The following is a 118966-nucleotide window of genomic DNA, read 5'->3' as shown; positions in this document are numbered from 1 at the left end:
ACCTTTTGAACATTGAAAAACTATATTACAAACCATTGATAATTTAAAAGACTTTTTTATATTTTTTTCTATAAAAAAATTTTAAAGAACAGAGGAGGCCACCTACCTAATTCAAGAGTCTTGTCCTTAAAAAGAAGATTCTTGTTTAGGTACAGCTGGGGTTAAATTTCATATTTAAATGACAATGAGAATATAGAGGTTGGGGATGATGTTGGTGCGACATGATTTTATGTTTTAAAATGCATTATTAGTGACGCCACTAATTTGGGATTTTCTCATGAATTACACACTCTCTCTCTCTCTCTCTCTCTGTTCAATTTTATATATATATATATTCTAAAATCATACTCTGATATGATTGTCGTGAAGAGGATTGGTTAAAAACCTACCGTTTTAAGCAGTTTTAACTACTATATATATATATATATAGTACATTCAGGATTTATATATTCTATATAATAAATTTATTATATCTGTATTAAAAGTTTAAAACATTTCAAATGCCTGTACAATATCTTTTCATTCTCTGGTAATTCGGTCTATCAATTACGGTTTTTATATTAAACTATTATTATTTTAGGCAACTTGTGTTCATGTACAAGCTTCTTTACAAAATGAAAGGTTAATCATTTACAAACTTTTATATATATATATATATATATATATAAAAGTTCCACTACAGTTCTTGCCGATATTACAGTTCTTGGTACAGTGCTTGTCGACACTACAGTATTTACTTTTACTATTAAATTTTCTGATGTAATTTTATTTATTCGCTGGACTCTGTTTATAAAAGGACAAGTCCCCTTCATTATAAGGCAGAAGCTTTCAGCCTAAACACCTGAAATCCCTCTGTAACTATCATAATGCTTTCTACTTGTAATCTTTTCTGCTTTTGTGTAACCTCACTACTTCCAGTTTACATTTGAATTTGTAAGTACTCTTGTTAATCAAATCTTTTAATATCTTTCCATTATCCATTTGTTTTATTTATCTCTTACCCCTTTATACGCTCAAATTTTGCGCTTACTCTGAAAAATCTTGCATCATGTTTATTTTAATTGCATATACCTTCTACATTGATGGTTCTACTGCTTTATTTTCATTTATTTTCCATTCGTTATTTTCATTTTCCTTACTTGGTATCAAAGCCGCAAGAGTTGTTCTTTCGTGTTTCCATTAGCTCCGATCTTCTACTTTCTTTTTCATTATATATATATATATGATTCCGAAGTGAAAAGGTCCGGCAACAAGTTCAAAATTTCAATTAGTGGCATCTGCATTAGCGTAGACCATATTCTGCGCTGTTGGACTATCATACCGATCGACAGAAGAGTAATGGTAGTACATATACTCTGATTCTTCTATTCATATCATTCTCATACACTCTTAGGGGGCACTCACTTTCACTATTTGATTAAAATTTAATAAAAATTTATCATAAATTTAATGATACGAGTTAAAACCACCTAAGGGTGTATGAAAGCGAGAGTGGGAGAGCAAAAGTATGTATGGTATAGCATTACTCTCGACAAATTACCAACAAAATAAGAATAAAATCACTAGAGTGGCGCTGATTTGAGGCGAGAGCACCGACCCTCCGACCATCAAGTCAATAATTTTGCTTAAAAGAGAATAATAAAACTGAGAAAATTCCTTTTTGAGAGGGAAGACCTACCCTAAGTTTTAGGGTCCTAGTCTATTTTTTTTTGGGCTTTCATTAACTTTTTAAAAAATTGACCTTTGTTTTAATTGAGCTTTAGACTTTGGCATAGCCAATTTTTTATCCACATCAAAAGAAGATATTAGCTCAATGCTTTAAAAACTTTAATTTTTTTTAAAAAAGTCTCCATAATATTATATGGACAGAAATTATTGATATCAAATAATTTTATTTTTTTTCCTGTCATTATTTGATGAATGCAGTAATTACACTAAACCGAGCCCAGCCCAGCCCAGCCGAAACCCTCTCCAACCAAGACAGCTTAACTTTGGTAGCTTCCGGCTTCGGCTAAGCAATGGGTCCGGGTAAAGCCACTCATTTTTCTCTTTACCAAAATCAGGAGCGTTGAAGTTCACGGACTGTTCTGTGGGAGCTGTTCCACCGTCATCAACACCCTGGACTCCTCAGCCACGTCAAAACCCTAACATTGGCCCCACTAACTCCCAGTTAAAGAACCGGATTCCTGGTCCGACCCGGACCACGCACCGACTCGGTGTGGAGCCCACACTACAAGTTGTGTCACACTCTCATCATTTGCAAAAATAAAAATTTATTTTATTTTCTTAGTTATTATTATCATTCACTGAATCACTGTGGATTTAATTTATAATGCTATCTACCCCCATTGCAATGACTGGAATGCCCATGGAATACGTGGGTGAGGCGGGGACCCGTTTGCAATTTCGAACAAGGAGAATCTGGCGGGCCCGGTTTGGAATGATGAACCGGCAGTGTCAATAATGGCCTATGATCGCTGCTATCAGAGCTGACCAAGTGGTCTGACCGGTGTGGCCCGGACCCTCTGTACTGTTTTGTCCACCTCTCAAAAAAGGGCCTCTCATTTAATTGGACATTGCCCATCACAACTTTAATTAATCCCACATTTAATTAGCCTGCCATAAAATGTGTTTAAGTAATTATCTTTCCTAGGTCAAGAGTTGTCTGGTTTTGTTTAATAATCGATTTAATTTATTAAAAAAAATAATAATTTAAATTTAATATGTTGTATCATTAAAGCACGTAAGTAAGATATTAATTACAAGCTGATTAACATATTGAATGCAGCCCCCCCTTTGCCCCTAAAAAGGCTCAAGAAAGTAATTATTGGTGTTTGCAAGTGATGCATTCACAAGTATGTCTTTTAGCCTTTTTCCGACCATGATTAGAGCCCTAAAATTTATAGTAATCCAATTTTTTTCTATTTTTTCACACCTTTTTCATAAATAAATTATCTTAAATAATATTTTATCTGGTCCTTCGAATCTAAACAAATCTCACATAAGAATAGAAAAAAAAAAATTATCATGACACTCTTTCTAGAGAAAATGATAATTTTAAGAATGTAGCATATGATAAGCAAATTTGCAAAAACACATCACCCGTCTTCGATCATCTTATTTATAGCTGGAGAAATGTTAGGAATACTAAATTTTTTTAGTAAAAAATAAGTACGAAGATGAGGTGAAGATTATTCATTAAAAATAATCAAAACAATTGATAAAGATAAATGATACAGATACTAATGAATAAACTCTACATCATCTTAGTATCCATCTCTTAGATAAAATATTTGGTACCCCTAATATTTTTATTCTGCTTATAACTTATGAGATTAGAATTAGAGCTCGAAAGATAAAATAAAATAACTTATGAGAATTAGAAAGTGTGAACTCGGCTGCATTATTATCATTCTTCCCTCTCTAATTTGGAATGAGATCCTTTCCATTTGGAAAATGGAGAGAAGCCGGTTAGTACAATATATAAATGTAAAATGGTCTTTTTAATTTTTGTAAGATCATTTTGTCATCTTGTTTTACCTGACGGGTTCCTCGATAGGATCCTTTTTGGCTCCAATTCTCTCATAGTATTCGTTCTACCAAGTACCAAGCAATGGACTAACACAAATCACCCTTAATTTTTCTCCCTCTTTTCCTCATTTTCCATTCAATGCATGATAGAGCTTATCATAATTCATATATTTTTAATTCAGCCTAGTCTGCTTAAGCCTAAAATATTTTTGAATTTTTTCTTTTCTTTTATATTTAAATGTTTGATGAGGCATAAAATATAAGTCAACCTAAAATGTTTTCAGCTGACAAAAATATATATATATATTTCCGATTTTCTTGTATGCATAAATCATTTTTCACAGATCTCCTACATCAAGTGTGAGAGAGCCTCATATGGATATTGCCTACCCGAGCAGGTCTCGAGATACCCAAATACCTGTTCTTGAAAGTAAACTCCATAAAAACTATCACAATTATCTACCAAAACTTTGAGCAATAGGAAAGACAATTGTATTGGATTTCAATTCCACCTTTAAAGTCATTCTATTCTCACACGCTCTCTTTCTTGCACTCTTAAATTATATGATTTTTCAAATGAGCTAAACGTTAGAAAATATTTTTCCAATCATTTTTAAGATTGCAAATAAACAATATAAAATAATAATTAAAAAAAAATTATGCCCAAATTCAAATTCCAAATGTTATCACACATTTCCCTTTCCAATTTCATTGAAGCGTAATTAGTGCACATGCACAGCTTGTTTAAGTGCTTGTTTGAAATTGCGTAATTAAAAGTGCTTTTAAGGGTTTAAAAAATTTTAAAATTGTCAAAAAACACTTTTGACAAAAGCTTAAAAATAAAATTTTTGCACAAAAACTCTTTTTAACATAAAAATTTTATTTTTCAAACACAATTTCAATCGGACTCTAAATCTATATCATCGTCAAAGAGTAAATAATCGTGGTTTCCTGATATAAACAAATTATAAAAAGAAAACAAAAACAAAAAAACAAAAAAGTAAAGTGGACCCCGCCCCATTTCTTAAATCTTAGCCCCACATCCGACGGTGGAATCGATTTCCTTTTTCGCAGATCCCAGCGGCAATTTTTAACCATTTAGGGAACTGCCTTTTACCCCCATCGGCATGCGGATGGCGCCAAGCCAAATGCATGATTTTACACGTGGGGCTCTTGGATTACCAATGAACGGTGATCACCGCGCCTCTGCCTGGCCGTGTTAATCGTGTTGGGGGCCACAGTTGCATCACTGCCGCACACGTGGGAGACCCTTTTTTATTTTTCGGGGTTCAGTTGGATTCATTCTTCGAGCCAGTCAAATCGTACGTTCCGCAGTTGAATTCTTGACTCTGACTAGAATAGAATAGTCCTGATATTTAAGAAATCAGTATATTTGCTAAAATAACAGTTTTCCTCTGTTAAAACGTGGTAAAATTATTTAAAAATTTAATATTTAAATTGACATTTTTATTTCGAGAACATATAATTTTCTTGTGATTTTTTTTATAATATTAACAAAACATTTAATTTTCACTTAAATTTAAAAAATATACATAAAAGTTACGTGCTTTAAAATGTAAAAATTCCTCAAAATCAATTTAAAAGAAAAAACTTTGTCCAATGAAGAATTGTAATAATGATATTATTGTAAAATATTTTAATTATAAACTATTTATATTTTATAAATTCAAACTTGGCACTTCTTTAGTCTCTACAATAAACTTGCAATAACTTCTTGCTCGATTTTTTATCAACCTCTTATTCACAAGAAAAGTGACAGAGAGTCAAACAAATAAACTCAAAAAAAATTATAAATTAACGTGACAGACCGTGAATAACAGACAAGGAAGAAAGAATTGTATTTTTTTTAATTTAAAAACCTTTATTATGTCAGTTTAAAATTTTTTTTGAGTTCATTTGTTTGACTCTCTAGCACTTCTCTATTTGGCTGCCTAACACTTCTCATTCATACAAATGTACAATTTAGACCGGATATAATAAGCACAGAAAGTCTACATAAGCACTATTAATAATTTAATATGCAAAATCTTTGTAAAAGATTCGAAACTTATTTATAAAAACTTAGAGATGAGTGAAAATATTTTAAAGTTGAAGGTCGATGCTTACAAGTCACAAGATTTGATGTTTTAATTGAAAAAAATAAACAAGCACAAACAAATAGTCAACAATTCCATTGTTGTCATTTATTTATTTCTGGTGTAGTTGTCTTGTCTCTTATGATCCTCGATCAAAAACCTCAACCACGCTTGCATTATTGCATGAGACAATAATTGTCTATTTAAAGAACTAAACAAAATAATGCTCTCTATTATTTATTCAAGTGTCAGATATAATTCACTGTGAAAAATAATGTCAATTACTCAGAAAACAAACAGTTTTTACTTCTTCTTTTTTTTTTAAATAAAAAAATAACCCAAAAACACATTAAAAAACAAAACCTAATATTTTTTATTTAAAAAACAACTTATAATATAAGTCGAAATCATCACTATTCCAATTTATATATTTTTTGCATAATTTTCCTTCAATTATCTGTTTAATTATAATTAAATATGGTTTACTACCCCAATATGGCACCATGATGTGATACCTAGAAAACACCAAAACTGCAAAGTAATGCAGCCAAGATTATATATGTGCTTCTTTAATTAGTCCTCCAGTCAATTATTAAATGTGATTGTACCAGATAAAGCCATTTCCTAATTTAATTGGTGTACACTTCTAGAATAATGGGCCAATTCTTAAAGTTTATATGAGGTACGGTTTGTTAGTGGTTTCAATTTTTTTTTTTTAATTAAAATTTTAATTTTAAAATTGTCACAATATAGTTAAAATGATGAGATTGCAATTGATTTTAGAAAAAATAAATAAATTTAATTATTTAATAAATGACGTGATAAATACCACATAAACTATCACATCAATTTGTATTGACCAATGAACTTGTCAAGTTAAAAAGAACATATAACTCGAAGAAAATTCCAAATATCAATTGTGCTATTATCAAGAATAAGACGGCATTATAATTATTTTAAAAAACCTAAAGGATTTTGTACGTAACCAAAAATAAATAAATAAATAAAATGACAGAATGTTTAATTAGGAACAGAGGATTGAATGTGAGTATACCCAAGCCAAAGAAATGGTCTGAATTTTCAATAAAACAAATTATGCAATGTCAAAGCATGACAATTTATGACAGGGAAAAAAAACATGACAGTTTTGTCTAGCTTCTATAGATTATACAAAATCGTGTCCAAAGTTAATTTAATTATATCACATATAAGGTAACAACTATCAAGCAACAGGATATAATATGCTGCCTCCTAAGAAGACACCACCATTTTATACAAAAACACTGGTTTTTATATTAACTTTATAAGAGCGACTTCTTATCCCTTTCAACGAGATTGTAAATATTGTTTTATTGAGTAGTTTTATATGAGACGGTACTCCGATCCGAGTTGGTTCGACAACTGTTTAAATAATTTTGAGTCTCATCTAATTAAACTATTTGAATACCTACTAAAAGAGGTAGAACTTAAGTGTCCACCTAACGTGAGGTTGCCCATTATACCATGCAATAACAAATCTCATTGTATTGTGCAAATGAACAACCTGAATTCCGAATTTCTAGTTCAATTCTACTGCAGAGAAGAGCAATAAAAACAAATTAAAACAAGGTCATTTTTAACCTAGCTAAAACCTTACCATAGTTGGAAACTTTATTGATGATGTAACCCTAGTTACAGCGCAATATTCGTGGACATTAACAAGTTTTATATCATTTTCATGACAGCATGATATTAGATTGACAAGAAAAGCCCTTCTTTGCTACGTTATCAAGTTGTCTTTATAGGTTAAAAAAAAAAAAAGAAGTTGTCTTTATAGGTGGGGTCTCCTTGTTGGGTTTTTTTTTTTTTTTTTTTTTTTTTCTTCCAATGGGTCTTGAATATATATATATATATATATATATTTTTTTTTCCTGATGGTGTTAGGTGTCCCTTCTATTTCTTGAGAAGACTGGGGATTTGAGAGAGAGCTCTTAATCAAGCTTCAGTGCTTCACCAATGGCATTGCAATCATTCAAAGGTAGGCCAGCCCGGGGCCCCACAGTGACTAGGCACTTTGTTTGTATCCAGGTCAGCGTTGATTAAGATTATTTGATGATAAAATAGGACCCTTTGACGAGAAGGGCCCATAGAAAGCTCGATAGGACTGGTGTTATTATGAGAGTAGACACCACCCTGCCCAGATTAAATACAAGGCAGTTTGGAATTGTCTGGGATTATCAGACTTTTAGCCCAGAAAGTAGTGTGTTTTCAGTAATTTTTTTTTATATATATATATAATTTTTTAAATTGTTTTAATGTATTATAAATATAAAAATTGTTGGGAAAAGCTACGCGTATTTTTAAATATTTATTTTTTAATATGACAGTAAAAATATATCAAGTATTTCTCAAAATTATTTTTGTGCTTTAAAAAGTATTTTTGTATTATAGGTTTTGTTATTTTTTATTTTTGGAACTAAAACTTAAACAACCATAGCAATTTTTTGTTATGAAATGAGATGATTTTTTTTTTTTTTTCAAAAAAAAGGGATGATATATATATATTCAAAACACAAAACACTTTTTTGAAAACTTCTTTTAAAAGAATGTTTTAAAAAAAATTCATGTTAAAAGTTTTCATAATGTCCCTTTTTGGCTTTTTGTGTCCATCTAAAATCAATGTGGCTTTTAAATCACCATTGAATCTGTGATAGGTCTATACTAAATTTTGATCAAATGATAACTTTAGAAGTCACGTCAATTCTATAAACACGGGGGCGTAACTAGCATTTGGAGTTTGGAGGGCAAAATTAAAAAAAAAAAAAAATTGGGGGTAAATGAAGTTTTGGAGGACAAAATTAAAAAATTTAGAAGTAAAATTTTAATTTTAAAACAATTTTAAGGACTTTCTATTTTTTGTTTTTTTGAGACTACATGGCCCACTCAAAGGGCATAAGCCAATGTGGAAAGACACAAAAAAACATGGAAAAGACTTCTATATTATGGTGAGTTTTTATCATATATAAAAGGTTCCCGTTATTAGTTACCCAAAAAATAAAAAAATAAAAAGCCAAGTCTCCAATATACAATTTTTATTTTTTATTTTTATTTCAAAACATAAAAGTTAAAACACTTCAAAAACTTTACCAAAGTTCTTAATTCCGGGTCGATTGATGCCTTGATGTTGAGAGTATCAAGCCAACAGCTCATAATAACTACGCATATGCATAGAATAACCTATTCGGATATGGATTGATCTAGGACGTACATATTACTTTTCTTCTACAATAATAAAATTTAATCTTTGTCCTCCAACCATTATGATAGCTTTCGAATAAGAGCAATAAAAAGTGCCACATATACTAACTATCAATCACAATGAACTAAATCAAAAGTTACTCCAAGTAACGCATACCATATAAATTAATGAAAGAAAAAAATGCTTTAGTGGTATTTGACCTATAAGTTTTTATCCAATCGTTCTCTAATGTAAAAATTTTATCAATTTACTTCATAATTAATGGGGAAAATGCTTAGTGGTATGTGACGTATAAGTTTTTATCAAATCGTTCTCTAAAGTTTGCTGTTATTAAATAGACATTATGTCTACTTTTTGTTAACTCTTTTAGAACTCATTCTATCAGGATGTAGTGTAAATTAACCATCTTACAACATTTAATAGAAATTTGACACATCAGGTAAAAATATTAAATATAATGAAAATGAAAACATTGTATTCTTAATTCAAATTAATCTCATAGACTTTTTCATTAGTTGTAACCTACCGCTTACCACCTATTATCAAACCCTCCCACCCAACTCTGAGCCCTTAATACTGGAATCTCCAAAACCAACAAAGACGGTGGCTTCAATGGTTTTATCATTATGTATTTTGTATATGAGTTAAGGAAAAAAAAATTATTTAATGTAAAGAAATATATTATATTTCGATGTTTTTCGTTAAAGTGTCTATTTCTTATTGGAGTGTACAAAATATTTAGTTTACACCGCGACCTCGTTATCTTATCATATCCAATCAAATCGTGGCATATATTTATTTGATAAAAATAAAAAATAAAAATATATCTCAAACGAAAAAAAAAAAAAAAAAAAAAACACTTTGTCCTATATATTATTTGTCGTCTTTTTACATGCTTAGAGCTATAAACCCGTACCTTTCACGTAAAATCAAAAAATTTTAGGAGGAGTAGGTGGCATAGCATCCACTTGTGGTTAATGCCACATGGAGAGGCAAAGGAGGTAGGGCCACCCATGGGGACCTCTTCAGATGTCCATTTTCATAGGTTTTAAGTGCGCATGGTCCCTACCTCTGATTAAGTAAGATGTCCTTTCTGATTGCTACAGGTGTCTGCATCTCATTGGCTCTTAGCGTTTTTATTTCAGGGTATAATTTTTTTTTTAATGAGTATTTCAGGGTATAATTGAATGGGGAAGTCATGGGGTTTGTCCATATATATAAGTGGTCATTGGAGCATTTTCTATTCGAAATAAAAGAGTGGGCCATTTGGTCATTGACCTAGTTTTATCATATTGCCTTAAATTTCACCGGCTCCAGTGGGGTTTGTCCACTGATATTTATGAATTTTGTTGGTATTTTTATGTGACTTATTTGTTAGAATAATTATAATTTATAAAGAGCTCTTATAAATAGGGCATAAAACTCTAAAGCAAATCATAGCCGAAGTTAAGGTTACATACGTAAAAAATACAATCATAACAAACTAGCAATTAAGATCTATCAATAATATCAACATCCGCTAACTTATGACTAGCCTTCAGCAACAGACTGAATCTAATGCATAAATAATTTTTATTTCTCGGCCCTGATTTTTTTACCTCCTTGTTGGGCCTAGGCTCACTTGTAAGTTGCAAGTTTGAAAAAATGGTGTACATGGGCCCTTTCAACTGTCACTATCCTACGTAATAACGTTTGGATCAATAAATAACGTAACCTTCTTCTTTTTTTAAAAAAATAAAAAAGAAAAATTATTCCGATTAATTAATCAAGAAGACGAAGAAGACATTTAACAGATTTTTGAGAAAAAGAAGTAATGGCGGTGGGAATACGATGCAACTTGCAAAAGCGTGAAAAATGAAAAACACCATGTTGGTCCGTTGGATTTGTCGTTGTCTATGAGGCATAAGGACACCGCATTGCCCGAAGAAAGTACATATATAAATGCCACCAACAGTCTGTGGTCACGTCTTTGACCCCCTTTTTTTTTTTTTTTTTTTGTTCAGGCAAAACCTAAACAAGCCTAGGGAAGGAGAGAAAATTTAAAAAATAATTTTTAAAAAGTACGGAAATACAATTAGAAAGATCTCGCAACGACCCAATAAATCATATGATAAGCGAAAAAGTTTTTTCTTAATTTTTTGAGTTTTTTAGGAAAAAATAGAAGTGATGGTAGAGAAAATGTTCTAAATGAGAGAAAAAAATACGACAATTATGAATAAGGTCATGCGGCTGAAAAGTTAAAATGACCATTAAGAAATCACCTTTAAACGTTGCCAATAAATCATATGATAAGCGAAGAAGTTTTTTCTTACTTAATTTTTTGAGTTTTTTTTAGAAAAAAATAGAAGTGACGGTAGAGAAAATGTTCTAAATGAGAGAAAAAAATACGACAATTATAAATAAGGTCAGGCTGTTAAAAAGTTAGAATGACTGTTAAGAAATCACGTTTAGAAGAGAATGAGAGGAGCCCTATAAATCGGGTGGGTTGAGCACCTAGAAGGGTAGACTGCTTTGAAATAGGTTAATCACCAAAAACAAGAATAAGCTTATCTAGTTTCAAGAGCATGCCTTGCTATGAGAGGGGGCATAGGGCTTATGGGTGAAGGAATTAGTGGAAGATATATAAATTACTGATTACAACATGCAGTAAAAACTTATTAGCTATAGCTCCTAATATTTCTTTACTTGTTCTTTTCTTCCTTGAGCTTGATTCTTAATGCCTTTCTTGTATATTTATGGGAAAGTTTCTACTTTTTCCCATCTTCACTAGAGCTACTTCTTGATTCTTGTTTTTCTAGTCGTAGATAGTGCCCTAGATGGTTTAGGAAGGGTGAAAAAAGTGGAAGTAGAGGACTAGTATTGAAAGGAGAAGATTTATTTTCTTGGAGTATTTCTCTTTGAATTCTTGTTGACTAGAGATTAATTTGTTTTTGGCTTATATACAAGAGGCACCCTAGGGCCTAAGCTGGGTTTTTATAGGTGGAGTCTACATATTCTAGAATGCACCTACATTAACTGCCTTTGCATCTTCCTAGGACGTGGAGTAGCATGTATATTCTAGATACATTGTAAGTTCAATGTTCATGAAAATACAATGGACTTGACCAGTCAATAATGACACATACCTAAAGTCCGTAATCTTCAAGAAAAAAGGCATCAAGTTTAAACAAGAAGTTTACTCCTCTGGGAGTTAAAATCAGAACAGAAAACCTGCAGGGATTCCCTCAATTCTGTGTGGGATTCTGATGGGTCTTAAGGATATACTTTTTACCAACCCCATGCTAGTTTTTGTCCTCTTTTAAGTCTGCCCCTAGTTTTTGTACTCTCTAGGTAGGCTTCTTGTTTTTTCAACCAAGGTGTTAGAGTATTTATATTGAACTCTTCAAATAAAATTTAAATTTGTAAAAAAAAAATTTATTTTTTTAAATTTGAAGAATCACTTTAAAATGAACCAAATATTAAATTCTTTATATTTTCATCTACTTTAGTTAAATATTATTATTTTCTTTTCTTTTTTTAATTTTTTTTTTTCTTCTCGATGGATGAGAGATAAAAGAAAAATGAATATATAAGATTAAAAGACTAAATAACTTTTACTTTTTACCATGGTCACGCCAGGTAGAATAGCCAGAATCGGCCTCCCCCTCCAACCTTTTTCTGATTAGAAAAAAAAAAAAAAAAAGTAAAGAGTTTGTTAAATGACTCTTTTTGTAAGTTTTTTTTTAAAGAAAAGTCAAATTTAAATAGCTCAATGGGGATGCTCTTACATTCTGTGCCTTGAAATGAAGAATTGCTTACAATAATCTCACTTTGGAGACTGCAATGAGGCTATAAAAATTGCTGACATCTTCTTTGGAAGAACATATGCAATCCTGGTTCCTTAACATGGACTAATGCATTTTATCTTAACCAAGCTTTAAAACGTTCATTTTGCCAAATCAATCTTTATAAAGCTCCACTGCTATTTTACATCTTATGGAAATTGCCTTAGTGTTTCCTTTGCAATTTTGCAGCTGCAGAAGACTACTCCCATTGAAATGCTGATTTTTCTCAAAGTTGTGGACAACTCGAGGGGCAAAAAAATTGATGGGCATACAAGCTCTGAAGAGGAAGAGGAAGAAAGGTGCAAGATTGGGACACGCAATAGTTGCTTCGAGAAATGTTAAGGGCACCAAACTTTTTACCAGGAGTATCAAGATTATGTCAAACTTATCAAAACAATTAATAAAGGGAAATGTTACTGGAACCAATGAATGAACTCTTGTTATTCATCCGGATGGTAATGATAAATAGAATTTAGTAGTCTTATGACTTGGCTTGTACGCTAGTCTCAAGGAAAACATTAGATGGTGGAAATTCTAGGTCTCCATATGACTTTGAATGCCACAAAAGAAAAATGACTTATTCTGGTGCGATTTTTGAACTTGTATTTGAAAATCAGCGGTTAAATCATCGATTATTTTAAAACTTTAAGTTGATATGAAATTATAAATTTAATAATTTAATTTATATTTTAGCACTTTCCTTTACGTGTGGGACCAGACAACACTTCAATTATTTTAATTGAAAATAAATGATAAAAGAGTCATAATTTGAATTTTCGACATATATTAAATTACCACAATTTTCGACCTCCTTCTTGCCACCATCCGACTACTTCCCGATAGCTACCTCCTACTACCATTTCTGGCCACTACTATTTGCCACTGTGTATGATGGCCGTTCACCGTCTTCTACGATGAACTCGCAATTTTTTATTCTTGCCACACTGGATCTGCTCTCCCCCCTCCCCTAAAAAAAAACTGCCCAAAGAAAAAAAGTCTTAAAAGAAAAAGAAGAATAAAAAAATCAATTTTTTTTTTGTTTTTTTTTAATTTCAAACTTAAACTTACACTTTGAGTTTAAAAGGATGTTAGAATATAAAATTCTTGATCTACGTTAGTTTTGATCCCAATTTTCCAAATAAATCTTTTGTGTTGTACGCAATCAAGTGAACAATAGCAACAATGTAGATTTTCTCTCCACAGTTCATTACAAATTTCAACAAGAGCGGCTAATCTTATAGTAACTCTGTTACGTGCTTACGTAATGTGATGAGAACTAAGTAGAAAAATTGATATGGTAGGATTTTTGAGGAATCCTGAACCTCCTATAGGATTTTCGAGGAATCCTAAACTTCCTATGAACAATTCGAGGTGCTCTCAACTCCTGCAAACACAAGGTTTTGATTGATTTTCTTATTCATAAATAATGCAGTATTTAAAGACAATAGAAAATAGAGTCCCATATGAGATAGGACTTCCATTTAAAATAGGGAAATCTAATCCTACCTAAATAACAAATAACAAGATAAAAGAGATAAACATAACATAAGAGTCTTACCCACACAACAATATTAAAATAATAAAACAAGTATAAAACATTAATGAACTAAATTACCTAATTGATAATACTTCATAACAGACCCACTACCTAACAATGACTACATGTAACATTCCATCCCTCTTTGAATCAACCTTGTTCTCAAGGTCGGTGAAAATCTTTTTCCTTCTCCTTTGACACACCGTTTTTTTTTTTTTTTTTTTTTTTCTAAACCAAACAAAGAAGGCAATCTTCTTTTTCTTTTTTCTGGTGAACCACAAAACCAGGTTGCATTGATCACCAAATTTATTGTCTCTGTTGTGAAATGAGAACCTGGTGAAATTGTATTTGATGGTGGACTGAATTGTGTTGATGAATTTTTGGTGGTAGAACTTCGATGTGATGATGGTGGTGTGGTCGGATTTTTGAACATGACGGCTGAGTTTTGGCATTGTCGTGGTGGTAGTGGCGGTGTGGGGCATGCGGCTTTTGCACCCGCAACATCGTTTGTTGCTGCTCACGTAGGCGTTCATTTTTTATTTCAGCTAAAGTGCTCTCGAATCTGCCAAACAACTCGTTCATTTTTCTTTGGCATTCTTCTACTTTAAACCTTCAATGAGCAATTCGAGGTGCTCTCAACTCCTACAAACACAAGGTTTGAATAATTTACTTGATTGATTTTCTTATTCATAAATAATGCAGTATTTAAAGACAATAGAAAATAAAGTCCCACATGAGATAGGACTTCTATTTAAAATAGGAAAATCTAATCCTACTCAAATAACAAATAACAAAATAAAAGAGATAAACATAACATAAGAGTTCTACCCACACAACAATATTAAAATAATAAAATAACTATAAAACATTAATGAACTAAATAACCTAATTGACAATACTTCATAACAGACCCACTACCTAACAATGACTACACGTAACAAACTCTCACCCATAATCAAAGTGATACAGAAACATTGACCTTCTAGCTTCGATTGGGGTGATGTTAAACATCACGCCGGGCGTGCTGATGTGATATTTTAAAATATTAAAATATAATATTTTATTATTATAATAATTAAAAAAAAAAAAAAGCCGGGCGTGCATGACTGTTCATGCACACCGGCTATTCTGTATCATCACCCAATTCCATCAGAAGGCATGCCCCTTGTTCAGCGCCCGGCCTAAGAAGCTTGACCTTAGTCCTTTTACAAAAGGGGCTGCCAATTACTCCTTTATTGTATGCATTATCTCCGGGCAACTTTTTGTTGTGGTTCATTTTTTCCTTAAGTAGACGCAAAAGAAACCATTGCTAGATAATCTTAATCAAGAAGTACAAATGGAAGGAGGTTCTTGCAAATCGGACGGGAAAGAAGGTGGCAATGAATTGAGTGAGATCACTCTTCGGCCATTGGATCTTTCTGACATAGACCATTTCATGGTGTGGGCTGCAGATGATAAAGTGAGTCGCTTTTGCTCATGGGAAACCTACACTAGCAAAGAAGCTGGCATAGACATGATGAAGAACAAGATTATCCCTCACCCATGGTTCAGGGCAATTTGCCTTGACAACCGGCCAATTGGGTCCATTTCAGTGACCCCAAAGACAGGAGTCGACGAGTGCAGAGGTGAGATTGGCTATGCTTTGGGCTTCAAGTACTGGGGCAGAGGAATTGCAACGCAGGCTGTGAAAATGGTGGCTAATACTATATTTAGTGAGTTTCCACAGCTGGAGAGACTTGAAGGTTTTGTTGATGTGGAAAATGTGGGCTCCCAGAGGGTGCTGCAGAAGGCTGGGTTCCAGAGGGAAGGTGCTCTGAGAAAGTATTTTCGTTCGAAGGGGAAAACCAGAGACATGGTGATGTTTAGTCTTCTTTCTACTGATCCCCAACCCCAAGCATGAATATTTTTTGTACACAGTTGAATTAATGTCTGTGATTTGTGAATCGCAAGGCACCCTCCTCCTGCATAAAACATTGTTGAAAATTCTGTTGAAATGCTGTGAAATGTTCTTGATCTTGTCATTTACAAAGTCTATTACAACGATTATCTTGAAGAAAATAGGACTTGTTTGCTAATGCTTTTTAGGACTGAGGCATGCCTCTCTCCTTATCCAAGTTTGAAATTTGTGCAGAGTTTGAAACGGAACAATGACTTTGGGAAGGGGGGTTGGTCCGGTATGTGTCTATGTGGCAAATGTTATTCTTACTAATCTCAAAGGGTTGGCTAAAGTGATAAAAGTCTTAGTCTTGGTGACATCTTTATTGGGTTTAAGGTTTAAGATTACGCCTGCTGACGAAATTGGAATCTAACCCGATCTATATGGAAGAGGCGATTTGCATGGGTCCAGAAGTTCTCCATCATAAAAAAAAAATAAAAATAAAAACCCCTAATATCATATTAACCTTCTTCCCTAAAGATAAATAAACACAAATGTAGTATCCCTAGGGCCTAGGCTCACTTGTAAGTTTGTAAAATGGTGTAGTTGCACAAGGGACCGTATCCCACAATAATTTTGTTCAATAAAATCATTAGACTAGCTTTTTCAATGGGATTGCTAGGGTTCTTTTCCTCATATTATAGCCCAATAATACTTGACACTAGGGATAGAACCAATTTCTAATCATCCAAACTTAAAAGCCTTTTGGATCAAGGAAGAGTCCATTACCATAAAAATTGAAAGAAAGGAATTAGAATGTTTTTTAGTAATTTTTTATTGTAAGTAACATGTGTTACATTCATAATGGTGTTGACGTGGCGCATTAGCAGATTTTGTAAACTTTTCTAATAACATAAACTAACTTTTCTAATAACATAACATAAATCGAAGTTGAAGGACAAAAATTGCATTTGTAAAAAACATAAAAACAACAAAAACAACCTAGTTTCCATGTATTCTTTTTTTATGCTAAGATGTATTTTATGTTAAACGACAATAGTAAAGAAAGACTTGGAAGTTGGAACACATGCCGTTCGCTCGACGACCTACCGCACAACGTTGCCTTCCTTATTTCACAAAAAGCCCTATCTCTCTCTCTCTCTCGCTCTGTCTCTCTCACTCGTGCGGCAAAGGCCCCATCTCCATTTTTTTTTTTGGGGGGGTTGGTTCTTAAACACAGTGTTCCAGTTATAAAAGAAAGGAAATATAAAAGTTTTGGCTGCAGAATTTTATTCGAAACGGTCTTTCGGTACGTGATTTTACGCAGTGGGATTTTCCCAGGGGCACTCTTCTCTTTGCTTTCTAATTACGTGGTTCTTGATCGAAAAGCTGCAAAAATTATTATTAGCTGATTGGATGTGAAATCCCGGTCAAGTTTTGATTGGTTGAATTTCTTGGCTTGTTTTTCTTTTCTGGCTGCTGCTTGTTTGTGCAATGAACTGCATTTCATCTGACGAAGACAACAAATTAATTTTTTTTTTTTTAGTTTTTGTCCTTTTTTATTATTTTTAAAATTTTTTAAATTTGGTTAACTCATTGCATCTTGTTCAATGTGTTGGAAAAAAAAAAAAAATACCAGTAGGCCGTTCATCAATGGAGGGTCAAAGCGACACCATTTCTGGTTTACCAAGCACATCGCATGAGAAAACATGCAGCAGTTCCTCATCTCAGGTTAGTGTTTTTCTCCATTGTTATTGTTATTATGACTATTATTGTTGTTCGCCTAAATATTATAGCTGTAATTGTGGAAGATTTTCATTTGTTTGTTATGCAGTAATCTTTGAGATTTTGCATTTTGTGGGTGGTCGAGATATGAAAGGTAATGCCCTTGTAATCTTGCAAAGTGCTTTGCATTCAATAGAGATTTACTGTAGGGCAACTTCTAACGGGCTATGTGCCATTGACAACCTTAGTGGTTTAGATGAGGCATGATTACTTGAATGCTTTCAGCTAATGCTTAATTTTTTTTAGACCTGCTACCTTTTGAAAATATTCTGTCAAGAATATATGAGACACATGGATCAAACTTTTTGACTGTCAGAAAAATATTCTCTCAGAGCTGTCAGTAGGCCAGACGGTTTTATTCCTCTGGGGAGTTATGTTCACCTCCATAATCAGAACAGGAAGCTTACCTGGATTCCCTAGATTTAATGTGGGGTTTCTGATGGGCTTCAAGAAAGAGACCCCCCAAATAGGGAGAAAAAGAAGAACACAAGTCTAGAAAGTTAGTAAAACAAGAAAAACGAGGACTATTGTATACCGCTGACCAAGCATAAAGAGATTTGAACATATATGTTCTTAACTCTAACACTGGTGTCTCACAAACTTCAAAGCTCCATGTGTTTTGCTCTCTCCAAATGCACCACATTAAGCATAGAGGAGCTATCCTCCAAGCCTTTAAAATGCTACTTTCCAATTGACCTTTCCAGGTAGCTAACAACTTCACCACCCTTCTAAGCATGACTACTCTACACCAAAACCCAACAATTCTCTAGCCACTTCTTTATAGTAGAGAAGAAGATCATCTATGGTCTCCTCACTCCTCTTACACATGCAACACTAATCCACCACTTTAACATTCATCTTCCTCAGGTTATCCAACATTAAAATCTTTCCTAATGCCGTCGTCCACACAAAGAACCACTCTTGAAGGAGCCTTATTTTTGCGAGAAATATTTCTGACCAACCCTATTCTAGTTTTTGTTCCTTTTTATTTTACGTCTTCCCCTAGATGGTATCTAATTAGTGCAATGATGTATCTAGATTTTTCCTCTTTCTTCCCACCCATTTTCTTCCAATAAAGGGTTGCTTATAAAATTCACTTGTCCAGAGGCCAATAGCATCATGCCATGAAAGGAAGAATTGCGTGTATTAAGGTACTTGATAACATTTCTTTGTTGAACTTCTGGGTATTCCTTAGGATAGGAAAATAAGTTCTGGACATTGTAGAAAATCAACAATTATTGCTGTCTTTGGTTTCGGATTCTCAATTTTTGTCCAAGAATTCGTGGGTTTTGAATACTTTATAGATTTTTTTTTTTGGTAGTTTTTGTGGGTTTTGGGCATAATTAACTCGTTAATTGGAATTTGAGTTAATTAAAAAAATAAAAAAATAAAAAAGGAATTCGAGTTGTGGAGTGTATTTTTTAGAACGCTAGTTTGGATACTGAGAAAATTGACTAGTAGAAATGAAATTGCAGTTGGCTTTTCTGTTTTTTGTTGCTTTGGTTTCGAACAATTTTCTCAAAACATATATATTGTTCTGCAAGGCTCACTTGTGGTTGTTTTTCTCGCCAAAAAATTCTTTTCTTAGCTTGTCTTTAAAATCAAAAGGTTTGTATAGTAGTATGAATTCTAAATGGTTTGGAAAACTGAGTATTGGTGTTATAGATAACTTGGAAGTTTCAAGGTTTGTGCAGATCTATGGCACAATGTATATTGAATTCATATACAGTAGCCAGTTGACCCTGTATCTCTTATTGCACTTAATTAACATGATATTTGATTACTGATTAGTTGAACGGGTATAGTGTTGTTTGTTGCATTTAATTTATGAATAATTTTGTGTGTCCTTTCTGCTTCTATTGATTTTAGAAATGTAAAATTTAATCCAATAAGTTTTCATCCACCATGTGAGTGTTATCAAAGGTTAACTATGATGTCATACAAATTTCTATGTGGAGTGGTGAATCAACACAATTTTGTCTTGTTGACTCTACATGCACCCAAAATTTCCTTCTTTTAATTGATTTCAAGTATCATTTTGCAAATTAAGAGGGGAAAAAAATCAAAATCCGGTGCTACTGATTATGAGTTATCCACCCAACTTTCAACTCATTATGGTTTAATCTCTGTTAGTTTTATTGTACTGGTTGACTGTTGTATATAATTTTGAATGTTCTTGTATATGGTTTCTGCATTGTAATGTTTTTGGTTCACTATGCTCTTACAAGATGGGTTCACAAATGAGTGAAGGCCCTTTCTCCACTATGCTCGTACAAGTGGGGGAACAAGGCTACAATGAAACTCTTCCCCAAGCTAGCCTGGGATCCACTACTAAGAAATCTCAACGGGGTAGAAACTTCTCCATTGAAGAAGACATTATACTAGTAACGGCTTGGCTCAATAGTGACATTGATCTAATTCAAGGGAATAATAAAAAACCCAAGACATTTTGGGAAAGAATTTCAGAGAACTACCATGAACACAACAAAGAAACCATGATTGAACGTTCTATGCATTCTTTATCAAATCGGTGGTCAACCATCCAACTTAGCACCAACAAGTTCTGTGAGTACTTAGCACAAGTTGAATCGAAAAATCCAAGTGGTGTTAGTGACCAGGACAAGGTATAAATGGATTGTTACTAATAGTGTAAATGAACCACTAATTAGTTTCAAGATTCTAATTATTTTCAATCTGTGTAATTTTATTATTATTATTATTATTATTATTATTATTATTATTATTTTTCCAGATTGATGAGGCGAAGGCTTTGTATAGAAAATTCGAAAAGATAACATTTCAATTTGATCATTGTTGGAACATGTTGAGGAAGGTGCCAAAATGGAACTCACGTATGGTTCAAATGAAATCTAGAAGAAAATCAATTGGTACAAGTTCTCCTTCTACTCCGGAGGCGATACATTTATGGGAAGACAACGATGTTGAAAATGTGTTTGTAGACTTTGAGAAACCACTAGGCAAGAAGACCTCAGAAGATAGAGAGAGAAAACGAAAGAGCAAAGATTCTCCTACTTCGAATACTATGGATGCTTTGAGTAAATTAAAGGAAGGGAAGATGATATCATATGAGGAGAGAAATGAACAGATTTATACGGTAAAGGAAGAGGTTATTCTTGTTGAAAAACAAAAGCTTGAGATTGAACAAAGGAAAGAGGAAAGAGAACAAAGGAAAGAGGAATGGGAAATTATGATGATGGATACAAGTAACTTGTCTCCAATGCAGCAAGAATATATTCATTTACGTCGAGTGGAAATCCTTGAGAAGCGTAGGAGTAAATAGTCATCAGCATTGGAATGTATTTATTTAAGTGAATTAATCATGACATCTTGTTTTGCACAAGGATTTTGTTGTGTTTGTTAAGTACTTTCTGTTTCTTTGGTATCTAGTGATGATAATATACTTTTCTAAGGTTCTATTCTAATTGTGTATAGGTATTTGATTATGGGAAAGTAGTAATGACAAGTTCGTTTTAAGCAGATGTTGTCCATATTATGTTGGTCACAGATGAGGACTGCAAACAATCATTTTTAGATGCATAATTTGTTGTTGATTAGTTCTCGATATCCTGTAAAGAAGCGCTGATTTGTATTTAATTGATGGTAACTTACAAAATTGAAAATTGATTGAAGACTAGCATACGTAGACAGTGTGATCATACAAAATTAAAAAGTTCAAGTTCTTAAAATTAGCTATGTATTTGCCATAAATATTGCTTGACGAGGTTTGATTGGAGCAGGGAATGGGTTTCTGTCTTTAATGTGAAGATGATTTTGTATTAAGCCCACAAGTTTAGGTGTATGCTCGTTTGACGGTGGTTCGAGGGGACTATCATTGATTTGTTTATAAACAAAGCCATATGCTCCAACGTATAAATCTTACTCATCTTCAACAATTATATTATGCTCGCTATTATAATCTCTTTAAACGTTTCAAGGTAGTAAGACCGTGCAGGTTCATGCACAGTTACAAAGCATTCCAAATATTCGCTCTATATCCATTTTTGCTAACTCTTGAGCTGTAGCAAAAATTGTTTTTCGAATATTGTCCACGAATGATATATATATATATATATATATCAACCATCAGTGAGCTAGTATCCAATTGTATAGGTGTGATCATTAATTGAGTTGTTAACCAAAGGAGCACGCCCTTCAACTAGATTGCTAGATACAAAATGAATAATGTAACCTGGATAAACGTTAGAGTCGTAACACAACTTGGTCATATAACTGCTTGTCGGAGGACAAGGAGGCCGCTGGCGGAGAATGTTTAGAAAAAAATGTTAAAATAGAAAAATAAATGCTCCTAAGATACAAAGTCACTTTTCTTAAAAAAGTATGGCTATGTTTGGCAACAGGCCGGGCCGACACTGTAGCTAGAACGGCACTGTTCCAGCTACAGTGCCAACAGCAAAAATTGACTTTTTGCTTAATTTTTTTTTTTTTTTTTTTTAAGTAAAATATTAAAAAAAAGAAAAAATGATGAGAAAGGGGTGGCTGGCTTTAAAAAATAAATAAATAAATAAATAAGCAAACAGTCAATTTTTGCTGCTGGCACTGTAGCTGGAACAGTGCCGTTCCAGCTACAGTGCCAGCCTGGCCTGTTGCCAAACATAGCCTATTTGTCTCTAACAATATTATGCACTGGGTTATAACAAACATTTTTTTCAGGATACAATGACAGCATAAGTCTTTTGACGGTTGTAGCAATACACTTGGAAAACCAGTCAACCAAGGCGGCTATAAGCATTTATTAGTTTTGCAATTGCAATCTTGCCCACCACAACTATCTTACCTGATATCCAGGCAACTTCTTGTGGTCATTTTTCAACAGATATAAAAGGCCAATACCCTAGCCACTTTCCAACTAGGTCTTTCCTTAATAGACAATTGTAATCAAGAAGTACAAATGGAAGGAAGTTCTTGCAAATCAGAAGGAAAAGAAGGTGGAAATGGATTCAGTGAGATCACTCTTCGGCCATTGGATCTCTCTGACATAGACCATCTCATGGTGTGGGCTACAGATGATAAAGTGACTCGTTTTTGCTCATGGGAACCCTACACTTGTAAAGAAGATGGCATAGAGTTTATCAAGACCAAGGTTATTCCCCACCCATGGTTCAGGGCAATTTGCCTTGACAGCCGGCCAATTGGTGCCATTTCAGTGGCCGAAAATTCGGGCAATAAGTGCAGAGGTGAGCTTGGGTATGTTTTGGGCTCCAACTACTGGGGCAAAGGGGTTGCAACTAGGGCAGTGAAACTGGTGGCTAATACTATATTTAGCGAGTGGCCACACTTGGAGAGACTTGAAGCTCTGGTTGATGTTGAAAACGTGGGCTCCCAAAGGGTGCTGGAGAAGGCTGGGTTCCAGAGGGAAGGTGTTCTGAGAAAGTATATTTTTCAGAAGGGGAAAACTAGAGACATGGTTATGTTTAGTCTTCTCTCTACTGATCCCAAAACCTGAATATTTGTACAAATTTTAATTATCAAGGCTTTTGTTATTTTAAATTTATTTTCAATACTTTTGTGCAATGTCTTAGCTTCCTTCTTGCCTAGCTTTTCCAATGTGGGACAAAACCAGGGTCCTACTTTGGTAGAAGTGAAAAACAAATGGGATTTATGCCATAAATTAACCTTAATTATGAGTTGGGTGGGGTGCGCTAGGCCGATGCTTTGGTGCAACGCATAGGCGACGAACGAGGGCTCCAGTAGCAAGCTACGTGGTGAGCCTTCCCCAAAGAAAAATAAATTTAATATCGTGTGGCCCATATCAGATATTAAAAAGGTATGAGTTTAATTAGGGTAATGATAAACAGAACGCTGAATATAAACAGTTATGTATGCCCAGCGTGCTGTGAATCATTACTCAAGTTTAAATCATGAGACATGTTTTTTTGTATAATGCCCCGTTTGAGCTCTCCTCTGCCTTTTTCGATGTGGGACAAGACCGTCAGACTTTTGCAAGTGGCCATAATAACTTCAAGAAAACAAAAACTTTTGCTTTACAGAATTTCATATATGGAGCAGAGATTCTGGGAATGTGGATTTTGTTGACTTCAACCACAGATTTCACGAGTCTATCAGACTATCATGGATATTATGTTGGCATTTAACTAAACTCGTGTTCCACAAATTAAAAATTCAATCAATGGGGAAAAAAAGGAGCGAAAGGAACATATTAATATTAAGATTAATAGCATTGCTTATGATCATAATCATTCGGAATCCAATCCACTCACAACATATTATCAGTTATTAGGAAGCTATACATAAACATGTCTCTAATTTCTCCTTTGCAAAATCCATACTTTCTTAACAACCCTTCTCTCAGAAACCCAACCTTTTCTAGCACCCTTTGAGACCCCTTATTTTCTACCTCTACCAAAGCTTCAACCCTCACCAAATCTGGAAATTCTGTGAAAACTCCAGAGATTGCCATCTTCAATGCTATTGTGACTATGCCTTGCCCCCAGTAATCCTTTGCCAGAGCATAGCCAATGTGCGCTCTGCATCGGTTGTCCCTGGATTCTGGCCGGATGGAAATGTAGCCAATCGAACGGTCATCCAAACATATTGATCGACGCCAAGGGTGGGGTATGGCAACCTTCTCAAGGTATGTCAATGCTTCTTCCCTGGAGGTGATGTTCCATCTAAGATAGCGCGTTACTCTGTCATCGCTAGCCCATTTCAGGAAGTCATCAACGTCAGAGAGCTTGAATGGACGGAGGGAAATTCGTGAAGAATCCATTGAACTTGCGTACTGAATTTGAAAATGTACTTGGTGCATAAGGTGAAGCTTTATGTAATGGCCAAGAATGTTACAGAGCTTGGTCAATTATGGTATACATTATTGACAACCCGGCCGGTCAAATGATGTTGATGTTGGTGGGTACTTTCTACTTCTTTTCCCTTTTTTTTCTTTTTCTTTTTTTTTTTTTTCAAGGAAAATGGTACGAGGGACTGTTAAATCATTATTTATTTTAATTTTTTATCTTGCTATCATGTAAAATTATTATTTATTATAAAAGTTTTAAGTCGATAAAAAAAGTAATTTAATAATTTAATTAATACTTTAATCGAAAGTGATGGACTATTTTATTTAAAGAGAAGTGATAAAGACACAATTTTGGCTCAATTTTTCTCTTATGTGTTCATTAAAAAAAAAAAAAAAAAAAAAAATTCTGAAGCAATAACATCAGTCATTTTTTTATTTGGTATTTTTTTTTTTAAATACCAAATAAAAAAATGGCTATATAGTATGTTATTGCTTCAGAATTTTTTATTATTATTTTGTTTTTTTTTTAAAAAAAAGAGAAAAATTAAGCTAAAATTGTGCTAAAAAATTATATTTTTATCATGCATCTTATTTAAATATGACCATAATAACACATGCTCATCAAAACTGCACATGAAAGTACATTGAACTTGCTAGGTAACAGACAAATCGGCCATTATCATTCCAAGCTGGAAATTTTGTCTTAAGACGGGAAATACCTTCTTCTTCTTCTTTTTTAAGGAAAATGATACATTTTTTTTTTCTAAGGAAAATAATACGATAGTGTTAAATTATCATTTATCTTAACATCTGATTATAATATTATATTAAATCATCGTTTATTTTAAAAGTTTATATTGATAAAAAATAATTATTATTTAATCAGTACTTTAACTAAAATCGTTGAAAGGTAGCAGACAAATCAGCCATTATCATTCCAAGCTGGAAATACATTTTTGAACCATGGAATATTTTGGAGTAGCCCATCCATTGCAACTAGTCGGAATATAGTATATTGACGTGACACTATTTAAAAACATATTCCACCCATAATACTATTAAATTAATTCCACCATCTCATAGTCTTACTTTTTTTTTTTTTCTTTTTCTATTTGCTGTTGAATAACAAAGTTTGATACACCACATCTTTTCTATGACTCTTTTCTTGTTAATTTCATAATATTATATCAAATAAACAAATTATCAAGGCAGCGTGGAAAAAGAATTAGGATGTTCTCTATTTTATTTTTTATAGTGAAAGGTATTTTTGTTCGTTCTCAAATTGAAAAAACAAAAATATTTTTTTAGAATCACTACTATAACTAACTAAATATTATCTAATTTATTTGAACGGCATATTACTTGAATTTAACTAACCGGATGGAGAAGAGGAATTACAATTCAAGGAATATTGGGATCGGTAGACAAAAGACTGTACATCACAATATCCCTGCTCTGCCCTTTGTTAAAGATATACTTCCTCATCACACCTTCCCTGAGGAACCCAAGCTTCTCCAAGACCCTCTGGGAGGCCTTGTTCTCCAACTCAACCAGAGCTTGAAACCTGACCACTTCTGGGAACTCTTTTAGCCCTTCAGCGATGCCCATCTTCACTGCTCTACCTGTTATACCTTTTCCCCAGTACTCCGCAGCTAAGGCGTACCCAACGTCTGCCCTGCAGCTGTCATCACCGGATCCCGGCACGACGATAATAAATCCGATCGAACGGTCAGCTATGCATATGGATCTACAATAAGGGTGCGGGATGCAGTAGTCGTTTATGTAGGCAAGTGAATCTTCCTTGGATGTGAAGGTGTTCCACCGTGTGAACCGTGTGACTCTATCGTCGCCAGCGTACATCAAGAAGTCATCCGCATCGGAGATTTTATACGGACGGAGTGCGATTTTTGAAAGATCAATCTCCATTGTTGAAGAAGAAGAAATCTTTGGTTTCCGTTTGGGTGGGGTGCGCCAGGCCGATGCTTTAGTGCAACGCATGGGCGACGCACGAGAGGCCCAGTAGCAAGCTACTGTGGTGGGCTCTCCCCCCAGAAAAATAAATTTAATATCGTGTGGCCCATTGGGCCACGTATCAGATATTAAACTGATAAGAACAGATACTACACTTGATCTTAGCCAAAAGGCCGAGAAAGGTATGCTTAAGCCTTGTTCTGATTCTTTCTTTTATTGTCCACTTTTTCAATCCCCTTCTCTCTCTTTAACGGTGTGGGACTTTCGACTTGAGACGAACATAATCCGGGCAAGGTTGGAGACAAGGTTGGGCAAGTGGGCTTTGAAGAATAAAAAATGTTATATGTATTCTCGAGTGCTCACTATTTCTGACGTGGTAATAAAATTTACTATTAAATATTATATGTATTTTTATTTGTAATTTTATCTAATAGTAATTTTAATTGTCACAAACTAGCCATGGCCATCCATAGTTTTGAATGATTCTATATAAATATATTTCAATGTACATCTTTGAGCCAAAAAAAATTTAGTTTGGCCCCTCGCCCCTTTAAAAGGAGTCCAAAAGATAAGTACACTAATAAACTCGTTCCCATATGGCTTAGAAAAAATTGTTCCTAAATGAATTTGGTCTAATTTTACACCAAAATTGATAATATTTTTCTTTTGGTAAACAAATTTCAGCCAGGGTGGTGGCAGCGGCATTTGGCCTCGCAGTGGTAGTGGGTTCGGGTTGGGCAGTGGCAATGGAGATTTTCAGTGGTGGCAATGGCGTTTGATTTAGTATTTTGATAACATTTGATATTTTTGTTTTAGACTGATTTTTTCTTTTTTTTTTTGTCAAGTCCACACAAGGGAAGGGGGAGAAGATGGATTGGAACTAGTCCGCTTCATGAGGTGTGGTTTACAACCGATTGAGTTACCCCTTGAGACCTCTAGACTGATGTATTAACGTTTCATTGAAGGGCATAAAATACTTAATTTGTGTCAATTAAAGCCGTAATTGAGCCAGGCTTTAAAATTTTAATATTTTCTCGTTTATGAGGATGCCTATTCAAGGCAAGCTATGAAATATACGTTCAAACTCGGTTTGTTGGAAGCTTGCCCGAGTTCGAGCTCAAGTTCGGCTATTCAATTTTTTTAATGTATAATCCAAGTGAAATTCAAATCCGAGTTTGTGAACAACTTTTATACATTTATGTATAGTATAAATATATAACATGTAACTATATATGACATATTATACAATATACTATATAACTAAAGTCTATAGGTAATAGTATATATATACATTTTTGTTTATAGACTATAGTTAACTGCTTAACTATGCTTACCTAGTTAGTTAGTTGCTTCGTAATATTAAGTTAGTGTATATTAACCAACTAGCTAATAACATAATATGTTAGTTAACATTAAGCAAGTATATGTGTATATATGTGTATGTGTATGTATGTGTTATGCACACGACCCTTAATTGAGTTGGGTTGAGCTTTAAACGAGATAGGCTTGCGAGTTTTAATTTAAAGAATGAAATGTGTCACTTAATAATCAAGTATATTTTTACAATCACAAACTCGTTTTTGTAATCACTGGTCGAGTTCTAATCAAGATTAAAAACGGATTGTCAATCATACGGTTTTATAGAACATCAATCCCAAATGGTTTTATAGAACGTAAACGGTAAAAATCCCAAACGGACCTTAATAAATGTACCGTACCAAAGTTACCGGAAAATGTGCTTATGCTTGGCATCAGCCGAAAAGTAATTAACCCTCGAATGGAAAAAGTACCCTCGCAACCAGGCCTCTCCTCTCCGCAGTGTTGGCCTGAAAATTACCTTAGCCTGGAAATATTTTCCCAATCAACAAGTCCGTCTCTCTCCGCTGTATTATCGCTCACTCAGCTCTTGTCCACCCACTAAGACCGACTCTGACTCTCGCTCGGTGGCTCGCACATGGACCCGCTCTCGGCCCTGCGCGACTACACCATCCGGGGCGAGCTGGACCGGATCGTGCGGGTGAACGATGAGTTCCGATTCGGCTTGGAGTACTCGTTCCCATGCTCGGCGGAGACGGCCTACCGGTCGAAGCAGGGCAGCCTCTACACCCTGGAGACCCTGGTCTTCTTCGTGAGGAACCACCAGTTGAAGCACATAGAGTACCTCCAGAAGGCCCGCCCGCAGGGAATCCCCGCCGTCACTTTGCCCGACCGCAAGCCTCTGCTCGAGTATCTCCAAGGGAAGGTCTCCTCCTCCGACGCCATCGAGTTCCTCGTTCCCCCCAACAACGTTAACACCAACTCCAGCGCCAAATTCCCCGATTTGCCCCTTTCTTCCTCCCTTGTAGCCTCCGATTCCCTGGCCCCAAATCTCAACGCGATCAACGACGCCCGTGCGGGAAAACCTCAGGATGTGGATCTGCCGTCGGTGATGACGATGATCAGAGCGATGGAGCGGCCTCTGAAGGACCGGGAGTCGCTGCTGGAGTGCAAGCAGAGGGACTTCTACAGCGTGCTGGTGGCTTCGACGAAGCGCGAGGAGGAGCGGCAGAGAATGGATTCGCAGCAGAGGAAGGATGGGCTGGTGGCGAAGAGCAGGCTGATGGGTTCGGAGGAGACGCGATACGGGGACGAGTCAGCCTACGACGCGACGCCGAAGCCGAAGATGCATCTGAAGGGGACCAAGATCGGGGAGGGGGTGCCAATAATCCTGGTGCCGAGCGCGTTCCAGACGCTATTAACGATCTACAATGTGAAGGAGTTCTTGGAGGACGGAGTGTTCATTCCCACGGACGTGAGGGTGAAGCAGATGAAGGGGGCCAAGCCGGATTGCGTGACGGTGCAGAAGAAGTTCAGCAGGGATAGGGTGGTGACGGCCTACGAGGTCAGGGACAAGCCCTCAGCTCTCAAGCCAGAGGACTGGGATCGGGTCGTGGCGGTTTTCGTGTTGGGGAAGGAGTGGCAGTTCAAGGACTGGCCATTCAAGGACCATGTCGAGATTTTCAATAAGAGTGAGTTTGTTGATTTTCTGGTAAACTGAGTTTAAGATGGATGGTAGAATTAAGATATATTTGTTTGGATTTAAGAATTTAGTCTTTTTGTCTTGAATTGTGTGCGCTTTCTGAACTATGTTAGGACCGATTGGGATAATGTATGTGTTGAATTGTATGCAGTTATAGGATTTTTTATGCGTTTCGAAGATGACAGTGTGGAGTCCGCGAAGAATGTGAAGCAGTGGAACGTAAAGATCATCTCGGTGGGTATTGTTTCACTTGAGCTGGTTTGTTCTTTTGATGTTGTTTATGTTAAAGCTTGGGATTGTCATATGGGATTGATTATCTCTGTAACTTTTTCTTTGATTTCTTTGCTTTTTTAGCATTCAATGTGACGTGCATTTCATATGTGCAGATCAGCAAGAATAAGCGACACCAAGACAGGACTGCAGCCCTGGAGGTGTGGGACAGACTAGAAGAATTTGTGCGGTCACGGTCACATTCTTGATGCTCGCCGGCTTTCTAGATAAGCTGTATGAATGTTTCTGATGTTTGTGATCTCTTAGACCCGCATACTCAATGTAACTTTAGATCTAGTTATGATGTTTGAATATATTAAGAACATCTTTATTGTTAATATTCTCAAGATATACTCTTGCGTTGCTTCATGAGAGGCTTATTCAAGCCTCATTTGCCAATACAATGAGTTGACCTCAAGCCTAGTTCATGCAAATTTACTTGATTAGCAAAGGCCAAAATTGCCCAGAGCTTGATTTGATTATGCTTTCAATATTTTGGAATTCATACATAATGGGAGATCTGAGACTAGGGATGATAAATGCACAAGCTTCTCAGAAACAACTTCTGTGCAGCTGGGTGGTAGGATGTTTCTATAGTCTTTTAACAAATCAAGTTGAAGCAATGCTGGGCTCAACTTTGATTTGTTCTTGAGTAGTTGGGCAACTTCATCTAGCTGTAGGGGTGTATATTTTCAGGACCTTTTTGACCAAGAGTATCAATTAGCAAGTCATAACTTATCAAAAAAAAGAAAAAAAAAGAGCAAGTCATAGTCAAGATTATGGTATTTTGACGTGTAGCTTAGATGGGAGGATAGGAATTCTTGAATAGACCGCCCTTGTAAGGTTTTGTCATATTATCTGTACAATCTTCTTTAGGTTTGCTCAAAAGCTAATTGCTCAGAAGCTAAGCATATCTGAATCTTTGGGATATGGTTATTACTGTTGCCTGCTTTGTTCTTCTCCTTCTCTGTTATGGTTTAAAGTAAAGATAAATCAATCTAAATGATCCACAACTTCAGTAACTGGGTTTCAATTTCTGAACTACAAAAATAAATTATATATTTGAGCAGTCTGGAGTAGAACTCGGATCCTTACACTAATCAATTGATTGACTACAAAGACTGCTTCCAATCTTTGATCCTTGATTAGAAAAGCATAACTGCAGCGTTCTCACAGTAGTCAAAGGGATAGACATATTTGATAGAAATTGGGGTAGGCAGATCTGGGCTGATTAATCAGAGAGGGGTCTTTTGGCCCTTTGCATTTGCCTCTTTGTACTTGCAAACTCCCACACAAAGCCTCTTCTTGCCTGAATGTTTATATGCTGGACCTGCTAGACAGATTTTTTGTTTTACAAGCAAATATACTATGATATCGACTACAACGGACCTACTCATTTCACTTCATAATGGATTATTAAAATTGTTCGACTGACTTGGGAACAACGCGGGTGAGTGACCCTCAATCAATCTTTCTTGAACAGTGGAATGCTTATCATTGATTATAGACAAAGCTTTTAGACTTGCTTCGTATTTGGACCAAAAAATATCTTAGATGAATGAACATGTGTGCATACTTTCTGGAACCTTGGTTAAAGCAACATAGTTGCCCATGGAAGTTCTCCACCAATGATTGATTAGTTGACACAATTGAGAAATACTTTTTTTTCTTCCCATTTTCAGTGAATAAGCTTGTTTTATTTCCTATTAGTTGTTTGCAATTTTAACTAATTTAGGGGGCAGGTTCCTTGGCCATTGCTGGTCTCATTCTTGCATCTTTTTCCGGCATTTGTATATTACTTGGGTTTAAAGAAAGCATCTTCTTGTTCATACGTTTACTTATCATATATTTTACCGTTTGTGCATATGTGATAGTGTTTAGATAATGAAACATGTGTAGTGACGATACAACTAATGTGATATTTGTAAACATCATTGAATGATGATTAGGCCATTTGCAGCGTTTATAAAGAGTCATTCATTATCAAAAATAAAGAGTCATTCATTATCGGCACTAATTTTCCTTTGTTAAACCTCAATGTCAGAAGTTTGTGCCAGCTGCTAATTGTGTTGATATTTTGATGGATCTAATAAGTTCAGATTACAGACTGTAGATTTTTGAATCTTTTGTATCAATGTGAGTTTATCTTGATGTGCATAGTGGCATGCAAAAAATATGAAAGATTGTTAAATGTTCTCAGTGAAGGAACTTAATAGGAAGTCCTGCCTTTCGATTTGGTCGGTTTTACTATCTTATTGCTGAATTGATTATTGTTTAATCTCAAAGTGATATTGCATGATTTCTAGATGTTGCCTTAATTTCCCAGTGGATAAATCATAATCCAGAAAGCCATCTTTATTGAGAAGGAAAGAGATCAAGATGTCTCCTCAGTAATACAAAACCATATTAACCCCTGACGGGGTCACAACCAATAAATATACATGAACCACACAATCTAATAATAAACATAGAATACAATGACAATCAATCAAAACTAGGTAGAAATGCAGTGCTGTGAAGGTCGAAGCTAGTATGCTGTGATGGTCGAAGCAAATGTTGCCGCACAAAGAAGGAAGAAGAGATGAGAAATTGACAACTTGATGGAACTTCCTGCTGATGTACCGTCTGTTGATGGCACGGTTTTAGATCCGCTTCCTACACATTTGAATACCAACATGAACAGTTTAAACCACTGAATGGCGTACATAAATAAATCATTTAACTTTGAGGTCTCGTTGATAAGCAAAAGATAAAGAGACTTGTTCTTTGTAAGGTTTGATTTTGTTGAAACCAAAATCTGGTCTGTATTATGCAGCTTTGACTAATCGTGAGTTGAGCAAACGATGAAGCAGTTTGTACCTGAAGGAGTTGTATTTGAAGAGTCTGGTGTTCCTGCAGGAGAGTCGGCTGGTGATGAAGCAGCTGCCATCATATTCACGAGGTACAAGTTAGCACTAAGCAGAGATGTAAATGATTTTTGACTGAATGTCACCTTAGATTTTTTAGCTCATTTTTGCTACAATATTGGATCTTTGCATATATCCTCAAGGCAAAAAATTAAGTGAGGACTTTGATATGCATTCTTACCATTACAGCGGCTGAGGGGTGGGGTCTGAACATTACAAGCACCAGGTAGGGCAAGAGCCTGAGTTTGGTTGACGTTGATCCCCAGCGATGAGCCGCCACCATTAAGAACCTCACACAAGCACTGTGGTTGTGAACGGACAACGCTGGCAAGCTGTGTGCAACATCCTGAAGACGGGGTCGAGGAGTTGCCGGTAATATAGTTTAAGCATGGTGACATGCTGATGATCACACTTGTACAACTCGACTGAGCTGCAACTCCTGCCCAGAGCATCGTCACTAGGACTAGGACCAGACTTGTCTCCATTTTTCCGTATGCCGCCATCTTATGCTCTCAAGTATGTGCTGGAAGTGCCTGTGAATTGGTAAGATGCTTAGTTTGGTGGATTGAGGGGAGGCATGTATGGCTTTTGTAGGGAAATCAAGGAAGAAAGAGACAAATGAAAAAAATGGGCTTTGTGGGTGAACAACTCCTCCTACTTCCTAACGGGTTCTCTAGGTACTTGGCAGCAGCTTAGAACTTTAGGTGTTTAAATCTGGCTGCCTGGAATTCTTCTGGAGCTGCTAAGCATACAAGGAAAATTTATTTTGGAAGGTCGGTTATGTGGGTGACCAACTTCTACTATATTTTAAGGTGTTCAACGCTGGAGAGTCTTAGAAACTTCCTTGTGAGAAGAAAGCATAACGTGTTTCTGACTCTAGACCTTTCATACAATTGACTTTTTAACTTTTAACGTTGAGAATCTGAACTGGGTTTTAGATAGAAAGCAGAAAATTCCTCTAGAAAAATTAAAGGGATACAGGACCTAACATAACATAGGAATGAGTGTGGGAGGAGGAGTTGATACTTACTCCTTTCACTACATTACATGCTACCCTGATAATGACATCCCAGCTTCCACCTTAGAAAATAGAAAATTCACTTTTTTAGCTGATATTTGTAGGTGTGATAACCCATCAATTCACATGTGTAAAAGGATGTTTGTTTATTGGCCTCATGAAATGAGGTCGGGGTACGTAACAGAGATGCTAATGGTGGCCACTTAGGCACGATGTTGAATTACAAATTACAAATTTTAATATACTTTAAAAACATCATCACATACATATGTTAGCTTTTATTAGCTTTCTTTTGTAATATATCTCAATATATATTTTTTTTAAGTAAATTGGGAAAAAAAGGTTATATTGGATCAAAATATTGAGAAATGAATAGGTTTTTCAACAACAAATCCAAAATGAAAATTACAGTACAAGAAAAATAATCAAATAGTAAAAAAAATGTCAAAAAATGACTCGGTTCTCTCTAAAGGGCTATATAAAAGCGGTTGTTAAAACAAGGCTAAGGGGCACACTTGGGCTATGGACCCAATAGCAAGCAACTGAAAGGGAAATTAAGTGGATGCTTGTCTATTTTAATCCTCCTTATTAACAGTTGTAATTATCTCTTTTAAGTTTAGATTCTATTATTCATCCTTCTTATCGACAATAGGCCACATCTATATTTGATAATTATTCAAGTTGTTTTTATTATATTTAAATTCTTTTACAAATGGAAAAAACTCCTCAAGTATTCTTGGCTTAATTGTTATTTAAAAATAAAAAAAAATAAAAAAAAATTAATAAGAAGAAACAAAAAGATCATATAGCTACTAAGGTATACTTGGCTTAGTTAGTTGGGTTGCGAGATATTACCTATTAGGTTTATTTTAGTTTTGATGAATTCATGTGTCAAAATATGGTTTCTAGGTTGTAACGTTTTTGGTTTAAGTTAATGACCAAGTTCAACATAAAAGTTGGTTCAAGATATGAAGAATTCAAGTTTATGAATAAAGTTCAGCACAATCCAGTCAAAGTAAAATAATCATTTCTTCTGATTTTGACATCAAATGAAGACAAGCTTGGTGGTATTAGAAAGCTAATTCAAAATGATACAAATTTGCATTTTATGAAAAAAAATCTCTAATTCCAATTTTATCGGGCTATCAACATAAGTCTAAAAATTTTGTTTTAAAGGCATCGTTGGTAAGAATTGCGAATGAACGACACAATGCATAAAGCTCCATACAAAAACCTATTAGCACCTCTCAACTATCAAAAGTCCTATCAATTTTGAACTGTTTGAGAACTTTTACCATGATATTTGACCATATGAAGCCAGCACAAAAGAGCAGTTGTCATTTAATGAACATGTTTTATAGTTAGGTCTTAGCTGTTTTTGTCCAATTGAGTTTTTCTAGCTTGTTCTGCCTACGATTGTGATTAAAAGTTCAATGATACTTCAAATTTGCTTCTGAATCTGATATATCAAAAAATTGTTTCGCTCATTTCAATGGTGGGGCGTGAGACTACATTCCAGTCATTCCTACATAAACCCAAAAACATATCTTCTCCAAATCTCCTACTGTCTTAATTAAATTAAATAAAAAATAAATTAAAAAAAATTCCTTATTGGAAGGGCAGTTGAGTACTTTTAAATTTCAAGAAGGGCAATTTGGTATAAGTCGTTCAGTCATTAATTTGGATGAGTTACCAGTTGGATTGGATCTTGCTGTGTTGTGAGGGAATCTAGTGTACGTTCAAGACGACGCCGTTGCCATTGACGATACAAGTCTGCGATCCAGAAAACAACCAAAATTTGACTTCTTTTGTTGTTTCCGGATGAAAAATTTAATACCTTCTGTTTTCTGGGTCAGTGCAGCGAATATCAGCGGAATTTTTTTTTTTTTTTTTTTTTTTTTCCCACAAAAAAATGTGGAAGGGCAAACTTGTAAATATGGGTACATATTTAGGTAAAAGCGTTAATTTGGATGATTTAATTAAGCGGTTTCCTGTAAGAAGCAGGGGAAAAAGGAGGCTTATTTATACACACAATTCCTACTTGTTCTCACAACTTCACAATTTGTTTTGTGTTGCCGTCGTGTCTGCTGTGGTCCGGCCAGCCCCTACAAGCCCATCGTCGTACGTTGAAGGTTGGTCTTCCTATCAATTTATTTTGTTCCCAATAATAGCATCTGTTTTCTGCTACCAATTTGTTTGTTGTTTGATATTTATTTTTCTTTTTCAGACATAAAAACTTCTTCTTGATAGTTTTTTTGTGCTAATTAGATTAGGTACTAGGTACTAGGGATTTGGAGGAAGTTTTCAACCTTATGGAGCACAAAATCGACCGGATATCTGAATTGCCAGACCCTATTCTAGAGCACCTTCTATCCTTTATTCCCACGAAACAAACACTTCAACTTAGCATATTGTCCAAGAGATGGCAAAGGGTGTGGGCTTTATTCCCTATTCCAGACTTTGACCAAGACCTCTTTGTTAATAATTTGCGCAAGGTTCCACCCAACGAGAAAGAACAAGAAATCCAGAGAAAGAAAGAAGAGTTCAGAAATTTCGTGGAGAGATCTTTACTTGCCCACTATAGGCAAAGGCTAAATATAAACAAGTTTATGCTTCACATGATGTTGGATGAATCAGATTATGCTGTTGTGAACCGTTGGATTGACTATGCAATTGAATGCAATGTAAAAGAGTTGAATCTTGACATATTCATCCGGATCCATCTAAAGAGGTATGAGTTGCCTGAGAGGGTTCTTGTAGCAAATTCAATAACTGAGTTGAAATTGCGCTCGTGCAAGTTGAAGTCATTTTCCGGTGATATTAACTTATCATCTTTGAAAAAGTTGGATTTGTCTGTTGAAGTGGAGGAGAGCCAGCTTGTCCAAACTCTAATTGATAGTTGTCGTGATATAGAAGAGATGACATTTGAATGTGTTAATGGGTTGAAAAGTATACGAGTGTCAGGTCTTCCTAAACTTAAGGCCATTGCGCTACTACAAAATTCTAACTATGAGAGTGTTGAGATCGAAGCATCAAATCTTGAATCTTTAGTTTTCAACTTGGACAGCCTACCATGCCAAATAAACCTAGGCCCATGCGAAAATTTGAAGAAGTTAGTATTATATTCATGCCACATTACTGACAAATGGTTGCATGATGTTCTTTCTAAACATCAACTCCTCGAGTGTTTGGACCTAGCAAATTGCTTTATGTTGAAAAGGATTAAGATTTCAAGTCACCGTATGAAGAGTTTGACCTTTATTAATTGTCGCAAGCTAGTTGAAGTTGACATTGTTTCTCCTAACTTGCATAGACTCAAGTATGAGGGTAAGGTTATATCATTTTCTTTGAATTCTTCAAGTCTATCGGAAGTTATTCTCTTCTTTAAGGGAGATACTCCGGATGCTGAAATGATTGAATTCCTTTCAAAGTTAAGTCAACCGAAATTATTAACTTGGACTCTTGGTGAAGACGAGGTATTCTAGTGTATTTTATTATGTTCTTTTTAGTTGTTTCCTATTATATGTTACTTTGTACATCAATTATAGCATATATTATAAAAATCTAACACTTGTTTTTGTTTACTTTGTGAAGACTCTGAAAATTGCAAAAAGATTGAGAACAACCATACCATGCCCGTTATATAATGTTAAGGAATTGAAGCTAATCGTATATTCTATACCTACAAGAGAAATCCACGAAGTTGTGGATGTCTTGTTGTGGATTTGTCCTCTTCTAGAAATTCTCTTTATAGAACGGCGGTACCAAGGGACACTTGACAATATATCTTTCAAGGTATTGCATATGTTCATATATGATGCCTTCTTTCAACATTATTTTCAATTTCTTTCGGACAATTGACATTTCTATGCTAAGTTTTTAACACCAGTCTTTTTTTTTTTTTTTTTTTTTTTGTCCTTTTGGGCCTAAAGTGGATTGATGCCTTATTTCTAACCTTTTTTATAATGTTCCTAATTATGTGCTTATATTTCAGTTCTCATACGGAAATCCTATTTATAAAGTGAAAAATCGTAGTTGTTGCAAACGTCTTTCGGTTCTCTGTTGGCGGCATTGCCTAAAGACTGTCAAGATTGCAAATTCTAAAGGATCAGCGGAAGAAGAGACTCTAAAGAAGTATTTTTTCAAGAATGCAAAAATATTAGAGAGCTTCCATTATTTATAAGAATTTGCATTGCCTAAAGTTTGATGAATCTAGAGAATATGCATATGAAGAGATTTTTAAAAGAATATCTTTTAGAGAATAATACATAGTTCTTTGTATTTGTCTCACGGTATTATGAGTTTCGAATTGTTTAATAAAATCGTTTGACTCGATTTTACTGATATATGTTTATTTTTACTATAAATAAATGTCTTGTAAGATTTATCAAGGCATTCACTAACTTGTCTTATATAATAAATTTGTCATGCTTATTTTTCAATGTTAGTAACTAGCAATACTCTATATTCTAAAAAAATAGTCGTTCTTAGGGCAATTAAGGAATTGATAAATTTTATACCAAAAAGCATTAACGCATGTTGCACATTTTCGCTGATCAAATTGTTACTCTCATTAGCCCCACAGAAACGAAACAATTAAGAAAAAGAATGATTCTAAGTGTTCTGGCAACTGACTCCGCTGCTTTCTGCATAAACTTGGTTACTAGCATCCATAAAACATGTCTACTGGAATACATTTTTCTTGTGCACTGCAGGCTTCAACCAACTAGACTGAAATTAGGAAGTGGGATTACATGGGCACCTGCCACGGGGGCTGTCACATATATCCACATGTCATTGAATTTGCCTGAAATAATTGCAGGCCCTAATGATCTTGCAGGATTCATGCATTGATCCTCCTGAAACAGGCCTACAGTGCACGCCCACAAAAATTTATACATGAAAATTAACTAGCTAGTAAATTCTTAGCAATTACTGACATGTAAATAGTTTTTTACCTACCCTGTGATTAACACAGCTAGTGAAATGGCTATGCCAACAACGAAGCCAGACAAATGGCCTACCTACAAAATATTTCAAATATATCATGTGGATATCGTGACTGATCTCCATCAAAACTAGATTAGGTGATCAAAAATCCTTACAGTTTGATGTTAGTACGTCACTGAAGCAGCTAGAAACATGATGATAAATGTCGTGATAAGAAGGTGGAGCTGCAGCCTCGGAGTGGCCGGGTGGTCATAATTTTCGATTTGACGTTGTACACTAACTGTCCAATACATGTTGCCAATACCAAACCCAACATTTGTGCCGATATGTAAAGCGGAACCTGTTATACACGTAAATTTATCATATCCGTTTGAGCTTTTGAGTTAAGTGGTGATTCAGAGCATAAACACCCTGAAAAGATGGTCAACCCAAACTCCCAAGAGCAAGAGATTCAAAGGCTTCACTCTGCATGCAAAGAATGGGGCATGTTTAAGGTAATATGAGAGAGATTATTAAAAGCTTGTTTGTTTATTTATGGTTTTTATAGTTCATAAGTGTTGGATCGGGCATTTGACCATCTCATCTAAAAAACAATTGGTGTCCAATGAGGGAAGCCAAATCCTTTTATGACATTCGAAATCGCACATCGCAATGCATGTTTTAAAAGCCGTCAAAGTGAGCAGAGTGGCATTGTTGCACCTTAACAATCCCTCCCTTAATATGATACTCCCACGACTCGAATTCATGACCCTGGCTTTAATACAATTTGTTGGATCGGGCCTTTGACCATCTCATCTAAAAACTAATTGGTGTCTAGTGAGGGAAGCCAAATCTTTTTATGACATTTGAAATCGCACATCGTAAGACATATTTTAAGAGCCATCCAAGTGAGCAGAGTGACATTGTTGCACCTCAACAATAAGCTAATGACTTCAAGCTTTTTCTATCCATCAAACTTCCGTTTTTCTTAACCTTTTCATGGTCAAATTCACTTGTACATATCTTTAGCTCTTAAATTTATAACCAAGTTGAGAGAACATCAAGCACTAAATCAAAAGATCTCTTCATTTTAAGTTCTCCATACAGAGGTACAGCCCCTTCTTATTATAAGTATTAATCTAGGTTTCTTTGGTAAAACTTTTTAAATAATGTTTTTTTTTTTTTTTGCTTTTAATTGTGATGTAACATAATCGTGAGAGTAATTTTGAATGTTTTGTGTTTGAACACATTTCACAAAACTGATGTGACAGTGTTCATAAGTTCTTAATTTTTTATTTTTTTTACTTTTTTTTTTAACAAAAACTAATTCAAGAGCTAATAAATAGTACCGTCACATCAGTTCAAATGAAAATAAGATAAGATGGGTGTGTACTGTGTAGTATATAGCATTGTGCTTTTAAACCTCCAAAGTTTAACTTCGATTCAGTACATACACTTGTATGAATCTAAACTCAATTGATTAATAAGTTTTAAAATAACATAATTTCCCTTGAAATTAAAGGCATCTTCACGGAACAGCTTTTGCACACACATATATTAATCTAAAAAAATAATCGTTCTTAGTGCAATTAAGTTGACAAATGCAATAATCGTTCTTCATGGTAACAGAGATGCTAATGGTGGCTACATAGGCACGATGTTGAATTACAAATTTAAAATTTTAAAATACTTTAAAAACATTATCACATGGAGATATTAGCTTTATTTATTTATTTTTTAAATTTTTTTTTAAAAGAAGCAAATTGGGAAAAAGGTTATATTGGATCAAAATACTAAGAAATGAGTGAGTTTTCCAATAACAAGCCCATAATGTAAAATATAATATAGGAAAAATAACTAAATAGTAAAAAATTTGTCAAAAAAATACTCGGTTCTTTCTAAAGGGTTGTATACTTGTATAAAAGCGGTTGCTAAAGCAAGGCCAAGGGGCAATGTTGGGCTAGAGATCCAATAACAAGCAACCAATTAAGTGGATGCGTGTTTATCTTAATCCACCTTAATATCAATAGTTGTAACTATCTCTTTTAAGTTTAGATTCTATTATTCATCCTCCTTATCGACAAATAGGCCACATTTATATTCGATAATTATTCAAGTTGTTTTTATTATATTCAAATTCTTTTACAAATGGAAAAACTCCTTTCAAGTATTCTTGGCTTAATTGTTATTTAAAAAAAAATCAATAAGAAGAAACAAAAGGATCATATAGCTACTAAGGTATACTTGGCTTAGTTGGTTGGGTTGCGTGATATTACCTATTAGGTTTATTTTAGTTTTGGCGAATTCATGTGTCAAAATACGGTTTTTAGGTTGTAACGTTTTTGGTTTGAGTTAATGACCAAGTTCAACGTAAAAGTTAGTCCAAGATATGAAGAATTCAAGTTTATGAATGCAGTTCAGCATAAACCAGTCAAAGTAAAATAATCATTTCTTTTGATTTTGACATCAAATGAAGACAAGTTTGGTGGTCTTAGAATTTTAGAAAGCTGATTCAAAATGGTACAAATTTGCATTTCATGAAAAAATCTCCAATTCCAATTTTATTGGGCTATCAACATAAGTCTAAAATTTTTGTACTAAAGGCATATTTGGTAAGTTCATTCACAATTACTTTGAACGACATAATACATAAAACTCCATACAAAAACCTATTAGCACCTCTCAACGGTCAAAAGTCCCATCAATTTTGAGTTGTTTGAGAATTTTCACCATGATATTTGACCATATGGAGCCACCACAAAAAAGCACCACCGCTATGTCCGACCAATAGACTATTACTATTTTGCCTTGTCATTTAATGAACATGTTTTATAGTTAGCTGTTTTTGTCTGATTGAGTTTTTCTAGCTTGTTCTGCCTATGATTGTGATTAAAAGTTGAGCGATACTTCAGATTTGCTTCTGAATCTGATGCATCAAAAAATTGTTTCGCTCATTTTTATGGTGAGGTGTGAGCCTACATTCCTACGTAAACCCAAAAGCAGCATATATTCTGCAATCTCCTATTGTCTTAATTAAATTTAAAAAAAAAAAAAAAAATTAATGTCATCATTTATTGGAAGGGCAGTTGAGTACTTTTAAATTTCAAGAAGGGCAATTTGGTAAAAGTCGTTCAGTCACTAATTTGGTTCCTGACCAACAACAGCCTGTCTGTTGTGAGGGAATTTAGTGAAGAGAGACCAAACAAGTAAGACGACGTCGTTGCCATTTACGAGACAAATCTGCTCCAGAAAACAGCCAAAATTTGACTGCTTTTTTTTTTTTAATTAACCTCTCCACCAAAAGATGCAATCAAAAATGAAAAATTTAATACCTTTTGTGGAATTTTTTTTCCTCTCTTTCACAAAAAAGGTTGAAGGGCAAACATGTAAATATGGGTACATATTTAGGTAAAAGCGTCAATTTGGATGATTTAATTAAGCGGTTTCCCATAAGATGCAGGGGAGCGGGGATATATTTCTTGACCAGCCTTGAAAAGGATTCCCAAGAGAATTGGGTTGAAAAGGGACTATTCCTATTTGTTCTTGCAATTTCACAATTTGTGTTGCCGGCCAGCCCCTACAAGCTCTGGTCGAACGCCCCCACAACCCCAACGTCGAACGTTGAAGGTTGGTCTTCCTATCAATTTATTTTGTTATGAATAATAGCATCAATTTTTACTCTTGCCCTGTTTGCTGTCTGGTTTTTATTTTCTTTTTCAGACATAAAAACTTCGTCTTGATAGTTTTTTGTTTTTTTGTTTTTTTGTTTTTTAAAAAAAATTGCTTTGTGCTAATTAGATTAGGGTACTAGGACGATTCTGCTGGTTTGGAGAAAGTTTTCAACCTTATGGAGCACAAAATCGATCGGATATCTGAATTGCCAGACTCTATTCTAGAGCACATTCTATCCTTCATTCACACGAAACAAACCCTTCAACTTAGCATATTGTCCAAGAGATGGCAAAGGGTGTGGGCTTTATTCCCTATTCCAGACTTTGAGCAACACCTACCCAACGAGAAAGAACAAGAAATCCAGAGAAAGAAAGAAGATTTCAGAAATTTCGTGGAGAGATCTTTACTTGCCCACTATAGGCAAAGGCTAAATATAAACAAGTTTAGGCTTCACATGAAGTTGGATGAATCAGATTATGCTGTTGTGAACCGTTGGATTGACTTTGCAATTGAATGCAATGTAAAAGAGTTGAATCTTGACATATCGCTCCGGATCGATCAAAAGAGGTATGAGTTGCCTGAGAGGGTTCTTGTAGCAAATTCAATAACTGAGTTGAAATTGCACATGTGCAAGTTGAAGTCATTTTCCGGTGATATTAACTTATCATCTTTGAAAAAGTTGGTTTTTTCTGTTGAAGTGGAGGAGAGCCAGCTTGTCCAAACTCTAATTGATAGTTGTCGTGATATAGAAGATATGACATTTGAATGTTGTAATGGGTTGAAAAGTATACGAGTGTTATGTCTTCCTAAACTTAAGGCCATTGCACTACTACAAAATTCTGAACTTGAGAGTGTTGAGATCGAAGCATCAAATCTTGAATCTTTAGTTTTGAAGTTTAACAGCCTACCATGCCAAATAAACCTGGGCCCATGCAAAAATTTGAAGACATTAGTATTATATTCATGCCGCATTACTGACAAATGGTTGCATGATGTTCTTTCTAAACATCGACTCATCGAGTGCTTGGACCTAGCAAATTGCTCTATGTTGAAAAGGATTAAGATTTCAAGTCATCGTATGAAGAGTTTGACCATTATTAGTTGTCACAATCTAGTTGAAGTTGACATTGTTACTCCTAACTTACATAGACTCGAGTATGAGGGTGAGGTTATATCCTTTTCTTTGAATTCTTCAAGTCTATCGGAAGTTATTCTTTTCTTTTCGGGAGGCTCTCCATTGAATGCTGAAATGATTGAATTCCTTTCAAAGTTAAGTCAACCGAAATTATTGACTTGGACTCTAGGTGAAGATGAGGTATTCTAGTTTATTTTATTATGTTCTTTTTATTTGTTTCCTATTATATGTTACTTTGTACATTGCCTCCTGGGCATGAGGATAAACTGCTTAGCCCGTCAGGGGTGAAAGCTCCTGGATTACCTAGTAACTGGTTCTGGCGGGTGGGGTCAGTTACTCGTAGGAGTTTGATTAACGGTGAGGATTGTTGTACAGTATGCGTTTGCGACGTGCAATTAATCTGAGTAAAGTTCTCCTACGTTATCAAAAAAAAAAAAAATATGTTACTTTGTACATCAATTATAGCATATGTTATAAAAATCTAACACTTGTTTTTGTTTACTTTGTGAAGACTCTGAAAATTGCAGAAACATTGAGAACAGCCATACCATGCCCATTATATAATGTTAAGGAATTGAAGCTAATCGTATATTCTATACCTACAAGAGAAATCCACGAAGTTGTGGATGTCTTGTTGTGGATTTGTCCTCTTCTAGAAATTCTCTTTATAGAACGGCGGTACCAAGGGACCCTTGACAATATATCTTTCAAGGTATTGCATATGTTCATATATGATGCCTTCTTTCAACATTATTTTCAATTTCTTTGGACAATTGACATTTCCATTCTAAGTGTTTTTTTTTTTTTTGTCCTTTTAGGCCTAAAGTGGATTGATGCCTTATTTCTAACATTTTTGATAATGTTCCTAATTATGTGCTTATATTTCAGTTCTCATACGGAAATCCTATTTATAAAGTGAAAAATCGTAATTGTTGCAAACGTCTTCCGGTTCTCTGTTGGCGGCATTGCCTAAAGTCTGTCAAGATTGCAAATTCTAAAGGATCGGTAGAAGAAGAGACTCTAAAGAAGTATTTTTTCAATAATGCAAAAATATTAGAGAGCTTCCATTATTTATAAGAATTTGCATTGCCTAAAGTTTGATGAATCTAGAGAATATTCATATGAAGAGATTTTTAAAAGAGTATCTTTTAGAGAATACATAGTTATTTGTATTTGTCTCACGGTATTATGCCTTTTGAATTGTTTAATAAATTCGTTTGACTCGATTCTACTGATGTTTATTTTTATTATAAATAAATATTGTAAATATCTTGTAAGATTTATCGAGGCATTCACAAACTTTTCTTACATAATAAATTTGTCATGCTTATTTTTCAATGTTAGTAACTAGCAATACTTTATATTCTTAATTTATAGTTCGTCCCCAAAAAGTAGCTCAACTAGCTAGAGAACACATCTCATGAAGTGAGTTGGCGCTATTGATGTTGTGTCTCATTGAGTTGAATATTTAGATAAACTTGCATTAAAAAAATAGTGAATCCGGTCACATTTGCTATGCATTGGTATGTTCTTGTAAATGCAATGTCTTAAATCATAAATATAAACCAAGTTGATCACTTTCAATTACAAGCTTTTAGCGGAGGCACATACTTCAGTAGAATTGATGCATCACAACCCTGAACATTAATTAATATTAAGTAATTTGGCCGGCAAATATATGCATATATACTCAATGTAACTTAACTTTAGATCTAGTTATGATGTTGGAATATATTAAGAATATCTTTATTGTTAATATTCTCGAGAAGTATTTCATGAGAGGCTTATTCAAGCCTCATTTAATTTGCCAATACAATGAGTTGACCTCAAGCCTAGTTCCATGCAAATTTACTTGATTAGCAAAGGCCAAAATTGCCCAGAGCTTGATTTGATTATATACATAATGGGAGATCTGAGAGTAGGGATGATAAATGCACAAGCTTCTCAGAAACAACTTGTGTGCAGCAACGCCAGAGGCTCGACTTTGATTTGTTCTTGATCGAGTAGTTGGACAACTTCATCTAGCTGTAGCCTGTAGGGGTGTATATTTTCAGGACCTTTTTGACCCAAGAGTATCAATTAGCAAGTCATAGTCAAGATTATGGTATTTTGACCTGTAGCTTAGATGGGAGGATAGGAATTCTTGAATAGACCGCGGTTGTCATATTATCTGTACAATCTTCTTTAGGATTGCTCAAAGGCTAAGCATATCTGAATCTTTGGGATATGGTTTGAGCAGTCTGGAGTAGAACTCGGTTCCTTACACTAATCAATTGATTGACTACGAAGAAGACTGCTTCCGATCTTTGATCCTTGATTAGAAAAAGCATAACTGCAGCTTTCTTACGGTAGTCAAAGGGATAGATAGATATTTGATAGAAATTGGGGTAGGCATGTCTGGGCTAGTTAATCAGAGGCGTTCTTTTGGCCCTTCGCATTTACCTCTTTGTACTTGCAAACTCCCACACAAAGCCTCTTCTTGCCCGAGTGTTTTGTCTCTGCAAGATGGATTTTTTTTTTTTTTTTGTTTTATAAGCAAATATGCTATGATATCTGACCTACTCATTTCACTTCATAATGGATTATTAAAATTGTTCAACTGACATGGGAACAACTGGTGAATGACCCTCAATCAACCTTTCCTGAACAGTGGAATGCTTATCAGTGATGATAGACAAATTAAGCTTTTAGACTTGCTTGGTATTTGGACCAAAAAATATCTTAGATGAATGAACATGTGTGCATACTTTCTCGAACCTTGGTTAAAGCAACATAACCAAAAAATATTTTAAGGAGTCAGATGAATGAGCCTATTGTAACGACAAGAGAATTTGGTAGCGTAGCCATAACAGAAAAAATAAGACTAATAATGACCGAATCGGAGTCACCATTTAAGAGATTAATTAGTAAAGCATAAAAACTTTAAAAAATATATTGTATTTAATAGAATTACACATAAGGTGATGAGCTGAGAAGGAGGGGCTGTCACAATCCCAAACTGAAAATATATTTTTATTCACCATTTGATTATCTACTTGCCATGGGATGATAACCTTTGTGCACCTCACTGCTTTTGTCCGAATCACCGGCTGAGTTTCTGGTTTTGTCCGAACCATTCGACTCCATACTTCCCTTCCTTTCTAATTTTCTACATTGTTTATTAAAATCATGATTTTTGTCACCCCCCACCTCTTGCTTAAACAACGTGCTAATTAATTACTTTTATATATATATAATCACTTTATCATATTCAAACTTTTCTTGAAACTAATTAACTCGTTTTATTTGTGCAAACAAAATTGTATATTAAAAAAAAAAAAAAAAGCTAATAATAATTCATGTCATTGTTAAAGCATTCACAATGGAAGAGTCAAATTTTTATGCAAAATGGCTCCTGAAAACTCAATTTATCTAGTTTAACTAATAAATTTTTAAAGGTTTTTTACATCAAATTAGCTATATTTTTATCTATATCATTTAAGTATTATTTTTTTACTCTTTATTGGTTTTATCTTTATTTCCTTTCTAAAATTCGTATTTCACTCTTTATTTTTTCAATGGTAATTCGTTTAGCACAATAATTTTTCCACGATTATTATTTTTCAAATAATCATTTTTTTAACAATAATATTTTTGAAACGATTATATTTTTCAAATATCGTATTTGCCAATGTTAAGTATGAAAACCATATTCTCGTAGTAATGTCAATCATATTTATAAAATATCTTTTTATTAAAAATTGTGAAAGGATATTCTCATAATAGTCCCTTGAAAAGTGGAAAAAGTTTTGGGAAAAAAAGAAAACAGATGATAGAAACAATAAAAAAAATAAAATGGTTATCTTGAAAAGTGTTGCTACATGTAGCTTTTTTTTTTGCTAATCCAATCAAATATCAATTTTGTTTTTTTTTTTTTTTTTTTGGCTAATCCAATGTGAGTTTTTTACAAATCTAATTAATCATTTTAGTTAAAAGTACAATTTGGCTCTTCCATTGTGAATGTTCTGTGATTCCAAAGTTATGGCCCTTAGAGTCCCGACAGGTGGCGGATTTAGCTTTCAAAGGCTGGCCTGTTGTTTCTCACATGTAGAATTTTGCAATTACTTACTAACCAAGACATTGAATAATTGAGTTCCGAAAATCAGTTTTCAATCTATCTGACCTCATAACCCATTGTTTCCTTTAATCGAGAAAAGAAAAAAAATAGGAAGGAGAAAATATATATATATATATATATATATATATATATATATATATATATATCCCTCATAACCCATGTGTGAAGTTTTAAACCAGCAATTGACAAATGAGATATTAGCTTTCTTTTGTAACAAAATTCAATTTTTTTTTTTTTTAAAAAAAAAAAGCAATTTGGGAAAAAGGTTATATTAAATCAAAACAATGAGAAATGAGTGACAAATCCAAAATGAAAAATACAATATAGGGAAAAAAAACCAAAGAGTTAAAAAAATTGTCAAAAAATGACTCAGCTCTCTCTAAAGGGTTGTATAAAAACGGTTGCTAAAGCAAGGCCAAGGGGCACGCTTGGGCACGGGATCTAATAACAAGCAACTGAAACGACAATTAAGTGGATGCATGTCTATCTTAATCCTCCTTATCAACCGTTGTAACTATCTCTTTTAAATTTGAGATTCTACTACTCATCCTCCTTATTGACAATAGCCACATTAATATCTGATAATTATTCAAATTTGTTTTATTATATTCAAATTCTTTTACGAATGGAAAAAACTCTTAGATATTCTTGGCTTAATTGTTTTTTTTTTTAATAATAAGAAGAAACAAAAAGATCATATTGCTGCTAAGTATAGTTGGCTTAGTTGGTTGGGTTGTGTGATATTATCAATTAGGTTTATTTTTGTTTTGGTGAATTCATGTGTCAAAATATGGTTTCTAGGTTGTAACGTTTTTGGTTTGAGTTAATGACTAAGTTCAACGTAAAAGTTGGTCCAAGATATGAAGAATTAAAGTTTATGAATGAAGTTCAGCACAATGCAGTCAAAGTAAAATAATCATTTCTTTTGATTTTGACATCAAATGAAGACAAACTTGGTGGTATTAGAAAGCTGATTCAAAATGATACAAATTTGCATTTCATGAAAAAAAATCTCTAATTCCAATTTTATCAGGCTATCAACATAAGTCTAAAAATTTTGTACTAAAGGCATCGTTGGCAAGAATTGCGAATGAACAACACAATGCATAAAGCTCCTTACAAAAACCTATTAACACGTCTCAACGGTCAAAAGTCCCATCAATTTTGAGCTGTTTGAGAACTTTTACCATGATATTTGACCATATGAAGCCAGCACAAAAGAGTACCACCACGTTGTCATTTAATAAACATGTTTTATAGTTAGGTCTTAGCTGTTTTTGTCCAATTGAGTTTTTCTAGCTTGTTCTGCCTACGATTGTGATTAAAAGTTCAATGATACTTCAGATTTGCTTCTAAATCTGATATATCAAAAAATTGTTTTGCTCATTTCAATGGTGGGGCGTGAGACTACATTCCTACATAAACCCAAAAGCATATCTTCTGCAATCTCCTACTGTCTTAATTAAATTTTTTTTTAAAAAAAAAAATTCCTTATTGGAAGGGCAGTTGAGTACTTTTAAATTTCAAGAAGGGCAATTTGGTATAAGTCGTTCAGTCATTAATTTGGATGAGTTACCAGTTGGATTGGATCTTGCTGTGTTGTGAGGGAATCTAGTGTACGTTCAAGACGACGCCGTTGCCATTGACAATACAAGTCTGCGATCCAGAAAACAACCAAAATTTGACTTCTTTTGTTGTTTCCGGATGAAAAATTTAATACCTTCTGTTTTCTGGGTCAGTGCAGCGAATATCAGCGGAATTTTTTTTTTTTTTTTTTTTTTCCCTCTATTTCACAAAAAAATGTGGAAGGGCAAACTTGTAAATATGGGTACATATTTAGGTAAAAGCGTTAATTTGGATGATTATAAGAAGCAGGGGAAAAAGGAGGCTTATTTATACACACAATTCCTACTTGTTCTCGCAACTTAACAATTTGGGTTGAAAGAGATTCCCAGGAGAATTGGGATGAAAAAGGAGGCTTATTTATACACACAATTCCTACTTGTTCTCACAACTTCACAATTAGTTTTGTGTTGCCGTCGTGTCTGCTGTGGTCCGGCCAGCCCCTACAAGCTCTCGTCGAACGCCCCCCACAAGCCCATCGTCGTACGTTGAAGGTTGGTCTTCCTATCAATTTATTTTGTTCCCAATAATAGCATCTGTTGTTTGATTTTTATTTTCTTTTTCAGACATAAAAACTTCTTCTTGATAGTTTTTTTTTAAAAAAAAAAAAAAAATTGCTTTGTGCTAATTAGATTAGGTACTAGGTACTAGGGATTTGGAGGAAGTTTTCAACCTTATGGAGCACAAAATCGACCGGATATCTGAATTGCCAGACCCTATTCTAGAGCACCTTCTATCCTTCATTCCCACGAAACAAACACTTCAACTTAGCATATTGTCCAAGAGATGGCAAAGGGTGTGGACTTTATTCCCCATTCCAGACTTTCACCAAGACCTCTTTGTTAATAATTTGCGCAAGGTTCCACCCAACGAGAAAGAACAAGAAATCCAGAGAAAGAAAGAAGAGTTCAGAAATTTCGTGGAGAGTTCTTTACTTGCCCACTATAGGCAAAGGCTAAATATAAACAAGTTTAGGCTTCGCATGATGTTGGATGAATCAGATTATGCTGTTGTGAACCGTTGGATTGACTATGCAATTGAATGCAATGTAAAAGAGTTGAATCTTGACATATTCATCCGGATCCATCTAAAGAGGTATGAGTTGCCTGAGAGGGTTCTTGTAGCAAATTCAATAACTGAGTTGAAATTGCAGTCGTGCAAGTTGAAGTCATTTTCCGGTGATATTAACTTATCATCTTTGAAAAAGTTGGTTTTGTCCGGTGAAGTGGAGGAGAGCCAGCTTGTCCAAACTCTAATTGATAGTTGTCGTGATATAGAAGAGATGACATTTGAATGTGTTAATGGGTTGAAAAGTATACGAGTGTCAAGTCTTCCTAAACTTAAGGCCTTTGCGCTACTACAAAATTCTAAATATGAGAGTGTTGAGATCGAAGCATCAAATCTTGAATCTTTAGTTTTCAAGCTTGACAGCCTACCATGCCAAATAAACCTAGGCCCATGCGAAAATTTGAAGAAGTTAGTATTATATTCATGCCACATTACTGACAAATGGTTGCATGATGTTCTTTCTAAACATCAACTCATCGAGTGCTTGGACCTAGCAGATTGCTTTATGTTGAAAAGGATTAAGATTTCAAGTCACCGTATGAAGAGTTTGACCTTTATTAATTGTGACAAGCTAGTTGAAGTTAACATTGTTTCTCCTAACTTACATAGACTCATGTATGAGGGTGAGATTATATCATTTTCTTTGAATTCTTCAAGTCTATCGGAAGTTATTCTCGTCTTTTCGGGAGATACTCCGAATGCTGAAATGATTGAATTCCTTTCAAAGTTAAGTCAACCGAAATTATTGACTTGGACTCTTGGTGAAGATGAGGTATTCTAGTTTATTTTATTATATTCTTTTTATTTGTTTCCTATTATATGTTACTTTGTATATCAATTATAGCATATATTATAAAAATCTAACACTTGTTTTTGTTTACTTTGTGAAGACTCTGAAAATTGCAAAAAGATTGAGAACAACCATACCATGCCCGTTATATAATGTTAAGGAATTGAAGCTAATCGTATATTCTATACCTACAAGAGAAATCCACGAAGTTGTGGATGTCTTGTTGTGGATTTGTCCTCTTCTAGAAATTCTCTTTATAGAACGGCGGTACCAAGGGACACTTGACAATATATCTTTCAAGGTATTGCATATGTTCATATATGATGCCTTCTCTCAACATTATTTTCAATTTCTTTCGGACAATTGACATTTCTATACTAAGTTTTTTTTTTTTTTTTGGTCCTTTTGGGCCTAAAGTGGATTGATGCCTTATTTCTAACATTTTTGATAATGTTCCTAATTATGTGCTTATATTTCAGTTCTCATACGGAAATCCTATTTATAAAGTGAGAAATCGTAGTTGTTGCAAACATCTTCCGGTTCTCTGTTGGCGGCATTGCCTAAAGGCTGTCAAGATTGCAAATTCTAAAGGATCGGCAGAAGAAGAGACTCTAAAGAAGTATTTTTTCAAGAATGCAAAAATATTAGAGAGCTTCCATTATTTATAAGAATTTGCATTGCCTAAAGTTTGATGAATCTAGAGAATATGCATATGAAGAGATTTTTAAAAGAATATCTTTTAGAGAATAATACATAGTTCTTTGTATTTGTCTCATGGTATTATGAGTTTTGAGTTGTTTAATAAAATCGTTTCACTCGATTCTACTGATATATGTTTATTTTTACCATAAATAAATGTCTTGTAAGATTTATCAAAGCATTCACCAACTTGTCTTATATAATAAATTTGTCATGCTTATTTTTCAATGTTAGTAACTAGCAATACTCTATGTTCTAAAAAAATAATCCTTGTTAGTGCAATTAAGGAATTGATAACTTTTATACCAAAAAGCATTAACGCATGTTGCACATTTTCGCCGATCAAATTGTTACTCTCATTAGCCCCACAGAAACAAAACAAATAAGAAAAAAAATGATTCAAAGTGTTCTGGCAACTGACTCCGCTGCTTTCTGCATAAATTTGGTTACTAGCATCCATAAAACATGTCTACTGGGTCTGGAATACATTTTTCTTGTGCACTGCAGGCTTCAACCAACTAGACTGAAATTAGGAAGTGGGATTACATGGGCACCTGCCACGGGGGCTGTCACATATATCCACATGTCATTGAATTTGCCTGAAATTATTGCAGGCCCTAATGATCTTGCAGGATTCATGCATTGATCCTCCTGAAACAGGCCTACAGTGCACACCCACAAAAATTTATACATGAAAATTAACTAGCTAGTAAATTCTTAGCAATTACTGACATGTAAATAGTTTTTTACCTACCCTGTGATTAACACATGCAGCTAGTGAAATGGCTATGCCAACAACGAAGCCAGACAAATGGCCAACCTACAAAATATTTCAAATATATCATGTGGATATCGTGACTGATCTCCATCAAAACTAGATTAGGTGATCAAAAATAGTTACAGTTTGATGTTAGTAGTTCACTGAAGCAGCTATAAACATGATGATAAATGTTGCGATAAGAAGGTGGAGCTGCAGCCTCGGAGCGGCCGGGTGTTCATAATTTTCAATTTGACGTTGTACACTGACTATCCAATACATGTTGCCAACACCGAAACCAACATTTGTGCCAATATGTAAAGCGGAACCTGTTATACACGTAAATTTATTATGTTTTATCCGTTTGTGGTGATTCAGAGCATAAACACCCTGAAAAGATGGTCAACCCAAACTCCCAAGAGCAAGAGATTCAAAGGCTTTACTCTGCATGCAAAGAATGCGGCATGTTTCAGGTAATATGAGAGAGATCATTAAAAGCTTGTTTGTTTATTTATGGTTTTTATAGTTCGTAAGTGTTGGATCGGGCCTGTGACCATCTCATCTAAAAATCAATTGATGTCCAATGAGGGAAGCCAAATCATTTTATGACATTCGAAATCGCACATTGCAAGACATGTTTTAGGAGCCGTCCAAGTGAGCAGAGTGGCATTATTGCATCTCAACAATCCGTCCATCAACATGGCACTCCCGCCACTCGAACGCATGACTCTGGCTTTGATACAATTTGTTGGATTGGGCCTTTGACCATCTCATCTAAAAATCAATTGGTGTCCAGTGAGGGAAGCCAAATCTTTTTATGGCATTCGAAATCGCACCTCGCAATACATGTTTTAAGAGCCGTCCAAATGAGGAGAGTGACATTATTGCACCTCAACAATAAGCTAATGACTTCAAGCTTTTTCTATCCATCAAACTTCCATTTTTCTTAACCTTTTCATGGTCAAATTCACTTGTATATATCTTTAGCTCTTAAATTTATAACCAAGTTGAGAGAACATCAAGCACTAAATCAAAAGATTTCTTCATTTGAAGTTCTCCAGACAGAGGTACACCCCCTTCTTATTATAAGTATTAATCTAGGTTTCTTTGGTAAAACTTTTTAAATAATGTTTTACAAGCAAATATGCTATGATATCTGACCTACTCATTTCACTTCATAATGGATTATTAAAATTGTTCAACTGACTTGGAAACAACTGGTGAATGACCCTCAATCAATCTTTTCCTGAACAGTGGAATGCTTATCAATGATGATAGACAAACTAAGCTTTAAGACTTGCTTGGTATTTGGACCAAAAAATATCTTAGATGAATGAACATGTGTGCATACTTTCTTGAACCTTGGTTAAAGCAACATAACCAAAAAATATTTTAAGCAGTCAGATGAATGAGCCTATTGTGACGACAAGAAAATTTGGTAGTCACAACAGGAAAAATAACACTAATAATGACCGGATCGGAGTCACCATTTAAGAGATTAATTAGTAAAGCATAGAAACATTAAAAAATATATTGTATTTAATAGAATTACACATAAGGTGAGCAGGAGGGGTTGTCACAATCCCAAACTGGAAATATATTGTTATTCACCATTTGATTATCTAGTTGCCTTTGTGCACCTAGATAATCTTTGTGCACCTCACTGCTTTTGTCCGAATCACAGGCTGAGTTTCTGGTTTTGTCCGAACCATTTGACTCCATACTTCCCTTCCTTTCTAATTTACTACATTGTTTATTAAAATCATGATTTTTGTCACCCCCCACCTCTTGCTTAAACAACGTGCTAATTAATTACTTATATATATATATATATATATATATATATATATATATATATATATAAACAGGTTTTCTTTAATCACTTTATCATATTCAAACTTTTCTTGAAACTAATTAACTCGTTTTATTTGTGCAAAAAAAATTGTATATTAAAAAAAAAAAAAAAAAAACTAATAATAATTCATGTCACTGTTAAAGCATTCACAATGGAGGAGCCAAATTTTTATGTAAAATGGATTCTGAAAACTCACTTTATCTAGTTTAACTAATGAATTTTTAAATGCCTTTTACATCCGATTAGCTATATTTTTATTTATATCATTTAAATATTATTTTTTTACTCTTTATTGATTATATCTTTATTTCCTTTTTAAAATTTGTATTTCACTCTTTATTTTTTCAATGGTAATTCGTTTAGCACAATAATTTTTCAACAATTATTATTTTTCAAATAATCATTTTTTTAACTATAATATTTTTGAAACGGTTGTATTTTATAATAATTATATTTTTCAACGGTTATATTTTTCAAATGGCATATTTGCCGATGTTAAGTATGAAAACCATATTCTCATAGTAATGTCAATCATATTTATGAAATATCTTTTTATTAAAAATTGTGAAATGATGTTCTCATAATGATCCCTTGAAAAGTGGAAAAAGTTTTGGGAAAAAAAGAAAACAGGTGATAGAAATAATAAAAAAAATAAAATGGCTCTCTTGAAAAGTGTTGCTACATGTAGCATTTTTTTTTTTTTGCTAATCCAATCAAATATCAATTTTTTTTTTTTTTTTTTGGCTAATCTAATGTATGAGTTTTTTACAAATCTGATTAGTCATTTTAGTTAAAAGTACTATTTGGCTCTTCCATTGTGAATACTCTATAATTCCAAAGTTATGGCCCTTAGAGTCCCGACGGGTGGTAGATTTAGCTTTCAAAAGGCTGGCCCGTTGTTTCTCGCATGTAGAATTTTGCAATTACTTACTAACCAAGACATTGAATAATTGAGTTCCGAAAATCAGTTTTCAATTTATCTGACCTCATAACCCACTGTTTCCTTTAATAGAGAAAAGAAAAAAAATACGAAGGAGAAAATAATAATTTTTTTTTTTACTCCCCTCATAGCCCATGTGTGAGGTTTTAAACCAGCAATTGACAAATGAGATATTAGCTTTCTTTTGTAACAAAATTCAATTTTTTTTTTTTTTTTAAAGCAATTTGGGAAAAAGGATGTATTAGATCAAAATACTGAGAAATGAGTGACAAATCCAAAATGAAAAATACAATATAGAAAAAAAAAAAAAAACCAAAGAGTAAAAAAAAATGTCAAAAAATGACTCGATTCTTTCTAAAGGGTTGTATAAAAAGGGTTGCTAAAGCAAGGCCTAGGGGCACGCTTGGGCACGGGATCCAATAACAACCAACTGAAACGACAATTAAGTGAATGCATGTCTATCTTAATCCTATTTATCAACCGTTGTAAGTTGTAACTATCTCTTTTAAGTTTGAGATTCTACTACTCATCCTCCTTATTGACAATAAGCCACATCAATATCCAATAATTATTCAAATTTGTTTTATTATATTCAAATTCTTTTACGAATGGAAAAAATTCTTAGATATTCTTGGCTTAATTGTTTTTTTTTTTTTTTTTTTTAAATAATAAGAAGAAGAAACAAAAAGATCATATAGCTACTAAGGTATAGTTGGCTTAGTAATTGGTTGGGTTGTGTGATATTATCAATTAGGTTTATTTTTGTTTTGGAGAATTCACGTGTCAAAATATGGTTTCTAGGTTGTAATGTTTTTGGTTTGAGTTAATGACCAAGTTCAGCGTAAAAGTTGGTCTAAGATATGAAGAATTTAAGTTTATGAATGCAGTTCAACACAAACCAATCAAAATAAACTTATAATTTCTTTTGATTTCGACATCAAATGAAAGCAAGCTTGGTGGTATTAGAAAACTAATTCAAAATGATACAATTTTGCATTTCATGAAAAATTATTCAATTCCAATTTTATCGGGCTATCGACATAAGTCTAAAATGTTTGTACTAAAGCAATCGTTGGTAAGTTCGTTCACAATTGGTTTGAACGACACAATACATAAAGCTCCATACAAAAACTTTTTAGCATCTCTTAACTCAAAAGTCCCATTTCACCATGATATATTTGACCATATGGAGTCACCACAAAAGAGCACCACTGCGTTGTCCAGTTGATAGATTATTACTATTTTGCCTTGTCATTTAATGAACATGTGTTATTGTTAGTGGTATTTGTCCAATGGAGTTTTTCTAGCTTGTTCTACTTATGATTGTGATTAAAAGTTCAGATTTGCTTATGAATCTGGTGCATCAAAAAATTGTTTTGCTCATTTCTATGGTATGATGTGAGCCAACATTCCTACATAAACCCAAAAGCAGCGTATCTTCTGCAATCTCCTATTGTCTTAATTAAATTAAAATTATTCACGTCATCATTTATTGGAAGGGCAGTTGAGTACTTTTAAATTTCAAGAAGGGCAATTTGGTAAAAGTCATTCAGTCATTAATTTGGTTCCTCCAACTACTTGGACCACAAAAACATCAGCCTCTATGTTCTGAGGGAATTTTGTGTACGTTCCACTGGGAGAGAGACCAGATAAGCAAGACGACGTCGTTGCCATAATTAGGTAAAAGCATCAACGGGAATGAGAACGACTTGATATATATATATATATATAAGCGGTTTCACAAAGATGAAGCCTTGAAACTTGAAAGGAATTCATCATCATTTTAAGTCAAGTAGCTCAAAAAGAAAGAAAAAAATCATTGCATTTTCTTTTCATAATTTTTCTCATTTCAATTCATGAGATTTTTAAAACTTCATAATATTTTTATTTAGAATCGAGTCATTCTAAACTAAATCATTTGTTAAGGTAAAAATTTAGTATGAATTCGAAATTTTCTCTTATAATTTGTGAAAACCAACCTTAATTAGTTCTTCCAACTTCAGTTTTTAATGGAGTACTATTGTTTTGGTAATGATGTATTCATTCATAATAATAATTAATAAAATCATAAACAAACAAAGGAACCAAAAGCCTGTTCATCAAGAATTTATAATACCAACAAAAAAACTTCAAATATCATAAAAATATAAAATATCAAAACAAAATAAAACATAAACTATACAGATAATTCACTAGACAGCCTCAAAACAAAATAAAATCAAGATGTCTCCCCAGTAATACAAAACCATATTAGCCCCTAACGGGGTCACAAACAATAATAAACATAGAATACAGTGATAATCAATCAAAACTAGGTAAGAATGCAGTAGTGTTGTGAAGGTCGAAGCATATGTTAGTGCACAAAGAAGGAAGAAGAGATGAGAAATTGACAACTTGATGCAACTTCCTGCTGATGTACCGTCTACAGGGTTTTAGATCCGCTTCCTTTCCTACACATTTGAATACCAACATGAACAGTTTAAACCACTGAATGGAGTACATAAATAAATCATTCAACTTTGAGGAGGTCTCGTTGATAAGCAAAACATAAAGAAACTTATGGATATATATATGGAGATTATATTTCCTACTGATTGTACATAGAAATATAGAGGCCTTGCATGTAATTTTGCCATTTGTAAAATTTATGGATATATATGGGAATGTAATGCCTACCCCTTTCTTTTTTTTTTTTTGGTAATTTTGCGACCTTGTTGAATAGAATGAAAATGTTTTGTTTTTGTCAAGGAATTGATGTGGATGGAAATACGCACATCATTTGAGTTGGTGGATAATCTCAAGATTTTTTTATTGTTGATGTTTGTCATCGGTGTTTCTGTTTTTGCATTTCAAGTCTGATGAAATTTCCGTGAGAAAGAGCTTCTTTAATTTGGAATAAATACTGGGAGAGGGTATACCTAATTTGTTCACACTTCCACTAGGGGTTTGATAAGAGAACATAGCAAGAGAGAAGTGCCAACCCCATTAAGCTGCCTTCTTAACATGCCATGCACAAATAAATCACATTCATTTGTCAATGCTTTAGAGCAATGGATATCAGTCGGTGGAATCAAGATGCAAAAATGCAAAAATGTCAAAATTACCATCCCCACAAGACATTGTACTTCAATGCACCAAAAAATCCAATTAACATCTATATGACAACTACATCTACATGTTACAAGTTTCAGGATAGAAAAGAATCACTCCTTTGAATATAACTTTTCCTGCTAGAAGGAATAACCTAAAAATACAAACAGGAAAGGTAAAAGACAATTAGGTATATCCTGTAACAGAAAATTGTCCTCCTTTGTTGTTGCTTTGGGTTGCCTCTCCAATAACCACGGTGTGTCAATACTCCCATCTCTTCTACCTCCAGATTGTTTGTTCATTTGATGGGCAAGAACCAAATTTTAAAGAGAGATCTGTGAGACATGCATTAATACCACCTTCAAAACAATCCATTTGCATCTTGGTTCATATTTTCATTTAACGGTCTTTCAAGTGAACGAAATCAAACACCTGCACATATAGCTCCTGAAACAAAAAAACAAAAAAGCAAAAAAGCAGAAGTAAACATACTGCTTTTCTCACAGCATTCAACTACAAATAATAGAATACAAAAACAAAAACACCAATGACAAACATCAACAAAAATCTCTCATGGAAATTTCATCAAACATATGGAATGCAAAAATAAAAACATCAATGACAAATATCAACAACAAAAATCTCTCGGGAAAATTTCATCGAACATATGGAATACAAAAACAGACATAAACAACAAAAAATCTCTCATGGAAATTTCATCAAACAAAGAGAATAAGGGAGATTGACTGAGAGAGAACGGTGTGAGATATTTACCCAGATTCTCTGGAGGAGGGTCGCACAGGGCCCGGTAATTCATTAGAATTGTGGAAGACATAATCTGAATCTTAAGTACTATAAAAACTCTAATCAACAAAACCCCTACAAAAACTCTAGTCATCAAAAGCTAATGATTCAGAAACTCGAATCCTTCAAAATCCCCTAAAACGTAAGAAACTACAAATCCTAAAAATGAGAAAACCAGATTCAACCCACAAAAAAATCTGAGATTCAGACCCAGCCAGATTCAGAACAATCAAAACTCAGATTCGAAATCCAAAGACAACTAAAAAAACCAGATCTATGGGAAAATCAAAATCAAGAAAAATCCTGCTCTTCCCGCAAGAAAAATCAAAATAAAAACCAGAAGATAACCTTACCTCTTTTGAGGTCTCCGCTTGTAGGCGGTGGTGATGGGTCGTCGGATCTGTACAGTGGGAGGAGATGATGGAGATGGGTCAGAAACAGAAAAGAAGAGAGAAAGAGTTACCTAATGTGGTGGCTCGGGTCGTCGGAGATGTACGATGGAGTGGCTCGAGGAGGTGCTTCTAGTTGCCGGTGGATGGCGGCTGGTGGGGGAGGCGGAGGCGGGGGGAGAGAGAGAGAGCTGTATGTGAAGAGTGAGGAGGAGAGGGAAAATGAAAATGAAACCCTCACTTACTCGTCCGCCTCACTAAAAATGGCAGAGAGGTTGCAGAATAAAAATTAGTTACGAAAAAGGAGAAATCAAACCACTGCCGCCAATATCGTATCCTCGGCGAAACACGAACTCGGTTGGTTGGCACCAAAACACTTCTCCAACAGAGGTGGAGAGGTGATTCGGTGCCACACCTACTGAGTTCGTGTTTGGATACTTCTCCACCAGAGTTGGAATCCTTTGAAGACTCACTTGCAGGGTATCCGATTCCATGGCCCTTAATAGAAAAGAAAAAAACCACACCAGAAACCACACAACAACAGGCGGCAGCATCTGGAGCAAAGTCTTCTCGCTGGACTGAGACACCGGATAGAAGCAGGCACCCCAACGTATTTCCATCCAAAGGCACCAAAGCCCCAGACACAATCACCGCGAAAAAGGCGTGGACGAAGTCAGCAAACAGAAGCTTATACCTCGGCACGTCCACGGTCTTAGACTCCGGCGAGGGCCAAAGACCTTTGCATGTTGCAATCCCGTAGTGTCTTTTACTGTCATCTCCAACGTAGCTGTGTGTGAAGGTAGAAAAGAAGCAAGACAAACCGCACAGACCAACAAGAATGGCGGTGAGGTTCTTGTTGATTGTGTTGCAGTAGCCATTGTTGGACAGCACAGGGCTGAGGAACAGGTACAAGAAAACAGTGCCGGTCGGGAGGAGCTTGATGAGGTTGCCAACTCCTTATAATGTTTTTGTCGTTGATGGTTTTCTGGGAGCTTTCCTTGGACTTGGAGGGAAGAGTTGGCTGCACAGTGCACCCAATGGATCGGATCGATTGTATTTGGTCGGAGGGATTCTTGCAAGCGGCAACTAACTCTTCTAGGGTACATATAGCTGATGAATATAAACTGTGTTGTCAATTGTGACTTCGATTTGAATTATGGTCCTAAGTATCTTACCAAAGTTTACTCTTCTGCCCTTCGCACGAGTCACGAGATTCCCCACTCAATACTCTTCATAGTACCCATACGATCCCTTTCCTTTTCCCCAAATCACATGATAGAAACCTTCTGAAAATTATCCGTACCTGAAGACGGTGGCCACGTTTCGACCACTGGTTGGCTGCCTCCCCCCTATGCAATTTATTTACGCATTTATATTTATATGAACTAAATTAATGACAGAAAAAGTCACAATTAGCCTTCAAATAAAAGAGAAAAAATCACAAAAGAAGGGGAAAACGGTCAATATCAAACCAAGTCAGTTGATAAAAATTAAAAATTAATGGAAATAAATTGATAAAAATATCAAACCAAGGGGAAAACGGTCAAATTGATTAAAAAATAATAATAATAAACAAGGGGAAACGGTCAAATTGATAGAAAAACCAAGGGGAAAACGGTCAAATTGATAAAAATTAAACATATTTTTTTCAGAGTCATAAAAATTTAAAATTAAATTATTTCCGTAAATTCAACTTTAAAAATAAGAGGACCGAAATTTAACCTAAATCTATCATCTCTTCCATTTTCTCAACTCTTAGCACGTACATCTTATCCTTAGAAGCTTGCATGTTGCGCATGATGAATTGAATGATCAGCACCCCGTGAATTGAATGATTCACGGGTTGGATAGAATGGGCTACGGATGTGTGTACAGCAAGGACTTAGTGGTTGTATTTGGCAAAAGGTCGGACAGGATTGAATCCAAAGATTAAAAAAATTCTTTTTAAAATAAATTTTAACATTTTTACCTTTTATATCACATTAATAATTTTTTATTACTATTTAAATAATAAAATTATTATAAATTAATTTTTTTTATTTTTTTATACAAAATATACTTAATTTTTATTTTTTCATATTAATTAAATCTACTACAATACTGAGGGGCTGGTCGTTGGTGCAGAAAGTATTGGGTTCACGCCTGCTGCAGATGGGGACACAAGGCTCACGTGATGATACGGCCATGATGGTGAATCTGTCATTTTCAAAATAAAATAATAATTTTACTCTTCTAACAATACACTAAGGAAGTAAATACTATAAATGAAAGGATATTATTCCATCAATTACAATTACCATGCTTCTTTCATCAGCCTTCCATTCCATTAATTTCCCATTATTATACTTAAAACGAAAAACAATATCTCATTATTTAATAATAGCAGTTTCCAATAGGCACGGACTAGAAGACAACTGCATCTACTCATTACACCTCAAAACAATTCAAAATACAACAATTTGTCAGGGTGCTCTTTATTTTTATTAGTAGTAAAATAAAAATAAAAAAAGTTTTTATTTTTATTTTTATTTTTATGAAAACAGTAAGTAAGACGGTTCAAAAGGACAGTATTGCCCTTGTAGCAGCGGTTGGGGTGAGGCGGTATGCACCCATATCACGTTGTCACAGAGCCCAAACCGGCAAAATTCTAATGAGATGGGACAAAAGAGATTCGGACAAACTGGTGCGACCAATAGAGCCCCTTTTTAATGACCAAATGCATTTCGTGCCTGACAACTGACTTTAATGTCTCAACGCCCTTCTTCACATGCGGACCTTCTTTCAAAATGAGATTCATCATCCTGGCCGTATCAGAGGCTATAGCTACTAGGCCTCAACTTAATCCTAGAGCTACAAACTTTTCTTCTCATAAAGAGGGTCCCACCCGAAGACAACAAAATAGAGGTCAGGCGTCCACGTCAATACAGGTAAATTAAAAAAAAAAAAAAGTTTAATGCAGATCATCGATCAGCGAATCCCCTCCATTGGCAGTTCACAGACCGTATTTCGTCCTGACAGCTGGGTTGCGTGAAGACGTAGAGTTAAAAAAATGCATTGTCTCGTTAAATCTTTTAAGAGGAAAAAGGAAAAAGGAAAAAGTTTAGACGGCGCCGTTTAAACAACGTTTCCTTAATCGTGGGTCATTTCGCAGATTAAAAAAAAAAAAAAAAGGAAGTTAAATGCTCTTTTGCCTGTAGATTTTGAAGACTTTATTTTCTTTTTTTAATGTTTCATTATTTTTCATAAAGATAAAGATGATACTTTTATTAAAATTTTTTCTAAAACGTAGTGTAATGCCACGTCAGCACCAATCAAATGTTGCTACGTGTCATATAATTAATTTAAAAAAAAAATACTTTTAAAAAAAATTAAAAAGATTAAAAAATTATATATATATATATATATAAAAGAAAAAAAATTTGGGATGGCCATCTGGCCCATTTGGGAGAACTGCTTTCTTGACATGGGCCCTCTCATTCTGATGGTCGTGGTTCTTCACCCAGTAACTCAGCAAGGATGCAAGAGGCATCTAGTACGCTACTTGCCAAACCCAAACCCAAGGATGATCCAGTTGATGAAGCTAGTTTGAGGTCTGGAATTGGTTTGAGATCCCACAACAATCCAAAAGAGAGATCCACACAACTCGATAATCAGGCAAAGAAGCGATTGTCTCAACCTAACAGCAGTGAGTTCTTGGCCGTGGGGTGGCGAGCCGGCCAGATGGGGGTGGCTAGGCCACCCCATGGCCAAAGGGGGTGGCCAAATGGTCTAGCCACCCCCAATTTTTAACTTTTGATTTTTTTAAAAAAAAATTAATTATATGACACGTAGCGATATTTGATTGGTGTTGATGTAGCGTTTCGTTAAGTTTTTGACGAAATTTTAACGGAAGGATCATCTTAGTCTTTATGAAAACTACAGGTATCTCATATGATAAAAATGAAATCCTAAAGAGGAAAAAATAAAGTCTTGAAACCCTAGGGGCAAAAAAGTATTTAACCACAAAAAAAATTAATGGCTTTTTTGTTGACCGAGGCACATTCATTGGCAGTTCATCCATCAGCGAATCCCCTCCCATTGGTTGGCAGTTCATCGATCAGGTGTCACTCATTGGGATCCGGATCCCCTCATATTAGGAGGAGAATATGAGATTCTCATATTTCAATCCTAGCAGTCCAATTTTATCCAACGCTCTACAGAGCGCCACGTGTCCCACTATAAAATAATTAATAAAATATCATTTAACTTTTTTAAAAAAATAATAATTAAAATAACAAAAAAATTAAAATAAAAAGAATAAAAACAATGGGGTCGCCGACCACCACAGTTGAGACATAGGAGTGGCTTCCGCCACCCCCAACCGCTGGCCACCCTCATAACCCTCGGAGGGCCAAATAAAAATAATAATATTTTATTTTCTTAAAATGGGTTTAGGCCCTTGCGGTTGCGGGTTATCAACTTCAACCCCTGCATGCCAGTCGAGAAAAGTAAATACGATTTAGAAAATAATGTTTTTTTTTGGCCCTTTTTGTCCAGTCCAGTGCTGTAAATGAAAATGGGGATATCTTCCATTCGGTCATGGCATAAATGGCCTAATTTACGCCCACCAACCAGGAGATGACACATCAGCTTGTTTTAACTTACAAAATGTATTTACCCACACCAGAATATACCACCCCTCTTAAAATGAAACCATCGTTACAAAGTGAAACCCAAAAACCCACTCCCTGCTTTTTGCCCACCGAGGTGCCCACCGACTGCCCACTGCCCACCGCCCCGCCCAGCAGGCCGTTCCTACCGCCCCCGCCCAGCAGTCCGACCACCGCCCAGCAAGCCATTCCCACCGCCCCCGCCCAGCAGGCCATTCCCCAGACCAGCAAGCCGTTCCCCTACACCCACGCCCAGGCCGATCCCACGTCTAGCCGGCTACCCACTGCCCAGCTGGCTACCCACAGCCCAGCAGCCCACTGTTGGAAGTCGAAATAGCCTGAAATCGGCTTCGAAATCACCTGAAATCGACTTCGAAAATCCAACGCGTGTGGTGAACCGTCGGAGCAACTGGGCGGCGTGGGCTTGGGCAGAGCTGGGTGGCTGGTCGGTGCAAAGCTGGGCGGCGCGGGCTTGGTGTAGCTGGGCTTGGGCGGCGTGGGCTCTGCGGGAGGTGGCGGCGTCTCTTCCGGGGAGGGGGCGGCGTGAAACCAAGCTTTTCGGTGAAAGTTTGTTGTTTGGGTTTTTTTTTTTTTTTTTTTTTATATGAGCTGAAGCTATTTGGGTTATTATCCTGTGAAACCAAGCTTATTTTGTATGATGAAATAATATGAGGTGGCAGCATTTGAGTGGAAGGCAGAAAACTCATGTTTTCTGCCTTGACCGTATAGCAGCAGCACTCAATGAAAATACATTAGAGGAAGAGTTTTGTTACAGGTCACTTTCTTTAAATTTAATATATTTATTATTGAATTTGTAGACATCACTCAGGTAAATTTCATATAAATTAAATAATAAATTCACCTATTATTATATAAACATAAGTAAAAAATAAGACAAAAAAAAATTATATCATTTGTATTGTATATATTTCAGCAAACAATAAGGTGTTTTTATATTTATTGTATTTGTTATTCTTAGCTAATGTCAGTAATGTGTTACCGTCTAATTTGGTATCATCAAAAATGAGTTTTACAACACATCAATTTATTAAATCATATGCTTAATAACACACTCAACCACTCATCGGAGGCATTTAAATTACCAACAGCGGCAAGGAATATGATTTAAGAGATTCATAAATTAAGTTAGTCTTTAAACTCATGAAGAAGATAATGCAAAGTTGCACGGTGCCCTTTTTACACATTAGTCTTTATTAAATGACAAAAACACACCGTTTCGATTATGAGTGGGTTTTTTACAAATATGATTAGTCATTTTAGATAAAAGTACAATTTAACTCCTTAATTGGGAATGCTCTAAGTGGTTAATAGTGGGCCAGTGGCTTTAAAAGCGGACAAAAATCAACTACAAACTGGTTCATTTTTAATAACACATGCTTCACACATTTTTTTAGGTATGGGACATACGTCACTTTATTAGATTGATTTATGTCATTCTCACATTTTTTTTAATAGCAGTAATAAAAAAAAGAAAGTATTTTTTACATGCTTTATGAACAAATGCACTTTATTATACTAGTTTCTAGCTAATTGCTACAAATTATAGCTAATTTCTTTTTGTGGGGGTAGAAAAATTATGTTAAAAAGTGAGAGGAAGTGTAGCATTACACAAAAACAAATAAAATAAAAGCTTCGGCCAGCTGGGCCGAGCCTTTGTGGTCGGGTATGGGTTGGGTCGGCGGTTTGTTGCTTGTGAAATCCAGTAGCTATAGAGGCGGAAACAAAACCCTAAACCCCCGGGGAGTAGAAGAAGTAGATAGATTGGCAAGTGAAAGCGAATGCCCTAGAAAACTCACAGAAAAGAAAACAGAGAGATGGATCACATAGCAGCAGCTGAAGAGCGAATTGCGTCAGAGAGTGTACAACAAAAACTACACCAAGTCAATTTAGCCGCTAAAGAACATCTTTCTCCTATCCAAGATCATGTCAATTTCACCCTTCAGGTTCTACTTCTCTCTCTCTCTCTCTCTCTAATATGATTGTATGCATTGGTCTGTGGAGTTTTCTGGGTTGTTAGATTGTTATTCTGATGTGGGTCTATCTTATCTCTGATGGTTATTTGTTCATTGTTCTTCTGTGAGGAAAGTGAATTAATTAGGATTTTATTGTTTGTTAATCTTAAAAGTCTTGGTCTTTTGGACTTGAAGAGAAAGCAAAACCCATTTCAAAGTGTACCTAGTGAAACTGTTTGGCTTATGTTAGGCGATCAATCTTTAAATTTTCAAAATTTTTCATTTTCTATGAATGAAAACATTGTACAAAGGAAAAAACTTTAGTTTTTTTTTTTTGGTTTATTCCATTTATTTTCTTGAGTTTTTTCTACATTTCTATGGATTGTTATTTACCTGCCGCGTCTAATTGCCGGGAAACTCATATGAACAAAGCCATATCATCAATGTTTGATTACTTTTCAAAATTTCCAATTCTTATGCTTTCTTGGCTTCAAAATGGGGATACTAATTATGTCTTTAAGCCATTATTTGTCTTTAATCAATTTTTCTTACAATTATTTTCTCAATGATCATTGCCTGCAGCAAGCATACTTCAAATGCGCGTATGAGTGCTTTGATAGGAGAAGAAGCCATGATGATATCAGCAATTGTGTAGAAAATTGCAGCGTTCCAGTTGTTAGATCTCAACAGATGGTTGAGAACGAGATGGCCAAGTTTCAAGTAAGTTGTTTTTATTTTCTTTTTCGTCGTTCTTATTTTTATTCAGCTTCTCTCATCGATTCTGTTTGTTTCAGAGCAATTTATTTCCTGTGAAAAATTTCTGTCCGAGGAAAAAAAATAGATGCAAAGAAACTTGTCTATAGGATATGTTGCTGCAAAAAGCATGATTCTTTCCACGATTTTTTTAGGATGCTTGATTACCTTTGAGGGGACAATTTTCTGTCCAAACAAACTGAGTTGAGCTTTAGGTCTTATGTGATTGCTTTTAATTGGAGCTTAATCTTAATATTATAATTTTATGCTTGCTTTAGAGAGTGATTAATCAATTTTTAAAATTCAGTAAACTATTTGTGAAAACCCCTAATGGCAGAAACAAAAGATGCATTTATTGCATACAAATTTGAAGATAACTTTATTTTGATTACAACGAAATAAAAAAAAATTAGAAACATAAATGAATGTTTTTATTATTATTATTATTTTTTTTTTTTTACAGTAACATAAATCAAAGTTGAAGGACAAAAAGTGCATTTTTAAAAAACATAAAAACAACAAACACTGTCAAAAAACAAAAAACAAAAAACAAACACAACCTAGTTTCCATTTTTTTTTTTTTTTTGATAAGTAACAACCTAGTTTCCATGCATTCTTTTTTTTATGCTAAGATGTATTTTATGTTAAACGACAATAGTAAAGAAAGACTTGGAACACATGCTGTTTGCTCGACGACCTACCGCACAATGTTGCCTTCCTTATTTCACAATAGCCCTCTCTCTCTCTCTCTCTCTCTCTCAGCAAAGGCCCCATCTCCATGTTTGGTTCTTAAACACAGTGTTCAAGTTATAGAAGAAAGGAAATATAAAAGTTTTGGCTGCAGAATTTGATTTTAAACGGTCTTTCGGTACATGATTTTATGCAGTGGGATTTTCCCAGGGGCACTCTTCCCTTTGAGGCATGACATACCTGCCTACTTTGTTTTCTAATTATGTGGTTCTTGATCAAAAAGCTGAAATTTTTTATTTATTTTTAATTATTATTAGCTGATTGGATGTGAAATCCCAGCCAAGTTTTAATTATTATTAGCTGATTGGATGTGAAATCCCAGCCAAGTTCCATGATTACAGCTTGTGTGGCCGACTTTCTGCTGTTCGCATTGTTTTCCTCTATAGGTTTGTTCAGGAGGTACATTTCAAAACTACCGGTGATTATTTATGTTGAGTTAGCATGGTTTTGTTATCATTTACTTGTTCAGCAGTGTTAACCATTCTTAAAACTGTTTAATTGATAGACATTGAAGATTCTCATGGTTTCTAATTCTTTTAAATTCTTAGCACAAATGTTTTCCTTAATTTTAATTTTTAATTTAAGATACTTGCTGTATTTATTACAAGAAAATTTTATGGAGACATGCTTTCTGCAGATAACAGTGTACTTTATGGAACTTGCTACCCCACATACTGAAGAAGCTATCAAACTTGTTGATAAAGTTGAAGCCTTTGAGTGGTTGATTCAGAAATACGAGATTGATGGAGCTGCTGCTTTAAGGCTGGACCTTTCACTTGACACACCAATGATCATCATTCCAAGAAATTCAACGAGCAAAGAGTCTGTAGATCTTCTTTTTTTTTTTGGATAATTACAAAGAGTCTGTAGATCTGCACATTAGTTCTTATATAGTGCTGATTTGATAGACTTCTAGGTAGTATTTCTGATGAGACTGTTTGGAACCTTGGAATTTCAGAGGGAGGGGTATTAATTACAAGGTTAGAAAATGTCTCACATGAAAATTTTAATGAATACTTTAGGTTAGGTGAATTGGAGTGACATGGAAGTTTTTCTCGTAAGGACTGTGGTGTTGGTGGTGGTGACAATGGTATTGGTGAGATATGTGGTGGTGATGTTGCTGACAGGAATGGGGTGGCGATAAATTGGTGGTGGCTGTGGTGGCAATGCATTGGTAGTTTTGGTGATGTTGATGGCAGCGGCTAGAATATGAATTGGCAGTGGTGGTAATAGATTGCAGCTGCTACGTTATGGGTGGTGGTGGTGTGGCTGCAGCAGCCATGAATGATGGGGTCAAGGTTGGAGTAGTGTTGTGATGGTGGTGGGGTGGTTGTTGCATTGGTAATGGTGGTGGTGTTGGCAGCGAGATGGTGGGTGTTTGTTGTGTAGCATTGGTATTGGTAATGGTTAGTGGCAGTGATGGTGGTATTGACTATGATAGCAGCATCAGCAGTGTTCTGGTGGTAGTGGCAATGTTGGTGGTGGTATAATAATGGTGGCCTTGGTCATGATGGCAGTGACAGGGTTGGCAACCACTGCTTCCTTATGTGAATAATTTGGAAAGAGCCACCCCTCTTTTTCGTAGTTTTGATTGGTGGGATTGTGCTTTCCATAGCCACCCTTCTTTTCGTGGTTTGATTGCTGCATCTGTTTGATTGCTTGTTCATACTCAAATTCCTCCAAGATTTTGGAAAGTCCTTTCCTATTGACCCAACCATGAAATTCCCAAGTTCCTACGCTCTTTCATCGAAATGCACTCTTATAGTTCTGATTTCGCTGAATGATCGTATACATAAACACAGTTCTTTTCTGAAAGATTATGGATAATCACATTTTAGTTTATCGAAGGAGCATGGTTTGTGAAACTGTTGTAAACTATTTTCTCACCATGCTCCTGAATTATTATTATTATTGTTGTTGTTATTATTATTATTTTTTTTGAAATTTAAACTTAGGCTACAACTTGTAGTGGTACTAAACTTTTGTTGCATGGATTTATTTGGTTATGAAACCCCTTTTCTTTTCCTCTCTTCAAAAAAAAAAAAAAAGTTTGTGGGCAAAGACATTCCTGCTTTTCATGCTTCATTTTTCAGCTTAAAAGCTATTGTATATGGGGGCTCTGTTGTATACTTCCTGTGTACATAGGTTGTACCCCTTTGCACTATTATATAAATTGATATTACCTATCGAAAAAAAAAAAAAAAAATACATTCCTGCTTTTCTTGCTTTTTGAAGGGATATTAAGTTTTCTAAACTTAATGTGTTTGATGTTTAGTTGTTGAGTGTTATCTTTTGATATTTTGCAGTTTCATTCAACTTGATCTGGGCCAGCTTCAGCTGACAAATGAATTTAGTTGGCATGGCAGCCCAAAGAAAGATCCTTCGGCTGTCGATATTGATGTTTTACTCGCCGAGGTATATATATATTTCTTAGGTATTGCAATTCTAAAGTTACTTAACTATTGTTCACAGGAGCATTATAGCAGATTATGGGGATCAACTTGTCTGTAGGGATTGATGGGTTTGTAGGTAAACATATGATTAGTGAAGGCCAAGGATTTGATGTTTATGTGCGCAGAAGTTTGAGTGACGTGTTTAGAAAAGTCCCAACATTTTCTCTAGAAGTGAAGGTAATATTTGTGCTTGAAATTCCAGTGACTATTCAATGTCTTGCTTCTCATCTGGTTGTTTAAGCATCTTTAGTATTCCTTGTGGTGGGGGACTGTTGACATTATTATGGTATACTTTGATGTGTAATATCATGGGAACAAGGGTCAAGTCCTGTAGTTCCCAGGCATATATTGCATCTTGTGTATGCGCTTGGTTTCTGTGAGCTTCTTTGCTGAAAGAAACTTTTTGGACTGAGCACTTGACTCCTATTCCCACACACACACACACACCTTCTTTTTGAGCTATTTATACTCTATTCTCCACAGATTCTGATCTCAATCTGCTTGCCATTCGCTATGTTTCATACTAGAGTAGAAGAATGTGTGCAAAGATCTGTTGTTCCTTTGGGATCAATAGTTTCTTCAATTGAAAATACTACACGTTGTTCCACTGTTGTAGAAGAAAATTAATTTATCCCTAGTGGCCTGAGATATCTTTACAGCTCTAGATATATATTCCTTGACTCAGTTCAAGCTGGATCTTACTTGCATTTACGGTACTTAAAATATCTTTGGGTTGCTTGCCTAGATCTGTTGGTTTTATTAGAGTTCAAACCTGTCCCTGTTCTTGATGTTGTATGCTTCTGGATTAAGTTTTGGTGTGATTGGTTCATAGTGAAGCATGAATAGTTTCATGATTTTAGGGGTTAGCTGCCCTTGCTAGCTTTGTCTTGGTCCAGTGATGTGCTCAATTGATGTCGTTTGTTTCTGATCATAGTTTTATTTATGAGACTTACGATTTGTGTTGGAGTTTAGTTGACTTATTTGTTGGGAAGGCTGTGTGGTAAGGTTCTGGTGGTATTTCCTGACAAATGAATAATCTCTCACAAACATTCTGGTCCAGTTATATACCTGTGCATAAATTTGATGATGTAGTGTATCAAATTTGGGTTTTCCTTTAATTTATAGTGATCACTATAGTCTATATAGTGAGAGCTAGGTGGAACCTTTTATTATCCTTTTTCAACGTTTCTGATTCCAAATTTTACTTTGATGTTGCTGATTTGATCTCATTTCATTTCTGAAAGTATTTTCATGTCTGACAAAGAATACAAAGGTATTCTGGATTGTGGATACATGAACTTATGTGAGGAACCTAGGCTTCCTCCGAGTTTTCGGGGCTGCAAATCTGGTTCTTCGAAAGATACGATGAAGATGCTGGTTGACAAGGTCAACATGAACAGTCAATTGCTACTCACTCACGTACGGTTACCATTGTGGCGGTTATAGTCGACCATGCCTTGTTAGAGTTGTGTAACGGTAGCTGGTATTGCAGTGAGTAATTTGAAGGGACAAATAATATTGTAGTATGTTTGTAGCGGTGGAGGCTGTAGCTATTGATGTTGTGTCTCATTGAGTTGAATATTTATATATACTTGCATTAAAAAAAATAGTGAATCTTCTAGTCACATTTGCTATGTATTGGTATGTTCTAGTAAATGCAATGTCTTAAATCATAAATATAAATTAAATTGATCACTTTCAATTACAAGCTACTATTAGCGGAAGCACATACTTCGATTGTAAAATAACTATCGTCTTAAGGGTCTACACTATGCTTAATTTCCTTTTGTTCTTCCAGTAATGCATTAAAATAATTTGATGACTGAATTTATTTGTAGCAAGGATAAAATGCGAGTCAAGAAGATTTTCCTTTTATAATTAAGAAAATATATTTTAAATTTAATAATAAATGGCTTTAGATCAATGTGAACTTCAAATTACATACGAGAAAACTCCCACTTTTGTTATTGTATTGTACTTGTTGTTAGTAATATTATAAGATGAGATGAATATATGTTTTCATTATTTTTCTCATTTCAAATTCATATGAGATTTTTAGAACTTTATAATATTTTTATTTAGATGTGTCATTTTAAACTAAATCATTTGTTAAGGTAAAAAGTTAAATATGAATTCGAAAATTTCTATTATAATTTGTGAAAACTAACCTTTACTTAGTTGTTCTGACTTTAGTTTTTAATGAAGTGGTGTGATTCTGTTGGTTTGGGGATCTGGATCAAAGGCTAACAATTGGCCACGTCTTATAAAATAAAGTTAATGGTGAGAGGCCATTACCTGTGCTGTTATCTCTTCGAATACAAAGATGAAATAGACTCAAGAGTCTACAATGAGATTATGTGTCATAGCCGTGACATGGCTGTCATGGTGGCAGCTTGGGTTTGCCAAACACCCTTGCTGACCACCATGCCCTGACATGAGGGAGGTATGCTTTGGGCTAAGATGAAGGTTGGATTTATTCTAGCCTTGCTGATTGTTTGGTTGGGCGATGGCCCATGTATTGTCAAGGTGGTTGGGCATGCTACTGTTAGCCCAAGAGCTGCTGTGGAGTGCATGGGTGCTGGGAGCTGGGCGTGGCCCAAGCCCTTTGTATGCTTGTCTGTCTGTTGTGTTGTGACTACCCTTCCCTAACCTCTGTTGGTGTGTTGGCTGTCTTGGCACTGCTTGGTGCTTTGCTAAGGGTCATCACATGGCTTGTTTGGTGCGAAAAATTTGCCCCATGACATTATACCTCACGAAGTTACTGGAGGCTAAAGACATACTTCTTGACGAGTTGTGTGGTCTTGTGAATACAGTAGTTGTGGTTGTGGTTGTGAGTAAATCATGTAAGTCGCGCCTCAGTTATCCATATATATATATATATGAATTTCATATGTAGTTAATGAATGTCCCACATCTTTTATAGGCAATTTGTGATAAGTCTCTTCTTTTTTATTGTTTAAGAGTAAATTCATGATTATCTTAAAATTGTTTAGAAACTCTTTCCACAAGCATTTGTTGGAAGCAGTCATTCAATTTCTTTTGAAAACCATAGACATACTCCAACCGGAAAACATTCTTAAAGAGAGGCTGAGATATTCGATCATTATCTTGTCAGTTAAGTTAAACCAATTCAACATTTGATCATTCAAAATTAGTGTTTATACAAGATAATACCAACGACAAATATCTACAACCTTACACAGAGGCTACTATTCAATGAAGCAGATGCCCAACGAACTTCAAACTGTTTTAACTTTATTACTGCAGATTGCATAAGGAAACAAATTACAATGCTTTATACATTGCGAATGTGCATTTATAGTGTTATTTCTTTTCCATCAAGCTCCACTCTTAGATGAAAGATGAGAAATGAGGAGCGCTTGACCCACCCAATTCGGAAGCTTGTGCTCTTCGGCCATCCCCCAACAAGCTGCAAATTCTTTTAAGCATTTTGAAAGAGATTTTTAATTATCATACAAAATTAGCAAATAAAAAAAGTTTAATACTGTAATTAAATTCTTGTCCTACAAATTACAAATTCAAACAATTGGGAGAAAAAAGAAAAAACCACAAACACAAACAAACTAAATGAGCTAAAAAAAGGAACATATTAAAGATTAATAGCATTGTTTATGATCATAATCATCGATGCCACTCAGCACATTATCAGTTCCTAGGAAGCTATACATAAACATATCAAAAAAAGAAGAACGAAAAAGCAGGTCTGGGGTCAGACTACCAAAGGAGGAGAGAGACTGTTACCCCTGGATCGGATCGGATGCTCAGCAGTGAAGCTTCGTACGGCGTTTAAATTAACATTACTCAAATAACTTAAATAATAACAAAGTCTGCCAAACGAAAGCTTTAAATTAAAAGTACATCAACAGTTCAGTTTACGGAGACCCAAACAAAACAAAAAAAAAAAACGACAAATATATTAAAACTAATACTAAATGTTTTCATTACAAAATAAAACTTAGCACACATTCATTTATTTATCTTGGTAAAAGCGGCAAAAATACATTCTAGCCAACGCTGCATGTTCATTAAAATTATGAATCCATAATCTCGAGAAATCTGAGTCTTCCATCACAACTCCATTTGCCAACACAACTCCATTTGCCAGATAAAAAATATACAAAAAAAAATTATTATAAAATAAAACTTAAAACTCATTCTTTCATTTATTTAAGTAAAATTAGCAGATGCATTCTGGACAACCGCAGCGTGTCCATTCAAATTATGAATCCATAATCCCGAGATATTTACGCCTTCACAACACAACTCCATTCACCTGATAAAAAAAATATCCCAAGAAAACAAATTAATTCTATATAAAAATTATGAAAAAAAATAAAAAAAACACAAATAAAATAAATCAAAAACATTACCACCCTAACCTTCCGGCCACGGCCAAACACAAACTCCGTCGGAGTGGCCAAGATAAAACTCAGTAGGGGTGGCGCCGAAACATTTCAGAGTTATTAAATCGACAAAACCTCCTCCGTTCCCAATCTGGTTAATTTCCACATTCCATTTTTAATTTTTCAGATAAATCGGGCACTAAAATTCAAAGAATGCTAAATAAAAAAATAAGTAAAATTAACAAATAGCAAAATAAAATTAAACCAAACCTTGCAAGCCCGTTTAGAAAAAGAGCACGTAACAGTCACCGCACGTTCGCAGCGTTCACACGACATAAGAAATTTCTGATCGTCGGAAAGTTGGATTCTCCTCACAAAATCCATTGTTACGTTCACACGGGAAAGGGAGTGGGAGGAACCAGGGAGCAAGGGAATATGGTTGAGTTGAATCGTATCAGAAAGGATAAATAGAGTGAAAAAGAGATTTTTACCTTGAACAGGCACACGTATTAACATTATCGATTAGAGAGTCTGAGTAAAAAGATTGGAAGGCTTTTATAAAGTAATACAGTGACATTGATGAAATGACAAAATAAAAATGGATGCAGTAAATAATTATCAGTTTCACCTGAATTTTATTGATTTTCGAAGTCTGATTTTTTTTATATTTTTTGTTTTTCTCTCGCTTTACTCTGACGGAAGATAAGACTAGCTGACCTGACGTAGAGATTCTGTAATCAGTAGTAGAATCCCAAGCGAAAGATATTCGCAGATAAAAAATAAAAAAAATTTAATAGCTTTTTCTGACCCAAACACGTGCATTGGCATATCGATCAGAGTGTTAGGGTGAAAAGACAGAAAAAAAAATGACAGAGAGAGAAACGTGTCATTCATTGACCTCAATTATTCTGATGGAGAGAGAAACGGTAAAAAAATGACAGACAGAGTGTTAGGGTCATTCACCTCTTTACTGATGGAGGCACGTGTTTCGTTCATTGCAAAAGGGTAAAAAGACGTGGGAAAAAAAGAAAAAATGCTGCAGGTATTTTTCTCTCTCAACTCTTTCTTTCTTTTCTGGATGAATTCTCACTGAACTTTCTCTCTCTGGCCCTTAGAATTTGTACCGTCAAGATGCATGCCAGGTCCATAATTTGTTAATTTTAACAATTATTTAATTAATTGATATTATTGTCTGTATATAAATTGTTTCTCTTTTTCAATTTTTGTTTTTGGTTCCTCAATTTTTGTTTTGTTATCTTCCATGATTTACTTTTAAATGTCAAGTTTTATTCAATGATTCCTCTTAGCAAACGTTTGGTCCATTATTTCTGATGACGCAATTTCCCTGAACACAACCTGGAGTGAAGCTCGTTTTCAAAAACTGATGCCCACAAAAGAAGAAATGCTTACGCCACCACAGAGCTCACATGGGTATTAAGTGCTTGCGTTTGGCGGACCAAACACATGCACTTAGTACCCATGTGCGCATGCAGGGGCGGAGGGAGGGTAAAAAAGTAGGAGAATTTTCCTTACCCCCATCAGATTTTTCTTGGATACCCAAAAGGCCCACTCTCAGCCATTCATCAAGGGCATCAGCATTCGCAGTGTTGGCAATCGGCAAGCATTCCTCAGACCCTCAGACTCTCAGTTTTACAGTTTTAAACTGATTCAGAGATTTAAAAAATTAGGTAGGTTAGCAATGAAGAAGATGATACACGGTTACAAACGGCGCCATTTAAACATTTATTAATCTTTAATATATGACAAAACGCTTCGTTTCACATAAAACCCGTGAGTTGCATTTTTTTTGATTTTCTTAAATGACCAAATGCTCCGTATTTCGTGCCTGACAGCTGGGTTGCGTGAAGACCTCAGAGTTAAGGTTGCGTGCGTTTTGGCCCTTTGGGGTTAGGGGTGCGTGGGTCATCCAGAAAAGAAAGAATAGTTGAGAGAGAGAGAAAAATAGCTGTAGCGATTTTTATTTTTTCTCCACGTCCTTTTACCCTTCTGCAATGAATGACACTCTGATTGAGGGATGTCATTATTGAGACGTGAGGTGAGCATGATGTGTCTGCTGCCCGCGATGTGTCTCACCCGCAGCACCTCCTGCAGAAATTTCTCCAACACGTCAAGAAATCTCTCACATGTACTTTCAGAAATCCCAAGAAGTTCACATGATGTTGTCTTCACCTGCAGCACTTTCACCAAGAATTCAAATCCTTTGTCTCATTCTACTTCAACACAAGGCTCACGTGAATAAGGGGTGATTGGCAAATGGGATCGCTTAAATACTGTAATTAATTGTAAATTAATATATAAAAAAATAAAAATATTTGGTATAAAAAAAATAAAAATGTGGTATAAAAAAATAAAAAAATTTTGTTTTGTAGAGATTCTTTTTATTTGAATAATAATAAAAAGTGAATAATTTGATATTAAAAGTAAAAAAATTATAATATTTTGATGTTAATTTTTTTTAAAAATAGTGATAAACAGTATTTGAGCCAATCACATCCTAGATAATATGTGTCTTCACTATCTCCAACAATTCAAAATGCTTCGGTTCACGTGAATTTGCAGAATATCTAAGAAGTCCACGGGAATCCTCCGCTGAGTCTTCTCGTCAAATTCCCCATCCTTACAAGTCTATGCTACGTCTGACTCAATGCCTATTGACACTACAGATCAAGCATATTTTTTTTTTTGTAAGAAGATCAAGCATATTAAGACACTTCAGAGCATTTCCGATAGTCTCATCAAAACTATTTCTTTTTATTATTTTAGTAAAGCAATTTGATAAAAATGATTAAAATTCATCATTTTTAATCTCATCAATGTAATAAAAAATAAGTAGTGAGGGAATAATATTTAATCTTTAATGATTATTATTTATTCACTAAATAAATAAGAAATAATATAGATTTTTTTTTATATTCTTTGAAAAATAAAAGTAAAAAACACAAAAAAATATTTTAAAAAAAATAATTAAAATAGTAATGTTAAAAAAGTAGATAATTGAAATAGAAAAATATATATTTTTAGTTATTTTAGTAAATAAAATATGGTGAAACTGCTGAGAATGATGATAGCACAAGCTACGGACACAACCTTTAATTTAACCTTTCTTTTTCTCTCTCATCTCTTCTCCTTCTTCTTCTTTCCCTTCTTTCCCTTCCAGCCGCACCTCTCTCCCTCTCTGCCTCACTCATCTCCATCTCCCTCTCTGCCTCACTCACTCGATCTCCTTGAATGGTGAAGTCTGGTGAGCATATATGAGAACCTTGAAGTTTGGTTTGATCGGTCTGGGTTTCTGGGTTTCTGTTGGGTCTTGATCGGTTTCTGTTGGGTCGGTCTGGGTTTTTGCTGCATCGCCTCATCTTCTCCGAGTTCTCTGTTTGGGTCCCAAGAAACGGAGGAAAACGAAGATGCGAAAATTTTTCCTGTTATTTTTTTTCCGAGTTTTCATCTCGCTGGAAGAGGGCTGGTTCAGCTTTGCCTAAGGCGCTGCCCACTGCACGACGACGGTGGCTCAACCACCGTTCTTCAGTGTCTCTCTCTCGGCTTGAACAGAGCGCTCACCATTCTCTCTCAATCTCGAGAGGTTGTGTTCAGAGAGTTTTTGCAGCTAGAAGGTTACGGCGGTAATGGTTTTTACTTATTTTATCTCTTTTTTGATTTTTTTTTTTGTTAGAATTTATATATAGAATTAATTAGTGTTTTTGGTATATCTTTTATCAGATAATGGAGTTGTGAACGTAGCGATGGATTATGTGAGGAGAATTTAACTTTCCGACGTCAAATCTTTTTGAAAAAGAATACCTAATAGTTGCTGCACATTGGCAGCGCTGACAAGTCATGCGAAATTCGTAGAAATTTGTAGAGTTGATCTTAATCCATCTTTCCGACGATCAGGATCAACACTACGAATTTATACGAATTTTGTATGGTTTGTGAACGCTGCCAATGTGCAGCGACTGTTGCGTCTTCTTTTTCAAAAAGAGTTGCACCAAAAGTCGACTTGCTCTTTATCAATTTTTGACTTGTGTATTTTAATTTTTCATGATGGTGGATTTGTGGGAATTCAGTATAAAGATGTGATATCGGGTTATTTAGTGAAATGGGAATAATCATAATATAATAATAATTAAGTGTATTAAACACTTATTTCCAATTTATTTACATCGGAATCACTTTTATTCTATTTTACTTGTTTTGCTTTTTCCAGTTCAATTGAGCTTGTATGCTCTAACTCTAGCTATAGGACTGAAGATGGTCGAAATTGAGATTGTTGAAATCCCCTTTATATGTTTAGAAATGGAAATACAACTTGAAAGTTATTAAAGTTAATGAATTTTTAATATTTGTTTGTTTTACTTCTTGTAGAGCTAAACTATATATATATATATATATATATATATATATGTATGTATATATAATTAGAGTTGAATCTTTGAAGATGTTCTCTTTTTTTTTTACCATAAACAAATTTTCGAATGGCTACATTTGTATGCTTTGTAACGTAGTTGAAATTGATTATTGATGAAGAGTATTTATTGGATTAAAGAATTTTAATCGAAGTATTTGATTGACATACTAAAATATTTATATCAAATTTCAAACTTGGTTCTCTGAAAGACGTTATGGTGATTAAATTCAATTGACTTGTAAAATATCCATTAAATGCATTCACACTTTTTTTAGATGTCTGACGTTGTACATGCAACGTCAGACATTTAAAAAAGGCGTGAGTGCATGTGATGGGGTGTTCGACAAGTCAATTGGGTTTAATCACCATAATTTTCTTGAGAAAACCTCACGGTCGAAATTTGATATAGTTATTTGAATATATCAATCGTATGCTTCGATTAAAATCCTCTGATATGGTAAATACTCTTCATCAATAATTAATTTCAATTATATTACAAAACATAGAAAATTAACCATTTGTTTATGGTCAAAAAGGAGAACATCGGCAAAATTCAACTGTAATTATATATATATATATATATATATATAGTTTAGAATTACAAGAAGCAAAACAAATAAATATTAAAAATTCATTAACTTTTAAGTTGTATTACAATTTCTAAACATATAAGGGGATTTCAACCATCTTCGGTTCTAACTAGAGTTATTTAATTATTTAATTAATATTTTAAAAATCTTTAAACAACTTAACGACTATAGTACCGGTGACGATTCACTCTTGCATAGTAATGCATCTATTTGAAGGAAGCATTGAAAGAATTCTGTAATTATGAAGTTATTTCGTGGCTATTGCTAAGCTTTTGTATAAATGCCGGTTTGGACACTCAAATTGAAAGAAAGAAAAATTGTCAACTTAATTTTGATTTTTATTGGAACTTATTTCCGACAGCTCAAGAATTTGGAGAATTTTTCTCACAAACGGATGGGCAAGTAAATGTTAATTTCCAAACTGATTTTTTTTTTTAACTAGACTTGGAGAATTTTGAAAAGAACAGTTGGAATTCGGTGCAAACTTCAGCCGAACCCTTGGGAATCAAAATTCGGTCCAATCACTTTCACCAACAAAACATAAGTTTTATTCATTTGGGTTTGTAATTTTGAATAAAAATAAAATAATATTTTTATGTTTTTATTTTATTTTTAAGTGAACAATAATACTTGTAATATATGACAAAAACAGTGACCAAATGCTCCGTATTTTGTGCCCGACCAAATACTCTTCACCTCAAGAGTTAAGGCTTCCAATTCAAATGGTGATAATATTGGATTTAATCCTGAAAGGTGGGTTGCGTTAAGTGCCCAACTCTGAGTTAAAAAAAAAAAAAAACGCTTTATTTCCTTAAATATTTAAAGATTAATCTCGTGGGCCTTTTAAAATTGGAAAGTGAAAAAGTAACTTTTCGCTTTATTTTCGACCAATTGTGACTTGGATTTGAATTATGGGTCCTAAGAAAGATTATTCTTCTGGCTTGGGTGCTGACTTGTACGGAAAACATGGGTCCCATTGTTTGCTTTACCAAAAATACATACTTAGAATTAAATCCAATATTATCGCTTCAGTAGGCACAGGCACCCAACATTTGAATTAAATTTTTGAACAAAGAAACAAAATGTTCAAATTTTCTTCAATCCAATTTAATAAATTATCATGAGACCACAAATCTTGGATTGGGATTCCCGGCAATTCTGTCAAAATTGCCAATCAATTTTTTCTCAAATCTTAGCTATCCAATATTATTCAACCGCCCCCAATCTATCACATGTCTCACTAAAGATAAATAATGAAATATTATTTATTTATTTTTTAAAAATAAATATAAAAAAAAAATTAAAAATTAAAAAAACTGGGTTGGCCGGCCACCCCATAGCCAAAACCTAAAAATTAATTTTTGTGTTTTGGCCATGGGAGGTGACGAAACCACCACTATGGCCACGAGGGTGGCTTCCAACGGGCCCCTGGAAGCCACCCCCATGGCTTAATTGGGATGGCCGGTCACTTCAGTTTTTTAATTTCTTAATTTTCTTTTATATTTTATTTTTAAAAAAAATAAATAATATTTTATTATTTATCTTTAGTGGGACACTTGGCAAATTGGTAACTGTTGGAGGGCATTAATGGCCAAAATTTAAGAAAAAATTGATGAACAATTTTAGCAGTATTGCTGGGATCTCAATCCATCCACAAATCTTCCATTAAATTCCTTCACTAAAAACCTACTTTATTTTCATTAATTTAAAACATTTTATTTCCATTAATTCTAGGCTGTTCAAACTTCAAATACAAAGCTCCTTTCCTATTCCATCAAATTGCAATTTACATGCTTCTTTCATCAGCCTTCCATTCCATTAATTTCCCATTATTATACTTAAAACGAAAAACAATATCTCATCATTTAATAATAGCAGATTCCAAGAGTTGGGGTGAGGCCCGTGAGGGGGTAGTATGCATGCACCCATATCACACGTTGTCACAAAGCCCAAACTGGCAAAACTGTAATGACATGGGACAAAAGAGAATGGTCCCCATTGAGTATTGAGAGAGGAGAGAGACTCTGGTCAAATACCCAAAGTCAAATGATTCGGAAATCAGGAAAAAGCTTAGCTGCACATAGATATACCAAAAAACTTTAGTTATTTATATAAATTCTAAAAAATTTAAAAAATTAGAGAAAGAAAATTATTGTAAGCCACGTGCCATCGCAAACAGAGAGTGAGCTAGGATCTCATGGACAGAACCAATAAGGCTACCTAACCACCAAACCTCATACCATCTTAGATATACAAGTTTATTTCATGGTGATTTAATATGTCATTAGAGAAAATAACGTGAATTTATACTCTATTTATTAATTTACTCTTAAGTTGATGGAAAGTATTTTTAGATGCATCTGGTATGGTGGAGGAGGAGGAAATGGGGCTCAAGGTCAGGACAGGTGGGGCAATCCAAGAGAGGAAGCAAGTTATTTGGGTGGATTGCTGCTGCAGTTGAAGAAAATTATGAAGGCTAGGCTTAGAGGGTAGCTTAGAGGGTAGCTTTTGGGTAGACACAAATTTTTTTTAATGGGAATTGGAATCAAACAGTAACTAATTCTCTAATTTGTGATGATAATACTGGCCAGGCATATATGAGAATTTTTTATTGTGGAGATTCGAACCCACGCCCCACTAGATGCCCTGACTACTTGAAAACTTCCTTGGGCCACCACCCTTGATGGTCACTATTTTCATTAATTTGAAACATTTTATTTCCATTAATTCTAGGCTGTTCAAATACAACGCTCCTTTCTTTTTCATGGGTTGGTTAACTAACTTTACAAAGTTTACCTTTCTTCTCCAAAGTGTTGGAGCAAATTTTCCTAAACGAACCAAAAGATGTGCATAAAGGTGAGAAGCCCAGTTATAATTTGACTACCCACTAGGTTTTATTGATTTTCGAAGTCTGATCTTTTTTTGTTTTTGTTTTTGTTTTTTGTTTTTCTCTCTTTCCTCTGACGAGAGATTGAGCTAGCTGGCCTGAGGTGGAGATTCAGTAATCAGTAGTAAGATCCCCAAGAGAAAGATATCATCATCATTTTTTTAATTTTTTTAATTTTTTTAATTTTTAATTTAATTTAAATTTTTTTTTTTGGTGCTGAATATTATAGTCCACGCATAGCGGGGGAATTGGGCTCCCTTCTTTGTACGGAGCCATGCGCCTTAGTCCCGCCATCTGTTTTTTATTTTTTTATTTTTTTACAAAATATATTATTCGAAATTAAAAATGCAAAAACAAATAAGTGCACAGTGATGATGGATCAAATCCGTCACTGTTCACTACTGTGTGTGCACAGTGTGTGCAACGTCAGACATCTAGAAAAGGCGTGAGTGCATATGATGGGGTGTTCGACAAGTCAATCGAGTTTAATCACCATAATGTCCTTCAGAGAACCTCGCATTCGAAATTTGATATAGTTATTTTAGTATGTCAATCTTAGATTAAAATCATTTGATCTGGTAAATACTCTTCATCAATAATCAATTTCAACTATATTACAAAGCATACAAATGTAACCATTTGTAAATTTGTTTATGGTGTAAAAAAACATCTTCAAAGATTCAACTCTAATTATATATTTAAGGATAGATATTACCTTTGAACAATGGAAATGATTAATTTTTTATGGATTAATCTAACTCCATACACTATGCATGCGTGTAGAATTTATGAGCATTGATGATGTAGAATGCCAAGACCAAATTCATGTCGCTAAGACGCTAACCAATTTTTTTGATATATATGCTAAAGAAACACAAGTATAAATTGAAAAATAATCACAATACAATAGTTATGCTTTGTTGTTATAAGACCCATTGACAGGCCAATAGGTTGTATTGACCGGAATATGTGAAGCATTTAACTAATAAAGTAGTAAAGACAACAGCTTCACCGTCTTAATGAAAAATTTAATAGAATCAACTACAAATCACTATTTAAGCAGGAAAATTTAATAAATTCCACACCTACGAGTTAATGGAAGTGAATTCTAATAAATTCATAAAATCATGTGCTTAATAAATAAAAAATAAGGGAAAAGTTGAGACAAAAAGTTGTGCCTTTATCATTCCTCCTAAAAAAAAGACATCTATAATTTGTTACCATTATTTCATTAATTGATGTTGTTTATATATATAGATCGTTTCTCTTTTAATTTTCAATTCTATTTTTGGTTTTTCCTTAGCGAATCATTGTTCATACTCAATTTTTGTTTTGTTCTCTTCCATATTTTATTTTTAAATGTCAAGTTTTGTTCAATGATTCCTCTTAGCAAACATCAATGGAATGAAAGGACATTTGTCACTCATTAAATCAAGTTAATGAGTTATGATACACATAGATTTAGATTCCATCTTTATTTTCAAGTGTGCCGTATTTAATTCAAATAACTTATTTTCATGTTGCACTCAGTCTAAGAAATTTGGGCAATTAAATGACACAACTCAATAGTTTTTTGACATGACACATGTGCCAAGAAAGAGGTCGTAAAAAATAGCAATTTTTTAGGCAGTCCAATGAATGAACCTATTGTGACGACAAGAGAATTTGTTAGCCACAACAGGGAAGATAACACTAATAATGACTAGATTGGAGCTACCATATAAGAGATTAATTAGTAAAGCATAGAAACTTCGGGAAATATATTGTATTAATTAACAAGATTACACATAAGGTGAAAGCTCTGTTCTTCAGGTATCAAAAATATTCAGAAGAGTAACACAGAGAACTCCAAAGTTGATGCAACTGTTGAACAATATGCAGATATGAAGATCAATGGGAGGATGAGCTGAAGGGGTGTCTCCTTGTTAGCACTATTGGAAGTCACCTTCCCTGTCGTTGGAACTATTTTAGATCCTCCTGCATCCGTTCACATTTGAACTCAAATGATAATTACAATATTATGTTAAATTATTAATTATCTTAAAAGTTATTCATAAAAAAAAAAGTTTTAATTCCATATTAAATTACCGATTATCTAAAAAAATTAAGCTAATAAAAATAATAAATTTAATTATTTAATTAATACTTTAACAATTATTAAATAACTTCACATCGTTAATACCGGAGACAATTCACTTACAGTTTGCATGGTTATGCATCTATTTGAAGGCAGCAGTTGAAACAACTCTGTAATTAATAAGTTTTTTTGGTGGCTATTGCTAAGCTTTCGTATAAATACTGAAGTTTGGATACTCAAATTGAAAGAAAGAAAAATTATGAACATAATTCTGATATTTTATTGCAACTTTTGGAGAACTTTTCTCACAAAAGGATGGGGCAGGAAAATGTTAATTTCGAAACTGATTTTTCTTTTTTTTTTTTCACCAGACTTGGACAATTTTGAAAAGAACAGTTGCAATTCAGTGCAAGCTTCAGCCAAACCCTTGGGAATCATAATTGGTGATATAGAATACAACATGTCCAATAGCGGCCCACTAGAGATATTCTTTTTTTCATTCTAACTACCATCTATTTACCATCTCTTCTCTCTTTATTTATTTATTTAATTTTTATTATTATTATTTTTTATTTGAAAAAATCTAAATGATAAAGGATGAGATGGTGAGGAGATAGGCACTAAAATGAAGTGAAGCACCTCTATGGCCCAGTACTAGTGCCTAGTGTCTTAAAGAGTATTTTATTATATCGCTGACATTTTTCAAATGGGTTTTAGAATGATTTGTTGAAAAACCAAATTATATCATATTGAATATAGTTTGGTGACGTTTTGTGATTTTTCTTTGAAGAATGATATAGTCACAGCATAAAACCAACAAATACCCAACTCCTCTCCTATGTATTATTATTATTTTTTTAAAAAAAATTGAATGTTTCATTTTTTTTTTCCTCATAAAAATGACATGTAGGAGATAAGTTGGGTATTTTTTAGTTTTTTGTTGCGGTTGTATCATACCTCTTTTCCTTATACATAAGGAAGAAAATGAGTTATAGGCGATAAATAAATGGAAAATGATAAATACACAATTTAAACCCAACTTTAACCCAACTTATCTCTTAAGTTTAAACAAAAAATTGCTTGTGGAGGAGAGAGAAAGCCTTAAACTAGAGAGAGAAAGATAAATTTTGTCTAAAATGTCACGTAATGAATTACTTATATTATTATTGAACACATGGAATGAAGCACGTGCCATCCCTACAAGTATAGCTAAAAAATAACAAACAAAAGAATGAAATAAAAATAAAATATTAGATTTTCCGTTAAGAAAATAAGGGTGACCAAACTTCTCCACATATTGTGGCCCCAAAATGAAAAATGGGTTATAATTATAACTTTTTTGTTTTTGTTTTGTTTCAAGTGGTTATTTATTAATTAATTTTTTTTTTTTTATACCTTTAAGAATATTTTGAGAAAAAAGTGAAAACGAGGAAATGTGTGGTACGCGTGACCTCTTTTTCGTATATTTTGATGACAAATATTTTTTTTTTTTTTTTTTTTTTTTTTTGAAAAGAGAATCCAGACTTGTATTAATTAACAACATTCCTGCTCAACAAGAACAATCTCCTGGATACATGTAGGACATTCCAGAAACCAAACTTGCTCTACAGTGGAAACAAAAGCAAACTTAGCTAATAAATGGGCAGCCTCATTACCCGTTCTTCTAACATGTTTAGCCTCCCAGAAGGCTGCCGTGTTAAGCAATAATTTTGCCCCTTCAATCAGATGCCCATAGCTCTGCATACAGATTGAATCTGTACGTAGGGATTGTACAATCTCTAGTGCATCGCCTTCCACCTCAATCTTATGGAAACCCCTTCTGGAACAGAAATCAGCCAACTTCCACACACCATAGGCTTCCGCAGATGAAGGGTCAAGATGAGCAGATAAAAAACAACTAAGAGCTGCAACAACCTTTCCTTCATAATCACGAATTACTACACCAATACCTATCTTCCCTCTCTCTCGATCCACCGCAACATCCCAATTTGCCTTGACTGAACCCATATTCGGCGCCTTCCAACTAGCTTCCAGCAAAGTGTTTGGCTTAAATAGGTTATCACGACGGACTTGATCAGCGGAATTAGAGACCTCTTGCTGCTCTTTTGCTCTACGAATTAACAAGGAGACAGGAATTCGCCACCAAAAACAACATCATTACGTCTGAGCCAAATGAGCCTTGCTGTGATGGCAATAAACTGTAATTCTTCCATTTCAAACTTGTCATGCATTTGTTTAAAAATGTTCAAAAAAGAGTCCTCAACCACAACACATTTTTGGATCCGTGAAGAGCATTCAAGCCAAACATCCGAAGCTGCTGGACAATTCCAAAGAACATGGCTTACTGTTTCAGGTTCCATCTTACAAATGGGGCACATAGGATCTTCAATCACACCTCTTCTATGCAAATTCTCTCTTGTAGGTAAGATATTAGCACAAGCCTTCCAAAGAAATGACATTAATACCCGAGGTCCCTTTACACGCCAGATATCCCTCCAAATTTGGATGCTATGGTCTGTACTGGAGCTGCTGCCTATAGTACTTTCCATCATGGATTTAGCAAAGTGATAGGCACTTCTCACACTGAAATCTCCCTTGCGAGATCCTACCCACACCATACGATCACTTTGCGGTCTAGGACATATAGGCATACTACATATAATCTCTGCTTCTTCCTTCCTAAAAATGCTATAAACCAATGCCTTGTTCCACCATTTAGTATCTTCATCAATCAAAGAACACACCCTAGCATCATACTCAATAGTATTAATAGAAGATTGAACTGCATAAGTAGTTGGTAGAGGAATCCACCGATCATGCCAGACTTTAATTGACTTACCATCTCCTACTCTCCACATCATACCCTCCTGAAGAAGTTTTCTGGATGACCAAATACTTCTCCAAGCATATGAGGGTCTTCTCCCTAAATTGGATGTTTGAAAGGATGCATTAGGGTAATATTTCTCCTTAAAAATCTGAGCAACCAAGGAATCAGTATTATGAATGAGCCGCCAACCCTGCTTGGCAAGAAGAGCTAAATTGAAACATTTTAAATCTCGAAACCCCATCCCACCTTTCTCCTTTGCCCTTCCAAGCTTCTCCCAGCTCATCCAAGCCATTTTAGTGTCATTCTCCTTATGCCCCCACCAAAACTTGGACATCATGGAATTGATTTCATGGCAAAGCGTTTTAGGTAGAAGAAATACACTCATTGAATATGTAGGAATCGCTTGAATAACTGCTTTAAGCATAATTTCTTTCCCAGCTTGAGATAGAAACTTTTCTTTCCAACCACTCATTCTGTCCCAAATCCTCCCTTTTATACTAGAAAAAGCAATCCTTTTTGATCTACCAATTAAAGCAGGAAGCCCTAAATATTTCTCATACCTTTGTGTGGAAGAAACCCCTGCAAGAGATAGGATAAGGGCTCTTGTTTCTGCCGGAGTATTCCTACTAAAAAACAAAGAAGTCTTCATCTTATTCAATTTCTGACCTGAAGCTCTCTCATAGATCTCCAAAATCTCCTGAATATGCTCCCACTCAATCCTATTCGCTTTACAGAATAGGAGACTATCATCAGCAAAAAATAGGTGGTTCAATCGGATACCCCCTCTAGTAACCGGGAGACCTGTAATTCTTCTTCCCTGCTCCGCCTTTTGTAACAAGAAACTCAGCCCTTCCGCACATAGTATAAAAAAATAAGGTGAAAGTGGATCTCCCTGTCGAATACCTCGAGTCGGTATAATTTTGCCATAGGGTTGCCCATGAACTACCACTGAATAAGAAACAGTACGAACACAAGTCATGGTTAGCTTAACCCACCGTTCATTAAATCCAATCTTACGCATCATCAACTCCAAGAAATCCCACTCCACCCTGTCATAGGCTTTGCTCATATCCAACTTAAGTGCCATATAACCCTCCCTCCCCTTCATTCTACTATCCATAGTATGTAGAGCTTCAAATGCCACCAATATGTTATCTGTTATAAGTCTACCTGGTATAAAGGCACTCTGAGTAGAAGAAATAATCATGGGTAACACTCTCTTCATTCGGTTAGCTAGCACTTTAGCAATAATCTTGTAAATAACATTACATAGACTAATCGGCCGAAATTCTGTAATTCTTGTGGGATTGCTAACTTTTGGAATAAGAGCTATATTGGTAGCATTGATATCCTTATCAAAAACATCAAAATTTAGAAAATCAAGCACTGCATTACATACCTCTCCTTGCACTGTTTGCCAAGAGTTTTGATAAAAACAAGCTGAAAAGCCATCCGGACCCGGTGATTTCAACGGATGCATTTGATGGAGTGCAAATTCCACTTCAGCAGCCGTAAATGTCCTAGTGAGTGTAGCATTCATCTCCTCCGTCACTCGGGCACTCATACCCTCCAAACACTCTTGCACACCTTGGACTTCCCCTGCTGTAAACAAAGCTGAATAGTAATTAACAAAAGCTGCTCCAATTTCCTCTTGCTTCCTCCATATGGCCCCAGACTCATCCACAACCTGTTTAATCTGGTTGATTTTCCTTCTATGGTTTGCCCACGCATGAAAGAAAGAGGTATTCCGATCCCCATGTTGATACCAATTTTGTTTGGCTCTTTGCTTCCATTTGAGGTCCTCCTGCTCCATTATAAAATCAATCTCATGTTTCAGCACTTTAATTTGCTCACAATTTTCTGGTCCTTCATTCCTCTGCAGCAACTCCAGCTGTTTGGTTTTATTTTTGATTTTCTTGGTAGCATCTCCAAATTTACGTGAACTCCAAGAGGATAAATCAGATTGGCAATTAGCCAATTTCTGCCTTACCACCTGCATTTTGGACCCTCCCATCCCACCACTGACCCATGCTTCTTGCACTACCTGTTTATAGTCTTCGTCTACCATCCATGAGGCTTCTATTTTAAACTTCTTAGAATGAGCTGCACTTCTCACCTCTCCCCCACCCATCCGCAAGCAAAGTGGTTTATGATCACTGGATCTCGCCGCAAGGACCCATACTTCAGACAACTGATGCCCTTCACACCATTCCCGATTCCCCACAGCACGATCAAGACGTTCTTTTGTGAAATCAGCCCCCTCTCTACAGTTAGTCCATGTAAATAAAGACCCTCTATAGCCTAAATCAAACAAAGAGCAGTCTTGTAGTACCTCCCTGAATGCTTCCATTTGCCCCTCTCTTGTCATAACCATTCCGAACTTCTCAGATTGTGAAACAATCTCATTAAAATCACCAATGACCAGCCATGGTTCTGGAGTGAAATACTGCAAATGCCGCAATAGTGACCATGACTCATATCTTTTTGTCCAATCGGGATGCCCATAGAAGCTTGTAAGCTTCCAAGAACTGTCACTGTCTGCCTGCATAACTATGGAGTTAATATGTCTTCTTGAAAAATTTTGTATTTCCAGCTTAACATCATCCCTCCAAAAAAGAGCAAGACCCCCACTACTCCCCACCGGGTCCACCACAAAAAGACCCATATAACCCATCTTCACCCGAAGAAATTCCAGCTTATACTTCTTACACTTTGTTTCCATAATAAACAAAATGTGGGGATTATTTTCCTTTACCAAAAGGCAAAGGTCACGAACTTTCCGAGGGCTCCCAATTCCCCGGCAGTTCCAACTTAGCAGATTCATAATGCTAGGCGAGGCTGCTCAACAGCCTTCGCCTGTGTGGATTTACTTTGGTAAGAATCAGCCACTATCTTTCTACTTTTCTTACCTGCAGCCATCCCCTGCTTGTCAACCACTCCTCCTACAACTTTCCGCTTCTGCACACCGGAAGAAACCGAAGCCATTCCTTCTTCTGAAAATTTCTTAACTCGAGCTTTCTTCTTCCAAGTGCGTACACTTTCCAAACCTGGCTGTGATAGCCCTTCCTGTAGTACCCCTGCAAAATCTCCTCCATTCGGTTCCATTTCATCACCACTAAATGTAGCCTTCTCTGCATGCAAAGTATCTATTATCAAAGCACTAGAAGGGGACACGTGAACCATAGTTTCATCCTCCATTATGGGAATCTTCTGGGCCACCTCTTTGAATGTGGGAGTCACATTGGTATTCTTAAATATTGGAACATTTTCACACGTGGCTTTCAACTCTGTTTCAATAGAAACGTGGCATTCTGGAGAGTCTTGAAATAAAATTTCCTTGCCCTTACGTGGAAATTTATCTACCAACTTACTTTTCCCATGCGTACTAGCTAGAGATACATGATCTCCCTCACACGATCCATAATGTCCTGAATCATCTCCACCCTCCTCACCACGTGTATGACGATTATTTCTCACGTTCCCGGAAGAAGGGGAGCTACGTGAATCAAACTGCCGCTCATCACAACCGCCATCATCAGAATTCTGCTCCTCCGCCATTCTGGAATTCCTAGGCCTACCACCGCTGTCATTTGAAAAAATTTGCTTACGCACCTCCGCCCTCAACGAGGTACCCCACTCTTTCTTATCCGCTGCTGCATTCACCCTTGAATCTTGCCTTGCAGGACACCCCAGCCTACCATGAACCACCCTCCCACAGAAGAAGCAAAACATTGGGAGTTTTTCATACTTAAAAACTACCCAATATGACTGTTCACCCAAGTGCAAAGCTCTCCCTCGCTCCAATGGTTTTGAAAGATCAATGTGCACCCGTAATCGCAGACAACGTCCCCAGCCTACCCCATCCCCCGCTAAATCCACATCCTCCAATTCCCCCATAGATTCACCAATCTTTATGCCCACCGCCTTAGACATGCATAATAGCGGCATCTCATGAACCTGAATCCATATAGGAGAAGACATGAATGTCATCTGTGATGGAGGAGTCTTCCCGTCAAACTCAGTAATGACCAGAATCTGTCGATCAAAGGCCCACGGCCTTCCTGCCAAGACCCTCCTCTTATCAATGCCATTAGAAAATTCAAACAACCATAGATTGTCTTGAATTTCTTTGAAGACTACAGTCCCAATAGTTCTCCAAATCCTAGAAAGGACAGATTTAAAAGCCTCTTTATTTGTAGACTTCTCTGACCATAATCTACCTACCAGACATTGTTCACCTTGCTTCCTTACAACAGATACCTCCCCTTCTGTGATCGAAATCCCTTTCTGTTCTCCACTGGTCAGTGTTATCCGGCTACATAAATGTTCCAAATCTTCGGCCATCTTCTTTCTCCACACTCAACTACAAGGACAAACCACCCAAACAAAACCTCCCCTCCTGTCAATCAGAGAGAGACTTTCCCCTCACCTAGTTGTGCCACTCCAAGAAACCCCAAAAAGAATCCCAGAGAGAAACCTAGAGAGAGACTTCAAAACTTTTACTCTAATACCATATTTAATTGATGACAAATATTAAGAGCACTAATAGTAACTTTTCTTTGATTTTTTTTAAGTTTAGAAAACAAAATTACTTTTTACAAAATATACTTTACAGAAACTTTATTTACATTTCTCTAAATTTATAAAACAAATATATTTCATAATAACTTCCTTTACATTTCTCTATACTATTAAAATATTATTTATTTACAAAATACAAGTTTCATTCTTAACCTCTAATCTTTTACAAAATTCTAACATAATCCCAATAAAAGTAAAAAAGACGAAAAAAAAATATTTATATTAAAATAATATATAAAAAAGCTCTTTTTAATTTTAACACATTGAAATAGCACTGTACCATTTCTGATATTTAGAAAGCAATAGAGAAATGTCTGTTGCTAGTACCGCCTAATTTGAATTGCGATGGTCAGCTTTTTTTTAAGTTTTGAAGGGGTAAAAAAAAAAATGATAATAATTAGGGGCTAAAGTTTATTTTATTTAAAAAATAGAAAAGTAAACCTCATTACAGAAGACCAAAGACGGACCAACGACACATGGAGCTGATCGGGCACCTTCGTGTAATTTTTACAAAATTTTAAATTACGTCAGGTTTCGCGGGGTATTTTTGACTTTCCACTTTTTTAAATGCGTCAAGTTTCGCGGGGTATTTTTGTCCTTCGCGTGCTTTGTATCATTACTCTTCTATTTCTCGCATTTACGCCTAGAACTGTCCATTTCGCTTGGCCTCTTTCTGTTTACAGGTCACGGCAATACAAAGCGTTTGACATTGAACAGGCAAACCCTAAAGTTTTGCTGCGGATTCTGAGACTTATATGGCGATTCTTGGACCTCCATCGTCGTCGATTTGTGGATTGATCGGGTTGTAAGCTCGTTCATGTTTTAGCCGATAGTACCAATCGGCTCGATTCGTCACCATATTGAAGGCTCACGTACGGCTCTAAATATAAATTCTCGTTTGACGATGATTCGCTTGAATTTTCATTTGATAGTTTGTGAAATTTGACGAAGAGCTTGAATTACAGCATTGTATATTATTTGTTTTTGTTGATTTTTGATATGGTTGTTGTTTGGATATTTGCCAAGTCTTTATGGAGTTTTTGTTTGTTTGGCAATGTCTTTCTATTGTTCCATTTTCTTTTAACTTTGAAATATGCTGTCATTTTTTATTTGTTGACATAGCGTAATCTTATGTGGGGAATTTGAGGCCGGAGCCAAGGTTAGTATTAGGAACTGATTTAGTGGGGTTTGAAATGTTTAGACATTGTAGAGTAATAGGAAGTGTCTCCTGAGTTGCGTTGGATACACTAGCGTGCATGCAGAGGGCGTGAAGGTTAAAATGATCCTAAAAGTCCAATACTCCTTGACTCAGAATAGTTCAAGCTGAATTTGGACTAAACGTCCAGTTGCAAGTGTTGCTATACGTTTTTGTTTTTCAAAAATTCGTCAAGACCAGTCCAATACATTTTAGTGGAAAGGATAATTATACTAGCAGATTGCAAGTCCAATCACACTTTCTGGCTCAAAGACACTTCAAATATTAATCATTTAGCGAAAATGAGAATGTTGGAGTAAATGAATGGCAAGACAAGAAAGGACAAGAGATTTAAAATTGGTGCAGTTTTGAAAAGTGAAGAGTATCTCTTGTGGGAAGAAGATAAGAGAATTGTGGCTGAAATGTCCAGGTTGTGTAATACGTACGTGTAAAGATGATAAGTGGTTGGTCCTTATGGAATAGAATATGTGGAAACAACGGGCAGATTTCCCTTCTCTTATGAAAATTTTGCATTTTGGATCAGAATTCATACTAAAGTTCAAATTGTGAAATAGGGTTCTCCCAAATGCTTACCCGCGTTGGTTAATTGGTAGCTGATATTAAAAAGATTAATGAACTGAGTTGTTATGAGAACTTGAGTGGGATCAGGTGCCTAGGTAGTTTTGCCGCTTAGTGTTGCAATGAGAATGCACATCAAAGTTTCTGTTGCATTAATTTATATTGCAATAAAAGGAAATAGCCTTCTCAATCACTGTAAATAGTTATGTACACTTAGCTCAGTCTTTGCTTAGGCTCTTGTAAATGCAGCCTGCACTGCCAATACTTAATTGGTTTTAAAAAGCTTAGGTGAAAGGTCAAGAAGAATTTACCTTGGTTGCATAGTTTTTGGGTCATACAATCAACTTATCGCCTGCCAAATTCTGAAATCTAGAAATGGCATATATACTATAGCACTATTTATAACTTACAATGATACTACTTGGATAATCCCAGCTACATATGTGATACTCACTAAAACGTTTGCAAAAATTTGGAAATAAAATTATAAATTTCAACATGCATTTGATACTTCTTGAATACTTATAGATATATAGAGGACACACCTTCACCGTTAGGATAGTCCCTCTTTAATGTTTTGGGCATTGAGGTATTGAGGTTGAAACATGGTATATTTATTTCCCAATGGAAATATATTCTTGATCTTTCTAAGGAAACAAGCATGCTCAAATATAGAGCCATTGATAATCCACTGTAGGTGAAGGTTAAGTTGGGTGAAAACAGTGAGTCCTGTGGTGGATAAAGGTAGATATTTGTGGTTGGTTGGTCAGTTGATCTATCAGTCTCACACCTCTCCTGATGTTGCATATGTTATTAGTGTGGTGAATCCATTTATGTATTTGCTGTGTGACCCTCATAATGGAAGCAGTTTATCGAATGATTTGCTACTTCAAATCCTCACCAAGTAAGGGATTGTTGTTTTCTCGATATGCACTTGAAAGTAGAAGCCTATACAGATGCATATTGGGTTGAATCTATTATGGATCGATGGTCTATGACATATTATTGCACATTTGTGGGAGGTAATTTGTTTACATGGCATTGGAAGAAACAATTAGTGGTTGCTAGATCTAGTGGGAAGCGGAATTTAGAGCCATGACTCATGGAGTGTGTGAAATGTTGTGGTTGAAGATACTATTGAAAGGGATTGGGTATGATTCTAAGGATTCTAAGTGACTGTATTGTGACAACAAAGCTGCAATTAATATTGCTCACATTCTAGTCCAACGTGACAAAACCAAGCATGTTGAAATTGACCAACATTTTATTAAAAAAAAACTTTGAGCGGGTGTAATCTGCAGGCCATATGTGAAGACATGGGAACAATTTGCGGATATTTTGACGAAGGGAGTGTTTAATATTGTTTTTCATTCAACCTTATGCAAGCTGGGCATGCAAGATATCTTTGCCTTAGCTTGAGGGGGAGTGTTGAAGATGGAAACTTCTGAATATTTTGTATTCTGTTCTATTTAAACCCATGTAAATGTATGAAGAAATTTGGTGGAGTAAAACAATTTTCTTCTTCTTCTTGTTTCAACTTTTATCTTATACCTATCTCATTTTCGGGATTTTTCAGCATGGCTGGCAGACAAGTGCATGAGGTTACTCCGACAAATATTGGTGGTTCACCATTTTGTCTTGATGGCCCCTCCCCCCCCCAAAAAAAAGCATATAGAAATGCTTATTATTTCTAAAACATTCTTAGTCCACATTACTCATTTATTTGCCCATCTTCCTTAAATTTAGCCATTTTAGTAGAATTTATTTTTTTTGGGCAACAGTTGATGCTGATTTTGATTAATTTGACTTACCTGGAAATTTCAATTTATAGAGATTATTTTTTTGGTGGAAATTTAATATTTTAGCAAGTAGACGATATATCAGGTATTTCAGGAGCATATATGTTCTGAAATTTTAGCATGCTTAAATACATAGTGAAAGACTAATTGTCGGGTCGTAAAACAATTCATTGTACCTATTATTTGCTCTATTTTTGTGCATGGAGCTGGGATTTGTTTTCTTCTATGCATGTGAAAAACTTACGTTTAACATATTTTTCCAGGTTTTGGAATCTTCTTGTACATGGGTTGTAGGGTTTCATGATGAGGAGGAGGAAATGGTCACTTGGTTGAAAGGACTTATACAGGCCACATATCAAGCATCTGTATGATCTAAAATCATTTTTTTATTACGCTTTCCATCATTCATCCTCATGTGGCTTATTACTGAAAAGGTAATTTTGTATTTATGCTGCATGTAGGCGCCTCCATCGGTTGATGTACTTGGAGAAAGAAGTGATTGTCGAGCTGAGTTTGGTGAATGTTATACAAGTTTGAAAACTGCTGACCTTGTTATTAATGGGGCATTGGTAGAAACAAAGTTATTTATATATGGAAAGGTTAGACTTGGTGCTCTTAGTTATAATGTTTGATAGATTTGAAACCTCAATCTTGTCAAAGTATCTTTAGGGTCTTCACCTAATTCATGATTTAGGTTATTTTAGCAAATTCTTTACTACTTTTCCTTGTTCTCATTGCTTCCAAGGCTTACAGATTGTGCAATTTGGTATGTCATATAATTATGCTGATCGGAGATGAAGTTGATGAGACTCTAATTCTTGAGGTTCTGGCTGGTGGGGGAAAGGTTTGTGTAGCTACTTTCTTTTCTATTACAATTTTTGCGTCAGCCGACAAATTCGGAAATTTTTAATTGGAATAATGTTTTTTTCTTCTCAATTATGTAGCCTAGCTTGGCTGAAGTGACACAGGGCAGTCAAAGGAAATAAGTCACTTTCAATTTTCAATAGGAGAACATCTGGGAACTGGATCTGGGAGATCTCCCATTGTTCTAGAGTCTTACGTTAAATATATTAATGGCAGAGTGTAGTCCAGTTTCTGAGCTCTACGTTTCAATTTTTATTAGAGAGCAGCAGTCCTATTTATATTGAGCTATATTTTATTGTTTCACTGAATTCCAAAATTGTGGAAGTCATACTAGACAACAAGTAACATTGTTTTGCAAGCTAAGTACCAATACTGCGAGAGAACAGAATAGCCCCATCCTACATTGAACTGTAATAGGAGAAAAACAGGGACTTGATTCCTCAGTATAGGCTTCCCTATTTGACCACCAAGCCAGCCTTTTGTGACAGTGCATGGGGGCACGTGGATTTTCTTACCATTGGGACATGTACAATATCCATTACCACATTATCTCAAATTGATTTGTATCTGCCTGAGAACACTGGCTTTTGCATGTTTTTGGGGAGAGCTCCCTTGGTAACAGGATTGAGATTTTGGGTTTTCCTTTCCCATACCTGCCCTGTCAACTTTTGAAAATAACCCATCGGCTCGATTTATTTGGGTGATTTGAGAATGTCAGAAATCCTTTGTTGATGTTTCGATTGAAGTTCTTATCTGTAGCCTAAGCTTGTGTGTGTCTGTCCATGTGGATATCTTCTAAACATTTGTCAGCCTTATAGTTGATAGTTGATGTATATGAATGGTTTTGTATGTTCCCTTTTGAAGTACAGACGTTCGGTTTTGACTTACCATTTAACTATTTCTCTCTGGAAAAACTTCTTGTTAAATCGTATACAGTTACAGCTGGTTCTTCAATTATCATGTATATTTTTTCAATTGAACATTTAGGCCATTTTTGTTTTACAGGTTAACATAATATGTTTGGGGGGGTGACCTAACAGTCAAGATGAAGTTGCACTCCTTGAAGATTAAAGATGAGCTTCAAGGTTGTCTGTCTTCATGTCCGCAGTATTTAGCTTGCTCTGTGCAGAAGAATGGCGAATCATTTGCTTCCACTGGCACATTTGATCCTCATGCAAGGGAGATGTCTATTGTTCTTCCTGAGGATTACGAAGTTTTCAAGGATGCTTTGCCAGATTTTATGTCTTTATCGGAAACAGGCATTTATTCACAAAAAATATAGCTCATTGTGGAATGATGGGGGACATCAATGACCCTGGGTTTGAGTCTTCTGAAGCCTTTTCTCATGAAAAAGATTTGGCCAAGGGAAAGGGCATTTCCGGTGAGATCTTTTATGAGGCAGAGGGTACTGATAATTCAGATTTTGTATGCATGATTGTATGTGTTAACTTCTTGACAAGGAGTTCTGGCTTGGGTTATTATAATGGGGTAGATATACAGGTACCTAAGCCAAGCATCTTGCACGTGAAGTCTAGACCTAACAACATTAGTTTGCTACACTAATCTTTTCAATTTAAAATTTTCAGATGAGTATTCGCATGTCCAAACTAGAATTCTTTTGCAACAGACCCACCCTTGTTGCTTTAATTGGTTTTGGCTTGGATATAAGCTATGTGAATTATGAGGTAAGTGGCAGTGACATAAGAAAAACTTTAGAGGATGAAGAAAGAGAAGACTGAAGATACAGGACGTTTCAAAGGGTTGCTGGGTTACGGTAAAGGTCGTGTGGTATTTTTCTTAGGTATGAATGTTGACAGTGTCTCTGTGTATCTTAACAAGGAGGATGGTTCCCAGCTTGCCATGTTTGTACAAGAAAGTTTCCTGTTGGATATTAAGGTAACGCAAATCTTGTTATTGGCGACTTCCTTCAGTGTTTCTTTATTCTGTTTTAATATTGTTAAACATTAATTCTTTCTGTGAACTTCATAACTATCGATGATAATGTGGATGCGGCCCAACTGTATTTTTTTTTTTTTGTTTCTATTCTTACGTTTTTTCTCCATTGCTTTATCAAAATTTCATTTGTAGTTTGGGGATATATATATTTAAGATCTCTGTTCTCATCTATACCATATTCTTCTGACTTGAATAATTTTTTTTGGTTTTGTTTTTTTAATAAAGGTCCACCCAAGTTCTCTTTCCATTGAAGGCACGTAAGGAAATCTTAGACTCAGTGATATGTCTCTTGGAACAGATCACGGTTGGGGTTGGCTTTGTGATATACGTAATCCGGGGGTTGAATCTCTTATTAAGGTCCATTATCCTCTCTTTGATGAGCAACTGATGCATTGCAGGCTTCATTGGTTTTGTTCTTCTATATTTATATTATACTCCTTTTATTGTTGTCAGATAATTTTTCTTTCATTTTCTTTTCCAGTTCAAATTCAATTCTTATAGTGTTGAAGATGATGATTATGAAGGATATGATTACAGCTTGTGTGGCCGACTTTCTGCTGTTCACATTGTTTTCCTCTATAGGTTTGTTCAGGAGGTACATTTCAAAACTTCCGGTGATTATTTATGTTGAGTTAGCGTGGTTTTGTTACTTGTTCAGCAGTGTTAACCATTCTTAAAACTGTTTAATTGATAGACATTCAAGATTCTCATGGTTTCTAATTCTTTTAAATTCTTAGCACAAATGTTTTCCTTAATTTTAATTTTTAATTTACGATACTTGCTGTATTTAATACAAGAAAATTTTATGGAGACATGTTTTCTGCAGATAACAACGTACTTTATGGAACTTGCTACCCCACATACTGAAGAAGCTATCAAACTTGTTGATAAAGTTGGAGACTTTGAGTGGTTGATTCAGAAATATGAGATTGATGGAGCTGCTGCTTTAAAGCTGGACCTTTCACTTGACACACCAATGATCATCATTCCGAGAAATTCAACAAGCAAAGAGTCTGTAGATCTTCTTCTCTCTCTCTCTCTTTTTTTTTTTTCTTTTTTTTTGTTGGATGATTACAACGAGCCTGTAGATCTGCACATTAGTTCTTATATAGTGCTGATTTGATAGACTTCTAGGTAGTATTTTTTCTGAGACTGTTTGGAACCTTGGAATTTCAGAGGGAGGGGTATTAGTTCCAAGGTTAGAAAATGTCTCACATGAAAATTTTAATGAATACTTTAGGTTAGGTGAATTGGAATGACATGGAAGTTTTTCTCGTAAGGACTGTGGTGTTGGTGGTGATGACAATGGTATTGGTGAGATATGTGGTGGTGAAGTTGCTGACAGGAATGGGGTGGCAATAAATTGGTGGTGGATGTGGTGGCAATGCATTGGTAGTTTTGGTGATGTTGATGGCAGCGGCTAGAATATGAAGTGGCAGTGGTGGTGATAGATGGCGGCTGCTACGTTATGGGTGGCGGTGGTGTGGCTGCTGCAGCCATGAATGATGGGGTCAAGTTTGGAGTAGTGTTGTGATGGTGGTGGGGTTGTTGTTGCATTGGTAATGGTGGTGGTGTTGGCAGCGAGATGGTGGGTGTTTGCTGTGTAGCATTGGTATTAGTAATGGTTAGTGGCAGTGATGATGGTATTGACTATGATAGCAGCATCAGCAGTGTTCTGGTGGTAGTGGCAATGTTGGTGGTGGTATAATAATGGTGGCCTTGGTCATGATGGCAGTGACAGGGTAGGCAACCACTACTTCCTTGTGTGAATGATTTGGAAAGAGCCACCCCTCTTTTTCATAGTTTTGATTGGTGGGATTGTGCTTTCCATAGCCACCCTTCTTTTCGTGGTTTGATTGCTGCATCCGTTTGATTGCTTGTTCATACTCAAATTCCTCCAAGATTTTGAAAAGTCCTTTCCTAATGACCCAACCATGAAATTCCCAAGTTCCTACACTTTTTCATCGAAATGCACTCTTATAGGTCTAATTTTGCTGAATGACCGTATACATAAACATAGTTCTTTTCTGAAAGATTATGGATAATCACATTTTAGTTTATCGAAGGAGCATGGTTTGTGAAATTGTTGTAAACTACTTTCTCACCATACTCCTTAATTATTATTATTATTATTTATTATTTGAAATTTAAACTTAGGCTACAACTTATAGTGGTACTAAACTTTTGTTGTATGGATTTATTTGGTTATGAAACCCCTTTTTTTTTCCTCTTTTCAAAAAAAAAAAAAGTTTGTGGGCAGAGACATTCCTGCTTTTTGTGCTTCATTTTTCAGCTTAAAAGCTATTGTATATGTGGGCTCTATTGTTTACTTTCTGTTTACATGAGTTGCGCCCCTTTGCACTATTATATAAATTGATATTACCTATTGAAAAAAACAAAGACATTCCTGCTTTTCTTGCTTTTTGAAGGGATATTAAGTTTTCTAAACTTAATGTGTTTGATGTTTAGTTGTTGAGTGTTATCTTTTGATATTTTGCAGTTTCATTCAACTTGATCTGGGCCAGCTTCAGGTGACAAATGAATTTAGTTGGCATGGCAGCCCAAAGAAAGATCCTTCGGCTGTCCATATTGATGTTTTACACGCCGAGGTATATATATATATATATATATTATTTATTTCCTAGGTATTGCAATTCTAAAGTTACTTAACTATTGTCTATTGTTCACAGGAGCATTATTGCGGATTATGGGGATCAACATGTCTGTAGGGATTGATGGGTTTGTAGGTAAACATATGATTAGGGAAGGCCAAGGATTTGATGTTTATGTGCGCGGAAGTTTGAGAGACGTGTTTAGAAAAGTCCCAACATTTTCTCTAGAAGTGAAGGTAATATTTGTGCTTGAAATTCCAGCGACTATTCAATGTCTTGCTTCTCATCTGGTTGTTTAAGCATCTTTAGTATTCCTTGTGGTGGGGGACTGTTGACATTATTATGGTATACTTTGATATGTGTAATATCATGGGAACAAGGGTCAAGTCCTGTAGTTCCCAGGCATATATTGCATCTTGTGTATGCACTTGGTTTTTGTGAGCTTCTTTGCTGAAAGAAACTTTTTAGACTGAGCACTTGACTCCTATTCCCCCCCCCCCTCCCTCTTCAATCGGTTTGCCATTCGCCATGTTTCATACTAGAGTAGAAGAATGTGTGCACAGATCTGTTATTCCTTTGGGATCAATAGTTTCTTCAATGGACAAACACTACACATTGTTCCACTGTTGTAGAAGAAAATTAATTTATCCCTAGTGGCCTGAGATATCTTTACAGCTCTAGATATATATTCCTTGACTCAGTTCAAGCCGGATCTTACTTGCATTTATGGTACTTAAAATATCTTTGGGTTGCGTGCCTAGATCTGTTGGTTTTATTAGAGTTCAAACCTGTCCCTGTTCTTGATGTTGTATGCTTCTGGATTAAGTTTTGGTGTGATTAGTTCATAGTGAAGAGAATATTGAAACATGAATGGTTTCATGATTTTAGGGGTTAGCTGCCCTTGCAGGCTTTGTCTTGGTCCAGTGATGTGCTCAATTGATGTCGTTTGTTTTTTATCATAGTTTTATTTATGAGACTTACGATTTGTGTTGGTGTTTAGTTGACTTATTTGCTGGGAAGGTAAGGTCCTGGTGGTATTTCCTGAACAATGAATAATCTCTCACAAACATTCAGGTCCAGTTATATACCTGTGCATAAATTTGAGGATGTAGTGTATCAAATTTGGGTTTTCCTTTAATTTATAGTGATCACTATAGTCTATAGTGAGAGCTAGGTGGAACCTTTTATTATCCTATTTCAACGTTTCTGATTCCAAAATTTACTTTGATGTTGCTGATTTGATCACATTTCATTTCTGAAAGTTTTTTTTTTTTGATCACTTTCAATTACAAGCTGCTATTAGCGGAGGCACATACTTTGATTATAAAATAACTATCGTCTTAGGGGTTTACACTATGCTTAATTTCCTCTTGTTCTTCCAGTAATGCATTTAAATAATATGACGAGAGAATTTATTTGTCGTAAGGATAAAATGCAATATATTATACACAAATATTTTAAATTTAATAATAAATGGCTTTAGATCAATGTGAACTTCAATATACATATGAGAAAACTCCCACATTTGTTATTGTATTGTACTTCTTGTTAGTAATATTATAAGATGAGATGAATATATATTTCCATTATTTTTCTCATTTCAAATTCATTTGAGATTTTTAAAACTTTATAATATTTTTATTTAGATGTGTCATTTTAAACTAAATCATCTGTTAAGGTAAAAAGTTAAATATGAATTTGAAAATTTCTATTATAATTTGTGAAAACTAACCTTAATTAGTTGTTGCGACTTTAGTTTTTAATGAAGTAGTGTAATCCTGTTGTTTTGGGGATCCGGATCTTCTCCAACTAGATACAAGCCGGTTCACGGCTAAGGTTTTTTTAAAAAGAAAACAATCAAAGGCTAACAATTGGCCACATTCAATAAAATAAAGTTAATGGGTGAGAGGCCATTACCTGTGTTATTATCTTTCCGAATACAAAGATGAGAATATGAGATAGACCTAAGAGTCTACAATGTGATTATGCCTCATGAAGTTATTGGAGGCTAAAGACATACTTCTTCTTGACCTTGTATTTATAGGTTTGGAAGTTTTTAAAGCTTAATTGAACTTATCAAAAGAAAGAGAGTTGTGTGGTCTTGCGAATACAGTGTTTGTGGTTGTGAGTAAATCATGTAATTCACGTGTAGTTGATGAATGTCTCAAGTCTGAGGATTGAATTTTCTTTATTTTCTTTTTCTAATTCTTGATTATCTACATCTCTCACGAGTCGAGTCACGAGGAAGATGCGATCAACTTCCCATTTATGTTTATATCAGAAAGTGTTTTACAAACTGTTTCCACAAGCATTTGTTAGAAGCAGTCATTCAATTTCTTTCTTTTGAAAACCACTGGGACACTTTCTTAAAGAATGGCCGATCATTATCTTGTCAGTTAAGTAAAACCAATTCAACATTTGAGCATTCAAAATTAGTGTTTATACAAGATAATACCAACGAGAAATATCTAAAACCACCTTCCGCAGAGGCTACTATTCAATGTAGCAGATGCACAATGAAACTTTCTATATAGTTGTCATTTCTTGTCCATCAAGCTCCACTCTTAGATAGTTATAGTTAGATGAGAAATGAGGAGCTCTTGCCAGGTGGAATCATGAGATCCTTCATAATCTCAACATCCCAATTCGGAAGCTTGTGCTCTTCAGCCATCCCCAACAGGCTGCAAATTTTTGAAAGAGATTTTTAATTACTATAAAAAATTCGCAAATAAAAAAAAAATTAATACAGTACAACAATCAGATGAACAGTTAAAAGTAAAAAAAAGAAAAGAAAAAAAAGACAAATCAAATGCTTAAAAAAAAGAAATAAAAATTTCATAGTGTCCTTTATACTGTAATACTGATTCAAAATATTCACTAAAAATCCTAACTTTCCCACTTTTATCTCTCTCACACAAATTCAATACAGATAGATTACGGCTTCAATTAAATTCTTGTCCCACAAATTAAAAATTCAATCAATGAAAAAAAAAAACACAAACATAAACAAACAAACAAAAGGAGCTAAAGGAACATATTACGATTAATAGCATTGCTTATGATCATAATCATCGATGCCACTCACAGCATATTATCAGTTACTAAGAAGCTATACATAAACATGTCTCTAATTTCAAATTTAAAAAAAAAAAAAAAAAAAGAAAGAAAGAAAGAAGAAATAGGAAGAAAAAACAGATATGGAGAGAGAGAATGCTACCCCTGTATAGGATCGGATGTTCTTCGGCAATGGAGCTTTGTTCGGAGTATGGAGGTTAATCGGCAATGGGCTCGGTGGTGTACAGCGCTTGTGGCACTTGTTAGAATATTATGAATCTTCTCTTTGCTTAGTCCCTACTCTTGGCTTGGTTGCCAAGTTAATTTCCTTATAGAGATTGTTTTCTTGCAAGTTAATTTATTCTGTAATTATTGTATTATTTTGTAATTATTGTATTTTCTTTCTTTTACGGCCTCATTCAACTATAAATAGGCCATTCCATTGTACAATTCAAAACACATCAAAAATACAAATTTCTTCTCCACAATTATCTTTCTGTTGTCTTTTTCAACAAATACCGAATGTTTCCATTACAAAATAAAACTTAAAACACTTTCATTCATTCCTCTCGGTAAAAGTGGTAGAGGTATCTGGACAACCGCTGCGTGCCCATTAAAGTTATACATCCATTGTTCGGAGAAGTCAACATCTTTTGACACAATTCCATTCTCTTGATAAAAAAAATATACCAAAAAAACTAATTAATTCTATATAAAAATTCTAAAAAAAAAAAAAAAAAACATAGAAATAAAATAAATAAAAAACATTACCGCTGTAACCTTCCAGCCACGGCCAAAAAGAAACTCCATCAGGTGGCCCCGAAACATTCAAGAGTGATTAAACCGACAAAACCTCCGGCATTGTCAGTAATAATTGTTCCGCCCTCAATCTTCTTGATTTTCACTTTCCATTTTTTATTTTTCAGACAATCGAGTACTAAAATTCAAAGAATACTAAATAAAAATAAAATAAAATAAAAATTAACAAATAGCAAAATAAAATTAAACCAAAACTTGGTGTTAACTCGTTTTGAAAAAGAACACGTAACAGTCGCTGCACGTTGGTAGCGTTCACAGGACATACGAAATTCACATAATCCATTGTTATAGGTGTTAGAATGCTTTGATAGCATGTTGAATAATGGAGAGATATAGAAGAGCAGAAGTACACAATAGACTACATTGTATTGATATTCTGTTATGATAATGAATACAGAGGTCTCTATTTATAGAGAGGCAAGTAACCTAATAGACTAAGGAAAGGTAAACCTAGTAGACTAATAATACCTAAGGAAGTAAATAACAAATAAATAACCCTAACATAATAATTTTAACATCCTCTCAAACTCAATGTGTAAGGGTAAAAGAAAAGGGAAAGAAAAATGAATTCGCCGAAAAAGTTGCTTGTGCCGAAAGAGTTGCCGATTTACGCCATAAAAGTTGCTAGAGACTGGTGGATTCTACTTGAATTGAGCAATGCATTTAAGCTGGAGCTTGGTTCACTTGGTTGTAATTTGACTTGAAAACCATATACTAGTAATGAAGAAGCTGGCCTCTTTTGGTCGAGCAGAGAGAAAGCAGGGCCAGTTAAAAGGGGCTTGTTTGGCCCGTAACCCTTGGACCGTCTCGCCTGGTCGGTTGAGCTAAAGTTTGACCAAAAAATTCTAACTAGTAGACCGTCTCGCCTGGTTAGCCGAGATAAGCAGGGCTGGTTGAAGAGGCTAATCATGCCTGAAACCCTTGGACTATCTTGCCTGGTCGGCTGAGCTAAAGTCTGACCCAAAAATTCTAACTAGTAGACCGTCTTGCCTGGTCGGCTAAGCTAAGTAGGGAGAAAAAGGGCCGGTTGAAGAAGCTAATCATGCTTGAAACCTAGTAGACCGTCTCGCCTGGTTAGCCGAGATAAGCAGGGCTGGTTGAAGAGGCTAATCATGCCTGAAACCCTTGGACTATCTTGCCTGGTCGGCTGAGCTAAAGTCTGACCCAAAAATTCTAACTAGTAGACCGTCTTGCTTGGTCGGCTAAGCTAAGTAGGGAGAAAAATGGCCGGTTGAAGAAGCTAATCATGCCTGAAACCCTTGGATGGTTGAAAGGTCTGACCCAAAAATTTTTCATTAGTAATGGATCAATGGCCTAGGAGAGAATGCAGTGACCAGTGATGACGGCATTTGACATGGCATAAGTGGGCCGATTGAAAGGGGCTTCTTTGGCCCCGAAAACCCATGGACTTGAGGAAAGATTGGTCTGACCCGAGAGTGCCTACCGTAAGAAAAATGAACCGGATTGAACTGCGCCAAAGAAAAAGGCTGTGGAATCAAATTGAATAATGCATAAACCGACTTGAACAGCATAAAACAAATGCCTAAATTTAGAGAAGAATCTTTTTTTCTACCAAATAGAGATACCAAAAGTAAAAATAGACCACAAATTTGAAATCAGGACGAAAAATTGAGTGAAAAACACCTGGTCAACTTTGAGTCCGGTAAAAGTCAATGGTCAGCACTGTAGAAAGTCAAATTCAAAAGTCAACGAAAGAAAAGTTAACCATGCCAAGGTGCTAATGTGGCCGATGTGCTGCAATGGCAATGAAGCTGACATGGCAGATCTGATGACGTGGTAGAGGCACTAATGTAGCGCTAGATGACATTGCCTACGGCTGACGTGGCGATAGGGCTGACGTGGCACATTGAGACGTTCACACGTGGCTGACAGGAGAAGAAGAGATGTGCTGGTGTGTGTGGTGCACTCGCAGGAGCTTCTACCGACGCATAAGGGCACATGTAGACTCCGATGAGGCTGTGCTTGATGGCTTTAGACTCATTTGGCCCTGATCTATCAATTGGCGCTATTATCGAGGTGATCGGCGCTGTGTGGTGGTGCATAACAGAATGGACAGATTCTGAGGCGAGTCTTGCCGGGGCATGAACTGCTCTTGGGACTCGCGTGGAGGCGCGTTTACTGACGGACAGAACCTTCTAGTGGCACGTGCGGGCGCCACCATGGAAGCTTGGACGCTTTAGATCTCTTTGGATCTATACTTGGCGGCGTCTGAACTGTCGGCGGCGGCAGGAGCGTGTAGCTCCTGCAAGGGCAATGGCGGTGCAGGTAGAAAATGGTAGAGGCGTATGGCGGAAGGCCGATGGCTGATCCAGATCTATAGGCTGGCACGATATTGAGACTATGGGCAGCCGAAATTTTGGTAGCGCTTGATGTAGGGCAATGAGATTAAAATTCGACAAATGGAAAACACTAAAAAATACGTTTATTGAAGGCCACAGAAAAGTAGCTCTGATACTATGTTAGAATGCTTTGTTAGCATGTTGGAATAATTGAGAGATATAGAAGAGCAGAAGAATAATAGGAAGAGTGAAAGCACACAATAGACTACATTGTATTAATATTCTGTTATGATAATCAATATAGATGCCTCTAATTATAGAGAGACAAGTAACCTAATAGACTAAGGAAAGGTAAACCTAGTAGACTAATAATACCTAAGGAAGTAAATAACAAGTAAATAACCCTAGCATAATATTCTTAACAGCGGGAAAGGGAGTGGGAGGAACTAGGAAGCAAGGGTGTTCGGTTGATTTGCATCGTATAAGAAAGGATACCTATTTATAGAGTGAAGAAGAGGTTTTTACCTTGAAAGAGACCGAGATGTTGAGGTGGAAAGACTGTTTGATTTCTCCATCGCATTTCTTCTTTTGTGAGTATCAATTTTTGAAAATGAGCTTCCTCCACGTTGTGTTGCTCTCACATTTCTTCTTTGAGCTTCCCTCCTAGTTGTGTTGCTCTCGCATTTCTCCTTTTGTGAGTATCCGTTTTTGAAAACGAGTTTCCCTCTAGGTTGTGTTCAAGGAAATTGCGTCAGAAATAATGAACCAAACGCATGCACTACTCAGACTATAATATATGACAATGAAGAAGATGATACACGGTGTCGTTTAAACATTTAGTAATGAAGAAGATAACAAAAATGCTTCGTTTCACTGAAACTTGTGAGTTGCATTTTTTTAATGACCAAATGCCCCGTATTTCGTGCTTAATATTAATATTATTAATATTAATAATAAAAAGAGAAAAAGTCACAATTACCTTCAAATAAAAGAGAAAAAAGCACAAAAGAAGAGGGGAAAACGGTCAATATAAAACCAAGTCAGTAGTTAACCGCCACGTGTCGTGTCCAGAGAGATATTTGTTTTTTTTCAAAATGATAGATTCATCATCATGGCCGTAGCTGAGGCTATCACTACTATGCCTAAATGCCTATAATCACCTAATCCTAGAGCGATAAACTTTTCTTATGATAAAGAGGGTCCCACCCGAAGACCACAAAATAGAGCCCAGGTGTTGATAAGATCCGACAGGAATCAAGTGTCCACGTCAATGTAAGTAAATAAAAAATAGTTAAAAATAAAAAAGGAAAAAAGTTTAATGGCTTTTTGTTGCCCGAGGCACGATCGTTGGCAGTTCATCGATCAGAGAATCCCCTCCCATTGGGTGGTAGTTCATCGATCATGTGTCAAAATTCATTGCAAATTTACAAGAGGAAGAAGGTAAAAAAATCACAAAACAGAGAGAGTGTGCCTTTTATTTTCTTTTTCAAAGTAAACGGCGTTAATTTAGAACTACATAGCAAATAAACGACGTTTGTTTCTTAGGGAGAATCAAACAACACACTAATCTTAGCTGATGTGTTACCTTATAATTGGATACCATAAAAAATAAGTTTTACACCACATCAATTTATTAAATCATATGTTTTTTTTTTTAAAAAAAAATGCTAGGTATTCTTCTAGTGTTCTCCTAATGTCCTTCCAATTGTGATGTGGTTTTTAAGACCACCAATAAATTAAAAGTCAATAATGATAATATTAAATTCAACGATAATTTTAAAAGTCACATTACAATGAGGAGGATATCAGAAAAACACTATAAAAACACCTAACATTTCCTGAAAAAAAAAAAAAAAAAAAGGTGCACGCAGTGGTGAGATGGATAAAGGATAAATGCAAGAACCTCAAATCAATATAAATAAAAAAAGGTGCACGCAGTGGTGAGATGGATAAAGGATAAATGCAAGAAACTCAAATCAATATAAATAATGATTTGTATTGAGTATTCCAGTAGATTTATTATTAAATAATAATAAATTAAAAAATAATAATAACTTTTCTAAAGAGGTGAGTACTGAAAAAACCATCTAAAACTGAGCATAAAGGCAGCCTTTTTTTTTTACTATTTCTTTTTCTAGAAAAATTCCAGGTAGGTAATCAATTTTTTTTATTAATTTATTATTAAATAATAAAATTGTGTACAGTTTTATATTTAAATTGCTTAATATAAATTAATTTTTTATGAATATATATAGTTTTTGTTACATATTTTAATTGTATTAAATATATAATTGTAATTAACTAAGATTATGGAGAACATAAATGATTTTATTGATCTCCATTCAAATTTTAAACGAGCTCTTGTCGAGATAGATTTAATAAATCAGCTAGTAAATCATTGCTTAAAAATAACACTTTTTTATTACCTCCCTAATGATAGATACCAAATTCGAATAACATACATATATTTTTAATTATCTTTTATAATCAATTTTTGTTTAATTTTGACCTCTCTAATTTAAAATCTTGGCTCCGCCACTGATTGATGTTGTCTATATATAAATCGTTTCTTTTTTTGAATTCTTGTTTTTTGTTTTTAATTAGCCAATCATGTTCATGCTCAATTTTTGTTTTGTTCTCTTCCATAATTTACTTTTAAATGTCAAGTTTTATTCAGTAGAAGGACATTTAAAAGTTTATTCAGTAGAAGGACATTTAAAAGTATCTTTCTACCAATCGCACCCCTTCGTCATAGAAATTTCAAATATAATGTCTCGTTGCATGCTCTTCTTATTTATTGCAACGAAAAAAAAATAGAAAAAACATAATAAATTGTTTTTTTTTAAGGAACAAATATATACTAATGAATAAAAATGCAAAATAGTACCAAATTAATTTATATGAAAAAATGTAAACAAATTGTTGGATTATCGTACCCATACTGTGCTCTTTCTCAAATCTTGGTAGGGTTGAGCTCTAGTTAACATCTCTATCTTGATATTCATGATTGCTTTGTATTTCTACTTAGAACATGAATTAAGATCTTATTGAGAAGATCTCAGCAAGAACAAATCTTCAGTTAAACTTACATTTATGTCACAGTTGACAAAGTTCTACTTGGATATCTTACAACTTTACCACAGATTTGCATTCTACTTTATTAAGGATATCAATCATTTGAAAATCATCTATTCTGCACTGTGAAGACTTCCCAAAATGGTGTTGCTTATATCCTAAATCATTATAAATTTATTCAAAATTGTAGCACAACGGTAGTTTTGTCCTATAATACAAAATTGAATAAATTGAGTTGCAACATCATTTTTCTCCCTTTAAAAATTTTTGAAAGAGATTTTTAATTATCATAAAAAATTCGCAAATAAAAAAAATTTAATACAGTACAACAATCAAATGAACAGTTAAAAGTGTAAAAAAAAAAAAAAAAATCCATAATGTCCTTTATACTGTAATACTGATTCAAAATATTCACTAAAAAACCTAACTTTCCCACTTTTATCTCTCTCACACAAATTCAATACAGATAGATTACGGCTTCAATTAAATTCTTGTCCCACAAATTAAAAATTCAATCAATGGAAAAAAAAAACACAAACATAAACAAACAAACAAAAGGAGCTAAAGGAACATATTAAGATTAATAACATTGCTTATGATCATAATCATCGATGCCACTCACAGCATATTATCAGTTACTAGGAAGCTATACATAAACATGTCTCTAATTTCAAATAATAATAATAATAAAAAGAAATAGGAAGAAAAAACAGATCTGGAGAGGGAGAATGTTACCCCTGTATAGGATCGGATGTTCTTCGGCAGTGGAGCTTTGTTCGGCGTATGGAGGTTAGTCGGCAGGGGGCTTGGTGGTGTACAGCGCTTGTGGCACTAATACCAAATGTTTCCATTACAAATTAAAACTTAAAACACTTTCATTCATTCCTCTCGGTAAAAGTGGTAGAGGCATTCTGGACAACCGCTGCGTGCCCATTAAAGTTATACATCCATTGTCCGGAGAAGTCAACATCTTCTGACACAATTCCATTCTCTTGATAAAAAAATATGCCAAAAAAACTAATTAATTCTATATAAAAATTCTATAAAAAAAAAATCAAAAACATAGAAATAAAATAAATAAAAAAACATTACTGCCGTAACCTTCCAGCCACGGCCAAAAAGAAACTCCATCGGGTGGCCTCGAAACATTCAAGAGTGATTAAACTGACAAAACCTCCGGCATTGTCAGTAATAATTGTTCCGCCCTCAATCTTCTTGATTTTCACTTTCCATTTTTGATTTTTCAGACAAATCGAGTACTAAAATTCAAAGAATACTAAAAAAAAAAAAAAAACTAAAAATTAACAAATAGCAAAATAAAATTAAACCAAACCTTGGTGTTAACTCGTTTTGAAAAAGAACATGTAACAGTCGCCGCACGTTGGTAGCGTTTGGATTCTCCTCACATAATCCATTGTTACAGGTGTTAGAATGCTTTGATAGCATGTTGAATAATGGAGAGATATAGAAGAGCGGAAGCACACAATAGACTACATTGTATTGATATTTTGTTATGATAATGAATACAAAGACTTCTATTTATAGAGAGGCAAGTAACTTAATAGACTAACGAAAGGTAAACCTAGTAGACTAAGGAAAGGTAAACCTAGTAGACTAATAATACCTAAGGAAGTAAATAACAAATAAATAACCCTAGCATAATATTCTTAACAGCGGGAAAATGAGTGGGAGGAACTAGGAAGCAAGGGAGTGGGGAGGAACTAGGAAGCAAGGGTGTTCGGTTGATTTGCATCGTATAAGAAAGGATACCTATTTATAGAGTGAAGAAGAGGTTTTTACCTTGAAAGAGACCAAGATGTTGAGGTGGAAAGGTTGTTTGATTTCTAGAGTTGTTGGCACCATAAGGACCCTTGAATCAACATACTCCCGGAGAAACATTGTTAGTCCTCGGACCATTGGTCGTTCACAAGACGGACTTATGATAAGAAGGTCATAGAAGGAAAGGATTCTCCCCATCAATGGCCTTGCCTAGTTGGGCTAGGTCTGATCAAACCCAAAAGCAAAGTTCATGAGAATTATTGACCTTCCATATTGAGCCCTAGACCTCCAATGGTTGCCATCCTAAACCTACTCGTCTTATCAATGACAAACTTATAAAAAAAGGTATCGGACATTTAGACCCAAGTTTGCAGTCTCTCCATCTCCATCCTTTTGCTTTATATTATTTCAAAGTTTATCTTACTGACTTAGGCATCGTAGTATTTACCGCCGACATTTTCCAATGAATCACCTGCGTTTTGGCGCCGACATTATTTGAATTCCTAATTTTGTCTTGATGCAGTGTTAATATCTCATGCCAACAACAATACCACTCATTCTCTTCTTCAAGATGATATGATGCATATATTGATACATCTCATCGACCACTTGAAACATCTTTAAGTCCCAGTAACCTTAAAAGTTATTTTTGAAATCAATTTCATACTATTGAAGTTTTTAGCCATTTTTTAACATAGATGTTTAAATCAGAAAATTGAAATCAATTTTCCTTTTTAAAAGAAAAAGAAAAACAGATTAGGGGTGAACATACACAAATATCTTTCTACCAATCGCACCCCTTCGTCATAGAAATTTCAAATATAATGTCTCGTGGCATGCTTTTCTTATTCATTGCAACAACAAAAAATAGAAAAAACATAATAAATTGTTGTTTTTTTAAGAAACAAATATATACTAATGAATAAAAATGCAAAATAGTACCAAATTAATTTATATGAAAAATGTAAACAAATTGTTCAGTTATCGTACCCATATTGTGCTCTTTCTTAAAATCTTGGTAGGGTTGAGCTCTGGTTGACATCTTTATCTTGATATTCATGATTGCCTTATATTTCTACCTAGAACATGAATTAAGATCTTATTGAGAAGATCTCAGCAAGAACAAATCTTCAATTAAACTTACATTTATGTCACAGTTGACAAAGTTCTACTTTGATATGTTTCAACTTTACCACAAATTTGCATTCTACTTTATTAAGGATATCAATCATTCGAAAATCATCTATTGTGCACTGTGAAGACTTCCCAAAATGGTGTTGCTTATATCCTAAATCATTATAAATTTATTCAAAATTGTAGCACAACGGTAGTTTTGTCCTATAATACAAAATAGAATAAATTGAGTTGCAACATAATTTTTCTCCCATGAAAGATTTTACGGGGTTCAAATTTAAGTGTACGAATACAAATACCCAGGCATAATAGCTCAAAATGACTTCATATCAAGTAAGTAGATGATATCATTTTAGCTTACCCTAGTTTTTAGAGGAGTAAAAAGTCGTCAAATGCATAAACCTGGAGCATAATGACTGATAACCTACAAAGGTAATAACATAAACAATAGTTAGGCATATGCAAAAGGTAACACATTCTCCTAAGTTTCTATCTTTCGAATAAATTTTCCTTTAAATTTTTCATCTAACCTGTAATGTTACAATATGATGTCCAAATTGTATTGGGCCCATATTAAAATAGAGATGTTGAGTATTTGACCAAATCATCAATTCGTTTGATGAATACGGTTTAAACAAATCATTTGGCTCTAACTGCAAGAAACAACAATGTCTACAATTAATTTTTATAATAAAAAAAACGATATACAACTGCAATGTTTAGTATTTTTTAAAAAGCAACTACCACAATATCCTAAATGAATAACACTATTTTTTTTTTTTCAGCAATCATCACTTCCACAAAAACCATTGAACATCTAGCTCTTTTCTTCATACTCATTTGATTAATTGATACATTTTACAAGAAAAAAAAAAAAAAAAAGACGCATACAGAAATTAGTAGTTTTTCATACCTTGGTTTCATTATTAAATTGCAAGTACATACGAAGAGTCCGTTAAATAAATTAAACATTTATGTTAAAAAAGGGCTAAAAAATAGTAGAAAATTGATTTCAAAAATAATTTTTAAGGTTACTGGGACTTAAAATGTTTCAAATGGTCGATGAGAAGTATCAATATATGTATCATATCATATTGAAAAAGAGAATGAGTGGTATTTTTGTTAGCATGAGATATTAACACTGCATCACGTTATGCTTGTCCTGACAGGTATTGTTGGCCGAATTATCAAAGTGCAAGCAATTGTATCAACAATAATATTTATTATTTATTAGCCTCTAGTTTAATTGCAGTTGGCCTTCTGTATTCTATCATTGGTTTTTTAGAACGATTTGTTGAATGTCATATTGACAAGTACCTGATATTGATGAGCTAGTTGGAGAGTCACCAAGTAAAACCAACTGGGGAATCGATAGGGGATGATGCAGGTCCATTAGCAGCTGCTCCAAATTGAAGTTAAGCAATCCGAACAAATATCACCACCAACAGATATCTCATTAAAATCAAAATAGCTATTAAATTCACTTTTAATTAAATTCATCTATCAATTAGATCCATCATATATTGAGTTAAGAAAATCCCTTTTATGCTTACCAAACAAAAAAGGCCCTTTTATAAATTTTATTTTTGAAAAGAATAATAATAATGGGAAAACCTACTTTACCCCCCTGAAGTTTTAGAGATTTTTCAATTTGAACCTCAAAGTTTAAAAATTGGCAATGTACTCCCCTAATGTTTCAAAAATTTTCAATTCAAAACTTCTGTTACTAATTTCCGTTAAATTTGACGGAAATTTAAAAAAAAAAAAAAGCATGAGGGTAATTACGTAATTTTATAGATTTTCGTCCAATTTAACCGAAATTAGTAACAGAAGGTTTAAATTGAAAATTTTTAAAACATTAGGGGGTAAATTGCTAATTTTTAAATTTTGGGGTTCAAATTGAAAAACATAAAGTGAATTTTTCCCTAATAATAATTAAACATAAAGTTTGAATTGATAATGAGGCTGTAAAACAATATTCTGCCTGCACAAATATTGATGATTGTCAACTTTCGTGAGCTGGTGATGATAGCAATAGGATGCCTACAGCCTGCACAATAGTAAAACTTCTATTACTAATTTCCGTTAAATTGGACGGAAAGAAAAAAAAAAAAAAAAGCATGAGGGTAATTACGTAATTTTATAAATTTTCGTCCAATTTGACGGAAATTAGTAACGGAAGGTTTAAATTGAAAATTTTTAAAACATTAGGGGGGTACATTGCCAATTTTTAAACTTTGGGGTTCAAATTGAAAAACATCTGAAACTTCAGGGGGGTAAAGTGGATTTTTCCCTAATAATAATTAAATATAGAGTTTAAAATGACAATGGGGATGTAAAGCAATATTCTTCATGCACAAATATTGATGATTGTCAACTTTCGTGAGCTGGTGATGATAGCAATAGGATGCCTACAGCCTGCACAATATTAAAACTTCTGTTACTAATTTTCGTTAAATTGGACGGAAATTAAAAAAGAAAAAAAAAAAGAGGGGGAAACTTCACTTACCCCCCCTATACTTTCGCGCTTTTTGCAAACACCCCCCTATTGTTCAAAACCTCTCACTTTGGTGTATCAAACTTTCGTTTCCTTTCAAATACCCCCCTACCGTTAACTTTTGACCTTTCTACCCCTAAATTATTTTTTAAAAAAATATATTTTTAATAAAAAATAAGGGCACGATTGTAATTTTCCACCATTTCCGTCAGGATTTAACAGAAAATCCTAACGGAAGGGGTAAAGTGAAAGGAAACGAAAGTTGGATACATCAAAGTGAGTGGTTTTGAACAATGAGGGGGTGTCTGCAAAAAGCGCGAAAGTATAAGGGGGGTAAGTGAAGTTCCCCCAAAAAAGAAAAAAGAAAAAAGCATGAGGGTAATTATGTAATTTTATAGATTTTCGTCCAATTTGACGGAAATTAGTAACGAAAGGTTTAAATTGAAAATTTTTAAAACATTAGGGGGTACATTGCCAATTTTTAAACTTTGGGGTTCAAATGAAAAAACACCTAAAACTTCAGGAGGGTAAAGTGAATTTTTCCCTAATAATAATTAAACATAGAGTTTGAAATGATAATGGAGCTGTAAAACAATATTCTGTCTGCACAAATATTGATGATTGTCAATTTTCGTGAGCTGGTGATGATAGTAATAGGATGCCTACAGCCTACACAATATTAAAACTTCTATTACTAATTTCCGTTAAATTGGACGGAAAGAAAAAAAGAAAAAGAAAAAAAAAAGAAAAAAGCACGAGGGTAGTTATGTAATTTTATAGATTTTCGTCAAATTTGACGGAAATTAGTAACAGAAGGTTTAAATTAAAAATTTTTAAAACGTTAATGGGGTACATTGCCAATTTTTAAACTTTATGGTTCAAATTGAAAAACACCTGAAACTTCAGGGGGGTAAAGTGGATTTTTCCCTAATAATAATTAAACATAGAGTTTAAAATGACAATGGGGATGTAAAACAATATTCTTCCTGCACAAATATTGGTGATTGTCAACTTTCGTGAGCTGGTAATGATAGCAATAGGATGCCTACAGCCTGCACAATATTAAAACTTTTGTTACTAATTTTCGTTAAATTGGACGGAAATTAAAAAAGAAAAAAGCATGAGGGTAATTATGTAATTTCATAGATTTTTGTCCAATTTGACGGAAATTAGTAACAGAAGGTTTAAATTGAAAGTTTTTAGAACATTAGGGGGGTACATTGTCAATTTTTAAACTTTGGGGTTCAAATTAAAAAACACCTAAAACTTCAGGGGGGTAAAGTGAATTTTTTCCTAATAATAATTAAACATAGTGTTTGAAATGATAATGGAGCTGTAAAACAATATTCTGCCTGCACAAATATTGATGATTGTCAACTTTCGTGAGCTGGTGATGATAGCAATAGGATGCCTACAGCCTGCACAGTATTAAAACTTCTATTACTAATTTCCGTTAAATTGGACGGAAAGAAAGAAAAAAAAAAAAAAGCATGAGGGTAATTACGTAATTTTATAGATTTTCGTCCAATTTGACAGAAATTAGTAACAGAAGGTTTAAATTGAAAATTTTTAAAACATTAGGGGGTACATTGCCAATTTTTAAACTTTGGGGTTCAAATTAAAAAACACCTGAAACTTCAGGGGGGGTAAAGTGAATTTTTCCCTAATAATAATTAAACATAGAGTTTGAAATGATAATGGAGCTGTAAAACAATATTCTGCCTGCACAAATATTGATGATTGTCAACTTTCGTGAGCTAGTGATGATAGCAATAGGATGCCTACAGCCTGCACAATATTAAAACTTCTATTACTAATTTTCGTTAAATTGGACGGAAAGAAAAAAAGAAAAAGAAAAAAAAGAAAAAAGCATGAGGGTAATTACGTAATTTTATAGATTTTCGTCCAATTTGACGGAAATTAATAACTGAAGGTTTAAATTAAAAAATTTTAAAACATTAGGGGGGTACATTGCCAATTTTTAAACTTTGGGGTTCAAATTGAAAAACACCCGAAACTTCAGGGGGGTAAAGTGGATTTTTTCCTAATAATAATTAAACATAGAGTTTGAAATGATAATGGGGCTGTAAAACAATATTCTTCCTGCACAAATATTGATGATTGTCAACTTTCGTGAGCTGGTGATGATAGCAATAGGATGCCTACAGCCTGCACAATATTAAAACTTATGTTACTAATTTTCGTTAAATTGGACGGAAATTAAAAAAGAAAAAAAAAAAGCATGAGGGTAATTACGCAATTATATAGATTTTCGTCCAATTTGACGGAAATTAGTAACGAAAGGTTTAAATTGAAAATTTTTAAAACATTAGGGGGGTACATTGCCAATTTTTAAACTTTGGGGTTCAAATTTAAAAACACCTAAAACTTCAGGGGGGTAAAGTGAATTTTTCCATAATAATAATTAAACATAGAGTTTGAAATGATAATGGAGCTGTAAAACAATATTCTGCCTGCACAAATATTGATGATTGTCAACTTTCATGAGCTGGTGATGATAGCAATATGATGCCTACAGCCTGCACAATATTAATGCGCATGACTTTCCTTCCCTCTAGTGTAATTTAAAATAAGTAAAAGGATTTTTGCAGATTTAAGAAGAAGAAAAAAAGAAGTTTAATGGTTTTTTCTGACCCAGGCACATGTATTGACATCATCAATCAGAGTGTCAGGGTAAAAAGAAGGGGTTTTTAAGTGACGTTGATGACTTGATGGGCTCAATAAATCACGAGTGCTGTAATAAACCCAGCTCAAGAAATTGCATTGGAAGGTTGGAAGGCTTTTATAAGGCAATACAGTGACGTTGATGATCATATGACAAAATAAAGATGGGTGCAGTAAATAATTGCAAGTTTCACGTGGGTTTTATTGATTTTCGAAGTCTGATCTTTTTTTTTTTTTTCTCTCTCTCTTTCCTTTGACAGGAGATAGGTGTCACGGCTATGACAAGGTTGTGGCGTGGCAGTAAGGGCAGTGTGCACAGAACCCTTACTAGCCACGATACTATGGCATGAAGAGTGCATGCCAAGGGGAAGACGATGCTACTAGGGTTACATGTGTGCCATGGCTAAGTTGCAGTGTTGGAAGGTTGGGTTGTATGGTGGCAATCCATCCTGGTTGGCTCAATGTGCTTGGATGGCTCAGTGTTGCTACAATGGATCAGGAGGGGTGTTTGCCCAAGGTTGCTGTAGGGCGCATGGGTTGCTAGGGATGGCTT

At 34.8% G+C, this 118966-nt stretch overlaps 15 protein-coding genes, 1 long non-coding RNA gene and 1 other non-coding gene across 35 annotated transcripts; 11 read left to right on the top strand and 6 right to left on the bottom strand.

The window, feature by feature from the left end:
* The first annotated feature begins 15541 nt into the window (after positions 1 to 15541).
* On the top strand, positions 15542 to 16126 carry LOC132177407 (uncharacterized). Its single transcript, XM_059589747.1, has one exon. The coding sequence runs from the start codon at positions 15563 to 15565 to the stop codon at positions 16124 to 16126; it is 564 nt and encodes a 187-aa protein (XP_059445730.1). The 5' UTR covers positions 15542 to 15562.
* Positions 16127 to 17281: 1155 nt separating this feature from the next.
* On the top strand, positions 17282 to 21360 carry LOC132174754 (glutathione S-transferase T3-like). 3 transcript variants are annotated; one of them, XM_059586440.1, is made up of 5 exons: positions 17282 to 17411; positions 17742 to 17833; positions 17937 to 17981; positions 20116 to 20511; positions 20640 to 21360. In XM_059586440.1, the coding sequence occupies exons 4-5, from the start codon at positions 20116 to 20118 to the stop codon at positions 21186 to 21188; spliced, it is 945 nt and encodes a 314-aa protein (XP_059442423.1). In that variant the 5' UTR covers positions 17282 to 17411; positions 17742 to 17833; positions 17937 to 17981; the 3' UTR covers positions 21189 to 21360. The 3 variants fall into 3 exon arrangements, with proteins under 3 accessions (XP_059442423.1, XP_059442405.1, XP_059442413.1); XM_059586422.1 differs by lacking the exon at positions 17937 to 17981; XM_059586430.1 differs by having other exon boundaries at positions 17937 to 20511.
* Positions 21361 to 22698: 1338 nt separating this feature from the next.
* On the top strand, positions 22699 to 23420 carry LOC132167429 (uncharacterized). Its single transcript, XM_059578397.1, has one exon. The coding sequence runs from the start codon at positions 22818 to 22820 to the stop codon at positions 23370 to 23372; it is 555 nt and encodes a 184-aa protein (XP_059434380.1). The 5' UTR covers positions 22699 to 22817; the 3' UTR covers positions 23373 to 23420.
* A 723-nt stretch (positions 23421 to 24143) lies between these two features.
* On the bottom strand, positions 24144 to 24766 carry LOC132168059 (uncharacterized). Its single transcript, XM_059579129.1, has one exon. It carries the CDS (start codon positions 24693 to 24695, stop codon positions 24144 to 24146), a length of 552 nt encoding a protein of 183 aa, XP_059435112.1. The 5' UTR covers positions 24696 to 24766.
* A 1279-nt stretch (positions 24767 to 26045) lies between these two features.
* Positions 26046 to 27004, bottom strand: LOC132164775 (uncharacterized). The gene has a single exon (XM_059575335.1). It carries the CDS (start codon positions 26679 to 26681, stop codon positions 26085 to 26087), a length of 597 nt encoding a protein of 198 aa, XP_059431318.1. The 5' UTR covers positions 26682 to 27004; the 3' UTR covers positions 26046 to 26084.
* Positions 26645 to 26840, bottom strand: LOC132168261 (U2 spliceosomal RNA). The gene has a single exon (XR_009438784.1). It is a non-coding gene; the product is annotated as a U2 spliceosomal RNA (small nuclear RNA).
* A 1409-nt stretch (positions 27005 to 28413) lies between the features above and the next one.
* LOC132190261 (protein CDC73 homolog) lies at positions 28414 to 30361 on the top strand. Its single transcript, XM_059605202.1, has 3 exons — positions 28414 to 29662; positions 29825 to 29907; positions 30060 to 30361. Exons 1-3 carry the CDS (start codon positions 28609 to 28611, stop codon positions 30150 to 30152), a joined length of 1230 nt encoding a protein of 409 aa, XP_059461185.1. The 5' UTR covers positions 28414 to 28608; the 3' UTR covers positions 30153 to 30361.
* A 1820-nt stretch (positions 30362 to 32181) lies between these two features.
* Positions 32182 to 33937, bottom strand: LOC132190272 (non-specific lipid transfer protein GPI-anchored 5). The gene is made up of 3 exons (XM_059605213.1): positions 33031 to 33937; positions 32803 to 32865; positions 32182 to 32598 (listed from the first exon to the last, which is right to left on the bottom strand). The coding sequence occupies exons 1-3, from the start codon at positions 33350 to 33352 to the stop codon at positions 32471 to 32473; spliced, it is 513 nt and encodes a 170-aa protein (XP_059461196.1). The 5' UTR covers positions 33353 to 33937; the 3' UTR covers positions 32182 to 32470.
* Positions 33938 to 35879: 1942 nt separating this feature from the next.
* LOC132167074 (F-box/FBD/LRR-repeat protein At4g26340-like) lies at positions 35880 to 38195 on the top strand. 2 transcript variants are annotated; one of them, XM_059577968.1, is made up of 4 exons: positions 35880 to 35999; positions 36136 to 37343; positions 37462 to 37662; positions 37862 to 38195. In XM_059577968.1, exons 2-4 carry the CDS (start codon positions 36180 to 36182, stop codon positions 38048 to 38050), a joined length of 1554 nt encoding a protein of 517 aa, XP_059433951.1. In that variant the 5' UTR covers positions 35880 to 35999; positions 36136 to 36179; the 3' UTR covers positions 38051 to 38195. The 2 variants fall into 2 exon arrangements, with proteins under 2 accessions (XP_059433951.1, XP_059433952.1); XM_059577969.1 differs by lacking the exon at positions 35880 to 35999 and having other exon boundaries at positions 36118 to 37343.
* A 4101-nt stretch (positions 38196 to 42296) lies between these two features.
* LOC132167209 (putative F-box/LRR-repeat protein At5g02700) lies at positions 42297 to 44829 on the top strand. The gene is made up of 4 exons (XM_059578118.1): positions 42297 to 42423; positions 42595 to 43783; positions 44115 to 44315; positions 44492 to 44829. Exons 2-4 carry the CDS (start codon positions 42644 to 42646, stop codon positions 44678 to 44680), a joined length of 1530 nt encoding a protein of 509 aa, XP_059434101.1. The 5' UTR covers positions 42297 to 42423; positions 42595 to 42643; the 3' UTR covers positions 44681 to 44829.
* A 4814-nt stretch (positions 44830 to 49643) lies between these two features.
* LOC132167024 (F-box/LRR-repeat protein At4g14103-like) lies at positions 49644 to 52003 on the top strand. Of its 3 annotated transcripts, none has more exons than XM_059577918.1 (4): positions 49644 to 49837; positions 49995 to 51183; positions 51302 to 51502; positions 51681 to 52003. In XM_059577918.1, the coding sequence occupies exons 2-4, from the start codon at positions 50020 to 50022 to the stop codon at positions 51867 to 51869; spliced, it is 1554 nt and encodes a 517-aa protein (XP_059433901.1). In that variant the 5' UTR covers positions 49644 to 49837; positions 49995 to 50019; the 3' UTR covers positions 51870 to 52003. The 3 variants fall into 3 exon arrangements, with proteins under 3 accessions (XP_059433901.1, XP_059433900.1, XP_059433899.1); XM_059577917.1 differs by having other exon boundaries at positions 49988 to 51183; XM_059577916.1 differs by having other exon boundaries at positions 49976 to 51183.
* Positions 52004 to 53110: 1107 nt separating this feature from the next.
* Positions 53111 to 101543, top strand: LOC132167446 (uncharacterized). 9 transcript variants are annotated; one of them, XM_059578422.1, is made up of 10 exons: positions 92732 to 92937; positions 95902 to 96003; positions 96100 to 96237; positions 96384 to 96482; positions 97508 to 98002; positions 98089 to 98398; positions 98940 to 99053; positions 99285 to 99469; positions 100959 to 101067; positions 101149 to 101543. In XM_059578422.1, exons 6-10 carry the CDS (start codon positions 98222 to 98224, stop codon positions 101185 to 101187), a joined length of 624 nt encoding a protein of 207 aa, XP_059434405.1. In that variant the 5' UTR covers positions 92732 to 92937; positions 95902 to 96003; positions 96100 to 96237; positions 96384 to 96482; positions 97508 to 98002; positions 98089 to 98221; the 3' UTR covers positions 101188 to 101543. The 9 variants fall into 9 exon arrangements, with proteins under 9 accessions (XP_059434409.1, XP_059434405.1, XP_059434406.1 ...); XM_059578423.1 differs by adding an exon at positions 95416 to 95440 and having other exon boundaries at positions 96384 to 98002; XM_059578425.1 differs by having other exon boundaries at positions 96392 to 98002.
* Positions 58520 to 61921, bottom strand: LOC132177322 (protein DMP2-like). The gene is made up of 3 exons (XM_059589624.1): positions 61837 to 61921; positions 59700 to 60691; positions 58520 to 58989 (listed from the first exon to the last, which is right to left on the bottom strand). Exons 1-2 carry the CDS (start codon positions 61919 to 61921, stop codon positions 59973 to 59975), a joined length of 804 nt encoding a protein of 267 aa, XP_059445607.1. The 3' UTR covers positions 58520 to 58989; positions 59700 to 59972.
* Positions 63252 to 64721, top strand: LOC132177241 (extensin-like). The gene is made up of 2 exons (XM_059589516.1): positions 63252 to 63420; positions 64402 to 64721. Exons 1-2 carry the CDS (start codon positions 63252 to 63254, stop codon positions 64719 to 64721), a joined length of 489 nt encoding a protein of 162 aa, XP_059445499.1.
* LOC132167445 (uncharacterized) lies at positions 66136 to 72021 on the top strand. 5 transcript variants are annotated; one of them, XR_009438681.1, is made up of 5 exons: positions 66136 to 66348; positions 66940 to 67077; positions 68498 to 68682; positions 70167 to 70490; positions 71558 to 72021. XR_009438681.1 is itself a non-coding variant. In XM_059578421.1 (5 exons), exons 1-5 carry the CDS (start codon positions 66220 to 66222, stop codon positions 71570 to 71572), a joined length of 576 nt encoding a protein of 191 aa, XP_059434404.1. In that variant the 5' UTR covers positions 66136 to 66219; the 3' UTR covers positions 71573 to 72021. The 5 variants fall into 5 exon arrangements, 4 of the variants coding, with proteins under 4 accessions (XP_059434404.1, XP_059434403.1, XP_059434402.1 ...); XM_059578421.1 differs by having other exon boundaries at positions 70167 to 70275; XM_059578420.1 differs by lacking the exon at positions 71558 to 72021 and having other exon boundaries at positions 70167 to 70275; positions 70372 to 70695.
* Positions 73549 to 107933, bottom strand: LOC132167448 (uncharacterized). 2 transcript variants are annotated; one of them, XR_009438682.1, is made up of 4 exons: positions 107769 to 107933; positions 74948 to 75168; positions 74705 to 74828; positions 73549 to 74607 (listed from the first exon to the last, which is right to left on the bottom strand). XR_009438682.1 is itself a non-coding variant. In XM_059578432.1 (4 exons), the coding sequence occupies exons 1-4, from the start codon at positions 107821 to 107823 to the stop codon at positions 74579 to 74581; spliced, it is 420 nt and encodes a 139-aa protein (XP_059434415.1). In that variant the 5' UTR covers positions 107824 to 107933; the 3' UTR covers positions 73549 to 74578. The 2 variants fall into 2 exon arrangements, 1 of the variants encoding a protein (XP_059434415.1); XM_059578432.1 differs by having other exon boundaries at positions 74714 to 74828.
* LOC132166925 (uncharacterized) lies at positions 77719 to 78852 on the top strand. The gene is made up of 2 exons (XR_009438642.1): positions 77719 to 78318; positions 78416 to 78852. It is a non-coding gene; the product is annotated as an uncharacterized LOC132166925 (long non-coding RNA).
* Positions 107934 to 118966: the final 11033 nt, after the last annotated feature.

Source organism: Corylus avellana, chromosome ca1, assembly GCF_901000735.1.
Source record: "Corylus avellana chromosome ca1, CavTom2PMs-1.0".
Classification (NCBI taxonomy): domain Eukaryota; kingdom Viridiplantae; phylum Streptophyta; class Magnoliopsida; order Fagales; family Betulaceae; genus Corylus; species Corylus avellana.
This window is presented reverse-complemented; position numbering and strand designations above follow the sequence as displayed.

Bases quoted from the DNA above. Each gene is read 5' to 3' on its own strand.
- LOC132167024 (XM_059577918.1), top strand. From the start codon at position 50,020: ATGGAGCACAAAATCGACCGGATATCTGAATTGCCAGACCCTATTCTA. The intron at 51,184-51,301 runs GTATTCTAGTTT...TACTTTGTGAAG, and splicing joins GGACTCTTGGTGAAGATGAG to ACTCTGAAAATTGCAAAAAG. The intron at 51,503-51,680 runs GTATTGCATATG...CTTATATTTCAG, and splicing joins TTGACAATATATCTTTCAAG to TTCTCATACGGAAATCCTAT.
- LOC132164775 (XM_059575335.1), bottom strand. From the start codon at position 26,681: ATGCGTTGCACTAAAGCATCGGCCTGGCGCACCCCACCCAAACGGAAA.
- LOC132190261 (XM_059605202.1), top strand. From the start codon at position 28,609: ATGGACCCGCTCTCGGCCCTGCGCGACTACACCATCCGGGGCGAGCTG. The intron at 29,663-29,824 runs GTGAGTTTGTTG...AATTGTATGCAG, and splicing joins TGTCGAGATTTTCAATAAGA to TTATAGGATTTTTTATGCGT. The intron at 29,908-30,059 runs GTGGGTATTGTT...TCATATGTGCAG, and splicing joins GGAACGTAAAGATCATCTCG to ATCAGCAAGAATAAGCGACA.
- LOC132167445 (XM_059578418.1), top strand. From the start codon at position 66,220: ATGGATCACATAGCAGCAGCTGAAGAGCGAATTGCGTCAGAGAGTGTA. The intron at 66,349-66,939 runs GTTCTACTTCTC...CATTGCCTGCAG, and splicing joins ATGTCAATTTCACCCTTCAG to CAAGCATACTTCAAATGCGC. The intron at 68,683-70,166 runs GTCTGTAGATCT...GATATTTTGCAG, and splicing joins AGAAATTCAACGAGCAAAGA to TTTCATTCAACTTGATCTGG.
- LOC132177407 (XM_059589747.1), top strand. From the start codon at position 15,563: ATGGAAGGAGGTTCTTGCAAATCGGACGGGAAAGAAGGTGGCAATGAA.
- LOC132190272 (XM_059605213.1), bottom strand. From the start codon at position 33,352: ATGGCGGCATACGGAAAAATGGAGACAAGTCTGGTCCTAGTCCTAGTG. The intron at 32,866-33,030 runs GTAAGAATGCAT...ATATGATGGCAG, and splicing joins ACCCCTCAGCCGCTGTAATG to CTGCTTCATCACCAGCCGAC. The intron at 32,599-32,802 runs GTACAAACTGCT...TCAAATGTGTAG, and splicing joins TTCAAATACAACTCCTTCAG to GAAGCGGATCTAAAACCGTG.
- LOC132167429 (XM_059578397.1), top strand. From the start codon at position 22,818: ATGGAAGGAAGTTCTTGCAAATCAGAAGGAAAAGAAGGTGGAAATGGA.
- LOC132174754 (XM_059586422.1), top strand. From the start codon at position 17,756: ATGGAGGGTCAAAGCGACACCATTTCTGGTTTACCAAGCACATCGCAT. The intron at 17,834-20,115 runs GTTAGTGTTTTT...TGCTCTTACAAG, and splicing joins GCAGCAGTTCCTCATCTCAG to ATGGGTTCACAAATGAGTGA. The intron at 20,512-20,639 runs GTATAAATGGAT...TTATTTTTCCAG, and splicing joins GTGTTAGTGACCAGGACAAG to ATTGATGAGGCGAAGGCTTT.
- LOC132177241 (XM_059589516.1), top strand. From the start codon at position 63,252: ATGCAAGAGGCATCTAGTACGCTACTTGCCAAACCCAAACCCAAGGAT. The intron at 63,421-64,401 runs GTGAGTTCTTGG...TACCCACACCAG, and splicing joins ATTGTCTCAACCTAACAGCA to AATATACCACCCCTCTTAAA.
- LOC132168059 (XM_059579129.1), bottom strand. From the start codon at position 24,695: ATGCACCAAGTACATTTTCAAATTCAGTACGCAAGTTCAATGGATTCT.
- LOC132167209 (XM_059578118.1), top strand. From the start codon at position 42,644: ATGGAGCACAAAATCGATCGGATATCTGAATTGCCAGACTCTATTCTA. The intron at 43,784-44,114 runs GTATTCTAGTTT...TACTTTGTGAAG, and splicing joins GGACTCTAGGTGAAGATGAG to ACTCTGAAAATTGCAGAAAC. The intron at 44,316-44,491 runs GTATTGCATATG...CTTATATTTCAG, and splicing joins TTGACAATATATCTTTCAAG to TTCTCATACGGAAATCCTAT.
- LOC132167448 (XM_059578432.1), bottom strand. From the start codon at position 107,823: ATGCGATGGAGAAATCAAACAGTCTTTCCACCTCAACATCTCGGTCTC. The intron at 75,169-107,768 runs GTAAAAACCTCT...TGCCTGTTCAAG, and splicing joins ACATCTCGGTCTCTTTCAAG to GTAAAAATCTCTTTTTCACT. The intron at 74,829-74,947 runs GTTTGGTTTAAT...GAAATTAACCAG, and splicing joins TTTCTAAACGGGCTTGCAAG to ATTGGGAACGGAGGAGGTTT.
- LOC132167074 (XM_059577968.1), top strand. From the start codon at position 36,180: ATGGAGCACAAAATCGACCGGATATCTGAATTGCCAGACCCTATTCTA. The intron at 37,344-37,461 runs GTATTCTAGTGT...TACTTTGTGAAG, and splicing joins GGACTCTTGGTGAAGACGAG to ACTCTGAAAATTGCAAAAAG. The intron at 37,663-37,861 runs GTATTGCATATG...CTTATATTTCAG, and splicing joins TTGACAATATATCTTTCAAG to TTCTCATACGGAAATCCTAT.
- LOC132167446 (XM_059578426.1), top strand. From the start codon at position 98,222: ATGAAGAAAGAGAAGACTGAAGATACAGGACGTTTCAAAGGGTTGCTG. The intron at 98,399-98,939 runs GTAACGCAAATC...TTTCTTTTCCAG, and splicing joins GTTTCCTGTTGGATATTAAG to TTCAAATTCAATTCTTATAG. The intron at 101,068-101,148 runs GTATATATATAT...TATTGTTCACAG, and splicing joins TTGATGTTTTACACGCCGAG to GAGCATTATTGCGGATTATG.
- LOC132177322 (XM_059589624.1), bottom strand. From the start codon at position 61,921: ATGGCCGTATCATCACGTGAGCCTTGTGTCCCCATCTGCAGCAGGCGT. The intron at 60,692-61,836 runs GTATTGTAGTAG...AAACATTATAAG, and splicing joins CACCAACGACCAGCCCCTCA to GAGTTGGCAACCTCATCAAG.